The sequence below is a fragment of the Thunnus albacares genome, chromosome 6 (genome assembly GCF_914725855.1).
Source record: "Thunnus albacares chromosome 6, fThuAlb1.1, whole genome shotgun sequence".
NCBI lineage: Eukaryota > Metazoa > Chordata > Actinopteri > Scombriformes > Scombridae > Thunnus > Thunnus albacares.
In genome coordinates this window covers 31,133,770-31,277,948 of record NC_058111.1, presented here as the reverse complement: position 1 = coordinate 31,277,948, position 144,179 = coordinate 31,133,770, and the positions used below count along the sequence as shown (strand labels likewise).

The window sequence follows — 144,179 nt, the reverse complement described above, 5'->3', positions numbered from 1 at the left end:
CGTAAGTTAAACTGTTACCTCGTAATGTTTCTTACAATGTGAAAAACAAAACGGCCTATAAATTGGCAGTACAGCTATAGTCTATCTTGTTATTTTATAGTGTTATCTTCAATCGGAAAGTGGCCCATATTCAACCAATTAACCTGCATTGTCATTGAGTAGAAAAAGTAAAGAAGAGTTTGTGGCTAAATAGTGTACAAACTGTAGTCACACAGCCAGTATTCACCAGTCTGACCAGCTTACCTTCTCTTTAACTTGTGACCATCAGTGTGGATATTGCAACAACATTCAGTGTTTCAAGCCATTTCAAAAGATTAATTTCAGAAAAATAAGTGAGGACATGTGAATGCTTCTTGTTGGCAACACCGTTTAATTTACATCATGTAATACAAAAAGGACCAGACAAATATATACTGTGTTGAACATACAATAACTTAAGACTTTTAGGAGGACACTTACATGCTCTCTTCATATTTTCAACAGCCTTCTTTAAAGGTAAGGGAGGCAAGATCCGAATTACATCATCAATTCAAGCCATCCAGCAACACTCAACCTACTGGTGCATGTCCAGCAGAATGGCAATGGGGCTAAAATTAACAGCTGCAAATACAGCTCTCCTGTTCATTTATTCATTGAACTTGCTGGCAGGCTAACCAAAACTTCACGTTATCATGTAATCTTGGAACATTTACATCTGGTATACGCACACAGTCCTTGCATGCAGCTATTTAAAAATGACAAAAAGCGTCACATTTGTACTGCTTGACTGAGCGTTACAGTTTATAGCTGTAAGATCTGATTTGTGGATTCAGTCTATTGTCACAATGTTCATGCAGTAAATGTTATAAGAGCTTACAAGTTTGGTGTTGGTCTGTTTACTCATTGTCAATTTGTAATGTCTGTTCAATTTATGTTTCAGATTATACGCACAAAATGAGATATGGCAAGAAAAGTGCACTGTTCCTGCCATGCTGGAATAAAGTTGGATTTATAGACATTTTCATATTTTCACATTTTATGACCTAACAATATACACAATGTGTACTATGACAGAAGAGTAAAAAAGGTACAAAATGTATAAAAACAGCTATTATTCAAATAACAGGTGTAGTTTTTAAAAAATCAATTCTGTACATGTGTACATGGGTGAATTATGGCCCATGCAGCAGTGGGAATGCTTCAAAAAGTCACACTAGAAATCTTTCATGTTTAGATATGCACTGTTGCAAATTTAAACATGATAAAACTGTAAAAACATACTCAAGCATTTTAAAGTTGCAATCACATCTAAAAAGAATAACAGTAAAGTTTGAAACACCCCTTGTTTCACAAAAGATAAACTGCCAGACTGTGAAATAGTGTGACTGGTCAGAACAAAAGGTTACCTAATTTAGTTTATTTAATCAGGATTTCACTGGTTTGATCAATTAAAGCAATGTATGTGTTCTTGTTGAAGCAAGTTGTAGTTCATGTTTTATATTTGAAATTACTAAATGAAGGAAAATAATCTCTTTGACTCAAATCTCCAGTTTCTCTCAAATACTAAACTTCTGAACTCTGCTGACTACACACAAGATCTTTTCTGTGTCGTCCTAGTTGTGTTTTGTACAGTAGTAGTAACCGCAGCAGGTTGATGCTGAATTATGAAACAGGAAAAACAATTTATCCTTAATGAAACAAACAGGGTGATGTAAAAACAGATGTTTTCAATCAGTCAATCACATTAGTCACTGCAAGTCGAAAGCTGCCACTCGCAACCTACATCCACTTCATCAACTTTACTACGCAGGACCAGTTTCTCAAAACTGGAATCATACTCAGGCTCAAATGCCAGGAATTTTCCCTTGTTTTCATAGGACTCAAACATGAATGTGTTAGAGTCTGAGGGGATTTTCTTCAATAAGAACACCACCTTGTGTTGATCTTCCTCAATTTCATCTGGAAGATTCTATAGAAAAAAACAGATGGGTGATTTAATTGTCATAAAACTAGATCAATGAAAAAGCCAGTGTAAAGTGTAAATATATTGTCATTCACAGGACCTCAGTGAGAAATGGAAGCTACATGGAAATATTTCCTATTAACCTGATACAGTATTTGCCAGTGCTTTTATCATGACATGACTCATCAGAAATGGTACGCTATACTTGGATAACAGAGGGCAGCAGATTAGGACTAAAAACATCTATAACAGTCACTTTTGTTTATGCAACAATCTTCTGATTTTAGATTATTTAGCAGTGTGACGCTGCATGTGTACAGTAAGAATGCCAAAACACAAACATTGATCAATTATAATACAATTGTCTCTTAATTTAAAACTAAATTTGTATTCAGGGTACTTTTGTTGTAGTTCAGTTCGTCCCAATATGAACTGACTGGTAACTTTTAAAGTTGCGTAAAAATAGTTTATCGAATTCTGTTTTGAGTCAATTTTGGACTCTCACACCATCAAAGAACATCAATATGTGCTGCATTTCAAGACATCTCATGTGATACTATAATTAACATTTTGTTATATCCTCAACCTGCCTCATCTACCTTTAATTTCATATGTGGTTTTGTATTCTTCCCACAATGCTTTTTGATAATTTTTTGGTCAAGTAAACTTTTCTGTCCACACTAGGATGTGTCTGTAATCAGGGCGTCATCCTCCCTTGACCTCACCCCTTACTGTACATAAAACATAACATGTAATCTGCAAGGCTTAAACAACGAAATCCATTATTCACCTATAAACTGATGTTGGTGCCACTATGTTGTTTTAGTCCTGAGAAGTTAAGCTACTACTAACTTCCCTCCCTGAAGGATGTGTGCGTTTATCTTCCTCAGGAAGGCTTTTTAGTTCTAGCTTGTGTCATGTGATGACAGCTACATTTTTGACAAAACTTTACAAAACATACAGTCTCTCAGACAGCACACTGCTATTAAATGATTCTAATGTACCGACACCACCTAAAAAAAGGCAGAGTGGACGTTACTTTCTGTTCGTTGGAGACACATGGCATCACGCACTGTAAATGACTTTCAATGACTTGTGTATACTCACCATTTCCACAGGCTTGATCTCATTCTCACTGCAGCATGCCACCATCATCTTGCCATCTGTCTTGGTGTATAGCACAACTGTAGTGCCCTTCTCATCTTTTTTCTCGTCCACTGTTTTAGGGACAAAGCTATAAATCTGGATGCAGAACTTGCACTCTACAAAAGAAACGAGACATGAAGGATCATTGTTGTTGAAAGACAAACTGGTTTCATTTATGTAAAGATTATTGTCACAGTGTGACCACCCTAATAAGCTGTCAGTCTATCTATGTTTACAGTTTCTGTTTTGTATCATTAACAAGACTGTGCACTTTGTCTAACTCAGACTCATATAAGCTTAAGCTAAATTTTAAAATGCAACTCCAAGGTCATCTAAAACTGTCACCGTCATTCATCTGAAAGGTTTTACCAGTTCTACTGAGGGTTCAGCACTTTTCCAACGTGTAACCTCTGTAAGTGATCCACTGGTGACTCTCAAGCTTGAAATGCTCCTCAGTAAAAGTGATAAAGCCTCTCAAGAGAGGCATCAAATATGTTTTTCCTTTTATTACTACTACAAATTCCAGGACTGAAAGCCTTCTCAGACAGGTAGCATAGTAATGATTTGGGATGCTTCAAATATCAAGGAATTAACAGTGACCTGTGCAATGATCTTAGAAATCTTATCTTAGTGAAGAGGTTGCATGACTGTTAAAATATTAAGAACTAGTACTGGTGCTCTGTTTAAAACAAAATTGATTGCTTACCAAGTACATGTACTTGCTGTGCTTGACTTGCTAAAATATCATAACCCAGTGTTCATTCACTTCCTCTGATATAAACAGGCTTGTGTTGTTTTTGTGTGATAACCTGCCCAAATAGTTAAATGTCTGGTTTGAGGTAAGAGAGCTTGATCTGTTACTTTTTGGCTGTTTACTGAATAGTACAAAGGTTTGTTAGGCTCCATGCTCTTAGCCATTGGTTGTCTGGCACACACAGGTCATTTCTAAGAGCATGCAATAACTATAGATGCCATTTCTCACTGGAATTCCATGTTAGCCAGAAGAAGCCATCAAATGTCTATAAACGCGGTGTCTCATAAAAAAGTTTTTAAAATGCAAAGACATACATACATCTTCAATTGTTGAAAGAAACTAGAAAGCCATCTGTAAAGGATAAATTACAATCTAAATATCAGCAGCTGACAGTACAAACACACAGAGGTTACTATATTTTTTGCTGCATCTTACCAGACTGACGTTGCCCGTATATACTTAAGGGTTGTGCTTCAAATCTGTCCTCATCATAAATCAGGAATTTGCTGCACTGGCTTTGGATCCAATAGAACTTGCATGGTGCTTTGGACTTTTGGAGACCGTCTTCATCCAGATCTTCATCTTTGAGAGAAAAACATATTATATATATATATATATGTAGGAAATGTGACCTATGATAATAATTTTGGATTTTGATTTGCATTAGTGTCAAAGGAGAGATATAATTGTGTATCATTGACATAGAAATGGTAACTGATATTGTGTTTTTTAATAAAATGACCAAGTGGTAGCATGTAAATGGAAAATAGTAAGGTCCCAAGAACAGATCCCTGTGGAATTCCATATTGTAGCTGATTGATAATTCCCAATTTCCACACAGAACGGCCTTCCTGAAAGTTAAGAACAGAACCAATCTAAAACTGAACCTGAAATGCCCACCCAATTTTTAAGATGTTCAATTAAAATACTATGATCAGTGTCAAAAGCCACAGACAGGTCCAACAGGAGTAACCCTCTGTTCATACAATAAAATCAATCAATCTAGCAGTACACTTACCTCACATAATAATATCAACAATATATTTCTGCAATTTTATGAAAAATTGTACACTTCTCAAGCTCGTGCACTATCTGATGTTATCAAACAGTTTTTACATGCATGTAAATTGCCCACATTAGCACAAAGGGATCAGATTTCCTTGAAGATGGAAATCGCATGTGAGGAAATAAGAAAAACAATTAATTCCCTAAATAATGGTAAGAGTCAAGGGCCAAACGGGATATGCAATGAGTTTTATTAAAAGTTCAACAACATAATAGCCCCACACCTGTAGAGGATGTACAAGAAGGCTTTCGAGGTCGGCATGATACCAACAACATTAAATGAAGCTACTATTACACTTATTCCAAAGACAGGGAAAGACTTAGAGCAGGTAGGTTCATATAGACCAGTTTACTATTAAACACCGACCAGAAAATCTTGGCCAAGTCCTGAACTAAACACTCACACCCACCCACACACGACACCCTGATCAAATAAGGTTCATCCTGAACAGACACTCGTTTCGTTTGTTAATATCTGTTCCCTTAATGCCAGGCACTGTTTGATACAGTTCAATAAATATAAAGTCTATTATTGCACATTAGTTAAGTTATCTGATCTGTTTGCTCCATGGTGTTGCATTTGGGTTTGTCTTTTTTGTTTTTTGTTTTATTTCGTTTGTTTGTTTGTGTCATGATCCTGTCACGGTCTGGCTCTACTAAGTTCAGGTCTCACTCACCACAACCTTCTCACTGCTTTAATGTGATTATCTAATCATGTGCAGTGCTGGTTATGGAGTGACTTGTTTAGTGTTTAGTCAGCCTTCATCTAGACATCACTCTCTTAGGTTTATTTATCCATGATCATTTATGTGACACTTCTGTTATCCAGTCCTTTTGGTCATGTAATTTTACTCATTCATACAATGAGTTGCCAGTTTTTATGAGCATTTCACCACAGTAGTGATGTCTGTATATTGTTTATGTTCAACATTAGAAGGACTTTAAGCATCACTATCACTGCAGTCACCTCATTCCCCTTCCCTGTCCATCTCCCTACACACAAACTATCAAGAGACAGTTTTGCCTTTCTCGCTGGTGTTATACAGGAGCAATTCTTATGAGGAAAATGTAATTTGAGACATTACTGCATTTTATTTTATTTTATAGGAACAATCAGATCCTTTGTACTGTGTAGTTCTGTTTTGCTCTGTTCTGCCAGATTTGCTTTGCCTGCATGAACCTGAATAAAGAGTTATTCTTCAAGATCCTGTTGCCTGCTGCTGTTTCCTGCGTTTTGTTTGGCCTTTTTACTCCCTTGTATTGTTTTTGTTGTTAAACATCTGAAATGAGGCATGATATGCACTCCAGGAAAGTTTGTATTACTGCTGTACACATGCTTGATAATACAAATATTTGAAAGAGAATTGCCTTACCTTCTCCAGTCCCTTTAAATAGAGAGCGTTGGTCAGTAGAAGAGAAGATTTCAGGGTTTATATACAAACATTCAAAAAAGAATAGAGATAATGTTAAAATTATAGTTATAACAAACACAATATATTATTATACAAAATATAATAGTGATACATAATTCAGCTATTGAGAAAGAAGACAGGATGGAAGCACTTTTACCTTTAAAGTAGAAGGCATTCTTACAAATACCAACAAAGTGAAAAGGGAGGCAGTTCTTGGTAGACATCAGGTAGACCTGGTGAAAAACAAGTCTTTTTTAGATTATGGAATATCCACAGGGTCTGCATTACTGCCTGCCACAGTGTCTTTTTTTGTGCTGCCAATGGGTGGCGCCAATTTTTCAAGTTCTACACAGTGGCTTTAAGGTTGTATATTACATACAGATATGTGACAAATTAAAGAAAAAAGAAAAGTTATGTTGTTGTTTTGTGTTTGTTAGGGTTGAGATCTGGGCCAGCTCAGCAGTTTTATACATGTAAGAGAGCTTGATAGAGTGTGTACATATTTAATTATAGCATGCATTACACCTGTATGGAAGCACCTACCCGGTTATTTAGGTGTATTTGCTTTAATTTGTCACCAGTCTGTACACCTGAGCAACTCACAACCCCGGCCAGCTCAAAGAAAAGACAACAAAACCTTAAAACAACAGTCAGGTTCCATATGAACATGGAAACAGGTTTTTCTTGCTATTCATACCGACCATTAGAAGATCCCTTCATAATGCAATTACAATGGAAGTGATGGGGGACAAAATCCACAGTCCTCCGTCTATGCAAAAATGTACTTAAAAGTTTATCTGAAGCTAATAGCTTCAGTGTCCAAATGAGTCAAATCAAGTAGATATCTTTCAATGTTACAGTCTTTTTAGTGCCAAAGTCCCTCTTTTTGTTACTATACTTCCACCGCAGCTTAACAGGGAAACACCATCAGAGGAAACACAAAGAGGGAATTTGATGTTAAAAAGACTGTAAATGTGGCAGATATCCACTTGATAAGACTAACTCAGACTGCTGAAGCCTCATATAAGCTTCACATCTACTTTTAAATGCATTTTTGTACAAAATGATTGTGTGGACATGCTGTGGATTTTGGCCTCCATCACTTACATTGAAAGCACATTTGAAGGAGATCTTTTAATAACCAGTATAAACAGGAGGAATGATTACAGAGAGGGAAACCTCTTTCACTGTTTATATGGACACCTGACTATAGTTTTAAGACATATTTGAAAATTTTGAACCCATCCTTTAACAGAAAAGGATGAGACAAACCGAGGACAGGCCATTCACAGAGATTACAAAACTAAACGTCAAATTGTTGTAACTGATGGATCGATCTCTACTTTTGTATTTATAATACGTACAGTGTAATAAGTCCATTATAATACGTCAAATTTCAAAGAAGGAACCCAAGAGAAGTTCTTCACCCCACAACTGATAAAAACCGTTAAACAATAAACTCGTGGCATTTTAACCTAACTGTGGTGGGCGTCAGTAACAGCCCAAACCACTCAAACAGACATTTTACTGAAATCCTGCTTGTCTGCGAGCTATTTGCTGAATTTATAACTTTACAGATTCACTAAATTTACGAGGAGTCAGAACTTTCAGTGACTCTCAGTTTGCCATGCTCTTCATAGCTGTTTGCTATAGCTGCTGTTCATGTTTGTCAAATACAGCGGTCAAAGTCTGTAAATCATTTAACCAGCAAATATTCAACAGACATAACAGCAGAAAACTTCACAGCTATTGTATTGATCGTCGTCACCGTTTGATATATACGTATATATAAATTCAAACCTTTTGTTTGATACGCGATGAAAACCGGCGGGTTTCTCTCTGTCCTCGGGCGGCTCGTCCACACCTCTCCTAATATGAGAGCGACAGACGGGAAAATCAGCCCAAATAATTACAGCAACAAAAACAAAAAACTTCCTACCAAGCCGTCAAATTAAAGTCATTCAGTGTTGATATTGCTCTTCTTTTTCTACTCCAGGTCTTTAAATAACGACAAGAAAAGTGGTGTGATGTTACCTCCTAGGCTTGTCACTAACTGCCACACCGAAATCTGCTCTCGGGAAATTTGAAGCGGTGGGACGATAGACGGAAGTGAAAATACAGCAGTCAGAGCTTTACGTAAACGAAAATTCCTGTTTCAGTTTTTTTTCACAATGTCACTATGTCCTGTTTTTGAAATTAAGACCTCGCTGCCTGCAGAGAGTAAAGACAAAAAAAGACGCAAGACAACTTTTAACATAAACTTTTAATATAAAACATCTTTGACTTATACTAACGTAGTGGGAGACGTGCGTTTCATTTTGTCTATGAAGTGAAAAAGACCTTTCGAAGTAATTGCTTTGACAGATATTGATCCATTTAATAATGATTCCTTTCATATACACATAGTTGTTTTTCTCCAAGCTTTAGAAAGATTCCTCCTAGTCTTGTACTAACCAGTATGAAAGGTGCAGACATTGAGCTGATGGACAGCTATAAATACCTGGGTGTTGTTCTCGACAACAAACTGTGTTTTGAATCTCATATTACTTCCACGACAAAACAGGTCCGACAGACTTTTTTCCTGAGGAAAATATGTTCTATTAATGTCTCCTCTGACAAGTTTTACTGAATCAGTTTTAATGCATCGTTGCTTGGTTTGGTAATTTGACTCTGGACAATAAAAAAGGCTCAGTAGCACTCCACACACCTTTATCGTTAATAATTTCATTTTAATGTTCCACCCTTGTTGACTCTAAAGATCTATTCTATTCTATTCTATTTTACAGTAACCAGTTTTTGCCTTAGTATCTTGTGTATTTAAAAAGATGTTATTTATTTATTTGTGTATTTCACAAATTTTTAAATCGATATCTGTGGGGAGGTGCGTGTGTGTGTGTGTGTGTGTGTGTGTGTGTGTGTGTGTGTGTGTGTTGTAGGACACAGTGGTGGCTCTTCAGGCTCTGGCTCTCTACTCCACTCTGGTGTTCAGTCTAGAGGGTTCAAGCACAGTGACAGTCCAGCCTCCCGGTGGCCAGCTGACATTCAGGCCCACCCTCGGTCAAACAGGCACAGACAGGGACGGATAGCAGAGAGACAGAGACAGCGATGTAACCTAAACTACGAGTCCAGACCGCAAACCCTGCGTGCTGTTATTGGCTGGGAGCTAAATACCCACTGCCCAAAGGTTGACACCCGGAAGCGTCCCAAACACGGCAAAATAATAAGAAAATACAGGCAAAAGGCAGAGTCTCTGCAGATACATACACCGCCACACACTTAATGGGTCACAAGCAATGATTGAGAGGGATCTTTTTTGTATGAGTCTATACATTGTTTTTAGGAAAATCCTGCATCCTTTAACTTGTTTTTTTCTTTTGGTTTTCTGGCGCATAACATTACTGTTTTCGTTCACTCTCACTACTCTCATCAGCATTGTTTTTGGCTGCAGCATGCACCTGATTTCAGCAAAAAAGCTCCAATAATCCACTGTACACTACCTGCCCAGTACCAAATATTAGAGTCTAACTGGTGAACAGTGGAGTGTTTAGCAGCCAAAGAGCCAGATATTTACATTAGATGTTTGAGCAAAAACAGAGCTCAATGAAGAGAGAATATTAGACTTATATTTGCCAGGTGGCCAGAAACACAACTTCAAATCAATGCGAATATTGCTTAGTTTCTGCTGGATGTGTAATTAACCTCAGCTAGCAGCTAATTTTGCTAACTAGTTCTCTATATATCAAGTTTCTGCTGCCCCTAGTAGGCCATCAATCTGTTATTGCAGGTTTAAGCAGGATGGACATAACTGACCATTTCTGAACATCAGTCCAGACTATTGTTTCATTTTGTTCTGCCCTGATCAGGGCCTCTGGGATCTCTGTCTGTCTCCTTATATCTCTGTGTCCCTAAAAAGATAGATGTAATGACGTTATTTGTGTAACCATAATTCAGAAACTATTATATTTTGAAATATGTAGTGTTTATATGCAGCACATTACTTCATCTTGTGGGTGGCAGTGGTTAAAGCCTGGGCCAATAGATCAAAAGAAGCACAACCATGCAAAAACTAAAGAGGCTGTGAGACTGCATTCCAACAGGGCAATAGCCCATAACATCAGCGATCTGCAGGCATGATATCCTTAAGAGGAAAGAGGCAGATATCTAAAACACAAACCTGTCACTCAGAGTTTAAGCAATCTGAAAGCAATCTAAAAAACAGTCTAGGTTTTTTATTTGTGTTTCTTCTAAGGACTGAGCACCTCTTATTAGTTACGGTATCTACAACTGAAACACCATCTTTCACACTAATGCTGGTACAAATGGATAAATTCTCCAATAGGTGCAGGACCTTCGGGATATGTCTTTGTCAGCTGCCAGCACCATAACATGATTGTGTGGGTGAGGGCATAATATGTCAGTGCAGGCAGCTGAGTTAGATTTCTAGCACATTATCACACAGATAAAAAAGCCATACCCCTTCATGTGCATTTTTGAAATGTACAGTTGCGGTTACTTTGTTTTTATGTGACACAAGGAGCTCTGACCCAGAAATGGATAAGAGCATTTTTTGGGGGAAAAAGGAACTAAATCCACTTAAAAGATGATGACCTTGAACCAATATTAAATATCACATTATCTGTTAAGTTCAGAGTAGGGACTTCCTTATCACAAAACATTATAATCTCTGAGGGGTTTGTCAAACACTCTGTATGACCTCAGTCACAGGAGATAAAAACCATAAAGCCAGTCACTGAAAAGTCATGGGGTCATATACAGTGTGGAGGACTGGCAATGGTTTGCATTTACAACAACCTGTCCAGCAATGAGGAAGCTGCATCAAGCTATATATCAGCTATATGTATCATTTATATTTACACATGACAGTTTACATAGTAGGTTAACAAGTTTACAAGGATGGTTAAATTTTTCTTTTCCATCAAATGGTGCTTCGTGAGGCAACAGGTTAGCAGTGAATTATGTGTAGTGTTCAGTAAATCAGTGTCCTATTTGGTAGTGGAGATAGTGAACACAGCTCAGTTGTTATTTATTAATTATTATTTGCAGCTGGGACACAAGGCGGGGTCTCATCATCCTTAACTGGGTTGTCTGGGTGAGAGTGTCTGATGAAGAAAGACCCGAAACACCCAAAGTCCCCTGGTTACATCACTGATAATGTGTCACAAGGTGTATCTCAGAATGTAAATCACTGTCTTACCGTTTTGTCGTGGAGATAGTGGAGACAGCTGAATTTGTGAAAGCTTACGTGGCAAATATCGTGCTGCGCAAAAATATGAACTAGATATTCATACTATATTCAGTAGTCATAGTGATTTTTAATTGTGGGGTGGAAATTTACAAGCACTTACCAAACAGCAGACAGATAAAGTTTGTGACTAGATGTAGATAATCTAGATGAAACATAGTGGAGCATCTAGCTGTTAAAACTTTCCTCAGGAGTTGGTGAGAATCAAAACAAGGCTAGGAGAATGAATATTGGACTTACAGTTTTTAGGTGGCCAGGAACACAACTCCAAATGAATGTTAATGTTGTGCCATGTCTGCGTGGTGTGTTACTACTGTAAGCAATTTTTTGCCAAGGCTGCATTCAGTCAGAAATCAGCCCTGCCTTAAAACGATGCAATGGGTTGAGTTAGTGGGAGTGTATTATTTAAGGTACCAGTGAGGCAATGAAATACAATTCAGGATGTCGAACTGGAGCTAGAGATTGAAATCCAGATTTTACAATCCACCAGGAGTGTATGCTTGCATGTATGTACTGTATGTGATTGGCCAATGTAGCGCCTTGCCAGATGACATCGTGTTGCAGCAAAAGGGTGGGTTTGAGGTGGGTTTCGGGTGGGTTTTAAGTCCCCCAAGTAAGGGCTGGTTTATGCTCAATCAGAACTAGTTCAAATGTGTTGTCTGATCATGTCTGAAATAAAAAATGTTTGTAATTGTAACGGCCACACTTGAAGGCAGAGTGAAAATCTGTCTATCAAAGAGACGGGGGAAGCTAGGCTCCTTTCTCACCTCTGCACACCTGGCCAATCACTGCCTGAAGTGGGTGTGTATGATAGATCATTGGATTCAGGAAGTTACTTAAATATGTGAGAAAGATGTGGGGGTAGGGGGTTTTTGAAACAATTTGACCATCTGATAAGCAGTTCTGATGGAGTATACTGGCCCCTTATAAGCTCCTTGCGCTAACTTGGCTAGCAGGCTAACAACAGCATTCCACAAAGAGAAAATGTTGCATCCTTTTATCAAAAACTTAAATGTCCTTACCCTCTAGTGATTGTTTCACGAGTCTGTTACCAAAATGCATGGAGGGACAGCGAACCAAGCAAGTATACTTTAATAGTGGTAGGAAATGCACATGTCCTAGCTGAGGCAAAAGCCCATGCCCTAGCTATGTGAAGTGTTGGAGTCTTTAGAGTCTGTTTTTACTTAACAATTTTTTCCACTGCAGACTAAGAGCATAGTGACCACAAATTCATGATGTCATTTGTTCATGTTTGCCAAAGTTTAAATTTAATTTCATTTACCAGAACGGAAGTACACTTAGTCATGGGTGCAAAACATACACAGCTTGCCAAAAAAAAAAACCACACTGATGCAAAAAAGCATAAAGATAACACAGCAGCTATTATCCATAATACCCCTTTCCTATATACATTGATGAGATCAGACTCTGACCTGAAGATTGGAACCGGTCCTTTCACACATTAATAGCAGCCAGACCAAAGGCATTAGAACTGACTCTCTCAGGCCTGGCCATCGTTGACACAAGAAGGCAGAACATGAATGTCCTTTTTCATGGCACCAAACTCCTGAGTCACTTGCAAACCAGTCACACCCTCTGATAGCCCAATTCACCGTTTGACCCCTCCCAAACACTAGTGACAGTGTATATAACATAATATTAGCTCTGTTTTGGAAAAGCCTTTGTACCCTACAGGTGTACGGACTATATAGAGATCTGTGACATTTGTACCTAAAGACAAAAGTAGTTACACAGTCATCTTACATCGTGTGCTTGTCCACACCATTTCAAATTATGAAATTGTATTTCAAATAAAATAAAACATTTTTATAGTAATAATGACAACTTTATCAGGATTGTTTTTAAAGTAAGAAGCTACAATCATGGGTTCCAAATTTTAGATCTAGTGAACCAAATTTCTCCTTGATGTCTGTGTCTCAGATACATACACCGCCACACACTTAATGGGTCACAAGCAATGATTGAGAGGGATCTTTTTTGTATGAGTCTATACATTGTTTTTAGGAAAATCCTGCATCCTTTAACTTGTTTTTTTCTTTTGGTTTTCTGGCGCATAACATTACTGTTTTGGTTCACTCTCACTACTCTCATCAGCATTGTTTTTGGCTGCAGCATGCACCTGATTTCAGCAAAAAAGCTCCAATAATCCACTGTACACTACCTGCCCAGTACCAAATATTAGAGTCTAACTGGTGAACAGTGGAGTGTTTAACAGCCAAAGAGCCAGATATTTACATTAGATGTTTGACACAAGAAGGCAGAACATGAATGTCCTTTTTCATGGCACCAAACTCCTGAGTCACTTGCAAACCAGTCACACCCTCTGATAGCCCAATTCACCGTTTGACCCCTCCCAAACACTAGTGACAGTGTATATAACATAATATTAGCTCTGTTTTGGAAAAGCCTTTGTACCCTACAGGTGTACGGACTATATAGAGATCTGTGACATTTGTACCTAAAGACAAAAGTAATTACACAGTCATCTTACATCGTGTGCTTGTCCACACCATTTCAAATTATGAAATTGTATTTCAAATAAAATAAAACATTTTTAAAGTAATAATGACAACTTTATCAGGATTGTTTTTAAAGTAAGAAGCTACAATCATGGGTTCCAAATTTTAGATCTAGTGAACCAAATTTCTCCTTGATGTCTGTGTGAGTGGATCTTTGTGAAGCACATTGCCTAGAGTGTTCTCTACCACAGAGCCACTATTTCTGATCCAGTGTCCTGGGGCAAGAGTGGCTGGGCTTTTCCCTCTATTTTCTGCTTCACTTGTCCATACCAATAACAAAATAGTTGACCTAAAAGGATGGATTGCCCATGAAGTGCAGTGCAATGACTCTTTAAATAAACATTTTAATGTAATAATGGTGATTATAGTGTTCATTACATTATTTTTACAAATCACTATGACTCTGGTTGATATTCCCAACATTTTCTAATTTATGGTGATGGTTCTATAAATCCACTTATTTGCTTTTTTTTTTTTTTTTTTTTTATTACGAGAAATCGCCATATTTTTTCACATTGAAGAGAGTCATACTAGCTCTTTCCCCCTTAGTTCCAGCCTGCTAAGCTAGGCTAATTGCCTAGCTCCAGTTCCATACTTAATGCACAGACATGAGATTGATATTGATCTTCTCATATAACTCCGAAAGAGAGCCAATAAATGTACTTCCCAAAATGGTTAATTCCTTTATGTTTTTTTTTTTTGCTTTACATAGTTTTGAAAGATCTGTTGATTTGTTGTGCTGTGTGAGTCATAAATAACACATGGACACTTTATACCCTCTATGACAACAGTGTACAGAAATATCGATTGCAAGTTATTAACAGACAATAAGCTGATTGTTGTGTTGGTGCTGTGGTTGCAGCTATCTTTTCACTGTATATTTCCAACAGCTGTCATTCTACAGCTCTGATCAACAGATATTAGTTACTCTTTGTTCCTGCTGCAGGGCATAAATTGTTTTTGTGGTAATTTCCTAGATTAGTTATACAACAGCTGCTCAAGTAGGGTAACATGACCTCAATATTAATATTCTAGAGCAGTGGTTCTCAACCTTTTTGGTGTCAAGGACCCCCAAATTGATACACATCAGGCGTGGACCTGTATTTGATAAGATATAGTCTCAGGGATCCCCATTTGATAAGATTTAGTTTCAGGCAGATTGATAGTGAAGAGTGTGAAATCTATGAACAGAATAGTCAGTCTTATACATTCTCTCATTGGGCTAACTTGTAGTCAATGAAATAATAGTGAAATTAGAATATTCCCCATTTTCCTAGGGACCTCCTGGAACCCCCTCACGGACCCCTGGGGGTCCCCTCACCCCAGGATGAGAGAGTCCAGTGCTGTTACAGGACCTGAAATTGGGCCCAGTGACAAAAGTCTGGCTGCAAACCTCTGGTGGTATCTCCTCTTGCTGCTGTCATACATGATGTAAACTGGGATTTAATAAAGCTTATATGAGCTTACACCACAAGCTTTTGTTTTCAGTCCTGTAATGTTTGTTGCTTGTACCTTGGTTAGCATGGTATTTCCATGGGTCAAAGGGGAACTGATTAATTTGGGGTGTGAATAGTGCAACCTTATGGCTATTATAAAACACTGTGAGTTACAGCATGTAACTCCTGATTCCTTGGTTCAAGATAAATCTTGCAGTGTAGGTGACAATCATTTCCACCTGAACAGACTGCCTGTCATTTTAAATTATTTGCAAAACAGTTTCTTCAACACCCCTTCTGACAAATTAAACCAATCTTCACCAAATGAGCTACACAACACTTTTGGATGAACCCGTAATTTATACTGTGACATGTCAGTCACATCAATTTCAAGTGATAATGCAAAATTTGATGGCAATGCATTTTTTACTATATGTGGCACTACAGCAATGTGACAAATACCAATAACTCAAAGGCCATAAATCAGTGGTCATGAGTTATTTTCATCCTTCATCCTTGCACAGTACAAAGTCCTGATATTTCCAGACAGGATTTAGGTGCACTTAAGTTTTATCCAATCTTTCATTTAGCTGTATTTCTTATGATTGAAACAAATAAATAAACTTGAACTTAAAATTATTAATTGCCACGACAGTCCATCTCTTTCCATCTTTACTGTAGCAGTTTCACATACTTAACTGCTGTGTTTTAAGACCAAAGTTTGGCATTGAAAATTAAAGCCATTCTTAGTGGTGGACTAGTGTTGCAAATTGTTAAGCTGAGGTGATATGCCACCCAGATCCTGATGCATCTCATTATCAATTTATTTAATAGATGGTGACCTAAACAACTGCCACAGTAAGTATTGTGAGTTTTCCTGTGTTAAATAATGCCTCTGCTCTCTTTTTTTACTTAAGATGAATGTTATTTTGACACAAAAGTGATGTGATGTTAATGAAAGTGGTCTTTGTTTCAAACAAGGTGGGCTGCCTCCACTATAAAACACTGCAGGAACCCTTCATTTGTACAGCGACACATCTGGTTATTAAGTATTGAAGTTAAGACAATCAAACTGAACTAAATCATATGTGAGACTTTATGTTGCACTGAGTCTTTGCTAAAATAATCTAAAGATAGTCTAACTGAATGACTAATCTCACTGATTAAATTGGTACACTGCTAGTGGGGTAAGTAGCCACCCTTTACATCACCTCCCAAGGTCCAATTTTATACAAGCAGGGCTAGAGACTATTTGATGCTTTTTGTTCCCATAATATCCAGTGTTTCCCTAATTTTAAAGGGATAGATTCCACATTGTTTCAATGAAGTACAGGTGAACTGAGAGAAGGTTAAGAAAGCATCTAAGTTAGGCTGTTTTCACTCCTGCGGAACTCCTGAGGAAACACTGTCCTACACTCCGTGCCCTTTGTTTCACCCATACTATACATAACATTGAACAATGTTCATTCCTATTGATATAGATAACACAAAAGGAGAGCTGATAAAGCTTTTAGAGTATGCTTTTAGGCCATATACCATATAAAGATCGCATGTCAGGTCTGTCCTATTTAGAAATGAAATATTAAGATAATTTAGTGAATTGGTCTCTGATCCCATTTGTGAGTCCAAAAGACAGTTGTCAATAGGTTTCAAATTGAATCTATTTCAGACCTATATAACAAAAAATATTAGTAAACCAGTAAAAGAAATCTCCAATAGCCCCATCTGCATATCAAGTGACTCCCCCCTGAGATACTGACTCCTTGGTTGGGTAATAACTACCTACTGTATATAGGTAATTTAGATTCTGTAGTCCACCTGACCTACAAGCCTATGACCTTTGTGAAGAAACACAGATGATCCTGCATCCTTCATGTTGATAGTTAACAGATCCACCTGTCAGTGCTCCCACTGAAACCATAAAATGCTTCGTACACCTCTTTATGGGTGATATACTGTACTTTGGTGGATCATACAGTGTGGAATACACACATCAGGCACTCTAAGGATATTGTTTCTGCTCCACATAAACCCAAAAGGAAAATCCCAGTTAGCAAGAAAAAAAAATCCCAACTGCTTTAATCGTTCCAGAAATAGAAGTTTTCACAAACAAAGATAAAAACTGGTTGCATTAATAGAAAATCCCTCCCAGCTACAGTACTCATCCAAACAATACATCTGCTTTCACCACATATGCATGCATATTTAACATGATATGTGGGAACATGAATTAATATGTGGGATTAAGAACTACTTGCAAATAATGATGAATGCTGCCACAGTGATTTTGCCACTTGTCAGGGAGATCAAGTGATTATCCCTATGAATAAGTTACCACTTGTATTATCTTGTGATCACAAAGTACTTCTGTTTTGTAGAGGCTTACATAAGCATGAAATCACTGTCTGCTTGCCTACTTATCTGACTGTTTCTAGGGGGCGTCACAGCCAGGAGGACAGTATAAAGCTGAATGCTAGTCTGGGATAAACAACAGCACCACAGGACAAGTGTGCAGGCCTTTGACACTGCTACATACTCAAGAGACAAAGCTACAGCCATGGAAACCATTGTGCATCAACAGAACAATATCCCAGGTAAACACTTGATTCTACCAGCTATGCACAATTTCCATTCAAACCTATTATTGTCTTAATCCTAATTAAATACGACTATGGCTTGCATTTTAGTAAATTTTGTTAACTCTTCTCCACAGCACTGAAAAAATCAAAGTCTAGGAAGAACATCAGCCACTTCACAGATGTGCACGGTCTGCCTTGCATTGAGAAGATTGTGAGTTCAGTGGAGGACACCCCTGAGCCCATCAACACTGACATTACCGGCAAAATCCCAGAATGGATCAATGGGAGCTTCTTGAGAAACGGCCCTGGGAAGTTCGAGATTGGAAACCACAAGTAAGAACAAAATCTGAAAGCATTGATACATCTATTGCAGCCACTGCATCACAAAGCTGACTGCTTTCTGCTTTCTTCCCTCATTCTCATCAGGTTCAACCACTGGTTTGATGGCATGGCTCTCCTGCACCAGTTCAAAATATCAGATGGTCGGGTGACTTACAAAAGCCGCTTCCTGTCCAGCGACAGTTACCAGGCCAACAAGGAGCACAACCGCATTGCAGTGTCAGAGTTTGGGACTGTCACCATGCCAGACCCCTGTAAGAACTTCTTCCAGCGCTTCTTGTCAAGATTTGAATTACCAAGTGAGTATTTTACCAAATGGCATGGACACAAATCAGACCTACTTTTAATGCAGCGAATAAGATCAAATTTGAATAGCCTTACACAGTTTATGGTTTATTTCCACTTGCCTAGAGGCATGTGAATTACATAATATGAGTGAATACAGAATATGGTTGTACTATGCTGTATTGGCAATTTCTTCTTCCCCTCTAGAGCCCACAGATAATGCCAATGTGAGCTTTGTGACCTACAAAGGTGATTATTATGTTAGCACGGAAACCAACGTCATGCACAAAGTGGACCCTGAGACACTTGAGACGACCAAAAAGGTAACATGATGTTGAATACATGGTTCAACATAAAGCAGAGACATAACTGTGCATAGTAGTTTCTTTCACTGACCTGGTGCTTTACATGATAGCTAAGGCAAGTCATAAACAAGTGAAATATTACCTGAATTTATAACAGGCTCCAGGCTACTGTCACTCCTGATGATATGATTAGTCGCTGGATAACACTGTAAAATACAAATAAAGTGTTGACAAAACCAACAACAGTTTTTGCACTTGTGTATTTGTACACATTAGGTTGACTGGAGCAAATTCATTGCTGTGAACGGTGCCACTGCACACCCTCACATTGAGCCTGATGGAACAACATACAACATGGGGAATTCTTACACAACTAAAGGTATGTTTTTCAGAAACATCAAATCAGTTTGTCCATAGAGTATCATACAGTAGGACCCTGTGTGTTACAAGACCACAGAACAACATTTCTCCCCATGTGTCTGATGACCTTTATCAACAAAAAAATCATCTCTGTACTGACAGGAGCATACTACAACATCATCCGAGTGCCCCCGACCAAGAAAACACCAGAAGAAACCCTGGAGGGAGCCACAGTGCTCTGCTCTATTCCTTCTGTGGACAAGACCAAACCCTCCTACTACCACAGCTTTGGTAAGCAAAAGTTCTCAAAGCATGCAAATCAAAGCTGTGATTGCTTTCACCCTTGAGTTTTGACTACAGATCTGTTTATAGGAGCTAGATTTACTCTTCATGTTTATTTTAGAAAGATATTTCTTTAGGAATGCAACACTTTGGTATGCCTGATCGTTGATGGCGCTGATACTGACCTTATTATGTGGATCAGGTAACAGCCACACGTAATTGATCTACATTAAATAAAATTTCCACATCAACATCATAAAACTCTGGTGTTTCTGCTATTAGTCACATTCATTCAGTCATGGCTGGCTGTGTACTCTTATTTTAATGCCACAGCAATCCCTGGCCTAATGGTACCTTACATAAAAACGATTCCAATGAGTTACATGAAGCACAATGAGTTGCATGCAGTAATACAGATTTAAAATTTGGGGAAAAGAGAGCACTGGATTGGGAATCAGAATCTCCTGAAACCCTCAATTGGGGTATCGGAACTAGTATCCGGAGAGAAGTTGGCTCAGTTCAAACTAATACAATTTTCTCAATCCATTACAGCAATGTCTGAGAACTATGTGGTGTTCATTGAGCAACCCATCAAGATGGACCTGTTGAAGATTCTGACAGGCAAGCTGAGAGGGAAGAGCATCAGTGACGGCTTCCTTTGGGACCCCAAGCTCAACACCATCTTCCACTTGATTCACAAGCAGACAGGGGAGGTAAAGCTCTAAGTCGGACCTTGACCTCTGAAACACAGTCTATTTACTCTGCTTGTACTGTTGCTACAGCTTGTACTGTACACAAAACATATGACATGCTCTTATTCCTCTGTTCAATCTTATGTTCCAGATAAGCTCCCTCAAGTACCATGCCAAGCCGCTGTCAACCTTCCACCAGATCAATGCCTATGAGGAGGATGGCTTCTTAATCATGGATATGTGTGCTTCAGATGATGGCCAAGCAATCACGAACTACAACGTCCAGAACCTTCGCAAGTCTGGAGAAGCTCTTGATGAGGTAAGCAGGTTGAGAAAAGGTGCACCTGACAAGTTGCATGCTCCGAGCTTCAATGACTCATGTAAAGATAAGTGTAATTTAAGTGGAGTCCTTTAGTTGCTTTTGTCTTAGCTGAACAATGGTTGGTTTGCTGAGGCTGAAAAGGTGTTCATATTTTCTTACCAGGTGTATAACACCTTGTGTAGAGTGTTCCCACGCCGTTTCGTTCTGCCTCTCAACGTGGACCATGATACACCCTACGACCAGAACTTGAACAACCGGGCTAACAGCACAGCCACTTCTATAAGGATTGCCAAGAACAAGGTAAACAGTCTGCATAACTATGTGTCAACACATACAGCAGAATATTTTGAAACTAATTTTTGTGTCAAGCTCGTCTTGGACACGTGTGTAGTAAAAAGGAAAAAGAAAATGCAAATTGTATTTCTCAGGCATTTTTTTTTTATTTTAAAGTGTAGCTTCTCCCTCATTTCATCCTGCATATTAAATGTCATGATGTAATAAATTGCACATACTAACTTTTTCACAGTATTTTACATAGATTTTTTTGGTTTGCACTAACGTATGCTGTAACTCAAATGTTTTATAGTTTTCATTTCCATTTAATTATCTTTAAAAAATATTAACTATTAGCATTACGTTTTACCCACAAACTCATTCTTCTTAACCTTTTCATCTTATTTTCATGATCTCTTTGGATACATTGTTTCCTCAGTCTCATTAACCATGTTGCTGTTTTGCTCTGGGCAGATCTTCTGTACCCATGAGGACCTCCACGGGGAGGATCTTCATCAATATGGAGGTCTGGAGTTCCCTCAGATCAACTATGGCAAGTACAACACCCACCCCTACCGCTACTTCTATGGCTGCGGCTTCAGACACCTTGTAGGAGACACACTGATCAAGATGGATCTCAACGGGAAACAGATGAAGGTGAGTTGAGTTTAATTCTTATTTCCCTCAGATATTTCCAGCTCCTACAGCATGGTAAAAAATAATTCTTTCAGCATCATGTAGTCCTAAATGTAGTAGAGATATACAAGAAAGTTGGAGTGTCAAGCTGTAATATTGTAGTTAAGTAAAGGGAGATCAATTCTAACTTTAATTTATTCCCAGTACTAATAATCTATAATATACCATAATATTTTAAGAAAGTAAAAGAAGAATGTGATTTCAGCCGAAACTGCAGCAAACATGAATTATATTGTGACTCATGAGTAACTATTTTCTCAAAGGTGTGGGAACAACCTGGTCTATATCCATCCGAACCAGTCTTTGTACCCTCCCCTAATGCCACAGAGGAGGATGATGGTGTCGTCTTATCTGTGGTCATCACTCCGAATAAGGTCAGTCGGGTTCAGTCAAACAGTCAAAAATTTTGGACATGTGACTGCTTTGAAGATAAACTTCATAATTTTGTTAGAGGGTCCAAATCTCCAAATTTCGTCATCCAATCACATATGATTTCCAAAAGGTAAGAGGAAATTATGGAATTTGGGGGCACTACACCAAAACTAAGGAGTGTGTCTTTAAGTTTAAGAAAACATATTTGGTGTTTGACCAAAGTGTTAGGTACAACTTCAACTGAAATGCACATGTTCAATAAAATTCTGCTTTCTGGAAGTCTGGAAAGCACTAAGTATTTTTTCTCTGTGTTTTTATTCTTTTCAGGACAAGAGTACATTCCTCCTGGTTTTAGATGCCAAGACATTTGAGGAACTGGGCAGGGCTGCCGTGCCTGTCAACATCCCCTACGGTTTCCATGGAACATTCAATGCCACAGCATAGCCATAAACACAAAACAAGTAGACAAAATATAAAGAGTGATTATGAGGAACTGACCTCATCTGCATAGACAGAAGTCATGGCAGAAGTCATACACTATGTAAATATTGTCTGTGACACATTTGCAAATGTAGAGGTCACTACACAGATATGAATGTATGGTTTAAGGGGACTATTTTTTGGAAAACTGAAAAATAAAAAAACTAACCTAGTTCATTCATATTATAGCCATGATATTGTTGTGCTGTGTTGAAAGCATGTCTTGTAAATACATTGTTTTTTTCTATACTGTTTTAAATGCTTCAATTCAAGTACATTTATGCTTCAACATAAAGGGGTATGGCTGTGGGGTGGCTGAAAAAGGGGGCATCAAGGGCAAAAAATCATTTTCATATGCATTTCAGCTATTCTATACAGTTTATTCTATTCTATTTTAACACAAAGAAACAAAACTAATACATTTATCCTGTCATTAGATGCAGAAAAGGCATTTGATAGTATAACCTGGACATTCCTCTTCAAAACTCAAGAAAAGTTTGGTTTTGGGAAATCATTCATTCAATGGATCAAAATTCTGGCAACAGTCATTACAGATGGATTAACTTCACAAAACTTCACACTCTACAGAGGGACCAGACAAGAATCTCCACTCTCACTGTCACTACTTTCCTTATTCACCAAGCCATTAGCTGCAATAATACGTCAAAATAACAGTATCACCAGCATCACAACAAACAACATAACACACATAATCTGTCTTTATGCAGATGACATATTATTATTTCTACAAAATCCAAATAAATCACTCAGTGAAGTTATCAACATCATCAATACCTACTCTAAGCTTTCTGACTATTTAATATATTGGAACAAATCAACTATTTTACCGTTGTGTCAGCATAAATGGAATATTACACCTCAGAACCCCCACATTCTCCCTCACCACAGGCAGTATCACATATCTAGGTATAAAAATGTCCCAAGACTGTCAGAATTATTGCAACTCAACTTCACTCCATTATTAAAAACAATAGAAGACGACTTAAACCACTGGATGACATTACCACTATCTATCATGGACCGAATCTCTACTGTAAAGATGATGATATTACCAAAAAATCAATTACCTGTTCACAATGACCCCAGTCCAACCCACACTCAAATGGCTTAACACAGTAGACACACTCATAACAAAATTCTATTGGAAAAACAAAAAACCCAGTGAGTTCACTGAGGTCCTGTGAATGACATCATATTTACATTTTACACAGGCTTTTTCATTGATCTAGTTTATGACAATTAAATCACCCATCTGTTTTTTTCTATAGAATCTTCCAGATAAAATTGGGGAGGATCAACACAGGGCAGTGTTCTTCTTGAAGAAAATCCCCTCAGCAACAAGAAGTATGTTTCAGTCCTATGCATACAGGGAAAAATTCCTGGCATTCGAGCCTGACAAGGATGATCCCAGTTTTGCCAAACTGGTCCTGCGTCATAAAGTTGATGAAGTGGATGTTTCTTGCGAGAAGCAGTTATCTTTTTTTTTTTTTAAATCTCCCATTATTTTCTTTGCTCCCCTCGCATTGCTGTCTCTCCCCTCTATATCTTTCAAACAGGAAAACCACCCATCCCCTAAGGCATTCACACACACTCACACCTACATGCATGCTTACTACAATAAGAAAATCTGAGCTAAACATGCTTTTTTTCTCTCTCGTCCTCTCTTTTTGCCTCCCTGTTATATTGTTTTATTATTGCAGCTCAATTATTGCCTCCTCCCCCCCACATCCCTTGTTTCAGTTTGTTGAGTCTAGTTCTCCCTCTTATCTTGTCTTGTACTTTGTCATATGTGTCTCCATGATGGTTACTTGTATTGCACAAAAAAGCAATAAATAAATAAACGTCAATTTATGAATCTGGGCTGAAAGACAGTATGGCACACTTGTACCCTCTGCTGGCCATTTCTCTAGATATTCTGCACCAGTTAATACTGCTTCAATACCATTAAAAAATTCACAGGTGAATATCATACAACAGTCGCACATGCAAAAATGAGTATTCTTTATTCACGAGAATCACCCACTACTACCTACTTTAAGAGAATATATCACAAAAAGTAAGAAGAATCCATAGTGGAAATGTGATATTATGTGTTGAATGTTGTGGAAGAATAAATAATATCCTATTCAAATAAGATTTTTACAAAAACAAATTGTAACAAACAGTAAACATATATTAAGTTATTTTATAGTCAAATAAATCTCACATTTTATGAAGCTTGAGTATTAGTAATACAGTATGACTAACATATGAACTGCAGAAAGCACATATAAAGTACATAAACATACCACCTCACAATAGAAAAATGTAAATTTGACAAAATAACACTCTGACATTGAAGTGAACCCATTCCTCAGAAAAATAAAATAGATCTGCTTCATCAAGTAGGTAACAGTCCATGCAGCAGACTTAACCCAGCAGTTTATCAGAAATTACAGCCAATGTTTGCCTCAGGTGATTTTTCTTCTCTTTAAGGTAGGACTCAAGGTTTCGAGCCTCTGTCAAAATGTCCTCCAGCTCCTTCATCTGGGAGGTATCCACTGCAGTTCTGTCACTGCAACCAACCATAAACACTGACAATAAACAGTGTAACTGTGATAATGGAACAGTTCAAAGGAAGCAATGTTTAATTGACTACAATGGTGCGTTGTCTTAACAACACTAAAAATCACTGCCACTGAGCTGGTGGGTGGTCTCAGTGAAAAACAGGTGTCAGACATGAGGCAAATTTCTTTATGTTAGAATTACTCTCAAAGCACAGGTGAGGTTTACAGGAATGTGGTCATTCGTCTAAGAGGAATTCTGTTGGACAAATGAGAAGGTTGACTTCAGGGGAGCTCTGCTCATTAGGATTTATCCTCTGGGACCTCAGAAGTCTGCACTAAATTTCATGGCAATCCATCCAGTAGTTATACAGCAGTCACCACATCTTTTTGTTCTTCAGGAATAAAATTGATCTACAGAATTAAAAATAAAAATCACCGCATCTGAGTAATGCATGTTTGGTTTTTCCCTTTTTTTTCATGTCTACGTTGGTGACAGCACCTCACTAGAATGAGTGTGCATTTTCCTTTACTCTTTCAGTTTCATTCACCATTTTAAGATGGAAAGCACATACCTCTTATAATCCTCTAGCATATTTTTCCAAGTTTAAAGGTTAATGGATAATCCAGAGAAGATGAAGCAAGTATGGATTATGATTTTTTGAATGTAAGAAAGAATGAAAACCTAGTTATTTATATGTGACCTACCTTAACACTTCGGCAAACTTTGAAAGCATCATGCTGACCTCTCTACTTGCACCTATAACAGGAAAGCAAATCAAAATTTAGATGATTTATAATGACAACCAGGCTGAATCTCCATTTCATCACTATTTCTTTTTCAATATCTTATATGAATCACTGAAAGACCACAGATGTGTGTATTCAGAGGTCTGGTCAGAGTTTTACACATCCTGTATCTGTTTCACACCACTCACAAGCAACCTTTTAGTTGAAAGGTCACTGTGGGTGACCTGTTGCTCGTGTTGCTAGCAGTGTGCAACCACAATTTGATTGCTTCCGTTTGTTTTGATGTAAAAAACACAGAGAATGCATGAAAAGTATATTTATTTGTGAGCTGAAATGTAATTCTCTAATACAACTGCACAGACTTGCACAATCTTTTGTGCGACTGGCAGTGTGATATTGCACATACCTGCAGTTGTGGTATCAAATAAATCTGCTGACTCCAAAGTGGATGGTTTGAAGGTTGGTTTTTTCTTTGTTGGTGGAGATTTGTCTTCATTTGCAGGTGTACGCTCCATCTATTGCAAAGGGGAAACGACTGGTTGCTCTAAAACATAACTAACACATTGAAAAATCTATCTATCTATCTATCTATCTATCTATCTATCTTGGCAAACTTGGCGTTTTTAAACAAAACACCCTAGGGCCAATCAGAAGCAGCTCTTCTTACCTCTTTGGATGTTGTCTGTTTAGGGCTGTTGTTCACTCCCCTCTTGTTTAACACTGGTGGAATCAGCTTTCCTGGTGTTGGTGTTGCTTCTTTCATTGTTCCGTAATGTCACTGCATATATGAAATCTAAATTAGATATCTGAATTTGTTTTTCAGTCTCTTCAGTTCCATCACAAAATATTATGACATAGTAATCTTTTATATTCAGTATCTCCCCTCGCTACAAGCCAAATGTGTACAAAAATAAATATAGACCTATAGAAAGTTTGAGACCTAACAGCATCCAACAGCAATTACCTTTTAATAACATACAAGTATACAAAGAAGAACAAATTATTAATTTAACAAATTATGAGAACACATTAGGATAAACAGGAATTACTTCTAAAACCTGTCACATGATTTTAAAATACTATCAATGACCACCTCTCTGAATAATCCTGAATCTCTTCACTTGAACAATAACTTGCAAATTCACCACCAAGACTGATATCAGCACAGACACATCTAACTGTGGTGATTAAGTTTTCCTCAATTTTGACATTTGGGAGATACAAATTTCCTTGTTTTGCTTCTTTCTTCCAACACTGCCAACTTGATATTTGTTTAATATATGTTATTAATGGATACACTTAATACAACGGAAGTGTTACAGTTACACCAATAATCCTATACAGAATTATAAAATGACTTAAAAGCCATTGTTTATTGTCCACAGTGTCATCATATACTGTACTTCAGAGCTGCATCACTTAATTTTTTTTTATTGAATTTTTATAGTTTTCACAAATTTTCACTGCTTACCCATGGTTTGCTTACAAACAAACACACAAACAAATAATAATACTACTAATAATACTAATACTAATACTAATAATAATAATAATAAACTTCATTTATATTACACTTTTCAAACAGTTACAAAGAGATCCACAGATATAAATAAAAACAGAAATAAAACAAAGATTTTAAATGCATAACAAAGATGGCCCCAGAAACAGAAACACAGGCAGTTGCTTTTGACTGATACTGTACATGTGACTGACTGTGATAGGTTTAATAATATTAGATAGTTAAGCTGGTATCTGATTAAGGTAATGTTGATAAATGTTAATAGCTAACATACCACTGAAGTCAGTAGACGCTTGAGTAAGGTTACCTGAGCCACAAAGCGCAGGATAACTTTAGAAGTCATGATGTTTTCTGTTATTAATACTGTAGCACTTTGAGTTTCACTATGAGTGAAAAGTGCAGTACAAATTAAATGTATTATTACCTGGCTGTGACGTGCAACACCATAATGTAATGATACTTTTTAAAATAGCAATAAATGGCTGAATATAATGTAGACCAACTTTGCCACTGTGAGCTAACTGAGTATTAGTTAGCACTTTGGTTTCTGTTAGCTAACGCACACTCGCTAACAGCTAAATCTAACTACATTAAATCTGTTATGTTTACTGATATATTAGCTGTTAACCTTTACCTGCTACCAGCTAGGACTTTTAAATCAACGATCATTTCTACTTACAAAACATACAAGGTCTGTGTTGAGGAGATAATTGTATAAATTCACTGTTGACTGTCAGTTATTTCATCGTTAGTAGGTGTACAGTTGGTTTTGATGTGTGAATTTATTTTTAACGTAAAGTTAACGTAACACGCGGGCACTAGCGCATGCTGCATTCAGGACTCGTCGTAAATTCAGGAATGTATTGACAAGTGAAAGATTACAAAAGACACTTATTTATCACTAATCATCATACACAATAATGGCTATTAGTAACATTTTACTTAAATTTTCAAATGTAGTATTAAACCTGTTCTCACTGTAAATGACTTAGTTAAAGTTTCCATCTGGTCTACTACCGTGTAATACAATACAATAAACATGCAATCGATATCCCTCATATCCATCACTGAGTGAACCACATTGACAAACCAATATGTTATACCAGGTTGTTGCACATAGCTATGCTGATGGGAGGTGTGGTTGTATGTTCATTAATCACTGTCACATAGTTTTAAGTGTTGTCAGTCACATGTTTCTTTCTTTTTAGGACTCTTCAAGCATACAAACCATACCTTCCCAGCACTGAGAGAAAATAAATGTAAAGACTATTGATAATAAAAGCAGAACTGCAAATAGCAATTAACACAGTACATAGTTCAATTACAACACTATTTTCAAGCCATATTTCAAGCTACATGAGCAATTACTCAAGTCCTGAGCAGCTGTAAAAGTGACAGATCCAATCCCAGATGTGGATTAAATTTTTTGCACAAAAAAATGTCTTTTAATGAGACTAACACAAACTGGATGTCATGGACATGCAGTGCCTTCAAACCCCCCATGTAGCCTGGTTGGATTAAATCAATGGGATTATACAGAGGAAGATTAGAACTACACTGTGAGTAAAGTGGATATCGGATGAAGCTGCTATAAAGTGGTGGGTTTAACTGCAGATCAATGCTGCTGCCCTGTGGCAGCAAAGTGGATTATTTCAGTGTGTCAAATAAAACCATAAAGCAGCAACAGAGCCCAAAGAGAGTAAATTCATAGGTTCAAGAATACGTGAGAACAAAAATAAATACATGTATACAGTATTTTTTTTAAAAAACAAAAACATAAAAAAGATACATCTTCATCAACATAGTCAATTTACAACAATTCACACCAAATTCTGTTTTGGTGCAAAAACAAATGTATTGAGTATACTGTTCCAAATGCAAGGAATTTATTAATGTGGATATCACATGCGTTACCATACATAAAATACAACATAAAATTAGAAAGTTATGTGTAAAATTAGATGTTTTTAGCCATACTAGTGACATTATTGGTCAGTCAGTTGACCACTTGCAAGTCTGAAATATCTTAACAACTACTGGATGGATTGCCATGACGTTTTGTGCAGACATTCGTGGTCCCCAGAGGATGAATTCTGATGACTTTAGTGATCCCTTGACCTTAAATCTAGCACAAGAAAGACAGGCTAAAGTTTTCACTTCAATGAAATGTCTCAACCTCTATCAGATGGACTTCCACAAGATTTTGTACAAATCATGATTCCCAGACAATGAATCCCACAGACTGTCATGATTCCTTTACTTTTCTGCTAGCACTGCAATGAGGTTGACATTTTTGTTTTTTTTAGAGAAATGTCTCTTTTGGATGGATTGTCATGGATGGAATGTCTCTTTTGGATGGATTGTGTTTTGGATGGTATATATACATGTCCCCCTCAGGATGAACTACATTAACTTTGGTAGTCCCTTCATCTTTCCACTAGTGCCATAATCAAGTCAAAATTTGAATTTGTCAAATACTTACCCACCTGCAAAACTAACAGCATTCCTATCAGCCTCAGCTATACTTTTTTGGTACTAATTGGCAAGTGTTAGCATGCTAACACACTAAACTGAGATTGTGAACATGGTAAACATTATACATGCTTAACATCAGCACGTAAGCATTGTCATTAGAGCATATTGCCAGTCTTGCATTAGCATTTAGCTTGAAGCGCCACTGTGCTTAAATACAGCCTCACAGAGCTGCTAGCTCTTATAATAGTGGGGGAGAATGAGGTAAGTTGAGCCAGTGGGTAAAATGGGCCACCCCCTGTATCTAGGTAACCATAAACAAAAGTAATCATGTGACCACAAATTAAGGAAGTACAGTTCATGTTACTCAATCCATCTTGGACTCAAGCACATAGAGAGAGTGGTAAGCAAAACAGAGCAATAAAAAAAAAAAAGATTTTTGTCATGCCAAGTGAATTCATCATGTTACTAAAGTTATCGGTCTTGTGTCTTAATTAAAACAGATAAGTTTTCATTATTACATGTTTTAAAGCAGTGTAAGCTACAAAACTAGGTCATAAACTTAGCATAATTGTGGAGCTGAGCCACTGTGTGAAAAAGTTTCTTCATATTGGAGGTTGTGGGGTAAAATGTGCTAGTGATGTTGGGGCAAGTTGAGTCAATGGCTCAATTTTCGCCCAAAAGTTTAAATAGGCTTTATATGTACAGAGTAACCTGTGTATTTAAGTATTATTTTCTGATATTCTAGAGATTATAGACACTGTTCATGTTAATGTTTGATCACTGTTACAAGTGTTACAAGGTTGATGAATAAATACCTTATTGTTGACTAATGTTAAGTTTAAGCCACACACAAACATGCTGTACATACAGACGGGTGACAAATCAAAAGAAAAACCAACATAAAGTATCTTAGTAAGGTGTTGGGCCACCACGTGCTGCCAGAACAGCTTCAGTACAACTTGGCATTGATTCTACAGTATCTGAACTCTACTGGAGGGATGAACACCATTCTTCAAAAGATAGTCTCACATTTGTTTTGATGATAGTGGTGAGAGCGCTGTCTAACATGTCAAATCTCCAATAGGTGTTCAATTGGGTTGAGAACTGGTGACTGTGAAGGCCATAACATATGATTTACATTATTTTCATATTCATCAAACTGTTCAGTGACCTCTCGTGCTCTATGGATGGGGGCATAGTTATCCTGGAAGAGACCACTCCCATCAGGATAGAAATGTTTCATCATAGGATAAAGGAAAAACTTTGTATTGATTTGCAGTGACTCTTCCCTCTAAGGGGACAAGTAGACCCAAACCATGCCAGCGAAATGCCCCCCACAGCAAAACAGAGCCACCAGATCCCCTCACTGTAGGGATCAAACATTCAGACCTGGACCAGTTTTTCCTTTAATTTGTCACCTGTCTGTATACACAAAAGCACATTTACACACACTTTCTTTCTGTAGCTAACACACAAAGATCACAGTTTAACCTTTACTAAAAATGTTGAGATACCATGTTGAACAACATATCGTTTTACTTAAAAGTACAAGTTTTTGCCTTTGTTAAATTGATGGCATTAATGAAGTTAAAAATGATCTCAAAATTGTTTCATTTTGTGTCATTTTTATATCAGTATTTAACAGTGGCATAATTTACGCCTAGAGCGCTCAATTTTCCCTATCCCCATGCTCATTTTACCCCTACCTTGGGGCAAGTTGTGCCATAGGACTAATTTTTTTTGATGGGTCATTGTTCTAAAACCATAATAATTAGATACTTTGTTTTAATTTCCATGGGTACACAACAACCTGAGGTATATATAGTCACTATTATTTGAAACAAATACACTTATTTTGTGGTAAAATCATCAAATGTAAAATTGGCTCATGTTACCCCGTTCTCCCCTACTGTAATACTGTAATAGGGGATGCATCATACAGCATTGCATCATATAGCATTTGCAATCAAATTATGTTGTGTTTTTAATCTCAAACACAAATAAAGGTGATTAAATATATTATGCTAGAACCGTGTTTATGTGTAAATTCTCAGAAGTTCTGTTCAGTCTTGCAAAGGGGTGCGATGTTGTTTTTACATTGGAAATACAGTATGACCTGCTACCCGGATAGATTTAGCAGATGGTTGGGTTGCTTGTGTCTCCAGCTGTTACATACCATATAGGTCAGCAAGAGCAAGTAAAAAGCTGGCCACCTGCTCTCATTAGCAGGTGGGAAACTGTTGACATCCATACATTTGCTCACTCACAGGCCTGCTGTGGTGTTAGCTTAGTAATAATTGCTGAGGAGGTTCTGAGAAAGACTGTCAAACTAGCACTCAGAGATGAGGTAATAACTAGTCAATTTCTATTGTCTTCCTTAATTATTGTATTCAAATAAATGACTGCATTAAGGATGTGAGCATCATATACTGTAGGTATATATAGGTTTTTAACACTGCTGGAAAAAAGCTAGATCAATAGGTCAACACCACATAGATAGTTGATAGACTGTCCTGTATATCATTAAAGGACTGGTTTACAATTTTTCAAATCTGTCTTAAAACGACAGTCAGGAGCCAAAATTAACATTGAAATAGGCATTTCTTGCTATAATTATTCCTCCTGTTCACACTGACCATTAGAAAATCCCTTCATATTGCACTTACAATGTTGTGATGGGGGACAAAATCCACAGTCCTCCTCCTGTGAAAAAATGTATTTAAAAATGTATCTGAATATGAAGCTCCAGCCATCCAAATGAAGTTGATAAGTTCATTTAAAGTATTGCCAACTGATGCACAAAAACAACAAAATACTGAAAATATAAATATGCAAGTCAAGGTCCAAAGGTCATGGTAAAGGTCCAAACTGAATTCAACAAGTTACATTTTAAACCATAGTGAAAACCTACTCTATGGCTTATACATTCTATCTGCTGGTGTTGTAAAACAGACCTTTTTTTCCCTGTGGAAGTGGGAGTCCAATCAATATCCAACTAATTCAAAGATTTAGCATGAAGGAATCAGAGTCTTGGAGGATGTTTATGAATGCGATCCCTGAAGAAAACAATCAATGAGAATAAAGTATCAATCAATCACCAAGTATAGAAAATGTAGAGAATGAGTCTTGGTGGTGTTGTTGCATGGAACATGTGGAGGGTTTGACTTAACACATAGAATATAAAAATGACTTAAAGGGAAAAAAAATCTTTAGAAATGATTGCATGTCACAGAGCATTGGAGTATCTAAGGAAGTTGAGCAATGAGTTAAAAGTGACATTGCTTTTAAGGTAATTTGAAGCTATTAGGAAGCCATGATAAGAGTTTTCTGCAAATTACTGTTGCTCCTTATCAGCATTTAAACATTTCACACCCATGAGACCAGTCAGACCTGCAAGACTTGCATACATTTGCAAGGACTTGTTTATGAAGACTTGTGGACTGTAGAGATTTTGCCATATTTTTTGTAGTGAGGTAGCTATCCCTTTAACCTCTCTGGCGCTAGTAAGCCGTTGGCAATGTTGCAAATCAATGAGCAGGACTGTTTTATAGCAATATATTTTGCTTCAATCTGATGAAGTACTTTGATTTAATTTGCTGGATTAGACAAAAACCTTAACCACACATTCATGTATAGATATTTGATCCTATTAAAAATTTCTAAATTAATTTACCATAGAATCTGCTATGTCATGGTGTATATGGCACTGTGATTTTGATAAAAAATTACATATATTGTGATAGAGGATTTTATCCATATCACTAAACCCTAGTTGGACTTAAAACTTTTCTAAAACAGTTCTGTTTTCTTGTGAGAAGTCTCATATTTAGACTGATAATGATTATTATAATAATAAATTAAATGTTTAAGCATGCTCTGCAAATGCTCAGTTGTGGTAAGATTCTATAATAATAATTCTATATTATATAATAGAATAATGCTAATTCTATACAATATAAACAGCATCCTAATATTTTGATATTAGATTGATATATCATATTTCTTATGATAGTTTCAGTTTATTGTAGCTGAGGGTTGGTAAGAGTTTGTGTATGATACATTAATTTAACTAAACAAAATTTTCCATTTTTTTCACATAATGATGCCATCAGTTTGTAAAGTGAACATTATGATATAGTATTCTTTTTTCTGTATGTTGCTAGGCCTGGTGATACAAGATATATTTGTTGATAACGTGGAGTTATTGGTTTGATATTGTGTTTTCGTCTGGTTTTGTGTGACTGCTGCTGTTTTTTTTTTTTATGTATTTATGTTTATTTTTATGGTCGTTACTGTGTGTTCCTCTGGTGCGTTTGTCTCTTAATAAAAAAGACATTATTGTGTGGCGCATCGGAGGCTTGTTAACTGCCTTTGTGTGCAGAAGACTAGTTCTTCCCGACATTCCCATGGCTTGTGAATGCAGCATCAGCGGCATCGCTGCCAGTAGAAGGAGCTGCTCAGTCTTACCTAACCCCAAAGCTAAACATACACAAACATGGCGATATCACAAGCAAGCGGGATGCAGTCTTCTCTTCGGTGTTCGTTTTATTTATTGGTCCTCTGGGTTGCAGGAATAAATTCGTCGACTCTTCGTCTTCACCCGGAGCAGCGCTACATGCTGCCGCAAAATAGAGGATATTTCACGATAGACGCAAATGGGGATTTACCGGACGGGGATGGAGGAGGCGCCGCGGCTTCAGCGCTGCGACTGGCTGCTCGTAGCGCTGTTGGAGGCGGATGGGACTCCGGCGCCCCTCCGCTGCATCGAAGCCGCCGGAGTGCTGGAGAATCGACCATGCCAAAGGTGTACGGACAGGTAATGTAGTAGCATCCCAGTGGTCCTGCACACTTAAATCTGAACATTGTGTATCACCTCAGACTGCCCTTAACTGGCAAGGATGTCTTGGGGAAATAACGCAAAGCCCACTGTTGTTTTCTAAGTCACATCATTTCTTGCACCTTATGCTGAAGTAGCCCTGCTTGTGTTCACTGTGGTATGAGGAGAAAGGGACGCCAAGTGCCCTGTTTAACCTCAAAACAACATGTCCAGTGAACAGAGCCGAAGACGTTTTATGAGTCAGTCGGTCCACTTGGTGTTTTCGACGTAGCTATAACGTTACACTCCACCAAACACGTATTCAAATGAATGGCAAGTCATAAACCTGGTTTCCCGTTTTGTGGGGTTGATAGCAACCTGTGTGTGGCAGCTCCGAAAGTAGATAGAAATTACAGGAAAAAAGTATGAAATTACAGCTGCAGCTTAGATTGAATTCATGCCGAAGTTATTAGAAGACCCTTAAGATTCCCAGAAACGTTTGATGTTTTGTGTTTGTGTGTATGTCCGCCGATTAAGAATGAAACCAATAATGCGAGGTGAGGTGCAAATGGTTGTAGCTGTTGTCGTTTATTCGCTGTCTTCAGAGGAAGTCGTGCTGAAATCGAATTTGCAAAGTTCATGTTAAGGTTTTCAGGCAGCGACCTCACAGATGCAAAGTAGCCCTAATTAAGCTGTTATGGCAAACTTCATTCAAATAAATGGCAATTTAGTGGACTTGCCCGTCGTCAAATACTGTCTACACATAACACAAAATGACTTGTAAGACATTTTAGGAGACATTAGCAGTTAAGTCCTAGTTTAGCAAACAGTGACAACACATACCTGCTTTTCACCTCCATCATATCCCCATCAACCAATCCAAATTCTACTGTAGGTTGGTAAATTAGGTCTAAATTGAATTCAGCTAAATACTTTCACTTATTTGGAAAAAAGTCAATGTTGAAATTTTCAAACACGCAATGCCAACATGAAATAGCCAGATTTTAAAAGGGGTTTGGGATGGAGGTCTCTTCACACATGACAGAACACAACATATCGGTGCTAGCTCCAGGTCACTAACCCCATTCTGTCTAGATTTGAAAGCAAATATTTATACCTCTGTATCAGTCTAGCAGCTGCTACATTCATTTGTCAGGACTCTATCCTAAATTGGCCTCATTTGAACATATTACACTCTCATGTAAATACACACGCTTGGTTGGATATAATTGCATTTTTCTTTTTTGGGGGGGAAACCCGGGCTAGATGTCAGTTATTCTTCTCCTCTTTGTCTGTGTTCAGTATGATTCAGTATTTATTGATGAAGAGCAGTCAGACACCGGTGTTGGTTTACAGGATTGGTGTATGATTATTGGCAGCGACGCAGTCATTAGTGCTGCTACAACATAGTCATTCATTACAAAGACATTTCATCCAGTAGTCTGACATTGTTCACCGTGCTGTTGCTCTCTCCAAGCCTCCCGGCATTATGAAGCTATCAAACGCAGAAAACACCCTGATTGAAGAGGTGTAATGAAGCATCTCAGAACAAACTGCAACAATCTCGATGAAACATGATTGCCTGAGAAAACATTTCATCCCCAAGTGGAGAAAGAAAGTGAGAGTTAGGGCAGTATCAAAGTGAAACTTGACAGAAGACTGAACTGAACTGGGAACCTGTAAGTTGTAAACCGTAAGCACAAATTGGCTGGAATTGAAAATGGAAATGGATCTGTAGAGGCTTGACTGGATTTTGGGCCACCTGAGGGCCACCTATGGGCCAGATGAGCAACACAGTTAATGGTAGAGGCCCGTAGAGAACGATAACACAACGTTTACATCCCTAGAAGCAGATGCAAAACTTCACATGCAAGACCTGTGTGCAAACAGGTGATAAAATCATAGACCACTGATTAGAGAATACAGACAGGAAAGAAAAAAGTGAGCTTCAGGGAGGAGGAGAAGTAAGCAGAAGGGAAGTGTTTTCTCTCTGTCATCTGTCACCAGTCTAACGCAGCCTGCTGTCTCACAGCCTGCTGATTGCTTCTTCCTTGTCTGGTGACACCCACAGTCCAAACACAGCAAACAGGACAAATAGCCTCCAGAGTGTGTGATCGGGATCAGGTTTCGTCACAAAGATGGAACCAGAAGAGGTTGTTAGTAAATGCGTAGCTGGTCAGGTGCTGCTTGTTGTCATCCCTGTTGGCTTGTAATGGTATGACTGGACTTATTAAGAAGCTCGAGCAGGAGCTGTAATCAGAGATAATGGCCCAGTCTGATTGGAGTATAGTTTGCATTCTTAATCATGCATCCATTGACCTGTAATCTGTGGGTAACTGACCTGGTGTGGGGCTCGATAAGGATGTGCGTCTCCATCACTGAGGATGATGGGATATACATCTTGATGCATTGACAACAATCCGATACATTGAAGATACATATCAATCTAAATATCAAATTATTGGTCACATTTCTAAATGATAAAGGCATAGGGCTTCTGCTAATAATTATATATAAATAAATCGGATTTTAAGGATGCAAAAATGTTAGAAATGATGCATCGTTGTTTGGCTAAGTAGGCATATTTTTCATACGTCAGTGCTCACTGTGTCACCATGTGTTGTTGTGAGCACAGAGTTTGCAGTTTTTTGTCAGTCCAACCAAAGTCTATGTCTGTACAAATATGTCTGTGGTTGAAGGTGTGCAGGGCTCCTTCCTGAATGATCTACAACTATGCTCTTTTTCACTGTCTCAAGTGTCTCTCCAAATAGGGTTGGGTTGGTTTCCTGTTTTGCTGGTCTGGTCTGGTGTATGAGCTTAAACTGGTTTGATTTTATACGAACCGACTTCACTGGCATTTGTCATTATGAGACGTTCTGGCAAATTAAAAAGTAGCTGAATTCAGCAACCTGTGCTGACAGTGCTAAATCCAACTTGTATTGCATTAACTATCGGACCAACTGATCGTGGAGCTGGATAGACAGCGGGGCAGTCTCAGAGTAGATATGTCTGCCCTGATAAAGATGTCCATCCAGCCTGTTCAATCCTCGGTAGACTCGCTTTGCAAACAAATAAATTCTTCTTCGACCACAAAGAAGTGTTGACAGTAAAATCGCTGTGTTCCCTGAAGCCCCCGAAACTCGAGAGAGCACACCGCACACTCTATGAGCTCTTCTCTTGGGCATCTGGTGCATCTCTGGTCTCTTTTTCTTCATCCTTCATCTCTCTTTTCTGTTCTTGAATGTACTGTAGCAACAAAGTCTTTCTCAGCTGTTAACAGACTGTTATGCTACCTGGCTAGCTAGCGAGCTGTACCCAGCATGCCGTTCAGTTGTGTAATTTTGTAAATGTACAATTATTGGTGTTACAAATTGTTTATGTGTCACAAATAGTTGTGTGCCATGATGTTTTGCCCTGTTAAAGAGAGTTAGTTGTGGGTTATTAATTGTTGTGTTATAAAGTTTTAACTGTTAGTAAGAAGAGTATGTAGTTAATAGAGGTCTCAATACACTCTGCATAGCGCTCTGGAACGTTCTTTGTGGGTCTTATTATTATGCTCCTTTTGGGAATGGTTGAGTCATGTGTGACACCTAGTGGTGAAATTTGTTATAACTGGTCATTTCCTGTATTTTGCTTTAAACACAAAATATGTAATTTCAGCCACTAGGGGTCTCTCAGTCAAAACAATAACAAAAGACGACGTGTGATGATGGTGTGAAGTAGCGTGGGATCATGGGAGTTGTTGTCTTCATTGTTAAACAACCAGCTTCTCTGAGATAGGATTACTTCAGTGTTCATTGTTCAGGATGTTTTTACTGGGAATTTTTACTGAAATATCCACAGAGGTCTCCTCCTCTCCAAAACAAACAGATCCGATGATTAAAACAGGTAAAAACACTGAATAAAGCAGTTTCACATTAAAAATCGGTGTTTCTCTGAAGCTGTTTGGCGGAAAGAGGACATCTGGAACGGGCTGCTAGCCAAGCGGCTGCTAGCCGAGCGGCTGCTAACGGCTACCCAGCTTGTTTCTCTGATAACTTAAGATCCAGACGTCCGATGACTAAAATCCTTCATCTGGCTAAAAGATATAGATAAAAATGACCAAGATCTAAAACTTTATCATAAAAATGTGGCTTAAAACTGAATAAAAGTCAATTTATAACAGTTTCTGGTGGCAACCACAACAGCAACGTATTATCTTATATGCGTATACTCTTTGGTGCAAGTGGTGAGCAACCACAAAGCCGCTGGTGCATGCATCTTTGGTAGAGGGGGTATGGCGCCATTGACAGGCGACCAGGTGAAACGGACCGTTACTTTGATCAAAATTACAGATTTGTCTGGGTTTGGAAATTGTTGGAAACATTTGTGATAATGTACGTACACAGCTCAACAAAATATATAACATAGGTCTAGTTGTTTTTAGACATTTTAATGCAGAACAGTTACATGTTATAGCTTTAATATCAAACCAGTTTGAAAATGTATATATCAGGCCAAATCTGTCTCCAAGTCGTATTTACGGCTTTGAAGGGCTCTTACAGGGATGGAGAATAAATTAACTGGTAGCCTGACACTGGACACTGAAACAGCCATCACCAGGGCAACCAATGGACGTCTTGCTCGCCCTGCTCTTGTTATCAGTTTTGTTCACATATGAAGATAAAGAGTGTGTTCCCTCTCTCTGAGGGGAATGTTTTTACTGGAATTCTGTTATATCTAAAGTGGACTGGAGGAGAACATAGTTGTTTAAGTACTGTCTCCCAAACAAGGCAAAAGAAACCCATCTGATAATACTTTAGATATATACCCAACTGATATTCTGGTTTCTGAATTCAATAAGAGTTGCTCTTTTTGCACCATTGATCTGGAACCATTACCTCTTGCATTTTATGAATGTAGTTGAGTAACTGTAACATGTAAATTGCTGATGTTAATTTACTATATGTGAAATGTATATTTCATGTCATCACCCTGTCATTAAGTGTGTTTCCATCCACCTGTTTTTATTCACAGTCTCAATTTGTGCTCGTACATGAAGTGATGAAAGATAACGGCAGATTAATACATCAGATCTGTGTGGGGCGATGAGGAGACTGTAGTGTTTCTCAAATTAATACATGAAATGAAACAAACATAAATGTTATATTTCCATCATGTTTTCTACATTGTTTGAGGTTTGACTGGAACTCTTTTAATGACGTCGTCTTGTTGCGCTCTCTTCTTCTTCAGTGGTTTAATGGCCTCTGACTGAAAAAATGCACAACCGGCTGTTTATCTTGATGACCCAACTCCAAATATTCATGTAATGGTCCTTGATGAAAACACATATTCATTTGAATTTTCTTTTGCTAATTTTCTGGAAATTTGGTTAAAATTTGTGTTTCATTTAGATGGATACCGAGCTTATATTAGTAAGGTATATTGTTTTTATTGGACAACGACAATATGCTCATGAACAAAATGACTAAAAGTGAAGAGTCACACGAAATTTTAACTTGGAAAATTATGATTACTGCTAATAATAACACATTCTGTACTTGTTTTTCCATGATCGATTAATTGTTTAATCAACTAATTGTTAAAAGTCATTTTAAAATGCCATCCACAGTTTGTTGAAGCCCACATTAATGTCTTCAATTTGTTCGACCAACAGTCCAAAACCCCAAAATATTCAATTTACTGTCATATAAAAAAGAAAAGCAGCAAATCCTGAGATGAAACTAGACAATGTTTGGCATTTTTGCTTGAAAATGAAACAATTAATGGATTATCAAAGCAGTTGAATATTTGACTTATTATTGTTCACTAGAACGTGGAAAAATCCTCACCTTTGAGAACTGGAACCAGTGAAGGTTTGGCTGTTTTGCTTGTTGAAACACTTAAAAGATTAAACTATTATCAAAATTATTGTAGGTTATCTTATAGTGAATTGATTAATCTATTAATGGACTATGAATTGTTTCAGAACTCTGTCTATCCCCCATTTATATCAGCTAGGATAAAGTTCACCAGCAGCACAAATTACAGCCTTTAAAATGACCACAGAGTTGAATCAACATCTCTCTGACACAGTGTCAGTACAAACACAAAATGATATACTCAATAAGGCTGTTGTATAATGTACAACATTGTAAAGTTGATTGAAAATCTCCTTTAGGTAAAATTTACTGTTCTAAAATATCAGGTGATTAGTCACGTTGAATTCATTAGTTTTTTAGTTGATTAGCTGGCTGTTAACACCTGGTGGTCAGCGGTGTAGAATGATTGGTTCAGAGGCTCAGTTCGCTCTGAGAAGTCTCCTAATGACAAGTTAAACAGTTTTAAATCCTCATATCTGCTGTTCTTTCACCAGCTGCTGCTGCTGCTGTTGTTCTGTGACAGTGTCACTGCTATTTCTGGTCTCCTGATGATACAATTAGCCCTCTTAATCATCATGTGCTCGTGTAGTGTGGAGTGTAACAGTAAGAAGCTTCACAGTGTGTTTACTGTGATTAGTGGTGAACACACGGGGATGATGACAGTGACAGTGTTGGGAATCTCATGATTTGATTTGATTCTGATTCTTGGTGTCATAATTGATTCAGAAGTGATTCTTGATTGGATAAATAGAACTATTTTCAGGCTCTTACCACAGTGCACCGTGTGTCAAACCAGTAAAGGTGATATGAAACATGATGGGCAGTTCAGCTAACGGGTCATGATGAGGATCATTGTCTGACCGAACAAAATAGAAGAAGAAAGGCGTGCGGGTGTACGCAACCTTTTAAATCCTGAAACTAAAGTTGAATTCGCTGACCACCACGGGAGGTTGTGTGTGTTTGAGAGTTATTAATGTTCCGTCCCCAGCAGTGGAGGATACACTCTCTGCTGCAGCAGTGCAACACAAGTGCAGGTCTTTAGAAATGAAAAGGACTATTGACCTAGTTATTGTTGTAAAGTGCTGGAGTTTAGGCACACCACTTCACTAACATTAACCTCTGGTTGATGTATTCACAAAATACCCTCGTCTGTAAATCCAAAATGTGTCAGAATGCTAGCCGTCACTGAAAGATTAACGCTAGATTACACCGTTTCCAAACCCTTCTCTGTTCCGTCAGCACAAACACAAGAATTGCTTTTTGGAACCGATTCTAAATCATATCAAATCAAAATTTCATGATTCTTATGTGAATCCTTTTTCCCCTCGACACATAGTGCCAATGCTGGAAAGCATGTGTCATGTGTAGTGTTGGAATAAATCATTTGAACATGTTATCAGTAAACCTCACGTATCAGTAAAAGAGATCTTGTCGTTAAACATGGTTTGGAGTTGTGCACACACACCAGTGATGTGTTTGGTGAGTGTGTTGACTGGGCTGACAAGTGACAACCACAATGACTGAACAATTTTCAGAGTGACTCAATAATAAAATGCCACACTACTGAGAGATCATGTTTGCAAAGTTCAGTTTACATCAGTGATCAGTGTGTACTACCAACGTTTCTGAGATAAAAAGAACAACACACCAAACACCAGATCTTTCTCTGAGCAGTGTGTGCAACCATGCATATGTGTTTGCAGTCACCTTTGAGTGAATTCACACTGCATTTAAGCCAATGAAAAGCCCAACTGAATGACACTAAATCACCTGGAGTCGGAGCAGTGTTTACAGCCGCATCGATCCCACACACACACACACACACACACACACACACACACACACTCCGCATCCTCAAACCACCAGACACACTTCCACACACCTTCATAACGCACTCCACGCATCTTTACCTGTAATGCTTGCATGCTAATACCGACTCTAGAAACCTCCTCAAAATGTATCACTGACTCTCGCTCTTAACTCCCTGAGCTCTGGCTGGAGACACAACAGTTGACTGTGTGGGTGTGTGTGTGTGTGTGTGTGTGTGTGTGTGTGTATGGTAACGCAGCACTTAGCTCCAGTATGAAAACATCTTAATTTGTTTTTGTCTGGTTGAGTTTGTGCAGCTACTGTCAGGACGTTTCAAGCAGAGCATTCTTTATATGGAATGACTTTACACCACTTCACATTCAGCCTTGAAGATAAACTTGAATCTAATATTTATCGTTTCCTATCGAGTGCCTCCATCCTACGCAGTAACAAGGTTTGCGTTCGGACCTTGTAAACATTCAGTTTCATGTCGACAAATGCGTTGCTCAATTTTGTTTTTACATCCTTTTTTTTTTTGAAGATCTTATCATGCTGTCTCAGTCGGTCAACACATCAGTAAAGGTTAACCTGACAAAGAAACCAAACAGGGAGGTCTGCTGTAGAGGTCTGCACGTAGCGGACGAACACAGTGGCTCAATTATGCTCTCCCTGTAGCTAGGAATACGCTGGTAGCTAACAGCGAAGGATAACTTGCACATGCAAACAGGAAAGCAGCTAGCGCCTGGTGAGAGCGGCGCAAGCCTCCATTGCCTGCCAGTCCTGCAGGGATGATGTCATTGTTTGAGACTGGCTGTGCCGCTGATGCTCTCCTGGCCACGATGCATGCATACGCCCCCCCCCCCCCCCCCCTTTACCCCCACCCCCACCCCCACCACCACCACCTCACTCTTGCCGTTGAATAATGGAGAGCTCAGAAGTGAAGAGAGGGGAGGGAGGAAGGGGATTTTAGGCTAGATGCCCAAGCGTATTGTTGCTCTGTTCCACTCCTTGGTAGTACCAGACACAGAGTCCCAACTCCTCCTCGCTACCAATAGGATATCAAAGCGCCAGAAGGGTGGGAAGGAAGGAGAGGAATGCAGCAGATAATTAAAGTGGTTTCTGTGTTCGCTGTAAAGCCTGAGCTCTGAAGTTAAATCAAGTGTCATTTTATTGATGCTAATGCAGCAATCTGCCTTTTTTTTTTTTCTGTTTTCCTGTTGTAAGATCCTTGTTTACAGGCAATTCCAGAAAAAAAAGAGAACCTGCCTGAGAGCAGGTTGAATGACCTCACTTTGCTGGCAGATATTTTATCTTCTTCTATCTATCTTCTTTATCTCTTCTGAGTTACTGCATGTGCTCTTCCAACAACCCGAGCTACTCTCTGGAGAGACTGTACATGGGCCTAAACTTGGTGAAGGAATTCATCCACTGCTGGCTTATCGGGAGAGGTTGGGTTAATGGCATTGTCTGGAGTTTATTCAAACCTTAGCTGTGTTAGTATTCTCACTTACACGGCTAATCCTTTGCAAAGATGTGTGGCCTGCACTTGTCTGGTCTGGATGACTAATGCTGCAAGAGCCTGGTTTGTTCTGTCACATCTGGGCTTGTATCAGACTCTTTTTTTTTTAACACTTTCCCATGGTATTTAATGTGCTTTGTGAATACTAAACTGGAAATTGCACTATTCCCTTCCTAAATAATCAATATACAGTAGCCTACATTGATTGCATAACCGGTAAAGATGCTTTTTAAGTGTTGTCAGGCTGCCAGTTGAAAGCCCTGCAGCTAGAAAAGACCAGAGGCGTTTTATTTGGATCCACACACAAATAAGGAATGCAGCCAGTTTCTCGGTGGCATGTAATGGCTTGTTGGTGAAAGGAAAAGCTTCATTTTGCCTGCTTGGGATGTGACACAAATGAGCATGTGAAGGGACAACACATGGCTTTCGAAGTGATTCAGAGGATGGTTGTGAGGTGTGATATGACATAAAGGCACCGAACACTTCTCTGGTTGAGTAATCGTCCGGGAAATCAGCTCACAGAAGTCATTTCAGGACAGATGATTCTACGTTAGCTTGTATTTTGTTATTCTGTTCCATGCTGTATTTCTGTCATTTGTCTTGTTCTATTCTGTACATTCAACATCTAGGCTATTGCATGTCTGTCTGTCCTGGGAGAGGGATCCCTCCTCTGTTGCTCTTCCTGAGGTTTCTTCTATTTTTTCCCCTGGTTAAAAGTTTTTTGGGGGGGAATTTTTCCTCATTTGAATCAAGGGACAGAGGATGTTGTATTGCTTTACAGATTGTAAAGCAAATTTGTGACTTGTGATATTGGGCTATACAAATAAAATGGACTTGACTGTGTTCTCTCCAGGTGTGAAGGTCACTTGTGGGCTGGTGGTTAACTGACCCTAAAGGCCGAACCACACCAGGCTTTAGAAGAGTATTCCAAAGATTTAAACATTTGACGCACAAAACGTTGTTGGACGAGATGGACAGTAAAAAAAAAAAAAGCAAAATCAATACAGCTTGGTACAAATACGTCTTGAATTAAACGTGTGAACTGAGCCAAGTGACAGTTAGCAAGCTTGGGCTGGGCTAGCTAGCGTGTTAGCAGCTAGTACGCCAGCTACAGTAGTTCACCAGCTAGCCCTGTGAGTAGCCACTACGTCACCAAGCTTCTAGCTACCTATTTCTACTGTGACCGGCCCTTAAAACAAAGAAAAAAGTAACGCCTGTACATTGTCTCCAAACCACAAGATGACACTACATCAGTTAACAATGCATCGATTAAATCCTCATCACATCAGCAAAGATGTATCAACTTATTTGACCCTACAATGAAACAGTTGGTACATCTCAAAAATACTGGCCCCAAGCTTGTACATTGTGTTAACTCCCAGTACGTTTTAATCAGCCTGTTGTATGGCCAAAACCTCGGTTTTGTCTAGTGACAAGTCCTATAAAGTTAATTCAAACAATATGACTGTGTCCTCAGCAATGTTGACAAAAAGAGAGAAAGGCATCATTACTTTGTGAATTCTACTATGAATGGAAAGTAAGAAAAAAAAAGCAAAACATGGAGCCAGATGTCTGGAAGATGCAGACAATATGATCTGTGTGTTCTGCTGCAATGTTCAGTTTTATATCACAGCAGTCTCAGTCAGGACTACAGTTTCAGCCGCAATATGTAAAATATACTCCAGTAATATTACATTAAAAAAAAAAGGATCTTCTGACAGCAGTCATGTGGGAAATTGGATCAAACTGCTCAAACTGCAGACAGCTGACTACAATTTCTGACATGTCAGAAATCCAACCGATCGTCCAACAGCCAGTTCATTCAGCTGATTAAACAGGCGTCAAGGCCCCCCCCCACCTCCCAAACTGAAAATTAGTCGGGGGTTATCAGTTCGGGGCTAAAATTGGGCTTAATCCATACAGGGTCTGCTAGGCCTTTCATCTGTACTCATACAGAACATTTATAACAATGTACAGATAATTAAATTATTTCATTAATATTATACTGACAATAATAATGATGATAACATCGTGTTAGAAGTAATAGCAAAAATAAAGATTAATGATCATAAAAACCGACAAAGGTAAAGTAATATCACTATTTTCAATGTTTAAATTCTTTCCTGTGAACTGCAGAGTATTTGTGTTCCTGTTGTTGAATGACATCAGCTCTGCATGCGTTTCTGAGAAATATGTTGGTCATAATGGCGTAACTAAAATTCTTCTTCTTGTGCTAACCGGACGGATACACCCCCATATACACCGTCATACAGTCCTTTTTAAAGTGAGGAAAAACCACAAGCTCATCAAAGGCTCTCTTGCTAACAAGCTCCTTGTTAACTGCACTTGCGTTGCACTGCTCCTGCACCACTTGGCACCGTTATCAACTGCCTTTAAAGTCCAATTTAATTAGATTTTTTTTTCACTTTGCTAATGAGACATCTTGTGTCTTTTTTCAGGAAATAGAATCAGTGACCAAAAAGGGAAAAAAAAAAAAAGTTCTCACTCTCCTTAGATGAAATATAAAATTTCACGCCTTTACTTGAAGAGTTTACCAACTTTTATGTAAACAGTGTCACGGCTCTTGTCAATCAGATGTAATTGTCTTTTTAATTAGCCTCTTAAGATGAAATATAAAATTTCATCTAAGGAGGCTGAGAACTTATTCACATGTAGCTAATCTTTTTTTTTTTTTTTTTTTTTTTTTTAGTTTGAAGCACATTTGACCACTTTTCTTGAGAAAAGTACACTTGCTAATATTATAAGGCATATGGAGCAGTTAGATGGCTGCTGCTCTTCAAACTTCAAAAATATTCAGAATATGTTAAGAATGGTCATTTTAGATGTAAAATGCCAGATTCTCTGTTAACACTACTGCTAACAAAACACTGTCTGTCCTTTGACAGACTAAGAACAAGTTAGTTTGCATTGTGTCTCTGTCCCCCTGTGGCTCAGCTGTCACTTAACTGTTGTGCAGGCCAAAGGGATATTTCTGGAAATATCTCCAAAAACATTTTTTTCTTTAGAATGCATATTGACTGAAAATCACTTTGACATGATTTTAGACTTTGAAAAGGTAAGGGAACTCATCTTACGGCTACTTTCAGTTGTACACAATAATAAAATGTCATAGTACCTTTCAGCTATTTATATACAGACAAATAAAGAGATAAAATAACAGATGGTAGAGGAAGCACTGCTTAACTTGTTGAGCCACTTTTCTAAAAGTCTTTATGGCCTTTTTCTAAATTGCCTTTCTGGCATTTTCAGCTCTTTTTTTAGGGCCTCAGCTTTAACACAAGAGCCAGTGTTTCATTTCATCACATTTCACCTGCTCAGACTTCTCTGTAAAAGTAGTGCATATAAAACAGCTGTCCATCAAAATGACATCTGTTACAAGAGACAAGTAAGAAAGTTCAATCCATCCTCCATCCTTATTCAGTCAGTGGACTGAACACCAGTATTGGAATCTTAGATGCTCGATCATCCGAGATGCAATATCATCTTCATCATAGATGCGATACTGAGGATCCCTAAAGAAGCACAAGAAAGCCTTCATAAATTGTCCTTCTGCTCTTTAAACTTACAGTCCACTACAGCATCTGCTGTGTAAATCACTTGTCCTGTGTTCTCCTCTACATTACCCGTCTACATATATGGAGTTCTTCTTTTGATACAGCAAATTAAATCTTGCATAAAGCGATAACATGTTGTTCTATCATAGGCAGAGCAGACGGTCACACTGAGCCTGATTGCATCCTGCTACACAACACAAGAGCCACAGACTCTGAACAACAACCCACATTAGCTTTCCTGATAAAGTCTCCTTCTCATCTAACTTACAAACATTAACAGGTGTCTTTCCTGCAGCTTAGCTTGTTGAACGAGCCACCAAACAAACATTCATGTTGGTTTGGTTGTTGCTCTTCAGAATCCCTGTTAGCATCACACTGTTCTTCCATGGCTTGTAGCTACAGCAGTTTGTTTACGTTGTCTTCATTCTTCACTCTGGTAGCCTGCCAGCTGCTGTCAATCAAACACAGACACCCACACAACCCTCCAGTCAGCTGAGACAAAAAGGCGCATTTCTGCACTTTTTAGAGGCCAGACTGGAGATTAATCTGCAACTATTTTAATAACCGATTCATAATTTTGAGACATTTTTTTAAGGCATATTACAGCTTTTCTAATATGAATATTTGCTGGTTTCATTTGTCTTCTGTGATTGTAATGGAATATCTTTGGATTTTGGATTTTACATTGTAAAAAAACAAGGCATTTGAAGACGTCACCTTGGAAACAGGCAGTGTTTATGCCTTTGGAAGTGATACTAATATGGTATTTCAGTATCCTGAACACATTGTAAAATATTCTCTAATCAAACACAGTATAGTCTTATTCAGAAAACAAAAAATATAAGCAAAACATTTCATCAGTGAGTTTATCATTGATTTTACCCAGCAGAAAAGTCAACTAAAATAATAATTAACGGCAGCTTTTAGTATTGCATTAAGTATTTGAGCAGGATGTGGCGGTGCAGATATAAATCTAGCTTGCCTCACACCACTGAGGGAGTAGGGGACTATTAAGATGGCGATAAGCTCACTGTTCCAGTCTGTTGGCTCCTCAAGGTCTGACTGAGGAGCGACCCATCATAAAAGGAGAGAAATCCTTCTCCTCTGCTCCTTCTGACTAAGTCGCTCGGTTTGCTGAGTCCTGTCTGCTCCGTCAGGTATGAAGGGTTCGTACAAGATAGCTTCCGGTGAGGCGGAATGCATTAGGCGTCTGTGTGTGTGTGTGTGTGTGTGTGTGTGTGTGTGTGTGAAGGAGACAGACAGACAGACAGACGGACAGACAACCGTGGCAGTACAGTAGCCTTGTTGTCTGTCTGCGATACGCTTGACTCCACCCCCGCTCCCTCCCCAGCCCCCCGACTCCCCAAGTGACCACAAAGCTGTCATAGAGATTGATGGATGGGAGCAGATAAGGAACACCTCTCTGTCACTTACAGAGCCACCTTTGGACTACCCGCCATGTTGAAGTGCAGTGTGAGAGGTGGGAATATCATAGAGAACACTCAGTAGGTGTGGTATATATATATAGTCGTATTGGTCAGAGGGTGTGCATTATTTTCAGATTACCACATAGTTCAAACATAGCAGCATCATCGCTGCTCTGAATTCATATGCAAAGGTGACTGATATCATATAAACCATGAAACAATATACATTTTGTTAATTTAGTTGCACAAATAACAAGAAACATAATGCATTAAAGGAGTAAATACGATTTGTGCTGGTGAGATTTTTAAAAAAAGAACCCAAAGTGGCTTGTAAAGACAAAAATAACATGCAAGAAGAACCAATAACATCTACAATCAAAGTTTATCAAGGAAGAGAAAAAATATGCATACATAGCACAACACACAGAAAAAATAGAAGAAAAAAAAAGCTCACAGCATACTATACAACGGCTAGAAAATACTAGGAGACAGACCGAAGTCCACAACATAGAAAACAGAGCTGCAACAGTTATTTTCAATGTCAATTAATCTGTTATTTTCTCAATTAATCAACTAGTTGTTTGGTCTATAGAATGTCAGAAAATGGTGAAACATGTTGTTCACTGTTTCCCAAATGTCTTGTGTTGTCCGGACCAACAGTCCACAACCCAAAGATATTCAATTTACCATCATAGAAGACTATAGAAACCAGATAATGTTCACATTTGAGAAGCTGGAATCATTTGGTCATTTTTTTTTGTAAAAAATGACTCCAAACACTTAATTGATTATTAAAATAGTTGCTGGTTAAATTTAAAAAAAAAATGAAAATGTATTTCTTTTTTTCTTTTTTTAAAACTGAATTTTAAATTAAACAAACACATACACACCCATCAACAACAACAGAACAACACACCTACATTAAGCCTAAATTGACAGTTTTTCAGAGGGAGATTGTGTTGCAATATGCTGAGATCCCCACACTCATGTATCTGACAGAGATCAAACACGTGAAATATATATTTATATTGGAAATTAATGAGTCAGCTGTCAGAAATGTTACCATCCTGTTTATGGTGTGGGCTCTATCTTTAACATCTCTGTGTGTACAGTAACAAACCAGCAGTGGGGAATGTTGCAAATGAACAAGCAGGAATGTTTTATGGTTTTATCTGATCTCTGCATCAACGTGATGAAATACTTTGATTTGATCAGTTATTTCATCAGCCACAAACAGACATCTCTGTCTGGCTGTTTTATCAAGAAACTATTTTTGAATTGATTTTCCAGAAAATTTCCTATATCACAGTATAAAATGACATTATTCTACTCTAACCCATTTATTTATGAAAACTACACTTTCCCATATCAAGGATTTGAACACTGTGCTGTAATGTAATGCTGTTTTTCCCAACATATTCAAAATCTCATGGTAAATAAGTGACACTTTGTTCCGTTAATCAAAAAAACAGGAGACAATTATTTGAGAAACAATTAAAAATAAGTATTTATATATTGTTTTTATCCAATCCTACCGTCCAAACACATTTGCCACAGGGCCAAAAAAAGATAAGTTAGTATTTTTAAGTGTACATTTTCATCCTTTTGAAAAAGTTCAGAGTGCAGACTGCCAGAGCGATGCATTCAGGTGCAGTCATACAGAGTAAAAATGGCTTCCCTTATTGTATTGTATGTTATTGTATTGAACCTCCTGCTCCAGTGACAAAACACTGCAGGTACATTCTAGTAAAAGACTGTAGCTGTACGTGTTGGAGGTGTCAATAATGATGTCTGCATGTCTCTGGTGAGTTTCAATACTTAAGTGACCACAGAAACGTTGCAAAGTGAGGGTCACTCAGCCAGAATCTAAAGAAATGAACACCTGGGCATCCATGACATGAAAACACTTGTAAAACCCTAATCATGCGTGCTTGAAAGCATGTGCGAGGAAGTTAATGGAAAGGTCAGTTAAGCCTGTGAGTTGTGAGGCCAAACCACAAAGGCTTAGAGTAGCAGGCTGTGGAGCTTTTAACAAAGATGCTGCCTTTTTCTCCGCACAAATGCCCATCGTCATGGTTGCAGTAGCCCCCTGTTCAGTATCCTTGTCTCCAGTTTGAGCCGCTACCTGTCAACAGAACAGCCATCAGGCATGGACGCATTAACTACAAGGCCCCTCTCAGCATTAACTCTGCCGCAATTTACTGCAACCCAGCAAATTGTTTTTATCTTCACAGTCATCATCATTTTCTAGATTCAGCTGTGTCAGTCTGTGGAGCTGCTGGTACCCTTTCGGTCCACAAACAGCGCAGCCAATGAGGCCTAAAATGCAGAGATTTACTGCCGCAACACCTCGGCCTGAGAGACAGCCCTGATTTTTTTTTTTTTTTTTTTTTTTACTGAGGCAGCCCTGAGGGAGGCAGACTGAGGAAGATGGAGAGGAGGAGCAGAAGGCTGATGACTAAAGCAAGAGATGGAAAAGCAAGTTGTCTATCATTGAAGCTGGCTTCTTGACAGTGGCTCATAGTCGTCCCATTGTTGGAAGTTAAATGAGGAAAAGGTTATATTTGTGCCTTGCTGGCGACACAGAGTCTAGTTCTGCAGGATGTTGGCTTTGCTGTTTTCTGGCGACGACTTCAGCATCACGTTAAAGGAAAAATCCACACTCGGGCCTTCTTACTCTTATATATCATCAGTCTGTGATGTCCAATGCTTTCCAGGAGCTATTTTGTAATAAAGTGTTGTAATTTTCTCAGTAGCGCACCATTTAATGATTTCCTACATTTCCCAGGATTCCCCACCACCTTAACCAAAACACAATATGTGTTGTTGCTGCATTGGTTTATAGATTTTTGAGGCCACTGTGGGTGGAGAGATATTAGTGTCTCTGCTTTTTCTTCGATGCATTTCTCCTTGTAAGATCACTGTTGAACGTTGGTGCAGCGTGGTGAATCCATTCACCCTGATGTAACAGGCCCAGTACACGCTGCACTTGCCAGCAGCTGTTCTGAACTGCTGAAATGTTTCAGACGGGATATTTTATTAAACTGCAGCTTCTTGCGCGATCAAAATACCAATGTTTTGGCACTGTCACCCACATCATTGTTGCAATAGTAAGTAGTATAAGGCAGAACTGGGTCGAGGGTTGTCTCTGATCACAGCTGACAGGAATAGCAAAGATATTTGTTGTTTACTCCACAGTGTGAGCCACCAGGAAAGTGCAGAGAAAAGCCTTTGAAGCAAAAAAAAAAAAAAAAAAAAAAAAAAGAGCCCTTTCTGAGGCCTGCCCCTCGCAGGATCATCAATAAAAGATAAGAGAAGGAAAGCAGCACGGAGATGAGATGGCAAGGCAGTGACAATGAAAAAGATGAAATAGCCTATTTCTTTTCATTGAACTATGTGCCTGATGGGAGGTGCACCGAGGGGAATTAGTGTGTGTTACAGCAAGTCATTGCTTTACCCACCCTATACATGGAAATAGACATGCTGCACCTCCACACATGTACACATGGTCTAAGCTGGATCAGCCAGGTGTTCATGTGGTTGAAGGATGCTGATGATATTCTGTATTTTTTTTTTTATTGTCAACAGTTTGATCCCACTAACAAGTATTGTGTGAGTATCAAAGCCTGATATATCTTATTGCTCTGTCCATTGAGCTCCATTGTTGTCCAAAAACTATTAAAACACGTCATAGCTCCACTCTGCTGCACTTGGTGACATGTTCCTTCATCACCATGAACACAGACACTGTAGTTTATTTTGGCTCAGTTCCACACAGACTGTCCTGCTGCTGTAAATACTGACTAGTGTATTCATATTATTCCGTGACTGAAAATAGTCCCCAACTAAAGCACTGTTTACTTGAATTGAGTAATGTTTGCTAAAAACTACAGTGCCCAGCTGTTTTAGGAAATTACTGAGCCCAGCATTTGTGATGGTTTTCAAAAAAAGTACATTTTCAGTGTCACAGACAAGCTAGGAAAGTACTGAGAGGCAGACTAACATGTTTTTTTGTCTTTCTAATAGATTTATTGACAGTAAGAAAAATACAGCCTTATTTTTGAAGACTGTGATCGCAGTAACTGTAATGACATAAAACAAAACACTTAAAGATTAGTAATTTAACGCTGAAATAAAAGATTTTTTGGCCATTTAGAGGCAGCAGAACAAGATGAAAACACAACAGCAGCGTAATATCACCATGTAAAGCTGTTTTGGAAGCTGCTGCAAAATTAGCATTCATGTGGAGTCATGCTTTATTTAAGCTATTATTTTTTCTGTGAGTGATCTTTTACAGAGAAGAGGTTTTATAAAGAAAAAAACACTTTTTAAGGAAATTTAAAACTGCATCAATCACTTTTTCCAGCCACTTAGTGGCCAAACAATAAACTGGAAATTACACACATTTTACACGACGCATGGCTAACGTGTTAGCAAACAATTTACTACTTACACATCACACAAACATAACCAACATTAACATTCATTTGGAGTTGTTTCTGGCCACTCATAAAAGTCACTCTTCTTTTAGCTCTGGCTTGGTCTCTGCAAAATATCTGGCTCTTTAGTGGCTAAATGCTTCACCATGCTTACTAGCTAGTAGCTAACTTTGTTTGGCACTGGGCAGGTCGTGTATATTGGGTTTGTCAGAGCTTTTTGCCTGAAAACAACTGCCTGTTAATTCTGGAAATGAGAATAATGAGAGTGGAGCATGTGAGCCAGAAAACCAAAAATAACAAGCTAAAAGGCTCTAAAATGCTCTATAGAGCTCAGGGGAACTGCAGTGTAGAATTCTGTGTGAATTTGTCACTATTATCAGCTCCTTAGTTCCAACCCCTAATTCATATAGGAATATTGTCTAGTGCAGCTTTAACCTTGTTTCTCATTATTTAGACTATGAACACAATATTAGTTGAGTCATGGTATGTAATTTGTCTTTTGGTTGTCTCTGTCATAGAGGCTCTGCAGCTTGAGGTTATCTCAGGTCATAGCCTTGTGTGTTAGCATACCATGGCAAGTTGTCATGAAAGCTCCGAGGGCTGGTTCAGTTCCTTGAGTGTTGTTGGTCATTGTCTGTCTGTCTACATTGTTCGAGCTTGACAGTCAGGCCATTGAAACCAGAGAGTTAGTGCGTCTTTAGTTTCAAAAATGAAAGAAGTGAAATGAGCTTGACTCGGTGCCTGGTTCTAAATCACTACTGTCTTCCAAGGTTTATGGCTGAGGTTTTATGTGAAGACACAAGTCATTTTTTGTCTGCTGTAGCCTCAGATTCAAGCCATATGTTGAGCTGATGACTAGTCTACATTCATTCTAGTGACTGTCAGCAGATCAGGCTGATTTGTTTCACTCATTCTTCTGCCTAAAGTGTGAAACATATTCACACTGATAATAAGAGTGGGTAACAATGCACATGTCACTGCTCTTTATTGTAGCGGCCTCACTTTAACACCAAGAGGTCATCGTGACATATCTAATTTTATATGACAATAATAATATACAGTATATGATGGAATACATTTTCGGGAAATTCAATAAAGCATCATGGATATGGTAACCAGATGGTAAATGGCACTAAGCCATATAAATCAATAATGTAATACCTTAAAAGTCTAGTGTGTAGAATTTAGTGGCATCCAGCAGAACAGAATTGGGGGGTGGGGAGGGGGGTATATTCAGTTGGTTACAATCTACAACCTCACCGCTAGCTGCCACTAAACATTACACACAGGACCTTTAATATCAGTAAATAATTGTGTATTTTGGAGATTACCAATAATGCCTTCAAAGGGTGAGCAAGGGTGCATTTTATTGCTTATGAATTTAACTTCTCAATATTACATAGTCTGGTGAATCAACAGAAGATGACCCTGTGCACAGCTGTGAACCATTCAGTTGCAAGGGTGCTGAACCAGTAGCAATATAAGCATAGAAATTTCAGCAAACATCAGGAATGTCTATATTATCTTTCTTAGTTCAGTCTTAAGCCCATAAAACAATGGGAGCGGGTCAATAATCAGTCACCTTTAATCCCTCTTTTCGCTATGTTAGCATTTTGTCTTTTTCTATTGCTATGACTCAGTATCTCTGTTGCAACATTTAATTTGTCATCAGTCAGAAGAGAGAATCTGCAAAGTGTTTCATCCTGCCTTTGTCTCCATAGTATTTATCCTTTGTTTAACCTGTTTCATCCTGCAGGCCAACCTGAATGACTCTCATAACCAGATGGTTGTCCACTGGGCTGGAGAGAAGAGCAATGTCATCGTAGCCTTGGCCCGGGACAGCGCAGGAGCCACCGGGCCCAAAACCAGCTCTGTAAGTAAGACTTATAGCAAAGCTAAAACTAGCATGGTTGTGGCATTTTATAGTATGTGTGTGTTCACACTTGTTTAACATGTTTCTAGTGATGTTATAACTGTTGAGCTACACATTAATCGCTCCATCTGCTACACTGACATAAAAAACAAATACACACACACAGTCAGAAAAAAGATGACAGCCTCAAGCATAGTCATTGAACATAACATGTCTGTTCTTTCTCTTTCTGTTTGAACTTCCCTACCTGGCTTACTTCACCAGCTTTCTGAACTTATCTGACTTGGGAAGTTAAGAGACAGACTTACTTATGAAGAGTTCTGAGACCAATACCAATACTGATATTGAAGCTATTTTGCCTGATAACCAAGATTCTCAATTTTGACAATTTCCCTGCTAAAAATTCCCAAATTCTACAAGAATCCAGTGTTTCATCAGTATTGATCAATTAAAAAGGTAATGATATTATTATTTGTAATGTGGACCCAAACGCAGACATAGACGAGGAGTGAGATGAATGAAGAGGGTTTATTGCCAAGATAGTGGGGAATGGAGGTGGATTGAGCAGGGAGGAAACTGGCTGAGGCAGAGGGCTGGAGGGTGATATGAATGAGGAAGAATGGCGTGGGCTGGCAGAAGATAGCAGGTGGTAAGTGGGTTGGAGAGCGAGCAGGCAGGTAGGCAGGCAAGCAGACGAATTAGGATCCTGGAGCGCGAGAAAGGGAGATAACAAAAGAGAGATAGCAGTCAGCGAGGAACACAAACACGGTAGGAAATAAGTGAAGGGGTTGGACGAGAGCAAAACAAAGATGGAGGACAGCTGGTTCTCTCCCTACGGCGCTCATGCAGGCGATTAACTTATGGCCGAGGAAATTAATTCGTCTAGGCTGCCTGACTCATCCCAGGCAGCTAGCTCATCTTAAACTGAGTCACTAAGCCCGCTCATGAAAACCCCCTGAAGCGACTACCCAGACCCCAACGCTAAAGTCCCGAACTCAACTGAATACTCTGCTGCACTGTAGAAGCCCTGACGAAGTGACGAAAAACGCTTGCTAGCATCTTTACCCCTGACAGGATGACATAAGATGAACTAATGGAAGGTGAACTATCTCAGATTGCTGCTCCCCGAGCTTTAGCCCTCCCCATAACCAGTCCCACAGCTATTTTGGACTTATCTGTTTAGTATATCTGTAACTGTTGCTCAAACATAAGGGAACACTGGAGTAAAAAGGACCTGCACGTCCCCAGATTTCCATCGTAGTGCTCTGGCACAGGAACGTGAGGCTCTCTTGGCAGGTAAGCTGGCATAACAGGAGGTTGAGGTTGAGATAGATGATGAATGATAAGTGGGGACAGGGTTGTGCTGGCTCTCGATCAGTGACACACTGGCTGTGTGTCCCCATAATATCTCCACAACTTCTCGGAGAACTTGGTCATGCTGACCCACGAGGGTTCCCTGGTTGGCGAGGGCATGACGGAGGTTGTCTCTGGCATGGCAGAGATCATTTGTGGCAAGGTGGATGTCATCCAAGTCTGTTGGGTCCATGTTTGGCCAGATCATTCTGTTATGATTTGTAATGTGGACTCAAACGCAGACACAGACTAGGAGTGAGATGAATGAAGAGGGTTTATTGCAAGGGTAGCGTGGAACGGAGGTGGAACGAGCAGGGAGGAAGCTGGCTGAGGCAGAGGGCTGGAGGGTGATGAATGAGGGAGAATGGCGTGGGCTGGCAGAAGATAGCAGGTGGTAAGTGTGTTGGAGAGCAGGCAGGCAGACGAGTTAGGATCCTGGAGTACGGGAAAGAGAGATAGCAGTTAGTGGGGAACTCAACACTATAACAAAAGAGAGGCCTGAAGCGTTAACTATCACTGTGGCTGAAACAATGATCTGGCCAACAGTGGGTGATGATCCGGAGTAGATATACTGCAGGATGATGAGCTTAATGGAAGGCAGGTGTGTGCAATCAGCTTGAAACCTGGAGCCAGGAGAGTCAGGGAAGGAGCGCCACGCCCTCGCCACACAGATCCACACAGACAAAAGGGGTGTGTTCGAATACTACCATACTATTTAATATGCCAGAAAAAGATTTAGTATGTCCCAATACTGGTTGAATTTTTCAGTATGCAAGCCAGCATGCTTCTCTGGCTACTCTATCCCACAATCCTCTGCACATTGGAAGATGCGTCACATTGACTGAGCCGCCGAGAGGGAACAGACCAATGACAGCGCAATGACGGAAGCTGCAATGACAGATGAAGTAGTGTATCCCAGTTGTATGCATACAGCGTGCATACTGCGTGCAACAGTATGTACTCTGTAAGGGCAGCTGCAGCACGTACTAAAAGTAAAAAGTAGAAGTATGCGATTCGGAACGCAGCAAGAGATACAGACAAGGAAACAAAAGAGAAACCAGAGGCACGTCTGTAGCTGTGACAAATACTGTATCAGCCATCATGTAAGAGGTTGACAACACCATTTAGACAAAATCAGATTTTTAATTTCAGCCCATTATCAGCCCACAGTAGCAGCCCATCACATAATGGTTAAATTATAACATGTCTTTTCTTTTTACAACCACACAGAGTTCTAATTAGACCATTAAAACTTAGAAGAAAAATTATATTTTTAAATCACCCTTATCTCTCACATACACCCACAACCATGAAGCCAGATGTATTGAGTCAGTGGAAGTTTTTAAATGTGTACTGGTCTCTTGGGGGATGTGATTGAGGGGATACTTAAGCTTTTTTTTGTTAATTACAGATTAATGTGATTTAAATCCAATGTCCAAAGCCTAAATGAGAGAAAATATGTGTGCTTATACCATGGTCTTTGTGAATACTCTTTTCTTATTGGCTGGCAGGTGTGCGTTAAAACCGTTTATTGCACTAGGTAGTTCGGCTCAAGTTTAATCACTGTTCTAAATTCATCCGCTACCCAACCCGTAACCGTAGCAACATTTAAAGAGCATAGCTGTCAAAGCTTACTCGGTATGAAGTTTTGAAGAATGGGACACAGCAGAGGAAAAAGAGATGAAGAAGAAAAGAAAGAAACCAAGCAGAAAACAGGGAACCGACACCCGAAGAGCTTAAAATGATAGAAGAAGAGAAGGATGAGATTAATACAAGAAAGGCAACAAAATGGGCAGTTAATACACTGAGAGACTTTCTCTACCAAAAAGAATAGAACACTGATTTGGAGACATACTCTGTTGTTATGCTTAATGACACCTTATGTGACATTTAGCCTATGTCTCGGTTCAGGTTGGCGGTGAGTACAGTGTAGCAAGTTGTCATGACAACAGTTAAGCTTTTGCTTCATAAGCTTTTGATTTTAAGTGTAAAACTTAAAATTTGCAAATGCTTTTGTTTTATATTGTTGGCAAATGACCATGATAGAAGTGGGTTAATCAACTTTTCAGTGTTAGTTAAACGGTTTTAAGGCACTTTGTGGATGCACCAGTTCTGTTCCTCCACGTCATGCCTTAAAACCATTAAACAACTTGTTGATTATCCCTTACATATATTCTTTTGCATCAGGAGTATGTCTGTGTATTTTCTTGTCCAGCTAAGTAATGGAGTAAATTCAACATTCTATAATCCGGAGCCATGGTTTTCGCCCAGTTACCATGAACCACAAGGTGCACTGTAGCCGTTGATTATTTCCTCCTCTTCTCTTTGGCTCCAGGTTTATGTGTCCTATGACTACGGTACCGCCTTCACGCTCGTCTCAGACAAGTTCCAACTGTCAGGCGCCAAGGCTAAGGACGGCAGCAAGCAGGTCATCTCCCAGTTCTACCACAGCCCTGCAGACAACAGGAGGGTAAGTCACAACCAGTGCCTAGTGCCTCACAGATGAAGGTGTGCAGTATGGTCACATGCTCCAGGATACAAATGAACATAATTGCTCCAAGGCAATTAAGAACAGGTTATGAAAATGAGGTAAAATGTACAGAAGAGGAGTCTCTGTAGAAAAGAGTGGAAATAGCAGGTCAACTGCATGAGCACAGAACATACTGTATGTAACACTAGGGACAGGAGGTGATATGGGAGGGGGGAATGAATCAAGCCCATATGGGACTTTGGATTGTTGATGCCTTGTATAAATAAATTCATGAAGCTCATTCAAGGATGATCAATGGAAATGTTTCATGTGGTGCTACTTGCTGCACTTCTAACAGCCCGCACAGCTGTAGTGAAAATGATGATAATCAAGTCCAGATCAGTTCAAAGACCAAGTTGAGAAAAAGAGGTAGAGACCAAGCAAAAGTGGGAAATGAACCAAGAGCTTATTACAGATGAGAGGTAGAGAAATCTCAGGGCTGACCATCCATCCCTCCAGGTCTTTGGACTTCATAGCTTTGGTTTCACGCACTGTTCAACCATTTGACATGCACTTCAGTTGAAGCATACAAGCGCCTTAAATGAGACATGATAATTGGGCATATTAAACTTGTTGATATTTGCTCAAATGAAGCAAAGATACAATAATGGAGAAAACTGCAAAGTCATTGCAGTACAGGCACCAAAGTTTTTCTAAATCCGGACCAGATTTTCAAGGGCTTACCTACAGTGGGGTAATGGCTTGTGGTCCTGTTGACTATTGTTTATTATATTCAATGTAACTGCTACAATTAAAAATATTTATCATATAATTATTAGATTGAATGGCCCACTATTGCAAAGGTCAAGGATCAAGATCAAAATCCTTCCAAGGTGGATTAATGTTGCTCTAAGGGCAACAAGTAATGCTTCTCACATACTTAATAGGCATTAAATCCAGGTATTTCATTACTTTGCTGTATTATCATTTGATAAAAGGATTCATAGTTTATCTACTTAGTTGCTGTGTGCCAGGAACAGCAGGGAACACAGCAGTGATGTTAAAAGCACAGTCCCAGCCTGTGGAGAGGGCACATGGCTTCACAAGGCTGACGGACTGTCAGGGGGTCATTAGTCTGGCTCAGGTGGGTTCAGTAAGAGATGAGGTACAGCAAAGGAGGGGGGAGTGGATAAGGGGAAGCGGACAGAGATGAAGTGATTGTACTGGACAAATATAGGTTAGCTAGAAAGACATACAAAGAGCAGGATCTTCTGTGGGGTTCTTCACAATATCAGAGCTCTAGGAATCCCATTATTAAGGGAATAAAACTTCATTGGCATGCTGAGTAAAAAAGGTTTTTACACCCTTGCAATCCAGACCTTTAGAAGAAGATAAGCTGTATCATATTTCAAGCACTTCTAAATGGAACTTGCTTTAAAAGTTTATTTCTTCCTCCAGATTTTCATCTTCTGCTACTTCCTATTTTAACTTTTAAAGTCTATTTTTCTGAATGTGTTTTGAGGCTTGTGCCAAACTAACCAGATGTGTAGCCTTTATATGAGAGAATTGTGCTTGATGTAGTGAGTTATCATTATCCCACAGGTAACTGTTTAAATTCCTTATCATGGTGAAGCCAGATACTCAGTGGATGGGGTTTGCTTGGTTGCTTGATGTAGGACATGAGATGCAGTTGCCTCTTAAATTTAGTCATCAAAGTGTTCACATACTGTAGATACCAAGAGTGATGTTTGTGTCTATAGCTGTTAAGCATTTTGCTTGAACGTCATATCAGTAAGTTGTCAGCACATATGAAAATGAGATTCTAACCTTATTGTATTTATTTTATGCAGCAATGTTATAATGAAGGATTAACAGTCTGGCATGCTTAAAATGAACTAGTTTGTACATTGTGTTGTCCGACCATGTCTAAAGACAAGTGTTTTAGACACTGCTAGACAATCAGACCTGCAACATTTGTCTTAAGTGTACTGAGGCATTTATGATTACATGATGTGGTATTGTTCATATGCTGATCATGACAAAGTAAAATGAATCAAAGACTAGTAGAAATACTATTTTTGGTATATATTAATTGAATCAGCATTGGCTGATACTGAGACATGATAACAGAGATTTTTGAAAGTGTACAAAGCAAGTAAGTAGACAAGCCCTCTTTTATTCAAACATGCACAGATTTTAACAAAGTGCTGATACAAAAATAGATATTCTAGTTGAGGAAATAGAACCTTTTCTAACTCTCAGCTCCTGGTTTTGTTCCTGCTTCTTGGTACATTGTTATTATTCAGTATACTGCACTCATCTGAACACTTGAACAGACTCCGTTCCCAGTAGGACTGAATTAGCAAAGCTCCATTGTACATTAGTGATCTGGCACCTCAGCTTTCCAACACACTGCACTCAGCTATCACTGAAGCACATAGAAGCACTGGCAGACATTTGCTTCAGTTACTTGTGTTTTTTTTTTTTTTTTTTTGCAAATGATGGCGGTTAATGGAATAATCATACACTGTGACAGAGTTAGACTCAGACAGTGTCTCAAATGAATCAGCACAAAAGCTCTAACTTGAGATATACAAGTGGGGTCCAAATGCGTTTCAGTTTTAAAGAGGTTCATCAAAAAATCAAATTTTGTTGCGGAGACACAAATGTTCCCTTATGTTTCCAATGCAGCATTTACACAATACAATAATTGTCATAAGTTTCAAAGGAATTAAAGGATCCCTCCACCAATTTTACACTTCCAGGTCAGTTGATGTGTCATGGGTAGTACTATGCAACCCAATGATGTCATAGTGATATCATCAGGATTATCTCAGCTTGGGTTTACCGATTACACATTTATTACAGAAAGTTACAAACTGGGGGTGTGGAGTTTGAAACGCTTGAGTAATTACAAGGTAGGAAGGGTTTAACAAAAAGATGTCACTGGTAGCTTTGTGGAAAATGTAGGATTCAGTGTTTGTGGAGGTTGACCCATATTTGGGACGAAAAGTCAGAATATTTCTGCCTCTGCTGCATCGAGTTTGACCATTCTTTTCTTAATCTATCTCTTGTAAGTCCCCCAGACTCTATGGAAAGGTCATACTAAATTGCAGGAGTATCCCTTGAAAGACTACATAACTACTCAGTAGAGAGTTTTAATTTAGTATCAGTCATAATTTCTGGATAACAGGTGATAAAAATGCTCCTAGTGGATATTATATTTCGCTATTTCTTCTGATGGTGTATCATGAGATTCCATTTTTCATCAGTGCAGCTATACTGTGCCTTGCTCCCACAGGATTGAGAGGTTATTGGGAATATAGTTACATAGTAGTACATCAAAGGGAAGTGAGAAAAGTGGGATTAGCACAGTACAATTATATAATCAAACTTTGTAATGGAGTTTTGGAATGCATGGTATATTACTCTATATTTCCTTTCCAAAAATATTTTTTCCTAGAATTTGTAAAATGAGGTTTATATTTATGATTTAAAAATTGCTTTTCTTACATCCAAATATTTTCTGCTAAATGATGTGTTTTCTTCTTCCTCAGTATCTTTTCGTCGACTCCACCAACAACTACCTGTGGAACACCTTCGACTTCTGTAAGAGCGTCCAGGGCTTCTCCCTCCCCTTTAAACCGACAGACCTGCTGCTCCACAGCAGAAGATCCAACCTGGTGCTCGGCTACGACAGCTCTCACCCAAACAAACAGGTAAAAGCTTGCTCCACCTGCAACGTCTGTGTTATCTTCACAGGGTGTGTAGTCCAATCATTATTTTACGATATGATCTCATGTGTGAAACCACAAGAATGGCGCAGGCATATTTGGCATAAAACCTGATTTGAATCTATTTATTCAGCTTGAAACTCTGTGAAAAGCTGTGCTAGCCTTTGCTTTTTAGTCAGTTCTTGTACAGTAGATAGAGATTTCTCTTCCAGTGGTCATATCATCAGACTTCTTAATTGTACAAAATGATTTTAGCTGCCACGAGAACTATATTTTTTACATACAAGTACTTCAAGTACAACTATAAACAAGATCTGCAACGATGAGTTGTTGATTAATCAATCAACACAAAATTAATCAAGAACTAGTTTTGTGATCCGTTAATGATTTTAGTCATTTTTAAAAGCAAAAATGCCAAATTTGCTGTTTGCAGCTTCTCAGTTGTGAAGATATTGTGCTTTTCTTTGTCAAACATAATAATAAACTATAATAATAAATATATTTTGGTTTTGGACTGTTTGACGGACATGGGAAATTATAACTAATATTTACAATTATTTTCTGATTTTTTTTTTTGGACAAAACCATCAATTGTCTTATTATAAACATATGTAAAATCATGAAGTATGCTGTAATACTTCATACTAATCCCTATTCAAATTCTTATTTCCATAGATCAAATAGGAAAAATGCTTCCAGTTAAACATTTTCAGCAGTTGTCTGATGTAGTACTTTATGTACAGCATATGCTAACCAATAGCAGAAGCTTGGGGTTTTTTGCATGAAAGCTCTTTTTTTTTGTTTCCTTGTCTTGAGTTCCAGCACAATAGCTGCTAAACGGCTCTCCAGTGTTCTCCTTGTCACATGTGCAGGAGCCAAAACGAAAGGAATGAGCTTGACCTACATTTTTACAGTGCACCATCCCCCCCTCTTCTTCTTCTTTTCACCCCCCTCCTTGATACCCTCTTCTACCCTCCTGCCTCTGTAGCTGTGGAAATCAGACGACTTTGGGGAGACATGGGTGTTGATCCAAGAGCACGTGAAGACCTACTTTTGGTAAGATAACCAGCATCTCGGCTCATGACAAGTACAGTACGCACTGTAGAGAATATATACTGTAAACAAGAAATGTCCTGAATGCTGTGCTGCATTCAGTGGTGTATATGGGGAACAGGAGATACTGCACAGGGCTTCATTGTCATCACATAAAGATCAGAGATGAGAATGAGGTGGCTGCTAAATATTTGGAGTAGAACATCAAGCAACAGTTTCACATTAAAACATTTTTTGGCATGCACAGTCAATCAAGCAGAGCTGATTCTCTTCACATTAGACATAATTCCACCAATTCCTCGTCCAAAAATTCTCAAAAGCTCAACCACTCCCCTCTCTTGTCATAACTAAACAAAGGTATAACCGATTAATGTGCTTGCCAAATTTCAAACAAGTCTTGAGCTGCAGTTCAGACGATGAAGTTTTCCAGAAAATCCAAGATGAGAGCTGGAAATGGATGCTAATATTTCAATATAAAATATAATATCATACTTTAATATTGTTAAATACGACGGGGAGTGATTACTTGTAGGGTTTTCGTTGACAATACATCATTTTTTGTGGCATCAACCATGAATTTAAATGTCATAATAACAGCTCCTCGACACCTTTTCTTTCTCTTTTTTTGGTTATTGCGGGCGTTCCCGTCTCACATAAAGGCAACACTGACTAGATTCTGTTAACGTTGGTGAAAGACTGTGTTTGTCTTTTAGGAAGGGCAAGTCAATAGGTTCATTTTTTGAGTTAGTGAACAGGACCAGACCTGAGGGCTGAAGGAGTTCATGTTTACTTTCACTTTGTCAGTATGTATGGGTGTGTAAGCTGTTCGCTAGACTTGGAGGATTAACAAATGGTCATGCATTTGAGTGTTGGTTCATGTCATGGCAGCCCTCAAACGTGTATCTTATGCATATTTTATGCTCTACGATGCCTGCTGTAACTGCCAGCAGTACTGTGGTTGATGCAGTAAACAATCTTTTGGAAAACATTTTTAGCCACATGTTTAGTTACCAACATCAATGCTCTGCTCAGTGGGAAAATCTATCTCCAGCACACAACCCCTCTCTGGATCGTGTAAAGAATGGACTAAATACCAGGAGAACAGGAAAAGTAGATACATCTTATTAATTTATTAAACGAGGACAGGAGTTACAAAGAAGTTGTGATTTATACAAGCTGTAGCTTGCATCTCCTGTAGTCTTTAGGTGGCATCACAGAGGTTGGCTAGAGACTTAGTTTTGGCAGCTGAGGAGATCAAAAGTAATCCAGATTCATTTGGGTCACAGAGAGAACCCATCCCCTCTGTGTGCTGTTTATATTTCATTGGTGCATTACTTATGAAATAAATGTCAACGCCTAACATCAGTGGGTGAAACCCTCGAGTGATAGCTTGCATCCAGTTCAACCTGGCAACTCACACTTCTCATTAGTGTGCAAGATGGCAAACAACAAAGGCAGTGGTGTAGATGGTATCATGTGTGAAACTCCAATTTCTATCATTGTAGTTTAATTGGAAAAAACCATGCAACCATGTGATCTATGAACATGAATGAGAGATGCTTCTTGTCTACCAACTATCTTAAGCATCATTACCAATACAACACCAATCTGATAGTTGGCTACTGGGATTTTTGTAGACTTCAGGTGTTCAACAAATTTTTGGCTATGTTACTCATGCAACTTTGACCGCAGGATCACTTTTTTATTCACCTCAAAACAGCCAAAATGCATTGCTGTACCTTAGCTGTAAGCTACCTAGTAATGCAAAGCACTGACTGTGTCTGAGGGAGTGTGTGTCTGTGTGTTTGTGTTCAGTTCAGCCTCTGACTGAACTCAGAACTCACCAGGAACTCTCTTTCCCCCCCAGTCTCTCTCCATTTTCTCTCTGTACATTCATGAAATGCATTCATAAAGCGCTGTGATGTGCACAAGTTTTTGTAGTTTTTGAAACATTGTCAACTTGTGTGGATGCGTATTTGTGTCTATTCACGTTGTCCGGTGCAAATTTGTGTCTTTACATTGAGTTCGTATGTAATTGCAACACATGAAAAATCCGCTTTGCATTTGGTCTGAACACACCATCCACACTACAAAGAAAAGCAAAACTTTACAGTGCCAGTTGCACTTTTTTTTTCAAATATTTTCTAAGACTGTTTAATCAGATTCAGTGTAATGAGAGTGGTTGGCTAGTTTTTGGAGGCGTGTTTAGGTACATCTTTCAACAGAAAGCGGGAGGTGACATGAGGCAACACATCAGCACTTGCTCTTTGAAATCAGCTTGGTGTATCAGGGCTCTTAAGGTGTTTATTAAATGTTTATTGGCCCGTGTCTTGCCCTGGCTTGTTGACTCTACATCTTGTTACCCAGGCAGAAAGTTTATCGACAGGTAAAGGATAAATGAAAGACTGAGATGGTTCTTAACATCTTGTACTCTCTACTCTCTACTTGATTTTGCTCCTAAAGGTGTTTATTGATATGATAGATATCTGTACTGAATCTTGTATTCAGTTTGTGGATGATAACTTACAGATATCTCTCCAAATGATTCTTTATGACAGGCTGCCCCTGGAGTTTAGGAAGGATAAATGGTGGTTTTGGAAAAATGACAAAATACAGTTTGAATCATCTAGTATTTATATTATATAATTGATCATGTGCCAACTATTAAATTCATATAAATTCATCAAAATTATTTTCATAATTGATTTATCATTTTGAGTCATTTTAAGAAAAAAAAAACTGTTGTGGATAAAACAAGACATCACCTTGGATTTTGCGAAACGGTGATCGACATTTTTCACCATTTTCTGGCATTTTATGGACCAAACAACTAATCGATCAATTGAAAAATAATCGACAGATTAATCGATAATGAAAATAATCATTAGTTGCAGTCCTAATTATAAAGCATGTGAAGTATCAATGTGCACACTTTTATGTGGCCTTACAGCGTCTAGTTTGTCCTCATGACGCAGGTAATTGCTCTGATTGTGTTTGAATAATTTACTTTTTACAAAACACACACTCACTGCAGTCAGTCTCTGTTGCATTTGTATTAAAACATAAATAGATCAGTAACATTGCCTCTGAACAAGAGAAAAGATTACTTTCTGCTGTGAATCAAAATAGTTGATTTATAATCTGCTTTACCCCAAAGTAGCCTTTTTTTTTTTTTTTTAAAGCCTTCTGAGCTCCACCACCACCGTCAACAGCCAGACAATGAAATCAGTGATTGCATATCCCTTCCCTGTGCCAAATGCTTCAGCAGTCTGAGTCTCTTACTGTAAATTTAAATGAAAGCAGTCGGTGTACAGGGCAGTGCTTGAGACTATAAAAATCATGGGTTGAGGGAAATGAGGAAACAGCAACGAACAACACAGTCAGACCTCTCTGATGTCTTCTAGTTGATAAATGAGATTAATTAGATGAATAAATGTCTCCTGCATCTCCTCCTGTGGTTCGTGTGGTTGCTAGATGGAAGCTCCTTTTAGACTGATCACATGGAGCTGCAGGTCACCCTCACTGTTTCTCCACAGTGAAGCTAAATTACTTTTTGCGCAGAACACAGGCTTCTGTCACTGATAACAAGATAATAGACACAGTGTCTTCACACACCCACCTACACATCTCACCCAGACCGTGTTCACTATATTGCAAAATCGAAGGCTGCCTGATTTGAGAACTGATAGAGTGGAAAGTAACTACAGGAAGTAGTTGTTATATGAGAACATCAGTGTTTATATCTGATAGCCAGCACTTCCTCATTCTTAGGAAATAATGCGTAACAAAATGTAAAACAGAACAAACTAGTAAAGGATCCCTTACACTAAAAAATGCAAGTATGCATGTTAATTATTTGCATGTGAGATATTGTATAGGAGTTGTGGTCAAAGTTTAAGCACTCAAAACAGTTGCAGTGACAGTTGAAGTTGAAGCACTGAAAGGGTTTAGGTGTCATATGAAGTGAAGAGCTGAGAGCAAATTAAATCAGCGTAATTGTGAAAGAATTTGAGACATATGTTTCAAGTTTAAGCCCTATAGGCCATTGAATTGTCAGTTTGTAAGTAAAAACTGAAAGTAGGTGAACTGTGAACTTAATTCTTTCGAGGTGAGAGCAGCTAAAATGTCGGTCATTGTCTTAGCAATGAAAGCAGTTGGTATTGAATTTGATGAGGAAGCTCTGAAAGCAGTTGAACTGAAACTGAACAGTTTCGACTTAGAGAGCAGAATTCATTTCTAAACACTTACTCTCTCCTGCGACTCTATGTTTGAGTATATGCTCTCAAATGTCATTATTAATTGATGAAAACTAGCTTCAATCTATTTAATGAATTCAGGAAGCTTGGTCAGCTAATTTATTCGTATAATCAGGGAGGAAAAATATGTGCCTCTACTAATATGATAGAAGCTTTTTACTATACATCAGACCTTTGTTAATGAATTATGGCTAATTATTAATGTCAGCAGACATAATTTACCCCCTCCTCACATTTGTCATCTAACTGTATTGTTAGATTAAGTGAAAGTGGGTACCAAGTCAACCAAGTTATCTCCAACATTTATCCATGCCTTCACACTACAGTCAGTCCAAACTTTAGATTTCAGAAAGATTTCCTACCACCAAGGTAGATGATGTTGATAAATGCCTTTAGCTTACTACATAACTCATCTTAGCATGATCATTTAAAGCAAGACGGCGTAACTTTAAAAAAAAGGAAATACCACCTTCTTCCTCTTACAAATGAAAAGTTGAATTCATAAACAAAAATAGCATCCTTGCTCAATTCATAAACCCAGGGGTATTGCTGCTACAACCTTACTTGGTCTGTTAGGACCAGTAGGGGCTAATGTTAACAAACCATGGTACTGTAGCTATTAACTGACAGTATTCAGGCAAATTTTGCTTTAGTTCTAATTTGTGCGGACACATCTTCCCTTCATTTCAAGCTACCCAGAGGGCACTGGCATCCACTTGCGTCCTTGAAACACCTATAAAATTTTGTCTGAATACAGTTTATGGCTCGGAGTCTTCTTCCAGCAACAAAACTCGCTGTGTTCTTTCAATGTTCTTCATAATCTACCAAGTATCCTGTCCATAGCTACCTGTAATCACTGAACTAAGCCTTTAGTTTTATCATCCTTGATTCATAGATTTCTTGATTAATTTAACTATTGATGTTTTTTTGTGGCTAACCAGTTAGACATGATAAAGTCTGTAAAAGCTACGCCACTGCCAAGTGAAACTGCAAATTATCTGAGGACAAAAGCAGCACAAAAAAGGATTGGTCTTAAACTCTACCCAATTTGGATCTAATCCTGTTTGTTCTGGCTTTAGCAAGAGGCGCTACTGTTGTGCTGCAGATCAGTCTAGGCCTTGAAAGCCAGAGAGACTCAAGCTGTACTCTCAGCCTGCTGCTGGATGCATTCAAAACCAACCCCCTATCTGATGGGTCTGTCCCCCACCCAACTCCTAATCCTCTGTGATCTCACTGCTAGGAGACAGACTGAGTGGCAAAATCCTCTGTGTATACAATGAGAAGTGTACAATCTTTTTTTCCATATGGATTACAGACAGTGATACAAATCCTACAGAAAGAGAGATTTCAAATGCATTGAGAGAAAAAAAGGGAACAGGAAGAATAAGAGTCAGGGCACATGTGGACTAAATGTCACTGCAAGAGAAAGGAAAAGAGCAAATCTGTCAATGTTGACTAGAAGTTAACACCTTTTGAATGATGATAGTGTTTCCCTAGGTTGACTGCTTTGGCTGTTTAGCATTGTCAGGTTAGGCTAACCATTTGTTGCTGACTTTGGGGCTAACCCTCTTCACTTTTCCAGCAGTTGGAGAAACAACAGACGAGACTTTTCTTGGTCTTGAGAAACTGCACCATTTATTAACTGACACACTGTAGTCTGTACTGTACATTTACTGCCAGATTGACAACTTACTGCTAACCTTTTCCTCTGCTCCACTCACATTCATCGTCAATTTTCTGCCGCTCGCTCTCTCATTTAACCACTCACTCGCTTACGCACTGCCCTATTCCTTAAAAGGAGTTGCGCTACCAGGAGTTTCCCAGGCAACAACACAGAGGTTAACTCATGTTTTGAAACAGTGCCACTCAGAGGCTCCCAAACACTATTGATTTTCGAATGAATGGATATTTGGTGTTATTTTGGCATTTAAAAAAATATTTTTTGGCCTAGCGGTGGTTCTTGTTGGCAAGGTGGCCTGTGCAATTAAAGGGGAAACACTGGATGATAGACATACTGACATGTACTATTTATCAGGAATTGTAAACATTTGGTCTGATCTTCAATCCAAACAGGGTGGAATTGTCCTTCAAAAAGATTTCAGGGAAACCCTAACTGAATGACAAGCAGAACTGGTAGAAAATGCCAAAATGGGGAGGAATGGTGTTAAGGAAGTGTTCAGAAGGGTTTAATTAATTCAAAGGAACGGGGACAGAGCCTGACTCTCCATGCACTCTCATCCCAGACAGTGTCCATCAGTTGAACAGGGACCTTTGAAAGAATGCCACAGAGGCAGAGTCCAGCCGAGACACTGCTCTCTCTGTTTAGCTCTCGAGACTCCGGAGGAAAACACACTGATTTGGAAGGCAGACGATAAGACGCAGTCAACCCCCTTCATTCATTCCAGCTGACTCTCCGTGCCACGGTTTCTGAACACCCTTTGCTGTCCACTTATGGCCACAAATAGTTTGACCACGCTGTTTTTCAAGGTTGACACACAGACAGATATTTTCAGTTTGAACATGCTGATGGTCTGTGTTTTGTGCTGACATTTATTATGTTGAAATTTGGCCATTTTTATAGGGGGAAAAAATGATAATGATGATTCTTTGTCTGAGTCAAAAAGCCTTTGAAACAGCTCAGTGAAAGCCAGAATAATTCTGTTATTTTAGGTGGTGCAGCAGTCTCCCAAGGCAAAATTCAGTACATGTTTTTCAGACTGACACCTATGAAGATGTTGAGTTAAGTTCTCCACGCTGTGAAAGCATCTGAAGGAAAACTATGTTCTAGGATAGACTGGATACTATCGCAGAGTCTTCAGTTCATATCACCTACATGTTTCTGAGGTGGAAATGGGGCAACCATTGGAAACCCACAAGAACACAGAAAGGACATGCAATCGGCACACAGAAGGAACAGAGATTAGATTTATATAACTGTAAAACGTTGTTACTGTGAGGTGACAGTGCACTGATAATCATGAAATGTGTTTGACTGGCTGTGACAGAAAATGCAGACAGCTGGCCCATATCCGACTTTATCCACTGAGAGTGCAGTGCTCCGGTTGGTCTGTCACTCTGTCAATAGGCTGGCTTAAACCACTTTGGCACTGATGGGTTGAAAGATCAGGATAGCCTCAAAGGACCCATATTGGGACTTTTTGACCCTTAGCAGCAGTGACAGGCATTGATGATTTGGTGTCCGACCCCCTTCCCCCACCCCCCTTCATATGAAACCTACTCAAATCTGGCATATTGTGCATTCAATGCATGGAGAGACTAAGATACTGTTGTTTGATATTCTATTGCTCAAAAATCTGAAAAGATATCTGAAGACCTTGACAAATAAACCAAAATTACAGTATCTGCATGGAGAGACACCACTACAAGGAAGGGGTAAAATATGTTTGTTTTTAGTCATTTAGGTGAACCGATCTTTTAAAGTGATTAAAAGGGGAGAGGCTGCAGTGTAAAAACTTAAACTCTGAGAAGTCTGTGAAGTGTAAAACTACAGCAGTCCTCTTAATTTGGAAACGCTCATATTATTCCTGTTGCTGTGAGATGCTGCAGGTATTTAATCTACTGAAAGAAAAGCAATGCATTGATGCCCTAGGCAGTTGCCTATGTTGCTTATTCCATGGACTGCCACTGCTCAGCAGGCATTTACACCAAAAACGGCACTGTGTTAAAAATACAAAAGAGGCCGTGTAGGTGGTAGAGTGCTTACATGTGTTTGATTGGCTAATGCAGTATATTGCGGGTTGATGGCACAATGCATTGCAGCAGAAGTCGAACAGGGTTCAACCTTTTTGCTGTACAAGCTGTATTTTTCCGAACTGAGCTGTGCTAACATATTTGACCCTTTGAAATGAATAAGGGGGCTGCGTTTATTTCTCACAGTGCTAATGTCGGTCTGAACAACACCTTAAGGCTTGGTCAAGCCAGCATTTAAAATGGTGGAATTTCATTGTAAAATCTGTTCTTTCCAGTGAATTTCGGTGAACTTTGGTGACACAATTCCTGCCATTGACAAAAAGCAAGCTGTCTTGACAGTGCTGACCTTTGTGATGGAGAATTTGAGCATTCAACCTATTCAGTCAGAGGATACTAACTCCTCCACAAAAGAGGCATGGTTTTCAGTTATGAGATGGGAGACGATGGTACAAATACATCTTTTGAATCAAATGTGTGAACTTATTGTCCCATTTGAAACTGAGCTAACGAATTCCCTAGCACAAAGAACATTTACCCTCTTGAATAACTTTTTTATGTATGTGTAATCCTGAGAACAAAATGCACCCTGTATAGACAAAATAGAAAGCTAGGACAGCTATGGAGTCCAACTAACGCTAACATGTTCCCAGCTGTTAGCTTGCTAGCTACAGTAGCTCACCAACTACATCACCAAGCCTCTAGCACCACACATTTTATCAAGACGCGTGAATATCTCTGTGACCTCTATGACAAATGTATGCAAAATAACAAAATAATCAAATTTATGTTCAGTGCAATTTGTCAGTTTTTCATTACAATTAGGAATCATCAATTTTGACAACAGAATTTTGTTAAAACAATTGCATGATATGATCATATCGTCACATGATTCCTCTAAAAGTCAATATAAGACAATGTTGAATTATTGCCCAGCCATAACCTCAATAAAAAAGACATCAATGAGAGTGGATAACATTATTTATAGTGAATTGAGACAGCTACAGAGAAGCATTTAAGTGATGAGACATCCTGTCTAACATGCACATAAAATGCTGGGCCATTTATTGGAAGATATATTGGATGACTGAATAATAATTTATGGGACTCCATTAAGTGACCTCTAAAAATACAGTTTTGGTAGAAAGTAATAGAATTTCAGTACTGTGCAATACTGTATGTATATCATTGCAGGAATAATTGGCTAACAAATTGATCTCTTGTTCTCCCATCTTTGTGTGTCTTTCCTCACCTGCTCTCACTTCTTCATCCACCTTGAACTCTTTCTCTCTAATCCACCCTCCATCACCTCCCATTTCCTCCAGGGGCGTGGAACCCTATGACCCCCCCACCACAGTGCTGGTCCAGAGACATGAGCCTCAGGGTGTCTCCACTATACTCAGCAGCACCGACTTCTTCCAGAGTGAACTGAACCGCAGAGTGATCCTGGAGCAGGTGGACAGCTTTCAGCTCAGAGACAAATACATGTTCGCCACCACCACAAGGGTAAGCGAGCTGGGGGAGGGGCAGCTGAACGCTCAATAGAGTTCTTAACACTTTAACATTTTAATTGAAGTTTGGAAGTGATGGAAGGAAAAAGTGGAAGTTAAATCTCAGATACTACTGATCTTACCTTAAATAAATGTAGTCTGGTGAAGTGTCTTACCATTGTGTTATTATTGGCCTGCATTTGTTTTATTTATTTATTGCCTGCAGTTGTTTTCTGGCATATAAAAATGATTACATTTGACATTTTTGAGACTTGGATTAGTAGGTGACTAAGAAATAATAAAAGACTAAGATTAAGGTAGTTAAGACTGAGATTAGATTAGATTTATCCATCATGAAAAAATGATTAGTTGCAGCCCCAAATCAAAATATTGTACGGTGAAAGTTACTAAGTCCTACAGTGTAAAGTAATAGTTCAATATTTGGGGAAATGGCATATTTGCTTTCTTTCTAATGCTGGAGGTGATAAGCCTAGCTTAGTATAAAGACTGGCAGCTAGCCTGGCTCTGTCCTAACACAAAAAATACACCCACCAACACCTCTAAAGCTCACCTCTTAACACATTGTATATCTCTTGTTTAATCCGTTTCACAAACAGAAATGTAAAACTGTAACTGTGCTCACCGATTGCATCCAACAACCCATGTATTGCCAAAAATGCTGCACAAAACCTCTAAAACTATAAGATGTTGTTCTGATTTTGTTTGTGTATGGATTAAACAAACAAGATGCAACATGTTAATTAGTGAACTTCAGAGGTATTTGATAGGCATATTTTTGAAATATGAAGAGAATCTGGCTATCTGTTTCCCCTTGCCTCCAGTTTTTAGGCTAATCCCCTATTTAAGTTCCTCTTTATGAAGTAAAAATATATAAAAATTAGGTCTCTGTATGTTTTATTGACATGACAAACTTGTTATAATGTGGTTCTGCATTTGAAATATGTCCCCGACCCTAACTTGACCTATTCACACATATTTAAACATCTTAAGTCAACTGATTACATTATTTAGTCACTCTGTTTAGTTTTTGAAACCAAGCTTTTGAAACTAAAAAACTTCCCTATCTTTGAGAATAGTTAGCACAGCTGAACAGCATTCGCTGTTATTGACAGAAGCAGTTTGGTCAAGTGAGGCCTTTTTATACTTGTCAAAGCCTGAATAAAAGAAGAGAATGAATGCTACAGTACTTAGGGCAGTATGAATAAAGCCCAACATACTGCTTTGCAAAATAATAAAGCTTGAAAGTAAAGGTTGTAGGATTAGGACAAAATTAAAAAGAATTGTTTTATTTTTTGTTCGTTCACTTTGTTTGGTCAGCCCCTCTGCAGTTTCCCCATGGTTAGATCAATATAATTTCCCACATAAAAGTCTTTAGTAAAACAGTACCAAGCACCAGTATACAGACATTTAATTTGGCAACCGAAAGTCGCCATTTCGCTCCTAAAGTGCACCTGCATACATTTTTAAGACCTGTTTGAAAGCCTGCACTGTAAAACGTAGTGAACCAATGTATTGTAGCCAGTTTCCCACCTCAGCATAATGTGCTGAGTATAACAGACATTAGATCAGTATTTGGCTGGCGGTAAAGTGGATCGCTGTATGTTTTTTTTTTTGTCATTGTTAGTCTCCAGTGTTTGTGTAGTGGAAGCCTCAGTTAGGCAGCAGACAAACAGACAGCAGTGCAGATGGTGAATATGATTTGGATCTCATCTCCTCTCTTGTTTCACAAGCTGCCTTGGACAGATTTACTTTCCTCTGCGTCACGTCAGCTTCGGTGTGGGCTGACAGCAGCCTGTAGCTGCTGTGTGTTAACAACAGTTGATTGTAAAGAGTGATCAGCTGTGAAGGATTTGTCTGATCTGATAATTGATATCATATGGTTCATCATACTAAGTCAATGCTCCTTGTTGTAGTTCAAATCAGAAGGGAGAGCAGGGAATTACATTAGGGCTCACTACTATGTGAGCTCCTATTAGCATACTTCTTACATTTCGCTTCCACTCAACTGTATGTCAGCGGACATGCTATTTTTCTACATTATAAATTTAAATGGAATGCTACACTACAATGCTACAAATATACATTGACATGAACAAATGAAACTACTGTAGTTTTGTTGCCATCTGTTCTGTTATTTGCAAATAATAATTTGATTTAATAAAAGGCAGCGGCAAACAGAAAAGACTTCAGCCTTGTTTTAAAAGAACTGAGAGTTGCAGCAGACCTGCAGTTTTCTGGGAGTTTGTTCCACATATGTGTTGCATAAAAACTGACAGCTGCCTCTCCATGTTTAGTTTTGACTCTGGGGACAGAAAGCAGACCTGTCCCACACAAACTGAGAGGTCTGGGTGGTTCATAACATAGCAGCAGATCAGAAATGTACTTTGGCCCTGAACCATTCAGTGCTTTATAAACCAACAGCGGTATAAAATCAGTTCTTTGACAGACAAGAAGCCAGTGTAAAGACCTCAGGACTGGAGTGATGTGATCCATTCTCTAAATCTTAATAAGGACTCGAGCAGCAGTGTTCTAAATCAACTGCAGCTGTCTGATTGATTTTTTAGGGAGACCCGTGAAGACAGCGTTACAGTAGTCAATTCTGCTGAAGATAAATGCATGGACAAGTTTTTCCAAATCCTGCTGAGACATGAGTCCTTTAATCCTTGATATATTATTCAAGTGATAGTAGGCTAACCTTGTAATTGTCTTAATATGGCTGTTGAAATTTAGGTCTGAGTCCATGACTACACCAAGATTTCCGGCTTGGTTTGTGGGTTTTTTTAACATTACCGATTGAAGCTGAGTGCTGACTTTTAATTGTTCTTCCTTGGCTCCAAAGACAATTACTTCAGTGTTGGCTTTGTTTAACTGAAGAAAATTCTGGCGCATCCAATTGTTGATTTGTCCAATGCACTTACTCAATGCTTGTATTAGACCATAGCCCCCTGGTGATATGGTTATGTAAATTTGTGTGTTGTCTGCACAATTATTCTAACATATTTTGTTGTTTTCCATAATCTGAGCCAGTTGAAGCATTTAGATGTTGAACAGAAGAGGACCCAGACTTGAGCCTTGGGGAACTCCACTGGTCATTTTTGTCTGCTCAGATGTGTAATTACCTATAGACACAAAGTAGTTCCTGTCCTTTAAGTAGGGCTCAAACCAATTTAGTACCGTGCCAGAAAGTCCCACCCAGCTTTCCAGTCAGTCTAGTAATATGTTGTGGTCGACTGTGTCGAATGCAGCAGTGAGATCCAGTAATACTGACTGAAATTCTGCCACTGTCTTTGTGTTAGTGGATGCCATTGAAGGCCTTAACAAGTTCGGTGTCAGTGCTGTGATGTGGTTGAAATCCTGACTGGAGAACGTCAAAACAGTTGTTTACTGCCAAGAAGTTGTTCAGCTGTTGAAAAACAACGTTTTCAATTATATAGTCCTATAATTGTTAGTGAGGTGTCTAGATTGTTCTTTTTTAAGAGTGGCTTAAACTGCAGTTTTCAGGGCCTGTGGGAAGACACTTGAGAAAAGAGACATGTTTACTATTTGTTTACAATTTGTTACGACTAAAAATGATAGCTCTATACACTACATAAATGTGTTGTCATCTGTTGATGCAGATGCATGATGTGCACAGTGTGGTGCAATACAGTGTGCAGTTGACCTGAAACTGCTGAGAAACCAGGGGTGGTTTTCTGTTCTGAAAATGTTATTCTAAGTATCAGTAATTTAGCTAGTGTCGCTAAATGTGAGCAACAGTGAATTGGCCTGATTTTGTGCATGCAGATTAATTTCTTTTCTTCTATGAAGTTAAAGTAAGACAGCGACTAAAATCAGTGATAAGGTTCAGCCTAGGTGAAACAAAAGGTCACATGTTTGTCCATATGATTGTACAATTTCCTGAAATTTCTCACTTGTTTAATGTAAATGAAAACAAACCTTGTTACCCCCTAAACATACTAAGGGGCGCATTTTACCCCCTCTCAGATGTTCCTGGCTCAAACACTGCATGTGAGCTCAGATAAATGCAGCTTAACACCATCACATGTAAATACTGCAGACACAAGTAAAAAGGATGTGAAAGAGGAAGTGCATTATCTCTACAGAGTGTTTGACTGACGAAGATGCAGGAAGTTGTTAAGTAGTACATCGGTTTAAACAACAACACTTTCACAACAGGACATTGCTGCACAGTAAATGAACATTTGCATACAAGTTTGAAAGCTATTTTGAACTGATATCAGAAATAACTTTATTTCACTAAATAATAAGTGACGACAACATCACCAATACTGTGCACACTGTGTGAGAAAGACAATTCAGATCATAGTTTGCACTCATTCTAACAATATCCCTCCACTTACAGAACAGATGGAACCACAGTGTTAAATTATATCAAATCCAAAAATGTATGCAGATTGGAGAACAAAACCTTCTCAAATTAGTCTTTGACCTAATACTGATCCATCTGGGGCTTGCTGACATGGAAAAGACAGAGACTTTGAGGACAAAACGGCTGAAAAATATTGCCATCACTTGGCCCTCTTGTTTGGGTTATCTTTCTGAAGTTTTCCTCAGAGATGGTCATTTCTAGAACAGTTCATCAGTGCGTGTGATGAAGGAAGTCAGAGGAAACAACAAACATTACTGATTTCCAGATAAGCTCAGAGGCACTTTCATGTTGATTTACCAGATGTGGGAGCAATAGTGCCAAACAAACTGTAATTTTACAAGTACCAAAACAGCTTTTCCTGCTAAAGTTCTTATTATGTGAACATCATTCTCAGCTAAAACAGTTTTCAGCAAGACGTTGCATTAAAAGAGTATGTAACTGTTATGAGAAAACAAAAAATTCTGAGGCCTGGTCAGACTGGAAGTGGTGTTAATTACAGGCATTTGGTCAGTGTATGTGTTCATTTGACAGCTTTAGAGTTGGACTGATTTCAAAACCTTCCATTAACTGAAGCTGTTTTCTTGATCTTCTGCTCTTTCTTCTCATCTCTGGTCAGAAGTTATACAGTTGTATGAGTTAGTTATATGAGTTATACAATCTTGGGATGAGTGCTAATTTTTCTTCAAAATAACACATTTTTAAACCCTTTGCCTCAATTCATGCCACCTAGATCTGTTCACATTCACTTCTGCTTTTCCATTGACGTTGCATACAATTGTCCCACCTCTGAAATGTGTTGTGTGTACAGTCTGAACAAACTTTTACAGTTACTACACCATCTAGACCAAAGAATGTAGACTTTTATTCTAATGGAAGAACAACAGGAGAATTCATTAAGTAGTTTTCCTATTTCTGGTTGAAATAAACATACAGTGGCAGAAAGGCTGAGTATATTTTATATTTTTCATATTGTCAACAAATCCCATGGAAACACTATTATTGCATTTGTGGCTAAAGTCTAATACAGGTTATTCCTTCTGTGCCATTGAGTTCCATCATAGTCCAAAAACACATTAAAAACACATCAGTGAGCCACACTGTTGCACTGTGTGACGTGCTCCTTCATTATCATGAACATGGTCACCATAATTTATTTAGTCAATCCCACATACACCGTCCTGCTGCTTTAAATTCACTGAGCACCAAATGTGTATTAATCCACAGTTGAAAAGAGTTCCCATGAAATGCACTATTTGCTGTTGTTTTGGTAAATTTGCTAAAAACTACAATACCTAGCTATTTCAAGGAAATTAGTGAGACTTTTTAAAAGTCAAACAATGTATTTGTGAGTTTAAAGATTTAGGTCTTCAGTAGGAGCCAATGGATTTAGGACTGAGAGCCACCGACAAGGTAGGGGATAGGAGTACTAGAGATGGACGAACACATTGTTGGTTTTGGTCAGTAAGAAAAATAGAAAATATCACCAGCTTTTTCCTTCTTAAAACACACACTGACAACAGGGTTTGCCCACAGTTGTTGTGATTGACCTGTCTGTGACCTCCCACCACACTGAGCTCTGACCCTGACCTCCAGAGCTGATTAGACCAGTCAGACAGACCAGTGCAGCCCTCAGCACAGTCACTGCCCCTGGGGCTTGTACAGAGATGGTTGTGGAGGAAAGGGAATGGAACAGATACAGACTGACCTGTCACAAAGCATCAGCACTCTTACACTGCTCACTTACAGTACAGAGCCATCTATATTTTCAGCCATGCTCATTAGCTATGAAAAGAATGATTCTTCTAGTCTAGTCTCAGTTACTTTCTCTCCTCTTCTGTCTTTAGTTTGCACTAATAGGATTAGAATAATGAAATATCACAAGTGCTTTTGGCAGTGCCAAGCTGCTTAAGCTAATTAAAGAGCCAGAAATGGAGAGTTTTATCTAACAATAGGGATCCTGAGGAATAGAGTGCTAATCGGACCTTAAAGACCCCCAGCCTTTGGTCTCAGCGAGCAGACCCAGGCAAGATAACTGGCTTAGCAGATGTAATGGGGATGTCGATAAGGCCCATCCCTTCTCTTCCCAGTTATCTGTTAGCCATATTCCTGCTAATTTAGATCACAGATCCTCTGCAAAGAGAGTCTGAGGCAGAGAGAGACGAAAACAGGAAGTGGAGATTTGTAGAAGGAAGGATTCCTCCCATCAAAGTACAACATACTTTCTAGTGGTTTTTGAAGCCCCTTGGTGAAAGTTCTCTAAACAGTTCAGTTTGGTAAATACATAAGAGACTGGAACATTTTTGGCAATGTCCTCTTTTGTAAAGTAAGCTGTTGTTTAGAAATACATTTTCTCACAGTATTTAGAGGAAGATAATGGGGGAAGTGCTAAATATCTACCATCCCATTCTGAAGTAATCAAAAGGTTAGGAGGTTAGGCAGTATCTATGGTATTATTTAACGCTACGGACAGGGGGGATATTCCCCTCTCACTTTCCAAAATCCCCAAATCTCGCCACACCTAATTTTACACTTTGAGTTTGAATCTCTGTAAACAGTGCCGTAATGCAGATGAAAGAGACTCTGAGTTGATAAAAATGCAAATATTCTCATCTTGGTCATTTGTACTTGTAATGTGCTCACAGCTAAAAGCTTTACAAGCAGCAGCAAACTTTTTATTTATTATTTGTTGTCCTGGGTTGTGCCTCTCAGGCTTCATAAAAGTTACCACCTGATTGATGGAGCTTGTTGGGGCAGTATGCACACTAAGAGGATGATCTGCAGACACTACTTACAGCTAAAAACGTCTCTGCATGTTGTTTTCATATAAAAATCATTTAATCTATACTTTGATTTATACGTGACAATGTGTGATTATAATATTATCATAAAAAGAAACTAGAATTGAACATCAATCAGTAAAGGTCTGTTCTTTTTTTAAAGATACAAATACAACATTATCTATCATTAAACCTGCAATTATTTATGTTTTTGACCACTATATAGTAACAATCTGTACACATGATATCAACACATATAAAGTTGTTGTGGTGAACATGTTAGCAAACAGTTACTTGTTCACACATTCAGCAGGCATTAAGCAAAATAAGCATCCACTTTGAGAGGTGTTTCAGTCAATCTGATGAATGTAAGTGTAATTTTCACTCTCCTTTCGCTCTGTGTTGCTCTCCACCAGCTATTTAGAAGAATCTCTGGCTTTTTTAGCTGCTAAATGCACCACTATGTTCACCAGCTAATCGCTAACTTTGTCTGCCTGCCGTTTGATGCTGGGTAGTGAGCATTTTATCAGGGCTTTCTTACTAAAAACAGAGAGCTGACTGCTGCGACTGGAAAAGACAGTGATGAGAGCGGTGAGAGTGAACCAACACAATAAAGTTGTGAGCTGTAAAACCAAAACAATGAGGTGAAAGACACTAAAATTCTCCATAGAGCTGAGGGGGACTGAAGGGGAACAATTACTGAGAGCATCTTTAAATATCTATCAATGAAACTGAATGTGTTTGTTAAACCTCAAGGATACACACATAGTGTTTTGGTTAGTTAAACTGGATGTTATTTGCTAGGTTGATATCAATGTATATAAATCCAGGGAATGGTATCCACACTCTTTTTTTCGGTGTTGGGGTATGTATGTCAGACCGGAGATGAAGTGTGCTGCCACATGCACATTTCAAGATTCTCAAGCATTAGACAACATCGGAATGACTTCACTTTGATGTTTTACTTTGAAACTGAGGTTGATTTCTGAAAACTCATCATATCCCTGAATAATATCTGTCTTGAATCTAAAAGCAGTTCTTTGGGCAGATATGGAGAGTTCAGCCTCAAACATGAGATATGCTGTAGCCTGAGTGCTGAACCGCATAACAGGCTTAAACGCAGTGTTAGTTTGACAGGGTAGAGAAGAAAACACAGTAAATGGTATAGTAAAAGACACATTATCTTTTAATTATGTGTTAAATTTACAACCGCATACCAGATCCCAAGAGAGACAAGAAAACCATCTGGACTACTACTTCTAGCATGACAAAGGACAGAAATGCTTAACATAAAGCCATCTACATAAGCACCTGAGATCCTCTTGAACTGAGAAAATGCAGATGTAAAAGAAAAGACATGTTGGCTTTACAATGTATTACAAGCCTATCTGAATAACAGCATTGCCTCAGGAGCATTGGGCCAGTGGATCATGAATATGTAACAGATGAAACATAGGCTGGTATAGAGCAGAGAGGCAGCCTCATTGCCAAAACTGTAAAGCAACATAATGGTCTGATAGGATGCAACTGTACAGCAGTTGGGTAAAACAAGCACTTTGCCTCAGAGAATTGGGCTTGTGACATTTTGCAGCTTGTTTCGGTGTCAGTGCAGGTCCCTTTCATTTTATTAAAATGTCAGCCTTAAAAAGTCGAGGCAACGGTGAACATGCACTCTTCCTCCAGGCCAGTCATTAACAAATGTCACCTTGTTGCTGTTCACTATGTGGGAGTGGAACTCTCACTCTGTGGCCTTTTGGGTTACAAGGAAATATTGAAGATGCACTTACATTTGAGTGTAGGTATGTTCATACATAAATCCAGGAAAACATATGATTCAGTTTGATTCAGAACAAACGGCTAATATTGTTGCAGATGTTATGTTTGAGTAATCCTCGAAAGTGTGTCGACACAAAGATATCTTTCTGATTTTTTTCAGAAGCTTCCAATGTATGAGTGCTTTCTTGCTGCAAAAAGAAATTTGACATATTATGGCCATGTAAACTAACTTCGTGTAGTACACTGTGTACAATATGCTTACCATCCTATACTTATGATTACTATACTTACTACGCTATACTTACTGGCATAGTGCACGAATTTCGACAGGGTAGTGTTGTCTCAAATCAAACACAGCTGTTGTGAACTTACCGGAAATGACGATCGCAAATTAGCATTAGCTAGTGTTAGCATTCGCATTATCGTTCGCTCTACCAAATCATTACAGACTAAATTAAACCAATGAACATACTTATGTCAACAGTATAGTGGTGCTTAGTGCTAAAAAACACATGTATAACTTACATTTGTATAATGCAGTGATGTTCACCGCACTTATGTCCTCGGCCGCCATTTCCAGTTTGAAAAGTGGTCCCTCCCCCTCCGCTACGTAGCCAAGATGGCGACCATTGAGGACGAGAATTGTCCATAGTTCCACACTCAACTTTCTGACCGTTTTGAGTGCACCATCCGCATACTCATAGCGCACTGCATTTTTCCACACTTCTCAGTGTGAACGCACTTATGCACTCAAAATGTTAAGTGTTAGTACAGAAGTACACAATTTGAGACACAGCACAATATTCACTCTCCTTTCAGCTCTGTTTTGGTCTCTAGCAACTCTTGAGAAAAATGTCTGGCTCGTTTGCTGCTAAATGTTCACCAGCTAGTCGCTAACTTTGTCTTTCTTCTGATTGGTGCTATTGTTGGAAGTTGTTGAGATTTTGAGCAAAAACAGTAAAAGTTGCTGGCCAGAAAACCAAAACAAGGAGCTAAAACAGGTTAAAAAAAGTTGCAGACTTGGTGTAAATTCTTTGTGGGTCTGTCTAGTGCCAGCTTTCTTGTGATGCATTCTCATTTGGAGTAATAAAAGAAATGACTAGTGCAGCTTTAATTGTTAGAAAGTCTGATGTGTTAGATATATTTTTAAAGTATTAGTAACTGTAGATTCATCACATTTTATGTCCGTATTATCTTTATTACTCACGTGTCTTTTTGCCACCCGGGCTGAGCTGATCTGAGGCCCAAGAACCACATCTCAATTCAGGAATTTGTGAGTTTAGAGAGGATCAGTTTGAGAGAACATGAGCACAGTGTGGAATGTGTGGCTCACTTACAGTTGCCATTGCAGTGCAATTTGTGGTTTCAGTGGAAAAATATATCATCACTATGCCACTTACATGTGAAAACACATAGTAGACATTCTCCTGTCCAATTTTCCCTCTTGACTCACAAAGTCAACTGACCTAAAAACCTTGATATAAGTATTTATAGGGTGAAGGAGTAGAATAAAACTCAAAGCTCCACACCCACAATTACAAATGATAGTGGATTTCCTTCCAATCTTAATTTTCTACACATGACTGCTGTAACTGTTTGTTTGTATGGGCCCTTTAATGAGAGTCTTTCTATCTTGTTATTCTGTGTACCATATATATATATATATGTATATATATATCTGTTCTTCACCTCCATCACCTCTTTTGTCTCAGTGTTGCTGCTGCTTTGCTTTCGTGTCACACCATACAGTCAATGTCGGCACCATGGTAGATAAATCAATAGACTGAATGGAAAAGGCTGAAATGCTCTGCTGGAGGCTGGGGATGCTCAGGCACTCAAGGATACACGCAAATCCTCACACACACACACACACACACACACACACACACAAACCTCACTGTAGGCTCAAACAAGATTTTTGAAAGCCAACATTAATATGTTTCAACAGCTAACTTTGTGTCTTTCAGTAACTTAATATTGTACATTTTATAGCAAAAACTGCAGAAAAAACCTTCTCCATAATGACTATTTGTACTATTTCTAATAATTATAGTTATTAGTTAATCAGAGATATTTCTAGTAGAGATCATATCTGTATATGAGTAGGGTTGGGTTCTGAAAGTTGGTTCTGGTTTGGATCTGGTTCCCAGACAGAAAAATACTTGGATATGCTAACAAATCTCTTAATGAACCTTTTTATCTCTCCTTGCTCTTTTTTACAAGCCAGAAACAACGTAGGTAATTTAAGCAGGCCTCTATTTTTTAGTGTCACTCTTGCAGGTTAAAATGACACACATCGCAGACGCCATATTATATCAGTTGTAGCTTTTTCATCTTAATTCCTAAGTTCACGAAAATGAAACCTCATTCGCTTTCTTGCTGAGAGTTAGACAAGAAGTTTGATACCACTCATGTATGGCGGTTTAACATAAAGCATGAGCCAGCAGACTGTTAGCTTAGCTTAGCATGACCAGCAGAAACGGGGGGGGAAACGGATTGTTGGGCATTGTTGGAGGGTAACAGAATCTGTCTACCAGCACCTCTAAAGGTGACTAATGAACATGTTATATCTTGTTTGTCTAAGTCTCCCTGTCTTTATGCTAAGCTAACTGGTTTCTGGGTGTGGGTTCATTTAAGGCACAGATATGAGAGTGATATCAGTCCTCTTATCTAATTTTCACCAAGAAAGCATGTTTAATTTTCAGGTTGGGTCTCCAGGTTGTGAACATTAATTAGATAACCACTAATAACTGTAGTGTTTCTGCCATCTCAGCTGACAAAAGATGATCCCAGATTTATGAATCTTTGAGTTGTAGTTATTTATAACTGGTTACTTGCAAATGTTGAAAGCTAAACCTAAGTAGATGCAACATGGGATTGGATTCAGTAAACATATTTGATGCTGTATTCATGCAAACTCCAACTCTAAAATTCTGAGGCACTGACACTAAATGCTTGATATAGTATGCGATTATTAATAAACGTCTAGTATCAGCCCTTTTTATCGTCCAACCAGGGTATTAATCTAATTGTGAGATCCCAGACAGAATGAATAGTTGATGTGCAGCTCTGCTCTCTGAATTCCCGTCTGACTTCTTTGTTCGACTTCAATTTATAGCTTTCTAAAGCTGGCCTCCTGCTAGCTCCTCTCTCCTGATCTTTCTCTGTTTAACTCCCTGCTGGCCTTTTTCTGCCTCCCTCTCCTTCTTTCTTCGTCTTGTTTCCTCATTTTTCTTTGTATCTTTCTCTCTCTCTCTCTCTCTCTCTCTCTCTCTCTCTCTCTCTCTCTCTCTCTCTCTCTCTCTCTCTCTCTCTCTCTCTCTCTCTCTCTCTCTCTCTAGAGAGTGTTGGTTTTAAAGCCTCGAACAGGGTGGTCCAAACTAATCCAAAGTAAAATAATGAAGCTGCTGAGCTCTCTGTAAGTTTGATCTAAGCCACAATCACAAGCTAAATTTACAGCTGGGAGAGCAAGGGATGAGATGGAAATGCAAAAAGAATGAGGAATAAACTGTGAAGACAGTGTAATTAGGAGCAGAGTAGAGTCTTTATAAGCACAGAGGGCTGGTTTATTTATATATATATATATATTATATATATTCCCAAGGATAAAGCACACGCCTTTCGTCTCTTCCTATGGATATAGATTAGAAGAAAAGTCAGCAGTGATATAAACAGTATTTAATGTGGCTAGATGATGTTTCAGTTTAAATATCTAGAACAGACAAAGGTACAGACTAAAGGGTTTAGGTGGGAAGGCTATAACATAGTTTTTTTGCAGTCATAGACATACAGAGATAAGACACTTTAGAGCAGATATTTTCAAACTGTGAGACGTGCCTCCTCAGGGGGGCCCGAGTGAGATGAAGGAGAGCCCGGTGGGAGAGATGTGAGGCATGAGCCGCAATACGCAGCATAACTTGTACCACTTCTTTGAGTCATAACTCGGTGAAATCTGAACACAAAGACATGATACACATATTTTTAGATTCAGTGTAACTTATACTTCCTGAGGATATCATCATCTCCGTACACATGGTGAACAAACATCCATAAATTTGCTTAGAAATCATGGAAAAAATATGCTTCCCCCTCACCGCAGAACTCGCCTGAGAATCTTCACGTTTTTAAGTTTTCTTCAGTATCAAAGTAATCCGGTCATAGCTGTGTGTTCATCCATGGCTACACGTTTAATGGTCAGTTATGTCTGACAGTGTCAGACCTTGAAAACCCCCTGGCTTAAAGAGTTAAGTTCCACTTTGGCAGCCTGTAGTGAAACTGGAATAATTTACAAATATTTGAGTCAGACATGGTAGCAGTGAAGCGCACACTCCTCTGCACTAAACTAGTTCTCTGTGGTTGATAAACAGGAGAAAAAAGCAGCTTCAGCCATCATTCATCACCAGGGAGTCCAGCTGTGTCTGAGAGGAGAGTTTCTTTTCTCTGTTTTTGAGGAAAAGGTTTAATATTTCAGGCTGAGATCTCGAATCCCCCCTCTGTGTAAAAAGTGAAGATCTCCGGCACTGAAAATGCATCATAAACACTTTTAAAAAAAACTGTTTTTTAAAAATGTGACTGACAGGTGTCACGGCAACAGTAGAGGTGAGCCAAAACTATTTAACTGATGAAACCAAGTCAAAGAATCTCTTGGGTTTTCATTTCAAGACCTTTACTTCATTTAACTTAATTTCACAAAAAAAATAGTTTGCTTGATACTGAGTCCACATATTTTTAAAGGGGTACTCCGCTTATTTAGCACTGCGCTTCCATAAAGTTGGCTGGCTCTTACACTTCCCATGAGGCAACCAACAGCATCTTTTGTCACCTCCAAGCCTAAAACAAGATAATTGATAACACTTCTCTCCAGAGTCACAGAAAACATCATACAACTGTTTTCACAGGCTTGAGTTCAACTACCCATGGCGTAAAAACTGACCTTTAAAACAAGCCCATCATTTCACTCATTATAAAATTGTCAATTCATTTTTTTTGCTACATTATTGATGTTAGATAGACCATACACTTAAAGTCAATTCTATAAAATTCAACTGACAAGGTCTCGCTTCTTCAAATAAAAAACATAAATAGGGCTGAAACTAACAGTTATTTCATTATTAATTAATCTGTTGAATCTTCTTGATTCATCGATTAGTTGTTTGGTTTATAAAATGTCATGTTTTGTCCTGTCAGTCCACAATCTAAAGATACTCAGTTTATTATTATCAAAACGTCTCAGAGTTGGAATCAACTAATTGATAAATTGACTAATTATTGTAGTTATTTTTTGCAGGGACCAGAAAATAACAGATAAAAAGCTAGATTTGTTATTGTTGTCTATAGAATTTGATGCACATACTGTATGTCTGAGAAGCAAAAAAACTAGATAACCAGATATAGAATTTTAATGTGTTTTGCTGCTATATTGACAGTTGACACAGGCATAGATTCCCAGAAGCACACATTATTCAGTGATAGCACAGCATCTCTTCTATCCAGTGTGTGTGTATCACTCTACATACACTATATATGTATTTATATACCGTATGTCATTATCACTGTTCGCTTCTTTCAAATGAAAATCTGATTGATAAGAGCCGGTGATCACATCTAGAGTATATCCCCAGGACTCTGATCAGAAGACGTCTCTGTTCTCTCTTCTCCCTCTTTCACTTTCACACACACACTCTCTCTCTCTCAGACACACACACACACACACACACACATACACACACACGTTCACTCAGAAATGAGATATACTCAAGTCCTCCACTCTGTCTGGTGTGCATGCTTGTAATTCATAAAAGATCAGAGCTCTGCTCCTTACCAGCAGCCAGCTTCATAATGTCTCTCTCTCTCTCTCTCTCTTTCTGTCCCTCTCTCTCTCTCCCTCTCTCTCTCTCTTTCTCTCACACTCACACACAGATATTTGTACCCCACCGGGAGTCTTTTTGAATCTGGATGTTTAATGTTTTCTGACTCAGCTGTTGAGCTCTGTTCTAAGGGGAATATTAAGACAAGAAAAACATCATCAGGACAGCACAGATAACCGAAGCCTCTCCTCCTTTTTTTCACAACCTCACCGCTCCGTGGACAGCACTGTCCGGCTCGCCACATACCACATGAGACAGCAGTGACCTCTACTCGGTCAATTCTGCATTAGAGCTGTGAGAAACAAAACTTCACAGCGTGTAACTAGGCTGGATATCTCCGAGCGGTTTTTTGGGTTTGACGTACAGTAAATGATGAGCAGCTGAATGAACTGTGCTGTCTCTCTCTCTCTCTCTCTCTGTGTGTCTTCTGTCTCTCCAGAAACTGTTTGGCAGCCATGAACCATCATCTGTTCAGCTCTGGGTCTCCTACAACCGCCAGCCGATGAAAGCTGCCCAGTTTATGACCCGCCATCCAATCACAGTGAGTCTGCTTCTTTTTTTTTTTTTTTTTTTTTTTTTATGGACTGGAGTAAATGATTCATAAAGTATTTATGAAAGCCCAATCAGCAGACTAATTGATTAATTGGTTTTAAAGATTCATAATCTTGTTTACTCTTTGATGAGATAGTTCCTGATTTAAAGAAAAACATTGCCAGTTTGAGACTGGACTGTTCTTGTAGGGCTGCTTGTGTTTTGACAGCATTAGTACTTTAGCTTAATTGTCTGTTTTTTGGCGATATCGTCAAAAAAATGTGTTCCATTAGAAAAGGGTTATAGAAGAAAAACACCTTTATACATAATTTCTTTAATAAGGTATGAAAGAAAACATTATTTTGTTATCAGTAACAAAACTCTTTTTTTATGGTGTATACACAGACAATATGGTAAACGTAGCACGTCAGCATGGTCTTCAGTGCTCTATTAGTGTCTTCATAGAACGTACTGAGTGTAGATCACCTGTGTTTTGGCAGCGCTCAGAGCTCAACACACAACACACTGTAAGATCTGTGTAAGACAGAAGAAAACAGACTTGAAAGCTGTGACCTGAAATATGCTTGGGCTACAGCTACATGTGTAAAGCCTGTGCAGACAGCTGTGTTAGTTAAAATAGAAGCGTATCTGTTCCGTCAGATCGCTGAAGAACGCGGTTGAAGCAGCTCATGTGTCGGTAGGTGTACAGTATTATGCAACATTAAGATGGCGATGGATTATCCGAAATAAGTAGAAGAATAACAGCAGAACAACAGTATGGTTCCTATTTCTAAAAATACATGACACGACTGATTTTAATGGAAGAACCACCTGCAGTACACGGCTCCTCACAGCTTACAAGTTCATGCTTAAATGTCTCATATCAAATCTTTTCACATTTTGTCCAGCCGTGCGTCGTGTCCTCATCTAATCAGACAGTAGGTCAGTGAACTAAAGATGACTTCCCCTTTCTCTCTCTCTTTCTCTCTCTGTCTCTCTCTCTCTCTCTATCTCCCTCGCCTAACAGGAGTACTACATAGCGGACGCATCTGAGGATCAAGTGTTCGTGTGTGTGAACCACCTGAACAACGTCACACACCTGTACATCTCAGACACGCAGGGCCTGTCCTTCTCTCTGTCACTGGAGAATGTTCTGTACTACAGTCCCGAGGGCTCCGGCAGCAACACGCTCATCAGGTACAACACACACACACACACACACACACACACACACACTCTCACTATCTGACATTTATCAAAAAAAATGTGTCAGGCTGGTTGGGGACAGCCAGTGTTTAGTCACAGCATACTGAATGTTTTCATGGCTGTAGAGTAAACACTCAATTGTTTGAACTCATCATGTCTTTAGGACGTACTTATTTAAAAGCACTAAGTGTCACCTTTGGGTTAGCCTCTTTTGTTTGTTGTTCAACTGCCATAACTGTCAGATCCACAGAGATGGCATCACAGCAGAGTGAGTTAATCATCCAGTCAAACGTTTTGCTCATTTGCAAGCTTAGTGCACATCACAGGAAGGCTGGTTTTCTTTACTACATATACAACTGCTGAATTCCAGGTTGCATCAATGTGCAGTCTTGTGAAGATCAAGGTTCAACATAATTCAAGCAGTAACACGATTTTTACGTTTTCTAATATAGATGAACTTTTTTGAGCAGTGAACTTCTATTTATTTCTTGTCTCATAAAATAAAACAGTTCTAGTCATTTTCTCAACAGTTAATCACACACTGATAGATGAACTAGCTTAAAAAAGTTGGGTGCAAAGCGCCACGTAGTGGATGAAATGAACAGAAGCTTTTATTTTAAAATGCTTGTGTGTACAAGAACGATTGACGTAAGACACGTCGTTGAATAAAAAAAATGCTCAGTATAAAAGCAGACTGTTGAAGGTGTGGCCAATCACTTTGCAAGATCATGATCTGCTCTTATAGGAGGATCCTACACTTACTCTCTAAAAACTCTATATAACTCTGTATTTTAACACCTGTCTTGGTGAATTTGCATAATAAACGACCCTATTTAGGGCCCAGACTGCAAGGTGGGGAAAGAAGCCATAAAGTCATATTGGAATTAATTACAGCTGCTTGCATCCACAATCTCATTCTTTTAGTCATTACCAAAAGTTGGATAGTAGGTTGGTGAGTATATCTGTCAAATAAATGTTGTGGACAAACATGTATATTATTTGCCTTTGAAATGTTGCAGGTAGAAGTATAAAGTAGTATATGACTGTGAATTATTCCAGAATCAGTTTCATTAGCAAAACCATGTTTAAATACATAAACATTCGTACTGAGTTGAGCTCAGCATTAAGCCTGAAAGTTCATTCTTGACTTTGAGCAGTTAGAAAGTAGTTTGACAGTCGCTCAGTCACCGGCATGTCAACAGAGGCCTCTCTATTGGCCCTTAATGATCAAAAGGTTCCAAGAACCGTGAACTCAAAAAACTGAACTAGGAACTGTTGTTCTTTGTACTTCCTGTTGAGTGGCTCTGATGTTTTAATTCAATTTAATACATCATAAAGAGGGGAAATGCAGAAGAGGCAAAGGAGACTGAAACCACTAACAACTGAGCAAACTCAATGAAGCCCGGTGCATGTGATATGCTTAAAAGTGAACAAATTGGGACTGTTTTGTCAAACGTGTATGTCCAAGATTAGGAATAACTTCATGCTTCATGTATAAGTAGCTGAGTAAGCAGTTGCTTTCCTCCGCTTGCCTTCATATTAGTAACACATCACACAGTCACGCAAATGGTACCATAGCATAGCATATAACGAGTTCAGCATGCAACCCTGTGTGTACCTCTTGTACAGATTAAGCACAATAGCACAGTAGTAATTGAGTAGTTCCCATAGCAACCCCAGGCACTGACAGGAAGACCTCCAGTTCTTATTACAAATGTTTGATACCACTGATGACACAAAGGCTTTGCAAGCACAGATGTGTAATACTTCCTTATTTAATAAGAGACAATTTATTGATCAGAGAATAGAGCTCTGAGCTCCGTATTCATTGTTTTTCTGCTCAGTCTTCTCAGTAATCACATCAGGAAGAGCAGTTGCACTGTTGGCTCAGGTGTTTGCCTGCCAATGATTCTCTCTGTCTGTCTGACACATTGGCTTTTGCTAATTTAATTAGCCATGGATCCCTGTGCCTTGTTCAGTGTTAGTAAAGATTCTGTTGTTTTTGTTGTAAAATTGTAAATGCACTTTTAAAATGCTGATGTATATATTTCAGCCGTGTTTGCCCTTCTGTGTTGTGTTGGCAAATAAATAAGAACCTGCACAGAGAAAACAGCAATTAAAAAAAGATTTATACAAGAAATGAATCAGCAAAATGTTTTCTTGGCCGTTGCAGGGCTGGAATTACCACAGAAAGTATCAATTGCTTCACACTGTCGCACATAGACAAAAACTCACTGTGGTGGGATGAATCTCTGTGTGTTGTAGGTACTTCGCCAATGAGCCTTTTGCAGACCTGCACCGCGTGGAAGGGCTGCGAGGCGTCTTCATCGCCACGCTCGTCAACGGCTCGGTCAGCGAAGACAACATGCGATCCGTCATCACTTTCGACAAGGGAGGGACGTGGGAGCTGCTTCAGGCGCCCACGGCCGACAGCCTGGGAGGAACTGTAGACTGCCAGGTACACAGACCAACCGACATCAGTAGTGGTTCATTGTTGTCATCCATTCCTATAATGGTGGATATGATTACTACTGTACTACTGACTCAGTAGTAGAGTATCTTGTTTTGACCCAGCTCTACTTCCTAATAATGTGGAGATGTTGTAGAGAAGTATGTGGATTGGAAGTAGTAACTATGCTGAAGTGATTGGTTGAAATTGATCAGTTGATTAAGAGAAAGTTAATCAGCAACAATTTTGATAACTATCTAACTAATTATTTTAAATCAATGGAAAAATTAAATTGAATGGTGTACAAATCCAGTCGCAGCTTCTCCAATGTGAGATTTTTTTTCTTGTTTCTGTAAATGGAATATCTGAATTCTGGACTGGACACAAGACTGGATTACATTCAGGGCAAAGCAGTCAACTGCTCCAGTATGCCAGACCCTGAGCATCCCCAAAAGCCAGAGTTTTACTGGGCATCAATTGGATTTGGCAATTTGATTCATTACTGAGTCAGACTAATTAAACATTAGTTAGAGACTTGGCACCACTGACCACTTGGCGGGTCCTGCAATATTTGCTAATCCCTTGGCCATGTCCTGTAGATCGAGTTTTAAGAGCTTTTTTAAAATTTTACTTTGTGTTCACTTGATGCATATTCCTAATGAAGTTTTGTTTAATCAAATAAGCACAGATTGGACTGATAATTAGAGGTGAGTGGGTACATACACACAGATGGCAGTAGGTTGGGGGTCAGTACTGACTCAACTGCATATTTTTGCCACAGGGCCTCTAACAGGTTAATCTGGCCTTGGTTGGACAAAAAAAGCAATTTAGAGCTCTCGGAAATCGTGATGGGCATTTTATACTACTTCTGTACTGCAACTGCTGCTTTTTATTTGCAAAATAATTCTTGATGAATATAAAAAGAGATAAATCAAAAATTCTAGTAGTTACATCTTAGTTCCAGATGTGGTGTTTCAGGGAGGATTTGACTGGTTGAAGCAGCCAGTATTCTTTGCTCATATCCAATATCCACAAGTTTAAAGCAAATCTTACAATTTAGGGATCGCCAAAGTTTTTTATTTTCAGCATTTTTTAGCATCACAGGGCATTTATATTTCCTGTTGAAAGTAATTTCAAAAAAATGCTTTTAATAATGACAATTCTTACAGACAGGATGATGCAAGTCCTATTGCAAGTTTTACAAACTGACTTGTAGTTGACAGTATGAAGGGTAACCCTCATTGTGATAGAGGTGGACAACCTTGACTGTTTTAAAATTTGATCTTTAATAATATTCCAATATCAGCCCAGTATTTTTGCAAACCAATAACTCTAACATTACTTTCTATTTCTAGCACATACTTTCTCTGTTTAGTAGTAGATCTAAGTACTAGACCCACTTTACTTCACATTCTGGTGTACCTGTAAGTGGATAAGCACACAGAATAGGAAGCTTAGGGTTGGAGAGTGGAAACTTTTCACACTGTAACTTGTTAGCAAAGCAGAGAGAAGAATACTAACAACTGAACACCATCATCTGACTCTCCTCCCCTCCCTTCAGCTCAGTAAAGGTTGCTCTCTCCACCTGGCCCAGCGCTGGAGCCAGCTGTTCAACATCCAACTGAGGAGGATGCCCATTTTATCAAAGGACTCTGCACCAGGACTCATAATGGCCACAGGTGGGAAAACACTACTCAATTATGACTAGAAATCTCTAGAATCTGTGTGATGAACAGAAACACAATCTTAAAAAGATTCAGTAATTTGGCAAGAGTTGTTGTGAGCATCCTTTAGACAAGATAGATGAAGAGAATTTGGGTGCCATCTGTTGAAAAATGGTCTCACTGATCCTGTGCAAGGCAAGTTTCTCATTTCAACTTCCACTTCATAACACAGATAAGTCATATGCAGGAAACCTGCAATACAAACCAACACCTTCCTTTGTGGTGCTAGAGCTGCCTTTCTGTCTCTTTCACTAAATGGCCACTTCCTGTATTACCAAAAACACAGGAAACGTGGTTGCAGAGAAGTTGCTAGACACATCTTGCTTGGTATTTCAGTGTTTTGAAATACAGAAAATTCTGAAAATAAACAAACTGTTTCATCATTCAGCAGAAAGATGAATTCATCAGAATGAAGTGGAATGAGTTTCTGCCTGCAGTTTGAAGCCTCTTTGCTTCTTCACAGCTGGTGGAAAACATTGATTTGTTGGTGCTCTCCATTGTCTAGGAGACTGCTTCCCCTGCACCCAGTCAGTCCCTCTAATTAAATTCTTAATAGATAATGGGCATGGAGAGAGAGAGAGAGTGAGAGAGGAGGAAAGACTGGCAATCGGCGGCGCCATTCGCTTCGTTATCGCTCTCAAACAGATGGGCTAATTACTGCCGCATCACCCAGCGGGCACTCGACAGGTCAAACACACTAATGAATACAGGCAGGCATGTACATACACAAACTACACAGGCATGTTTACATACAGAACAACCTGAGTAAACGGTTCATATATATTGCTTTAGGGGACAGTTGGGTAAGATGAGCCAATTTTTACATAACCTCTAGGTAAGGAAAATGAGACAGAGGTAGAATGAAAACATCTACTTTTATTTCAGGATGTCTCCTATCAAATGAAAGTGACAGAATGCATTGATGACAAAGTGACCTAAAAATGTCCTCTCTAAAAAAAAGTGTTCCTGTGGCTCAACTTGCCCCAGGTTAGGAGGAAGTTCATTGGAGTGGGTGGGTAAATTGAGCCATCTGGGAGTAAACTGACCATCTGACTTTTTAAGACTGCTGAACAATTAAAAACTACTATTCAGAATTCCATTCAGGTTGCAAGGGAATATGAATTGTTGCTCCCTCCTTGCAGTTCCTCCACTCTTTAGAGGTTGAGGTAGCTTCTTCATCTCATCACTCAGTGGGAAAGATCATCATTTTCCTTAAATGCAAAGGTGGTGCCAGCCACCTTGAATGCTGAAGACCTTCCCAAAGATGTTGCTTCAGGCATACGACAGGAGGGATGGTGATGCGCCATAAAATTCTTGAACCCATTTGGACCTAAAACCTTGACTATAATTCATTCTGTCATGGTGCTGCATTAAGCTGCATGGTATAAGTTAATCTAAGCTGACCTAATGAGTCATGTAATTTCTTGCACACCCTACCAACTAAACCCTTCTCTTTCCAGTTGTCGGGGACAGGAATGTTGTTTCTTTCTGCCGATGCCAATGCCAGTTCACATGATTTCTTTGGAGTAAGGCCATGGAACTGGTCAGCCAGCTTCTTGATATGGTCTGCAAGCTCTACCTCCTCTGTGAGGACCTTCTTTGCTTCTGCTGTTCCACTGTACACTACTGTTTTTACTTCCTTTACCTCCTTTTTTTATGACCTGTCAGTACCTCTGTCTCTTGCCACCGATCTGATGGATTTTCCATTCTTGACACCATTGGCTGCTCGCTGTTGAGCCTTGGTTTGTTTTTCTCTTGTAGGTTCTTGGCATGATGGCTTCTCTACAATGAACCATTACCTCAGTTTACCCCATAGCTACCAAAAAAACAGCTTAGCTTAGCAATTCAAGCTAATCTTTAGCGAAGTGATTCACATGCAACTGTTGAATACAGTTGAAAGGAAATTTCTCTCAAGACAAGGGTGTAGAAACCAACAAAACATCAAAGCAAAACATAATAACATAAGTCAAGAGAAAACAAAAAATTATAAGACAAAACATGAAAACATAAGACAAACCATAGAAATATCAGACAAAACAAACATAAGACAAAACAAAGAAACGTCAGTCAAAACTTAAAAACAGCACAAAACAAAGAAACATAAGACAACACAGAAACATCAGACAAAACATAGAAATATCAGACAAAATATAGAAACATCAGTCAAAATAGGAACATCAGACAAAACAAAGAAACTTCAGGACACAACATACAGTAGAAACATCAGACAAAACATAGAGACATCCGTAGAAAACAAGGAATCATCAGTCAAAACTTAAAAACAGCACACAACAAAGAAACATCAAGACAAAACACAGAAACGTCAGACAAAACAAAGAAATCAGTCAAAACACAGAAACACTAGTCAAAACTTAAAAACAGCGCAGTTCAACTTTATGACTTTACACGGCTACACATTTTTAAACCAAAACACAGAGCCAATACTGACCATTTATCAAAATTCAATGTCAACAATGTCAAACCTTGAAATGATTGATAATTTGTTGTAATTATATCCACAAATGCACAAATACTTGATATTTCACCTTGATACCTTTTTGGGGAAATGTCTGTAGCACAAGTATTGTAAACTGTTATGTCAAACCGTACTCAGAGATGCTAATTACATTCTGCCTGAGTTTGCAGATGCCCAATAAAACATTAAATCTACAAGTTTATAATGTGTCAGCACTACTGTAGGACTGATCATAATTATGCTAGTTGAGTTCCCCCCAATTAGATTTAGATGAGACACTTGAGTGAAATTCTGCATAGTAGACAAAGGAATTTGTTAACGATACATCATTGTCCTGTTCCTCTTCTATGTATATTATTATTGTTGCCATCATAGTCATTCTGGCTGTCAAAGAGAACACTCCTCCACCTGTCCATAAAATCTCTCAAAAACACTAACATGCTTTGGCATGAGATTGCACAAGTTTAAAAGATATTCAGTTTTGGCAGAACATATTCACTGTCAGTGGTTGCACTCCAAAAATATCAGTGTGTCTTTAAACACTGATACTGATAGAACTCCACTACACATACACGTACACAAAGACAGTATATTGATGTGTGCCAGTTTCATATCTGCACAGTCGCAGAGGGGAACATTTGTTTATTGTCTGGAGTCTCTGGCTCCTTGTGTGATGATATTTAATGAAAGTCATTAGTCCGTTTTACACGGAGACGAGGTGTAATTCATTTCAGAGGAATTGTTACAGCCCTCGACAGACACGGCGAGCATCTCATATTAATCTGCTCTTCTTGAAGTCATTCACTCTGAAATGTGATTTGATAAACATGATTGATTTCTGCAGATGTAAGCAGGTGTCTGTCTGCTCTCAAGTGTCAAAGGCAGACTCTACTGGTATTAATCATCCAGTCCATAAATTCCATTGTTCTTGACAGAAAGAGGGGTGTGTGTGTGTATGTTTGTGTGTGAGGAGAGAGTTTGTCTGCAGGAGGAGGAAGTCTTTTTTTCTAGCTTGACATTCACAGCCTTACCTTCTCTGTAACTCTGAATCCCTACAGATGATATAAAACAAACAAGATAAAAAGCATCTCCTTTCTGCCTCACCTTCATCTATGTGGCAAAATCAACTCTACCTCAACGCTCACACTCACCATCTTCAAAATCTCTATTCTACACTCACACAATAGTTATTTTAACATCTCATTCCTCTTAACTTTGTAGTGTGAATATCTTTACCCGTATGTTGCTTTTCATTCAAGTTTTTAAATGTGCAGATAACAAAATATGAGCAAAAGAAACAAGACTGAGACTGCTAACGTCATTATGCTAACATACTCAAAGCGTCAAAGCTAACATGCTGGTGTTTAACAGGCATAATGTTTAGCATGTTAGCATGCTAACATTTGCTAATAAGAACTAAACATATACCAAAGTATTAGACAAAAGTTAAGTAAGTTACATTTTTTCCTGCTAACACTAGATTAAAAGAATCCAAAAGATGCTAGTGAATCTTCCCACTTTCCCTCCACCACCACTAGCAGTTCAAATTTTTGAAATATCGCAACATCTACCAGATGGATTGGCCCAAAATTTGGTACAGACATTAACGTTCCCTGCAGAATAAATTGTTGGTGATGACATAAAATCTCACAATAGGCTTCACATGTTGACGTCCTCAGACACACGAAGAGAAAAAACTATGTAATACTGCCACTTTAATGCTTTAAACACTTTAATGCTCACATCATATTAAAACTCCTTTGGTGATGGTTACCAAAGACCTTTACTCAGACACCACTCTGGCCAATTTTTAAATTTTACTTCACCAGAACGGCTAAGATCAAAAACAGACAGTGGACCTTAACTCTTAACTCTTTAGTGTTATGGAAAAACAAGTGAAAAATGTGTATGGCAAAGTCCACTTTTGTTTTCAGTGTGTTTGATTTCAGCATGTTTCTTTGTGATTTCTGTGAGCAGATCATTCCTGGTGATCTGCCATATTAAATAACAACTTACTGAGTGCGGACAAAGGCCACATACATGAAAAGATACAGAATGCTATGGTTTGAGTTCTCGAGTTACAGATTTTCCATATGTGAAAGCAAGAGAAGTCTATTCAGGGAAAACCCCTGTAATGTATGTGTGCGTGTGTGTGTGTGTGTAAAATGCCTTTTTGTCCTCTGATTGCAGGATCTGTAGGCAGGAACCTGGCCAACAAACCCAATGTGTATGTATCCAGCAGTGCTGGAGCCCGGTGGAGAGAGGTCAGTGCAAAATCTGACACAGATGACAAGAAAAACACAGCTTGTAAAACCGAGTCCCAAGCAGCTTTTCTATCAATTTAAACATGCCACAGTGAATTTCATTCCAGTGCCTGTAAATGTAGCCAAGCATGATGGACTTATCTGCACTATGTGACCTTCTCTGTAGTTGTAAAAACAGGCCTAGAAATAACTAAATATGATCATCAGTTCAGTCTGTAGTTTTCTATGGTTTATTGACTTGTAATTATTATTTGAAACACAGACCATGTTACATTGAAACAGTTGTTGCAGGGCAATGAATGTGCCTCAAAGATTGTGCTACTAAACCTTTACAAAGGTGGTGGTTTTTAAAGCTGCATTGATTGATTTTTGGGCTCTTGAGGGCAGCAGAACAAGCTGGACTCACAACATCTGACATATCACCTTTATAAAGTTGTTTTGGTGGAAATGTTAGACAACACTTGCCTATTTGCATGAATGTAAGTCCATCAACTCCTGAGGATCATATCTGTCTCTTTAGCTGCTAAATGCTCCACTGTGTTCACCAGCTAGTTGCTAACTAAAATGTTGATTAATGCAGCTTTAGATTATTTTAAAGAGACCATATTATACCCCTTTTCCACAAGCTAACACAGTTCCCTGGGGTCTTAATAAAATGTACTTGACATGCTTTGGTCAAAATACCACATGGATCAAGCACCACAGCAGCCTTCTCATCCTGTCTGAACAGCCCTGTTCAGAACGGCTGGTTTGAGTGTAAATAAACTTGGATTTTGCTGTGATTTAATTGCAATAAATGGATCAAAAGGATGCCAAAATAACTACATCAAGATGTCGATTTGTAAAAAGCTTGAATTCATCTTTTGTCTGATCTGATCAAACAACAACAAGCAAACAACTGTTAAAATGCTTATTTTCTGAATGGAGTTCAGGCCGATCAGAGCTATACTAACATTGTAGCTGCTCCATCCACACTCAAAATAACGTCATCTAAAGGCATAAATACAGCAGCGGCAAGATGTTTATTACTGATGACAGCAGCTGAGGTGGTGGCAGCGGCTCTGTCCTCTGGTCCAACAACTGTTACTTAGAGACTGTGCCGCTGTGTGCGCGATGTGAATCATTGTGTGGCACGTGTATAAATTTGACTGGCAAAAAAACAGATATATGAGACTGGCAGAGGCCGGTCAACGGTCATCAGCTGAAAACCGTCCATTTATGATCGGTACATCTCTACTCCTATCTAATCAACACGCTCTCCTTCCTTAATTGATATTCCATTGGTTTACTCACTGCAGCATCCTGTTTCAACAGGAACTGTATCACATAAAAAATAAAGGTACCATTTCATGAGGTCATTAAGATGTTTTTAGACTTCCTCCAATTAAATTGAAGCTTGCATTCACTAAAGAGCTGAATCATCTTTTGCACAGTTTGTTCTGATAGTTTACTGACGATGCTTCCCGTACTCCAGGCATTGGCAGGCCCTCATTTCTACACATGGGGTGACCACGGTGGTATCCTGATGGCTATCGCACAAGGAGGCGCCACCACGCATCTCAAGTAAGTCCAAGTGACCTGATTGAATGCTCCTCCAGGACAGGAAATAAAGCTTGATTTAAGCTTAGAAGCTAAATCTGTCATTCAGTTGGTTCCACCTTAACAAAATAGCCTCAGACATAAAACCCAGAGAGGCTTTTGACTGGAAGGTTTCCATTTGAAATCACCAAACAACATGAGGAAATCTGCAGAGTGGAGCACATAAATGCTACCTGCCCCAGTGGATGTGGCCATTAGTCAGCAGGAGCAGATTGTGTGAATGTGAAGCAGCTTGTTTTGTTGGGGAAAAAGCAAATAAACCTTCCCTCAGTAGACACCTCTGTGCCAACCGCAACAATACAAACCACTCATATACATGTACCGTATTATAAAGAAAGTAAAGAATTCAACTCTTATCCTGGTGACTCAGTAATCTGGTTTTCACTCGAGGCTTGATCCCATATAACTCCCTCACTATAGTGTTTTTTCAGATGTCCTTATCTTTCCTCTTGCTGTTGCCCAATCACAGAATTACTGGCTAGACGAAAGGACATTCTAGTAACTGTTTTAACGAAAGGGAACAGATAGACAAATCCAAGTTGGATGGCTAAAAAGTTGGTCATGTCCTTATCAGGTTCAGCACCAACGAAGGTGAGACGTGGACCGACTTTCAGTTCTCAGACAGGGAGGTGTACGTTTACCAGCTGCTGACAGAGCCCGGGGAGAAGAGTACCATCTTCACCATCTTTGGCTCGTATGCCGACCAGAGACACAGCTGGCTCATCCTGCAGGTCAACACCTCCGATGTTCTGGGTAGGTTGTTAAGCGAGAAGGAGGTTCAGAGGGTACAAGAGGAGTAGAGAGCTTTTAACTGATGGACCAAATTAGAGATCCTCAGCGCTTAGCAACAACAGCTCACAATAGTTATTTATATGTTCATAGCTCAGCTGCATTTCTCAACAGAAGGTCTCATCCATGTGGAGTTTCTATATTTTGAGCTGATTATTTATCATTGCTACATTAATATAGTGTTATATAGTTAACTTATATAACTTGCATAATTAGTAATAATAGTATGTGGCTAATTTGCATTTCATGGTAAAACATTTGTAAGATTTTACTCAACCTATTAACTAAATTAAGTCACATTAGACATTAGCTACTGTTGCTAAAAAGCTTGTTGGCCTTTTAGTAACAGTAGTTAACAAAACCTAAAAGCAGCAGTTTGTTGGGGTTAACTGAGATGACTATTATTAGTTAGCTACACCTAACTTTGAGAAGACACTACCACTAAATGAACAACAGTTTACTGAATCACTGAATCACATAAACTCAGGAATTAATGTCTTTTTTTAGAGCATATCATTAGCTTAGCATGTAGGGTTGTAGCATCCACCAGTAATTATACAGAAATGTGTGGTCATGTAAAAAAAGTAAATGAAGCTAAAAATAATTTTAAAAAAATACAAGGAGACTGCTTTACCAAAGATTAAAGTTGTAAAATCAAAATAGCCTGTTTGTTATAAGGTTCTTAAGTAGGCTAAGTGTCAGATTTGTACTGCAGAGGCTAAGTGTCATGCTAAGTAAGAACATACTTGAGTAAAAGGTAGAAACTCATTGAGATGTAGAAGCACACAAACAAGCTAGCTACATTAATTAAATGAGTCACAATAAATATAATTACCTCATATTTGGTAGTCATGGTTGTCAGTATGATGGGAGAGTAATGGAGAATTTGCTGTGTACAAATTATGGCTGAATATTTAATAATGAGGCTAGAAGAGGAGAGAATGTATTCTCAGGTGTTTTCAAAAGTTGTGAACCTGTTTATTAAAGCTGCCAGATGGAGTGTTTCATCACTTTAAATTCAGCTAAAAGCTTAGAAGAGAAATAATTGGAGGGAAAATTGACAAATAGACCACCAGGAACATTAGCAAGTAGCTTTTAGTTCCACGTCACTGTCAAATATCTGTGATGTTTCTTTTCTTTTTTCTCCTTCAGGTGTGCCCTGTTCTGAGGCTGACTACAAGCGCTGGTCTCCGTCAGATGAACATGGAAATGAGTGTCTGTTGGGCAGAGAGATAACGTTTAAGAGACGAACTCCTCATGCGACATGTTTCAACGGAGAGGACTTTGACCGGCCCGTCACCATCTCTAACTGCTCCTGCACACGCCAGGACTATGAATGGTGAGGGACCCACACATGCACAAAACATTCAATTTAGATCACCATAATAGCAAAAATGTTTATATCTAAATTCAGAAATACCTCACTTATGTTATGAATATATTCAGTATTTGATGTTCTTTTGCTGTGACACTGTAGATGAAGCTCAGGTGTGTCCTATTTCATTTTATTATACATGAGATGTCTCCTGAACTGCTTTGGAGTCCACCTGTAACAAATTAATTTGATTGGAAAATATGTATTTTTTAACTTTTTAACACAAAACTAATTGTGACCCAACAAGACTAGTCTACAGCCATGCTAGCAGCTTTGTCAAGGTATACTTGGACACAGTGGTGCTCTGAGCTAAATGCTAATGTCAGCATGCTCATGTGAGAAAGCTAATATGTTGATGCTAAGAAGGTATTAGGTTAACCATCTTAATTTGAAGTGTTAGCATGCTAACATTTGCTAATTAGCACTGAACACAAAGTATAGCAGAGGCTGAAAGGAATGTGATTAGTTTAGCAGGTATTTGTTCATAAACCAAATGTTAACTTAGCGTGTGCCTAATTTCATGATAATCCATTCAATAGTTGTCGAGGCTTTTTACTCCGAACTATAAATGTCAACATAGTAGAGCTACAGGAGAAGTTAGGGCATCACCAGTCTGGAGTATTTATCCTCTGGCAGCCACAAATGTACACAAAATGTGCACAAAAATCCATGGCAATCCATCTAGTAGTTGTTAAGATATTTCAGTCTGTAGTGTAAGTTCAACTGTTAAATGGGTTAATAGCTCTTCAAGACAAAGCAGATACTCCCACACTGTCATAAAAGTTAAAAATTTCAATCTATATTCATTATCTTTAGTGTAGGTAGCTGTCATATCTGCAGTAGATGATACTGACTGGCTGATACCTGACTCTTAATTAAATTTCATTTCTGGCAAACCAACACATTGGTCTAAGCCCACTCTGCACATTTTTACTGCTCCTGGAGCTCCCATCACAACTCATAATGAGTCTGTTTTAAAATGCAGATCAGGTGCTGCCATTAATCAGAAGAGGGCAGAAGCTAACTGGCTTTTTTTTTTTCTTCTCCCAACCTGTCTTCCTTCTCGCAGTGACTACGGCTTCAAGCTGAGTGAAGACTTAGCTCTGCAGGTGTGTGTGCCTGACCCTGAGTTCTTAGGTGACCTCTATGCTCCTCCAGTACCATGTCCTGTCGGCACCACCTACCGCCGCAGCAAAGGGTAAACTGCTATTATCTGACTTTACAGTGCAGAAATGCAGCCTGGGATTTTTTTGTGTGGTTTATTAGCATAATGTCAGCATCTGCAGCACTAATGTATTCAGATTTACATGCATTTTTCTTATGGTAAGCTTATGGTTTGCTTTTTTTCTTGGTTGAACTTATGTCAGTCAGGCTTTGTTTTCATGAATATTTTCATGTTATAGACCTCTAAACTGCTATACAGTGGGCCCCATAACTCTATCAAATCTAGTCCCATGGACCAGTTGTGTGGAAATTTTAGTTTTTATATTTTTATTTATTTTTGTTCTTAACTAATCTGTAGAATTAGTACATCAACCATAGCAAGATAACAAAGGTAATTATTAAACTTAATAAATCTAATCTAAATCTAAATAAATGTAATTTTAAAAGAGCTCAAATACACGAGCTGAACCCTCTGAACCAGGTGCTTATAACATAATAATTATGACCTACAGTCATCAGCTTTTATTATTTTAATCAGTGTTCATTACTTGAGAATTCCTCAGAGTGCAAACCAGCCTGTCTTCTGTTTGGTTAAGAAGCTACTGTAAGAACTGATGTTGCTGTCATTATATCAGTTTGGTGAGAGCACCACCAAGTGTCCAACGCAGGAAAACTCATGATTTTTTTCCTTCCTGCTGCAGCTACAGGAAGGTACCAGGAGACAGCTGTAGTGGAGGAGATGTGGAGTCCAGACTGGATGGAGAGATCCTGCCCTGTCCTGTTGGAGGTAAACCTACACTTCATTAAATCATTAAAGAGTACATTTGATTTCCACTTTTAACACTGCATGTTACAGTATGTCTCAGAAATTGTTTTTAATATTCTGTTATATTGAGATATTAATATTAGCTTTTACTGCTTATTCTGTGTACTTATGTAGACTGAATGTGTAGTTGTGCAGTGGAGTCTACTAAAAAGGATAGTCCTTTTTGCTAAAATCAAGCATTTCGGGGTATACATCATATGCATCTGAGTGAGATTTAGTGTTGATGTGTTTTTTAGTTGTGTAGAGACTGGAATACCTGATGGCTGCTCAGCCACACCCCCTAAACATCCAAAAACATGCCTCAAATTACTTCCTGAAGAAATGGATTTCATCATACTGTCATATAATAACAGAGTTATAGAATGCACCAAAAACACTGTAGTGGAGAATCAAGCTGAAATTGGAATGGAGTTAGTTTGAATTTTGTTCATTTGTACATTTTAAATTCAAACAAATGATAAGAGTAACATGAAAAGTATTATGCAGGAGGAAAAAGCCTCCAAATGGCTTATACATTACTTCTACCTCAAGACAAAGATATACTTCATAAAGGTTCTATAACATGAAAAGCATCACAAAATTATAAAACAGATTCTTTTTAGCAACACCATCACTTTGGTCCAGACTTGAAATATCTGGACAACTGTCGTATGGATTTAAATGTTATACAGATATTCATGACCTGCTGAACATGAAGCCTGCTGACTTGTGATCCCCTGACTTTCTTTCCTTCTTCTGTCTTCTGTGTTCTTGCAGAGAGTAACGAGTTCATCTTGTATGCGGTGAGAAGCTCCATCCACCGCTACGACCTGGCCACAGGCACCGACCAGGCCCTGCCTCTGGCTGGCCTCAGGCAGGCTGTGGCTCTGGACTTTGACTATGACAGGAACTGTCTCTACTGGGCTGACATCTCACTGGACACCATACAGGTTAGTGAGTAATTCCTCTTAGACACAGCCAAATAAACAGTCGGGTGCTTCGAGAGATTGTTTACAGTGTCTGAACACAAATGAAGCAGGGCTTGTTAACGTGAGTGCACGACTCAAGAGGAGCTTGTTTATCGGACACATTGTTGCTAAAGTTTTTGCTCAATTGTGAAATAAACATAACAGCTCAGCGTTACGCACCACAGAAGTCTCATTTTTCAAAAAATGTTTATTTGCCTGACTCTTTCTCTCTCTCTCTCTCTCTCTCCTGCAGCGTCTGTGTCTGAACGGCAGCACAGGGCAGGAGGTCGTAGTGAGGAAAGACCTGCAGAACGTGGAGGCTCTGACCTTTGACCCCATCAGTAGACTGCTCTACTGGGTTGACGCTGGAGCGCAAAAGATTGAGGTATAGAAGAGAACTTATACATCAATCAGCAGTGTGTGTGAAGCATGCTCGTTAGCTGTCGGAAGCTAGCATGTTGGAAGCTGATGGTGTTAGCTGCTGATATTACAGACAGAGGTGTATGCTGTGTAGCTGAAGAAGATTGTTTGGTTTATTTATGAGTCTAGTGGAACCAGATTTACAGTGATGGTGGTGGGACTACTGAGTGGGCCATGGCATTCAGTTGAATTTGCCTGTCAAGCCAGTCAGGCCAGCCTATGTAGGTTAGCATACACAGATACAATATAGAGGTAAGACCAGGTCAAGTTGCCAAGAATCTGCTCTTTGCTTGGGTGAGGATAGGATCCAAAGGCAGATAAAGGTATGTTAGGTGAGGGTTACAGAATGTTGTCAACTCTCAGAGTATAGACAGCACAGCCTGATACCCACTGCGGGGCCTAATGATTGGTCGAAATATAATTTCACATGAATACTGGGCTTCCATAGGAATGCCCACCCAATGTTTGGCAGACTTCACTGTGTATTGATAACTGAACGTGGAGTGTGTAAAACTCAGAGTACTACCAATCCAGATGTGTTTACTGCTGTGGACACATCTATTGCTAAATGTAAAAACTACAGTATTGCAAATACTAACATACCCATGTTTTGTAATGTGTTTGTGTGTTGGAGACATCTGTTTCTTAAAATACATTACTGTTTGTTCTAAAACTTTAAGATTCTTAATCTACAGTTTTTCACAGAAATCTATAATCTGTTAAATCTGAAGTTGTCACATTTTTATTCATGTCTTGATTTTTTTTTTAATTTGTTCACTTTTTACGCGATTAAAAAGGTTCTAAAAAGTCTTAAATTGAACTTGATGAATAATGCTTATGATGTCTTATGAAACATTTCACTGTTGTGTTTGAAGGTTTCTAACCCCGACGGGGACCTGCGTCACACCCTGCTCAACTCCTCTATCCTGGAACATCCTCGAGCTCTTGTTCTACTGCCTGAAGAGAGGTAACTCCTGCACACACACACACACACACACTCACACACACACACACACACACACATTTGTAAGTCTATTCCTGTGTCATCATCATCATTGCATCACCAAAAAATAAAACACAGGATTGAAACCTGCTATCACACTATTGACTGGTCTTTTATTAAGCAAAACAATATTTTAAAAAAACACTTAAATTAAGTTCATGCTTTCTGAGGCTATTAAAGGTTTGAATACATCAGTACTTTTTGAGATCATGTAATTACAATGAATTTAAAAAATACAAAATGCAATTTTTTTTAAAAAACTAAAAGCCAAACAAGAAATAAAAATTCACTTGTGCGGATGTATCATTCACATTGATGTGGTCAGAAAATGATGGATTGAGGCTTTAAACCTAAACCTCCAGTAATTGTAACGTTAACTCTCAAACACCCATATGAGGAAGTGATGACCAGACAATCTGTCCACAATGACCTGAATTCTGAGAAACTCCTAAAGTCCACACCCAAATGCACCACAAAAGATTTGGTTCCTCTTCTGCAAACTTTTTTCCGCTTTTATTTAAGATGAGGTCAGCAAATCAACATTACCACAATGTTATATTCATTTTTTCCTTAGTTAAGTTTGTTTTTCCCCTACTCCCTTTTGTCTGGGTAAGAATATAAGTCTATTTCTGCCTTAATGCACTCGCTTCTGCTTTCTCTCCTGTCTGTTATTCTGTCCTCTAGGCCATTTTACAGCCACGTCCTCTGCATGGAGGCATCAGTGTCTCCTAACCTAATTTGTGAACTGAAAAAATCCACGATTGATGTACAATATCATACATTCATCCAGTATATCTTAACAGATTTCCACCCATCTATAAAAAAATTTTTAATTCAAAAATATTTTGTTCTTAGTCCTATTTGTTGTTTTTTGTTCAAATGTACCTAAAATAGGATGTTTAGCTCATCAAATTGTGATTTTGGTCCCATACCAATAATAAAACAGTACAGTGATTTTAGATTAAGTGTGAATTTAGTGAAAAAATTCCTGTTAAATTCATCCTTTATCCCTCCACAAATGTCCCGCAGTCTGATGTTCTGGACTGACTGGGGAGACCGAGCAGCCGGCGTTTACCGGAGCTACATGGATGGAACCAACGTGTCCTGCATTGTGTCGGAGGGCGTCCGCTGGCCCAATGGGATCACAGCTGACGACCACTGGCTGTACTGGACCGAAGCCTACAGCGACCGCATTGAGAGGGCCGACTTCACCGGGGGCCAGCGGAGCGTTCTCATGGAGGGGCTGCCCCACCCGTACGCCATTGCTGTCTTCAAGGTGAGACCATATATTTACCTGTCTTCACATTTTCCTCCGGTCTTCTATATGGAAAAAGGTGGATTACATTTTGAAGTATGTTGAATGTGCAATTCCTTCCTAAGAATCTGTTTTCACAAGCTTTTGTTGTACGCTGCTTTAAGAACGACCTGTATTGGGACGACTGGTCCAGAATGGGGATCTTTAAAGCTCCAAAAGCTGGCTCCCAGAACAATGAGCTGATTGTTGGCAGGCTGTCTGGAGTCATGGACCTTAAGATCTTCTATAAAGGGAAGAACAGAGGTGAGGAACAGAGATTGCAGGTAACAGAATACCTGCAAATAGTACTGTTTGGAGTATCAAAACTGTAAATGAACACTTAACTATGATCAAACTGATGTCTTGAACTGTCTTCCACCAGGCCATAACGCCTGTGCCGACCAGCCATGCAGCCTGCTGTGTCTGCCTCAGCCTGGACACCGGCACACCTGCGTTTGCCCAGACGGCACCCCGACTATAACCATGCCCAACGGAGAGCTGCAGTGCCAGTGTCCCACCGGATACCAGCTCCAAAACAACACTTGTGTCAAGACTGGTGAGGCGAAAGTACACACTGTAGAATAATGATGATCTAGTGCTGTAAGATATATGATCTTTATCTCAGAGGGGGGACTACCTGATTCATTAGTGGTTCATGTGATCTTTCTTTTCCTCCAATCAGAGCACAGCTGTTTGCCTAACCAGTACCGCTGCTCCAACGGCCGCTGCATCAGCAGCATCTGGCAGTGTGACAGCGACAACGACTGTGGAGACATGAGTGATGAACAGGAGTGTCGTGAGTTTTCATCCGTATCACTCCTCTCACAATGTAGATGCATCAAGAAGCTATACATTAAAAAAAACAAAAACTGCACTCTCTTATTTGTGCCTGTTGGTGTCCTCAGCCACTACGACCTGTGACCCATCCAACCAGTTTCGCTGCGTGGCTTCAGGTTCCTGCATCCCCCTGGCCTTCAAATGTGACCACGAAGACGACTGTGGAGACAACAGTGATGAGGAGCACTGTGGTAAGATGTGCCGCCGCTTATCTTCTAAACCCCAGCGAATGTTTGGAGAGAATATTGCATAATAATTCTGATTAATTTCAACCTGATGTATTTCCCATAAATATGGCCATGTGACTAATGAGAGTCAGACGTCATGTTAATGCTGCACCCATCAGATTCATCATAGAGATTCACAGAGACAAGGACTCATGCAATATTTTGTGTGTGGGGGGGAAGGCTACTGAGCCTCCTTACAGCTTTGCAAATAAGCGTGATTTTTACATGAATCATTTCAAAGATTTGACATTTCAGACTGAAAGTATTAACACAGAAACTAGCCACCGAGGATAGCCATTATGGCTAACTGCATAGGAACCCATATCCAGGGTAACTTGCTTCTATAACTATAACTTGTCTTTATAACGAAGCTGGTGATCGCCAAGTTAGCACGACTCACAGAGTCACAACAGCCATGTTTATGGGAAATGTGTCAGATTGAAGTAAAGCAGAATTTTCCTTTAATGCTGACAAATGTACACTTTGTTCACATGAAGTTGTACAGATAAGAATAAGCAATGAAAGTGAAGGGCAAGATGCATTTAATTAAGACAATTCCATCCAAAACTAAAAACAAAATAAAAAACTTAAGAAGTTAAACTAAAAGGCGTTTTAAGAAAAGCTGTGAAAGATAAAAAAGTGATGGTCAGTAATATGAGGCTTAATTAATGTGTTATGATCTGTACATTTGACACCATGGACAATCCCTTGGCAGCTTTCTTACTGCGCTTCAGGAGCGCTGGGAGGTACTCAAAAACCCCAAAATTATAATAATCTTAGTGAGAGGAAATAAAAGTGTAAATGACCATTATGTCAGCTAAACATAGGTACAATTTTCTCAGAAACTCAACTGCAGAAAGCGCATGTACACAGTCTTTTTAACTTACTGTCAGATGATGCTCCAAAGATCTAAGGAACTGCATCATTTTAGGCCATCGCCCTGAGCACTGTGGATAATAGCCAGGGACACTGTAAATAGCAGAAATTCAATAGCAGAAAGTGGAGGTCCCTGTGAGTCAGCACAGGTCATTTCTAGCTTACCACAGTAATATTTGGTCGTCACAATATATTTTAACAAGAGACTAAGAGTCTACAGCTGTGGCTCTGTGTGGCTGTACTTGAGCTAAATGCTCACATCAGCATGCTAACATGTTCACAGAGAGGAAAAGCGAGAGATTCACCAATGTGTTTACAATGTGTCCTCTGGGGACCTTGAATATCTGTTGTAAATTTCATGGCCATCCATCTGATAGTTGTGGAGATATTTCAGTCTTGACCAAGTAGTGGAGAGATGTCCAGACATTGCCATCCCTAGAGCCACGTTGCTTGCATTAAAAATATACACAACAAAGGTATGTGTTAGTTTGGTACCGTGTAGATTTCGTGTGTGACATTTATTGGAATCTAAAACACAATCTGAAACTAATGTATAATGTTAAAAGAAATCAGTATTAAAATGTCTGTGGCTCTAACAACTCTTTATACTTTACTTTTTTTGCAAACACTAACTGTATTGTTGATGTGTTTCTCAAGAGTCTCACCAGTGTGGTCCCGGAGAGTTTACATGTGCAAGAGGTGTCTGTATCCGTGAGGCATGGCGCTGTGATGGAGACAATGACTGCAGAGACTGGTCGGATGAGGCCAACTGCACAGGTAACAACTGTGTTACTGATTGTGTGATACACTATGTAAAACACTGTGGAGTACAGATACAAGATACTGTATGTCCCACTGAAATTATACTGTAATCTCATAAGATTTAAGAGGTAACAGCTGCATTATATGTCAGCACAGAAATGACACAATTATATCATGATTTATGTACGTACTGTAATGCAGCTCCACAATCTTTAACATGATTATCAATGGTAAAGATATCAATGGACCAGTCTTTATCAGCATGAAGTGTGTGATGCAGTTAGAATCATTTTAGATTAGCACTTCTCTCTCCCTACTGTCAGCTTCTCCAACTCTGTGTTTGTTCCTAGTGGGCCACCATACATGTGAGGCCAGTAGTTTCCAGTGCCACACAGGTCACTGCATACCGCAGCGCTGGATGTGTGACGGCGATGATGACTGCCAGGATGACTCAGATGAAGATCCTCGATATTGCGGTAACTCTAAACATTCCCGAACATTTACTTAGATCTCATTGTAATAAAAAACTCAACCAACCAGTGAAGCTGAATGTAGTCCTGGTTAAAGTGCTGAATTATCTAGTTTATAATCCTCTTATCAGATATGAGCGCCGTGTGAAATCTACACTTAGCCTTGTATCATTATTGGACATGGTAGTATGCATGCTGTTTATTATCATGCATTCACACACTGCATAGGTGGTGATTTGACACTCTTGTGGGCTAAAAGAAAAGGACTGTCAAAAAAAAGTAGACCCCATGGACCCTTATATTAGACTTACTGTCTAGTGTAAGTATTGTTATCAGACTATTTGGTAATAAGACATTGGGCCTCATGGAAGAACTTTTTCATATTCTTATCCTTAACCTCTCTTCCTTTTTTTCAGGTTGGTTTGCTCAATTTCTCTTAATTTAATAAACTTGTCATAAATTGCTCATTTCAGGCTGATGAATGTCACCTGTTTATGAGATTTTATTAAATAAAATATGCTGAAATATGCCAATAAAATATTAAAAAAAATATATAAGAAGCAGCATTTCTCTGTCATCAGTGATGTCTTATTGACATTGTTCTACATGTTTCCAGAGGGAACTCGATGCAAAGGCTTCCTCTGCTCCAATGACACCTGCCTGCCAGCCACCGCCCACTGTAACGGCATCCAGGAGTGTCCAGACGGTGCTGATGAGCACAACTGTGGTGAGTGACGCAGTGAAAGTACCAGAATGCACAGTAGCAAGTACCAACTTCTGTATGTATGTATATATATATATATATATATATATATATATACAGTTGTCTTCAAAATAATAGCAGTCCCACATCACTAGCAAGATAAATCACTGTTTTTGTTAGAATTTCAACTTTTACACAGCAAGTAAGTTTCTAGAAGGTTTAGTAAAGGTATAGAAAACCATCAGACCCAACAGGCATGACGTGCATGCTGCTGATTCTGTGAAACTGAATCATTTACTGAAAGGGGCGTGTTCAAAAAAATAGCAGTGCCGAGTTCAATCAGTGAGGTCATTGATTATGTGGAAAAAAATAGGTGTTAAACAGGTGGCCCTTATTTAAAGATCAAGGCAACTGACGTTGCATATGCTGGCTGTGCATTTGTCCTTGAAAAACAGAGTAAAATGGGTCGTTCAAGACACTGTTCAGAAGAAGAGCGTTCTTTGGTTAAGAAATTAATAAAAGAGGGGAAAACCTATAAAGAAGTGCAGAAAATGATGAGGCTGTTTAGCCTGTGAGTACTGTAACAATCAGACGACGTCTATGTGAAGCTAAGCTACCAGCAAAGTCCCGTTGTTAAAAAAAATACACGTGCTGAAGCGGTTACAATTTGCCGAAGAACACATTGACTGGCCTAAAAAGAAATGGCGTAATATTTTGTGGACTGATGAGAGTAAGATTGTTCTTTTTGGGTCTAAAGGCCACAGACAGTTTGTCAGATGTCCTGCAAACACTGAATTCAAGCCACAGTGCACAGTGAGGACGGTGAAGCATGGTGGTGCAAGCATCATGATATGGGGATGTTTCTTGTACTATGGTGTTGGTCCTATTTATCGCATACCAGGGATCATGGATCAGTTTGAGTACATCAGAATACTGGAAGAAGTCATGTTGCCGTATGCCCTTGAAATGGGTGTTTCAACAAGACAATGACCCCAAACACACCAGCAAGCGAGCAAAATCATGGTTCCAGACAAACAGAATTCAAGTCATGGAGTGGCCAGCACAATCCCCGGACCTTAATCCCATAGAAAACTTGTGGGCTGACATAAAAAATGCTGTTCATGAGGCAAAACCAAGAAATGCAGAGGAATTGTGGAACGTAGTACAATTGTCCTGGGCTGTAATACCTGTTGACCGGTGCCAGAAGTTGGTTGACTCCATGTACCACAGATGTGAAGCAGTTATCAGAAATCGTGGTTATGCAACTAAATATTAGTTTATGATTCTCAGGAAAGTTGAATCTTCAAGCATTTCTTAGTTTATACAGTACATTTTTGAGTTTGTAAAGAAAGATGTCAACACTGCTATTTTTTTGAACATTATATTTCTTGACTTTCTGTAAAATATTATCAAATTCAATTACTTTTTCCAATTTTCTTGCTTTGAAATAGAATGTGCAGTGTTCATTAAAATACAATTTATTTGAAGCATTTTGAGGTTTACTCACCTTTTTAAACACACTGCTATTATTATGAACATAACTGTATATATATATCTAATAATGCGTCACTCTGCATCTTGTTATTTCACCCGTAGATCCCCTGTGTACTCGCTACATGGAGTTTGTATGTAAGAACCGAGCCCAGTGTCTGTTTCAGTCCCTGGTTTGTGATGGGATCAAACACTGTGAAGACGGCTCTGACGAGGACGCTGAATATGCTGGATGTGGTGAGGAACACTCGCATGCCTGCACTGTATCACTGTGTCGAAGCGATTACATTTCTCTCTTATCCTTTAGTTCCTGGTCTTAGCGCTTTATGATGCTTAGAAAACTATAGAAAGATGTCATTCTACAGAAAGTTTTAGGCTTACAGGTGCCTAATTTTCCCACGAATCATTACCTTGAAATGAGGAACAGGACCCCTGTAGCGGTATCGCTCAAAACTGTAAATCAACCAACAAAGAGGTCTTTGAGATAAGAGGCGCTGACAGAACCCCACAGACGAAACACAGTTCACAAGAAAAGGAGTGTTTATTTTGGACTTTACCTGTTTCTCACACACCTGTGCACACTAACAGTGACTTATTAAGTCATTCTTGTGTGTCAGCAGAGCGTGGTGATGTGGATCTGTCATAGCAGAAACAACCTATAACGGCTGCTCCATGGGTGCCAAACTAGTTCTGTAATATCAGTTAGATCATGTTTATCTGTCATTCCTTCAGCTTATGTGCTAAACCTAACGCCTCTGGATTCTAATATGAAGCATATGAAACATTACACATCAGATCATGTAGTTTATATCCTGTGTTTATGATACATATATGAGGGGAAAATCATAAAATGTTTGTGCCATTCGTACATTAAATAGAATATCATATTATTTCTGATGGTTTAACGTCCCTGTCGGTTTTCTGTCAGCCACACCGTCTGAGTTTGGCAAAACGTGCGACAAATTCACCTTCCAGTGTGCCAACGGAGTGTGTGTGAGCTTGGAGTGGAAGTGTGACGGCATGGACGACTGTGGGGACTACTCTGATGAAGCCAACTGCGGTGAGGAGGAAGAGTACACACAGTAACACACACTTACTGTTAATTATTAAACTATGTGGGGGGGGGGTGTAAACACACTGAATGATAGTGTTACTGTGCTTTTTGTTTTGACATATGAGGAAGAACAGAAACGTTGAAACTTTTGCTCTGTGTGTCACAGCTGCTCCCACTGAGGTCCCAGGCTGCTCCAGGTATTTCCAGTACGAGTGTAGAAACGGACGCTGCATTCCAACTTGGTGGAAGTGTGACGGAGAGAACGACTGTGGGGACTGGTCTGATGAGGCCCAGTGTACAGGTACACTCACTGAATGTTATTTTGGCTTTCAGCAGCAACAGCACACTCTAGTTCACAATTATAACATTGCTTCTGATAATCAGCAACAGCAAACTCCCTCATTTTTCTTGCTTAGATATATTCTAACTTCCCTCATGGGACGTCCTAGAGGTCCAGTGGGCTAAGACACAATCAACGCTTTATGATGCTTAGAAAAAACTTCCCAATGTTTCCATATTTCTTTCATATCAAGATTTAATATGAATCTTCTCTCTTGCAGGCGGTGTTACTCCTCACACTGTGGCCCCTGGTCCCTCTACCTGTGCCCCCAACCGCTTCCACTGTGGCTCTGGAGCCTGTATCATCAACACCTGGGTGTGTGACGGCTACGCTGACTGTCCTGACGGCAGCGATGAGCTGGGATGTCCCACAGGTACAACCTATCTGTTGATTTCATAATGTGTTTTTTTTTTTTTTTTTATTCCTTGGCGCCGGTGACAGCCGTGGACAGATATGATATCTCAGGAACGCCGTAAGGGAATTTCTTCAAATTTGGCATAAACGTCCACTCGGACTTAAGAATGAACTGATTTCATTTTGGTGGTCAAAGGTCACTGTGACATCACAAAACATGTTTTTGGCTATAATTCAAGAATTCCTAACGCTAATTATGACAAAGTTTCACTCAAATGATCAAGCGATGACATTTTATATCCAAAAGGTCAAAGGTCAACTTCACTGTGACATCATTATGTTCTGCAAAAACACTTTTCTGGCCATTATTCAATACTCACAAACAGAAGGGGACATTGTGACTGAATTGATGACACTCATTCTGGGTGCCCACCTTGAAACTGTGGTGATTGTTTAGATCTTCTGTGCTGCCGGGTTGAAGATGTGTGAAGCATCCATGTTTTAGTATTTGTAGCTTCTTTGCAGCAACATCCATATCTGAAATGTTGGCAAAGCATGTTGAACACATACAAAGAAAATACACTTGATACCCTCCATTAAATTCCTTCAAAGTCTTCACTACAAATATTATGAGTCTGGACAGACGTGGATGTAAACTGCAGCTTGACTGGTTGGCGGAGGCTTACAACCATGAGTTGGTATTTCCAGTTTTTCCAGAAAAGCATTACTGGTTCATTAATTAACAAGTAAGCGTATAACAGACATGCATGCTCAAGCAGTCTTAATGTTTGCTGTAGGCTTGTACATTCTCTCAAAGAGAACTAGAGAAAAGAGAAACACAAATAATAGATTTAAAATGAGAATCCCCACAGTAATAACATGTATCTCTCCGACAGCAGCTAATGGCTCTGTGACAGTGGCTCCAGAACCCACCCAGGCCCCGCCTCCCCCGCCATCCCCTGGCCGTTGCAGTCGGGGTCAGTTCCTGTGCCGCAAACCCCCCCACTGCATCCCTGACTGGCAGCGCTGCGACGGCCATCTCCACTGCCAGGACGGCTCTGATGAAGCCCACTGCCGTGAGTCTCTGCACACCGTACACCTGTGATACCACACAAGACAGGAGACAAGCAGAGCAAAGACTAAATGCAGAAAGATCTGCTCTGGTTTTGTTGGCTAATAGGCAAAATTGCAATATTATTAAAACATTTCATAAAATAAAATGTATGTCCTGATGACACAGGAGGCCCATTATTTTGTATACACAGTAAAAAATCCAAATAGTTTCTTTTTCAAATCTTTTTTTTTTCTTCATTGTATACAGAAATGGCGGCCGTGTTGCATATTCAGATGTAGGAAATGCAATAACAAAACCAATTGTCTAAAACCTTTTTTCTCTGCAGCCACCCGTGGGCCTCTGTTCTGTGTGAACGGGACTCGCTGTGCTGACGGTGAGGCCTGTGTGCTGGACAGCGAGAGGTGTGACGGCTTCCTGGACTGCTCCGACCACAGCGACGAGGACGACTGCACCTGTAGGTTCCCACTCTCACATAAGCAAGAGGATGTTAAAATTATCTATTGATTACAGAAGAGTTAGAATCTATTTACTTGATCATTTTAGCCCTTAAAAATTACAGGTGAGTCACTAGCTCTGTACTGTAGTTTGAAAGCAATGCGATACTGCCACCTGCTGGTTGTTAGTGTTCATTTCAGGCTGTGTGTTATATACAATTCAACTGAGCCATCCAAATCTCCCCTTTCTCACAGTGGACACCCTGGCCTATAAAGTGCAGAACCTCCAGTGGACACCAGACTTCTTGGGTGCCATCACTCTGACATGGTCTCGTCCCAAAAACCTTCCTCCGGACTCCTGCTACTTCCTCATCTACTACAGGTGAGCCTGCACACCCACAGTAGTGTTTTACTGATAGATTGGGCAATGTTGATATCAGACCAGACACATTGCAGTTGTCCTACTGACACTGCAATATACAGTTGATATGATTATTATCAATAAAAAAAAAAGGTTTAGCTTTTCCATTCTGCCTAGAATATCATTCTGCGTAAAACAGAAATACACTTGGCACAGAGCCATATCAACACTCTGCTATCCTGATGTCTCTTATCTTTTGTTTTCAGGCTCGTGGGCACTCAGCAGTGGACAATCATGGACACTCACAGCAATAAGCCCAGCTACAAACTCACCGTGCTGAAACCAGACACCACCTATCACGTCAAAGTGCTCACCCAGTGCCTCAGCAAGCTGCACAAGACCAACGAGGTGATCACAGTCAGGACGCCGGAGGGAGGTGAGTATCATAGGATCGACTCACAGGTTGATGCACTGATACTAAATAACATCAATGTTATCAACTCTCTAGACTTCACAAATAAGCGTTGTAAAACGCTTATTTCAGCCTGATGAATGTCTTTAAATTGTCACACAAAGTTACCTGTCCTGCTCCGTTTGTGGGCAAGTTTCATTCACAAAAATGTCACCAAAGAGTAAAAAGCAGAATTTTAAGTTGCGGAGCTTCAAGACCTGTTGTCAGACATGCAGAATCACTATATAGTGTGATTTAATTCCAGGTCGGTATTATAAGTTATAATACAGACATGATGTGCATTTATAATTTATAATATTTGTCTGTAAGCAAAGAGTAAGGTGAAATAGAGTGTACAAAAACAGCTGAAATTCATTGAATATTAATTATTGTAGTGAAGTTATAGTGTGTTTAGCTAGTAAGAACACTGTAAGCTGCTTGTAAAGCATTTCATATTTTATTTCCTATAGTCACTGCCTCATCCAAAACATTTCATCCAATCTTCTCATTTGTATTGTGTGTGTGTGTGTGTGTGTGCTCTGCAGTGCCTGACCCCCCCAGGAACCTGCAGCTGTCTTGTGATAACGGTGAAGACGGGACGGTAGAAGTTTCCTGGAGTCCTCCTGACAAAGGACACGGCCTCATCAGAGAGTACATTGTGAGTTCATTTTCTCTGCGAAACATCAAGCAGCTCATTTTCAGGGCAGAAGAATTAAAGTAACAAACAAGAAACAGAAGAAGACTGGACTCCCTGCCAGTCTCCATGTCTTATTTTAACATTATTGGTTTCAGAATTGGAAATCATATTAATTACAAGAAAAAGCAGAAACGTTTTGTTCTTCCTCTCTGGTATAAGTTAAACTTTCATCCTGTTAATAGCAGATTGTTTAAAGAGAGAAAATCACTTAATGAATGTTTATCCTCCTTCAGTAAACAACAAGGATCATAGTCTAGATAATTATTCCACATACAGTATGACAGTTACTTTGACAATGATGTGTTAGTGGTTAATATGTGTTAATATGTGACAAGTTTTATTGATACTTTATGATCAGTACTTTTTTATTACTGTGCAAAACAAAGAATACATTCAGAGCAGGATTAGATTTTTTTTTTTTTATTTCTAGAGCAGCAACAGCAGTGTCATGTTATAAACTCAATAATATCTCCATGGAAATAATTTTGCATTTTTGATTTTTAAGATATGTGGTTAAATAGCCTAAACAGTTACATACAGTCAGCTTTTGTTTTAGCAATAACATAACAATCTGCTGTTAGCCTAACGAACGAGCTATGGCTAAAACATAATGGCAGTGGATGGAAAACTGGGGGCAAAGTGATAAAATATTACTTTGCTGCAAATATGCTTGTTAAGCAGATGTTTTAGTGCTTATTCTTATCGGCTTTTTCTTCATCAAGGTTTAATTGCACTTTCAGTAACAAACATAGTTGTTGTTAGCTTAAAACCAGTAAAATGTAGCATATCTTTCACTTCACATGGTCTCAGTGTCTACGCTGCCTCTCTGCAACTTTGTGTGTGTGTGTGTTTCATGTCAGGTTGAGTACAGTGAGCGAGGGGCTCTTGATTGGACGTCACAGAGAAGCACCACAAACAGCACTGAGGTGAAGGAGCTGCAGCCAGAGACTCTGTACAGGTTCAGGGTAAGATACACACACACACACATGCAAAGTATTCTTCGTGCCACTCACTTCACCATGGTGTTTCCCCACAATCAATGACACAGTTCTTATTCCAGGTGTGACATCATCATATTGAGCGTATTCAGTTTAAATGTTGATAGTTGCTCTGATGATATTTCTCAGGTGGCAGCAGTGACCAGTCGGGGTATGGGGAACTGGACTGAGGTTAAATCCATCACCCCTCAGAAAGGTAAGATGATCTTCCCACAGTGTCACACTCACATGCACACACACACACACACACACACACACACACACACACACACAAACACTCCAGTTTGAAACGTTTTCCAAGACTGCCCCCTACTGCTGTTTACAAAGTATTGCAGGAGGAGGTTTAGGAGATTATTTTTGCAGCACAGTATAACTCTCTTCCACTTTGACCCGCTCCCTGTGCTGCAGCTCTGCCTCCTCCCTCTGTGATCGCCGACAGCATCACCAGCGACTCCATGAGCCTCTCATTCAGCTTCAACTCCCAGTACGAGGTAAGAGCCTCTCTCAAAAACACACCTCTTGAGTTTATCTAAACAGCTAATATCTAAACATGACGGATGGGTCTCCTGTATATTTTTTTTCGCAAGGTGAAACAGTACGTAGTGATTCTTTCCTGGCAGTTTGACACCCACGTGAAGGAGAACAAGAACTACACAGTCAGCAAGAAGATCCTCAAAGGTACAGTTTATGCGTGATGTGTCTCGAATTCAAGTGAGACGGACATTTATTCATCTGCAACTGTCACCGATCGTCACTTTAGCGGTAATTCGAGGTGTGTTGTCCATTTCTAGCTGTGAACCTGACAGCAGGGACGGTGTATGAGGTGGCAGTGTGGGCTCACACCAGTATAGGGGACAGTCCCACAGCCCTGTCCCATCATCAGACCATTGGCGTCCAGCCAGACCGGCCCCTCATCAAAGCCCGGGCCCTCAACCAGACCGCTGTGGACTGCAGCTGGACCATCACCGGGCCCCCTGCTGAGGTACAACACTCACCAGACACACACAGTATTACTCCTTTATGATTTCTGGGCTACATGATGGCAGATCATTTGATGTTTGATTGATCAGTATGGACTTTCAGGGCAGATAACAATAATTAATAAGAAACTGTTGACTGATACTGATATGATAAACAATAATTACAAGTGTCTGGAAAAATGTGAAGCGGACAATGAAGACTATTTATTTTTCTAATTAGAAAGAATTTAACCATTTGTAGAATAAAGAGGACATTAATTTATTTAATTTTATTAATATGTAGACTTTACTTGAAGTCCTTCTACCTAGCGTTTCTAAGTAGTATATAAACAGTTTATGAATGGTTTATAACACACTATAATGTAGTTATAAGCAGATATAAGATATATTTTTTATGTGGTGTGTGTGTGTTTGTAGGCGTATGGGGTGTTTTACGCCACCTCCTTCCTGGATCTATACCGCCGTCCTCGTATGGTCCGCACCTCTTCTCTCAGCCTGACAGTCATCGTGGACAGTGATGAACAGTATCTCTTCCTGGTGAGTCTTTTTGAGATCCTTCCAACTTCCTCTAAAGTCTTCACAGATGATTTCACTCAACTTAAATCCTGATGCTATCAGTGTGGAAATGTCCTGATCCTGTTCTTTTTTTTGTCTGTTATTATAACATTTGAGTGCTATTTTTGTATTTTACCGAAGAGCTTCTTTGCAGTTATCTGCAGTAAAGCTGAAATCATTCCAGTGTTAAGTCAGGAGGGACATGCGGGCAGATGTCTGGACTCCCGTATGACTCAAGTGAAACCAGTCACATCTTTCATACAATCCCAAGGTGTTTTCACACCGAAAAGTTTGTTTTGGCATTAAACCATATTTGTTACAGCTGAAAAGTCTGTGTGAGGATAATGTGGAGGGGAAATTGAGGACTAAATTATCCACAATGGGAGCCACGGTCGGCTGCACAGCAGATGAGGTGGCATCAAAGCTAGAGAAGTAAATTTAAAATCAGCCTCTTGATTACGCTTGACCACAGATACAACATGAGCTCTAATTCTGTCTAATTCTGTCTTCACGCATACACAGCAAAACTTGTGTGAGAAGGAAGGAACAAAGGAAAAAGAGTGAAGGAGATGCTCTTTAGTCCTTGTGTCTGTCATTACCTTTAGCAGAATTCACAATATAGTGGTTCTCAGTCACTATTTCTGTTTCTGTTGTCAGATAATAGAATGAACATGATGTTATCCAGCAATCCTTACCGAGCTGCTGGTAAAATCATTATTTTCTGATCACACCATCATCTAACAGTGTAAACAACACCACAGGTTAATAACAGCTGTGTGACTGATTGCCTAAATCTGCATTTAAAATGAGCGGTGACACAGAAAGTTACAGGTGACAAAGGGTTGTCATATACAAGTACAGCCACAAAGCATCTGTTACCACATCTAAACGCGCTGCAAATGTGTATCTAGGCAATGAAAAAATGTTGGCAACAACAAACAACGATGCAGCTGTGACAGAGCTGTAGTGCAACACAGCTGGATCCAGCGGACATGAGGAGAAGGTTAAAGCCATATGCTGCCATTATTCTGCAATTATATTTAAAGGTGCAGTGTGTAGAATTTAGTGGCATTTAGCGGAACGGACTTGGCAGAAATGGAATATAAAATTCATAAGTTTATTTTAATTAGTGTATAATCCCCTCAAAATAAGAATCATTGTGTTTTCATTACCTTAGAATGAGCCCTTTATATCTACATAGGGAGCAGGTCCTCTTCCACAGAGCCCATCATGTTGCACCGCCATGTTTCTACAGTAGCCCAGAATGGACACTGGCTCTAGAGAGGGCCTTTCTGCGTTTTTTGTGAGTTTTGCGTTCACCGTAGGTTCTCCTACAAGCTTGGAAGTGGAGGGGGAGAGAGTGGCATTCAGTTGCAATCTGTAACCTCGCTGCTAGATGGCACTAAATCCTACACACTGGTTCTTTAATGTCTTTAGATTTGGTTGTGATCATGTGAAAGTGTTTCTTTGCAGGCATCCAGTTGTTTTGTTTATGTTCATGTTGTTTATAGGCAGGCAGAGAAGACTTATCATGGGACATTTCCATGTTTGTAGTAAGAGATTAGTCCAGTATTGTGTTGGTATAATCACCTGATTCTACTAACTAATGCATTATTCCAAATGTTCTTGTCTTTGTTTTTATGACTTATCTTTGTGTTTTGTCTTCAGGTGCGAGCTGTTGCTCCCTTCTTGGGTCCCCCCTCTTTATACACTGTGGTGAAAATGATTCCCAACGAGAGGCTGCCACCCAGAAACCTCCATCGTGTGCGAATAGACAAGACGCAGGCCACGCTGAAGTGGCAGCCGCCCTACGACGCCCCAAACGCACCTCTGGTACGACTTTGTCTCATGTTACTGTGATGATGATGATGATGATAAATAGATGACAATACACATCAGTAATGTAATCAGGAGGGTGTGTCATGATGCCTGCTGGGACTTGTGTTTACTCCTTTTGAAGTGTAGTGTATTTTCAGTGTTTACATTGCACTTAACATGAGTGTTCATGGTTTATATTCAGTTTTGTCAGTCACAGTAATAAGTATCTGACCAATACATAATCTTATTATTTGTTATTAGACTTCACAGTTTGTATCAGTATCATGCATCTGTAAAAACCGAATCTGTTCATAGATCTAACCATTCTTCAAATATTGGTATCACATGTGTTTTTGTGTCTTTGTAGACATATGCGATCCATGTGAGGGACGTGATCCGTAAGGTGGAGCGGGACTACAAGCTGACCACCCAGAACAACACAGTGGAGTACCTGCTGAAAGGCCTGGAGCCCGGAGGACGGTACAGCATCTCTGTCCGCCTGCGCAACATGAGCAAGGAGGCCAGCTTCACTCTGAGCACAGGTACACAGACAGACAGACAACTATCATACATACATACGAGTGAAACCAATAGTTGATTAATGACTCTTTGACTTTTACATATCTCATAAACTGAACACCTCAGTATGCATTATCACATATAGTATGCATTTGTAACTGTGGTCTTTTAGTAAGATATTAAGCTCCCATCATACCTTAGTATCACCAATCACTTTACCTAAACTCTACATGTCGTTACAAAGGAATAAAATAATTTACTAAATATTTCCCCTCTGCTGCAGTTCCTCTTCAGGCTCCTGAGGCCCTGAAGATTTTGACGGAGAAAGACCACGTGTTCCTGTTCTGGAAGAGTCTGGCTGTCAGAGAGAAGGGTTTCAATGAGAGCAGGGTGAGATACAAGTGACGGTGTTTCAGCTTCTTTTTTCTGCCCCTCTTCAATGTTTTCTTATATTCTATCAGCAGGTTCATTTTTTGAGGGTTTTCTTCAACAGTCTTCCCGAAAAGCTGAAACATGATCATGATAAATGATACGAGGACTGCATAGCTCTACTTCATTAGAGTTTTCTAGGCCTAACACTCATGAGAGATTCAATAATGTAATGCTAAGAAAATAATTCAATCTTTTACAAGTGTTCATATTTTATCAGCAAGTAGCAGAAACCCAGCCTGTGAATATACTACAGTCCACTAACAGCCCAAAAGAAGCATTTCTCATAATTCTACATTTACATTCTGTGGTTTGGTGCTGTTAATATCCTCCATTCACGTTCATGGCATGCTGTTTACAGGGGTATGAAGTACATGTGTATGACAGTGTGACCAACCAGACAGCCTTCCTGGGAAACACCACAGAGACCTACTTCCGCATCAGCAGCCTGATGTTGGGACACAACTACACCTTCTCTGTGCAGGCCCGCTGCCTGCTCAACGGCCAGCTGTGTGGGGAGCCCGCCCTGCTGCTCTATAACCAGCTGACAGCAGGTACTGGAGCTCACACACACACACACACAGTTTTGAAACATGAATGAAAATGATACGGATTTGAAAGAAAGTGTAAAATGAATGTTGAACACGGACTTGATTCCACGTGTCCAGGTGCCAGTGATGCCTCCCGCGGTGAGGGCCACTCGGGGGACATGGCAGCAGTGGTGGTCCCGGTCCTCTTCCTGCTGCTGCTCGGAGTGTGCGGCGGCTTGGTGGCTCTCTACCTCCGACACCGCCGACTGCAGAACAATTTTACCGCCTTTGCCAACTCCCATTACAACTCCCGATTGGGCTCTGCCATCTTCTCCTCTGGGGACGAACTGGGTGAGACAATTATAATATTTATGTAGATGTACACAGCTTTGGGTTGTCCTGGTGTTAAGTGGACGCTCCAGCAAACGCGATTTACATGATTCATGAGTGGGAGGTCTGAGGTCCTTGTCACTGCATTGGCAGTTCCTAGTGCTTGTTCAGGGTGTCTGTTCAGTGTTGAGGCACTCTTTCACTGACCAACACAGAAAACTGTGATTTCTGGGAATAAAAATAGGAAGAATTTGTTAAGAAGAGAATTTCTCAGTGCTCCTTTTCATCTCTGTCTTGTATGGGTCCACATATTTAAGAATTGCTGCTTTCTGAAACAAAGAGTTTATCACTCAAGACACTCAACATAGAGCAGAAATGTTGTTTTATGGTACCAATTTCCATGCAGGCAGTCAGTGTAAAATGAGACTCGAGTCTTTTAAGATTATGTTTCTCATGGTCAGCTTGAATCTTAATTGCTATAAAAAGGATTTGATATATTGCTGAACACTTAAATCACCCTCTCAAAACCAGGAATGGCAGTATCTCAGAGGAGCTCTGAAAATGATAAGATTGAACCCATATCATCAGTTTCAGGAGCCGACTCTCTTCACATACATTAAACAGTATTATCCCTTTGGTCACTTCAGGTTTGACAGTTAATGGTAATTAATGAGGGGGTTAGGGTTAAAATATTTAAGCAGTATTTAGTTTCACTACAGCACTACAGCAATAGTCTAATCAAAGCAAAAAAAGAAACTACTCACATCTTGTAAGAAATCTATAGTCCCACCTGCCAAAATGAGATCGGATGACTTAACTGATACCCTGCACTGGGAAAAGATGCAATATGTATTTTCTCAATTTGGACATGATGGAGATGTTTTGGACAAGCTGAAAATACAGCAGTGCCATATTATCACCTTATTAAGTTGAACGTATGTACACATAATATAACAGACACAGAACAACATTCATTTTGAGTTCATGTTTTTGTCAACCTAATGAATTTATTTCCAAAATTCACTCCCTCTTTTTGCTGTTTAGGTCTCCAACAACTTTTTTTAACTGATAAAACTGATATGTTGCTATGTTCACAAGCTAGTTGTTTACTTTATCAGAGCTTTTTTGCTATAAAAATAAATGAAACAGTCATCTGCTGCAGCTGGAAACAGGGTTGATGAAAAGCAAGTTAGCCGGCAATGAGCTGAAAGACACTAAAATGTTTGTGTGAAAACTGTGGGTTTGACATTATGAGTGACCTCTTTTACGTTGTACATTTTATGTTGTTGTATTGTATTTATTGGGATAATGTACAGTTTTAAACAAACGAACTTAGCTTTAAAGCTAATTTTCATCTGCAGTCCCTTACAAATTAAATATATAACTGTACAAAACAAAAAACACACAGGACAAATTGTGCAAAATACAAAGCTACACACAATAGCACATCATCACATTGATTAGTGCTGCTTTAACCCTTACAGTAAAGACATTTTTGTAAATGTTCCTCTCTCCCCCTCCGTTCTCTCCAGGTGATGACGATGAAGATGCTCCCATGATCAGCGGCTTCTCAGACGATGTTCCCATGGTCATTGCGTAGCAAGACGTCCCTCCATTACCTATCTCCTTCTTCCCTTCTCCCCTTCTCTTCCTCCCCTCCCACTCCCCTTTACTTCCTATCAATGGCGCGGTACGATGGAGTGAAGAGCAAATAGGCAGACACTTTGCCGTCATCCCAAATCAGTCGATGGGAAACCACCCGATTAGCAGGAAAGATGAAGAAAAATGGAAAAGTGTAAAGAGAGAAAGAGATATTTTTCAAATATACAATGCACTTTTTTTGGATGCGCAATAACTTATTTTTTATAATATTAAATATATATATATATGGGGTCAAAAAAGGACTAGGAGGAAGAGGTGGACACTGAAGCAAACTGTGAAGGATTTGAGTTTGTTGAGCGCGCCAGGGAAAGAGAGACCCTATTTGTAATGCAAACTCACTATCCATTGGAGTGGTTCATTGCTTAAAGCCAAAATAAGCATCCAGAGACTGGAATATAGAATGCAAAAAACACACACATACACACGTAGAAAAAAAATCAAACTATTATATAGACATATGCTGTATACAATATGTACAAAGAAAATATGGAAGCATTAATAGTTACATATTTTGGTAATAGTACAGTGTGTACTATAGCAGTGTATGTAACATTGGTGCCCAGTGTGAGGCAGTTGGAAGAGTTAACTGTGGATCATTTATCATCATTTACAGAATCTGAATTGTTTGTGTCTTTGATCACGCTATTGATTACTGTAAACACATTAACAAAGTCTTTGACACTCAGCGCAACCAAACAGATCAGTGATTGGATTGACTAGTGGCACTATGTAGTGTCCTCATAGATACACTTTTATTTTCCACCACCAGCACACGGTTGTATGTCTGTATGTAGAGGCAACACACGTACCAAGATACGAGAATATTCCTGGCCTTTGAGGGGAAACCAATTCCTCTCAGCATCACCAAGATCATCTGAACTGTTTGTAAATATTGGCTTTTAATATGTCCTCTCCTTGTAATGCTGCACCATATCATTCCGTAAAATGTGTATTTAGTTTTTCTTTTTGAATCATTCAGGACCATGAAATTATCGTCCCCAGCATTTTGCCATAGCTGTAGTTGAAGAGGAAGTGTGTTTGGGGTTCTCAGGGAACTGTGTCGGAGCGGACACCCGCGCAGCACCACCATCACCATCATGGCTTAGGCAGCACTGTCGATCTACTGTTGAATAGGTACAGAAACCTTTGAAGAGGTACTGGATCAGCTGTGGGTGAAATGACTGGCAGACGCAGATTATTGTCAGTAGTTGTGATGAAGAGTCAGGTTCAGGCTCAGTGTCTGGTTAAGATAAAAATTTGAAGGGTCAATTCGCCCAAAGTTACAAAACAACATGTTTTCACATACCTGAAGAAGTAGTCATGCAGAGTCTTGGTTTTATTTTCACAGGTTTTCAGATATTTATCTTTGACATTTTAACAGCAAGACCTCTGTTTTTACAGAAACAGTGTCACTGTTACTCTAATAATCCACAGATCTCACTATGATAAGTTTTTATTAGAAGAACAATTTTCTGCAGAGGAAATAATACTTATAAAAACACCGCTCTGCAGGTTATCCAGAGTAAGAAGCCAAATTTATTAGTTTAACCTTGTGATATTAAGTGTGCTGGAACATTTATGACTACTGTACTTATAGGGCTATAAGTGGCAAGCTTCTGTGGCTGGCGAGTTAACCAGTAACATGTTAGCTAGCTGGTAAAATGCTAGCAACAGTCAGCACCACAACCATCATAACAGCCTGCCCAATAGCTAGCAAGCCAGCTAACTCCTAGCTAATAGCAAGCTAGTGAGGTGGGTCGCTAACCGAACAATAAGTTGACACACCAAATCTCTTTTTAATTCCCTGAATTATGTAAAATTGCATTACTGCAATATAGTTTCCGCCATTATGGATTCTCCAGGTCCCTGTTTTTACTCTTAAAAAGAAGAAAAAGAAAATTTACAGATTGTTTTTCCAGTGATAGAGTACAACATTTTCAGTATGTCAATAAAATACAATTGCGTTACAATTACAATTAGCGTGTCACAAACTTTTTTTTTAAGAACAATCTTTTTGTTCTCTCAGATGTCAGCACTGTCAAGATAATTTGTGATTGGTCAACAGTATTAATTTGCAAGTTCATCAAAGTATAACTACACAATACAGTGTGGATTTTTGGGCTGCAAATAACAGATGTTTTTAGTTAATCTCTTTCATTATTTCAGATTAAAATGTCTGAAATTAGTGAGAAATGCCAATCAAAATGTTCCTAAGGTGACGTCTTCAAATATCTAATTTTTTCCAACCAACAGTACAAAACAGTGATATTAAAAAAAGCAGTAAATCACATCTTAGAGAATGTTTGCCAACTTCGTAAACCACTTAAATGATTAATAAAACAGCAAAATATTTCACAATTAATTTACTATTGATCAACTAATGGATAAATCAACACTAGTGAATTTCTTTTGCCTTCATTCATTCATTGCCGCTCTTTAATTAATTAATTGATTTTCGTACACTTTCAGAAAATACATGTTGGTGTTGAATATTTGTTAAAGTAAATTTTCAATATTAAACCCCATAAACAGAATTATATCTACCGCCATTGTGGTCGGATGGAGGCTGAAATCTCAAAACCTGAATAAATAAACAAAACAATCTGCATGGCTACATATCAACAGAGGTGGTGTGAGATGATTTTTCTTTTTTCTTACTTGGTTTGTCCCTTTAAGGACAATGAGACCAATTTGAATCCGTACCAGTTGATAGGACAGAGATATTAACCTGTGAGGATATTTTCTCTCTGTCTGTATGTACAGAAGCTCATTGTTGCACGTCTGTAAATGTGTCAATGTAGAAACCATATTTGGGCGTCATTGTCTTTGTTCTGCTCCCGCCCCTCCCTCACCTGACTCTGTACTGTAGTCCATAACTGAAATTTTGTGTTTTGCCTCTCGGCTTGAGCCATTTGAACTGATGGTGTCTGCTTGCTATTGACCTTGTTTTTGTTTTTGTTTGTAAAGATGTCTTCATGAATGTATTTTATATCTGTACTTTTTAAGGTATTGTCCCAGCTCATTATGCTACCACCACCTGTGAAGTTGATGCGCACTCTTGTTTGCCCTAGCTACAGTGAATTTGTAAAGCACCCATCCCATCGTGGAAAACACATGCCTTTTTTTTGTTACTCTGTAGACTGGCTTCTGAAGAAATATCCTTAGAGCCCAATTTATTAGCCCAGAGCAACAGACCAAACCATTTATTTGTCTGGTGGAGCCCAAATATTCTCCAGCCCAAATATTTCTTTCATCATCATGGCTCTTATCCCAGATTATAAAACGGTGTCTGGTCTGACATTTAAGGTTTCCTCCAGACTTTTGCTTGATTTGATGGAGCTCCTTGCCCTGTTCATGAGGTACTTTGATCTGTTTTCTTGGCCTTAAAACTGATTATTCTGGCATCGATGCTGTTTTTGCTCTGTGGAGTTTCTCTGTTTTTCTGATGTTTGTTTCTGTTTTGCCACATAATGCCTTATTAGAACACATTGGGTTTCTATGTAATGTACTGTTTGTATGATAGAAAAGTGCACACGCATGCATACACACACACACAAACACACACACACTATACCCATACACGAGGATGAGGAGGAAGTTACTGTTAGGGCATTTGGTTAATTTTGTCACATCACTGCTCCTTTTTGCGTCGGCTGCTGCAGCCACACGTGGTGTGTATGCCAGCCTCTTTTTAGTCAGGTTTTTACATGTGTACAAAGTATGATTATTGGTTATAATGTGACCGTTTGCTCCTCACTTAATGTCGACTCTTGTCAAATAGTTTGCTTCAAAATGTCGTTTGGCACAGAGTTTGATCATGTTGGACTTGGCCATGTTTGAAGATATTAATGTCTTGCTCGCTTATCTCAGAGGTTGCAAGAAAATGAGATGTTTGGAGAAACAGTGTGAGGTGTTTTAAAAACCACTTATACTGAAATAAAGTTGCTGAAAATCAAACTCGACTGTCCCTTTCTTTTATTCTGTAAATTAAGGTTTTCCCTGTATTGTAAAAGACAATAAGAGATGTGGAAGTAAAATGAATTTAGGTTGTACCCATACCACCACCAACTGACTAAACCAGACAGACTTCACCCAACTAAACCTGACACTTTATGAAAACTATGTCATGAGAAGGGTAAGATGTAATACACTGCTCTTTAAAAATGGTAACAATTTATATTTGAAACTCATTGATGGGCAAAAGGACTCCATTTTCATCTGATCTGGTCACACTTTATGTACACCACAGCTTCCACCCATGTGAGCATCATCATCATGTCATGGCAAAAGTAAGAGATGCAAGCCAATATCTAGTGAACAGCTCCCTCAAGTGGATAAAAGATGCAATGATGAATTCAAAAATAAAAGCAACTCAAGATTAGATTCATGATTTAATTTGAAAGTGCCAGACACAATAAGGGAAGACAGATAATCTGAGTATAAGGGCTGTGTTTCACCCAACTGGACTGCACAATAGATTTCTCATTTTGTTATTATTATTGTCATTATTTTAGCTTTATGTCGTAAATTTTGATGAGATAAACTTTGGCTGAAAAAAAATTGTATCCTCAGACACATTTTATACTTCAACAAAATACAAAATTGTCTTTAACTCTAGATAAAAGCAGAATAAGATGTCATCACTTTTTTAATGTTGTTGTTTATATTGTTTTATCATGCCCAAAATGTTTCTGGAGAAATATGTCTATAAGTTGAAAAAGACGCTCCAACATCACATTCATTGATTTCTGGGGGCAGCAGAACAATGTGAAAACCTGAATACACAACACTGACATATAAAATTGTTTTGGCCAATGTGTTAGCAAACAGTTTCCTAATTCCACATTAAACAGAGACCAACGCAACATTGATTTGGAAAAGAATATCTGGCTCTTTAGCTGCTAAATGCTCCACTGTTCACCAGCTAGTTGCTTTCTTTGTCTGTCTGCTGCTGGGTGCTGGGCAGGTGGTGTTTGGGTTTATCAGAGCAACCTAATGACCTACAAGTTGCAGGCTTGAAAAAAAACAAAACAATGAGCTTAGACACTAAAACGCTCTAAAGTTGAGGGAAACTGCAGAGTTGAGTGATAATTCTAAGTAGATTTGTTGGTACTAGTAACACCCCTCACATTACACATAATCATTTGATCCACTGTTAATATGAAAATATTGATAAGTGCAGCTTTAAAGCCATTTTTAGGACTGGAAACAGTATTGCCAGGGGGCTAAAAGGATTGTTGAACAACACCAGTGACTCAGTGATGGCTTGGTTAGTTTCTGGCTCTCAAAACTAACTTTCCAATCTATTCTCTGTTTTAGAACAAAGAGGTGTCTGTATTCATGCCTGTCATTGAAGTGCAGTTATACAGTACATGACTGTCCAAGATGTTAACAACTGACAAGCCTATCACTTTGAATAGATTCATTTCGTAGTCACTGCACAGAGCTCAAACGGGTTGTGTGTGTGTGTGTACTGTTGAACTATTGGACCAAGACAACTTCAGACCTTTATACACCAAGTAACTAGTTTCTCTTTATAATGTATTAACCTTCTCCTTTTACTTAAGGCATCTATGAAAAGGATGACACCAGCAGTTCGTAATGCAGGCTTTGTTATGATCTGTAGTCTTTTGGTCTGATGACATCATCAGGGTTACTTTTTCAGACTTGAAAAAGCTCCTCCAGAGCCACAGATGACATTATACAACTGTTTTCACAGGCTGAGTCCTCATCACAAGTAAACTGATCTTAATGTGGAAAATCAATTGACTGTCCCTTTGATATAAACTTTTTTCATTTGAGTATGAATGAATGTATTTGATTTCACTACACATTTTCCAGTCATTTTAAAGCAATAAAATACTTTCACATTCTAAAGTACTGAGTTGCAATTAATTAATCTAAAGAAATTCAACCTGACAGTGTTGGCCTAAAAGTGTTAATTTGGAAACGCATAAAGAACATAAGTTTAACTTTTGACAGGTGTCCTGCAGAATATTATTCTGTCATGTACTGCTGGGGGCAGCACCTTATCAGCCTGACAACGTACAGTCTTACTGAGTGTTGGTTGATGATGAGTGGGAGGTGGAGAATGTGTATGTGTATTTGTTGAGGTGGGATTTGGGGTTTGAAGGTGGAGGTCAGGGGCCGTAGATAAACAGCCCTATCCTGTCCTGGTCAGGAACTGAATGTTACTGAAGAACTCACACAGAGCGCAGTGTTGGGTAAAATTAGCTAACCTAAAAACAGTTCACTCCTTTGTAGCCCAGTTTAGTCGACATGGAAGTCTTCGGCAAGCCTTCTGTTACTGCTGGTCATTGTTGGAGCTGTGTTCGGCCCCTCAGATGGGCCTCAGGTTGCCGAGGAACAAGGATCCACTTTGGACAGCAGTATTTACAGAGCTGAGAGTCAGAGCCAACACAGACATGTCTGTGTCAGAAACAGCCACCAGGGGGCAGGAGTGACTCTGCAGCAGATTTGTCATATCAGGTGACGTTTCATTAAAGATGCATTTCATTCAGTCTGCTGGATCTGTGTCATTTTACTACTGTCTGCAGCTCACTGTTTATGCGCTATAAGTTTATAAGAGTAAGTTTTAGATGTTCTATTTATGACCTGAGTTTGTAATCAGAACACTTGCTTTGAAAAATGTAAAATGGACTTTAGAGTGACTGTGAATCAGCACATCTGCAGGCCAGTATCATAGATGAGACTTTTGCACTTAACTGACCTGCAGAAGATTGTGTTACATCACCAGATGTTTGCTGGAGAAGAGATGAGACCAACAACAGTAAAGAGAGTTAATGTGATAGCATCCAACCATTACTTGAATGTACACATACACATGTACCTTAGTATATGTACACATGCCCTAACTGCCGAACTGGTTTTTGTTGATCCACTGTTACAACTCTAAGCTTGTCATTTTGTATTTATATTTGTTGAACCCTTAAAACAGATGAGGCTCAATGTCCATCTTCTTTTTGACAACTTTTATTTAAAGGCTTGGTTCAGTTACAAAGCATGTTTTAAGTCACTTTCGGCCTGCTACCTTGTTTCTAGCTGCACACGCTTTTTTTTCAGACCTTCTCTTAAAGTGGCAGCGCTCAAACAAATGCAACCTTGTCTAATAACAAAATATGGCACCATTATAGCCATGTGATGTCTAGCAGAAGTATTAATAGAATTATGACACACACACACACACACACACACACACACACACACACATATATATATATATATATATATATTTATATATATATATAGTAATTCTATTAAATTCTATTAATACTTCTGTTTATATGCTAGACATAACATGGCTATAATGTGTGTGTGTATATATATATATATATATATATATTGTCAGTTGAATTTTTTTCTAGGTTACAGTACCCTCCCCAACTACAAACAGGAGGAAAAAAGAAAAAAGAGAAAATATTGGCATGACTTTTTTTCTTCTTCAGTGTCTCTTATGCTACCTCTGACAATTAACACATCAACTATAAACATAAAAACTAAAAAAATGGGTGGCATACATTAACAATTACACTACTGAGTACTTCCCAGACTACAAAGCATGATCACAGGAAAAATAGCAAAATATCTTACTCCTGTTTTGGGGTATTGACTTAATTATTGGTACACTTATTGGTATTGGCACTGCTTTACTGATGTGTATGTAGGTTGTCCTCAGCTTGGCTTTCATCCTGAGTAGGTTCCATTTCCTCCTGAGCCTGACTCCTCTCATTCTGGTCAGGTGTCTCAATCTCAGTTTCCACTCTCAGATGCTGCTTTGCTCTGGCAACTGCTGGGGGTGGATGTGCTAGCCCACCCTTGGTGAAGTGCTTCCTATGAGGGGCTCACAGGCTGAAGCCCCCTCATCACTTGGACAGCCTAGTGGGTCCACCTTTTGAACCTCTGGATCAGGCAGATCTAGAGGTGCTGTCTATCAAGATAGTGCTCCTCTTAGCCCTGGCATTGGCAAAGAGGGCGGGCAACTTGTGTGCATTATCAGTGCACCCCTCCGACTTTTCTCTCAGTGATAAGGAGGTCAGTGGAACCGACCCCATCAACCAAATCTGGCCTTCAGGTCTAAGGTCATCACCTCCTCATTCAGGTAAAGGGTTATTCGCTTGAGGGCTTTCTTTCCCCCTCCTCACACCAACAGGAAGGAGGAGCATCTTTACACTTTGTGTCCTGTGTGCGTGCTCAGATGTTATGTGGAGCGCACAGCAGCCCTCAGGAAGGACCGGTGGTCAGACTCAGGTAAGCTTTTTCCATATACATGTGCTGGCTTAGCTTGACTTGATTTGACTCAGCACATCAACCCAATGTGGCAGGGTTATGTATCTTCATTACAAAAGGGCTACCTGCTTGAAGGTGTGTCTTTAACGGATGACGCACTTGTCTTGAGTCAAAAAGCAGCTGTATACATCATGGCTGTGACTAGTGGTCAAAGTAACAGCTGTAAAATGGTGGATAAACGCAGTTAATTTCCTGTAAGTTCTTCACAATAAAAGCCTTCTGTTAGTTTGTTAATGGAAAACTTTTAATATGAGCAGCAGCAGCAGGAAATGTGTTTTCATCAGCAGTAACTTAACGCAGCTCTGATACGGCTGAAAGTGATCAGGAAACAGTAAAATAAAGCAAATATCTGAAAGTAAAAACAAACTTCAAACCACAGAGATTCAGTTAGAAGCTACAGAAGTACTGAGTGCTGAACACACAATGACTCTTAAAAATGTCTTTCTCTCTGGTCTCCAGCACAGACATGAGTTGAGTCTCACAATACACACTGAGAGGGAGAGGGGGAGTCATCACGTGTTGGCCACTGTTGGCGAGACATCACCGCAACCTGCTTGGAGACAGTAAGGGCATGCTTTGGCCTGACTCCGGAGATGGTCCATCTCGGCATGACTTGGCACAACTCAGCACATCTAAACTGGTAATGGAAATGCAAATCATCGTGGGATGGTTTGGCTCAGTGCAGCCAATAGTGCCAATGGAAAAACCCTAAGGGAGCCTCTTTGTCTGCATAACGGCTCGCTCACTGGATCTGTGATGCGATCTGCAGGAGTTATGAGACGGCAGGTTGCCCTCCTCCAGAGGGTCCGAGGGCACACTCAGGGGCATCACACCTTCGATGGCATTGTTCAGGGGTGTCATATCTTTTCTCAGGGTGCCAAGGCAGTGTCTTGGAGGGTAAACCAATGGCAAAGCCTGTTAGAGGGCTATGCATGTACTCATATTACTGGAGTTACATCCTGGTAACTACTATGTCTCATCTCTGATGCTTGGATCCTGCAGGTAAGGCTTAATATCTGCCCTAATCATATCCTGTCTGTCACTACCATCTGTAAGAACTGATGCGTTGTCAGATCCAAAGAGAACTTTCTGCCTGAGGTCCCCTGTACGCACTAAAAACTGAATAGGTGTTTCTTTTGGATCTTGGACAGCACAGGTCAAGGCATGATAAAGCTCAGTAACATCTTTTTCTATGAAATGGGTTTTCAGGACTCAAGGAACTCATTGTCAGCCCAGGCCTACTTTCCAGGTAACTTTTCAGTTTAACCTCTGGTGCAATGGACTGGATGACAGCTTTGACAATTTCACCATCATAGCCTTTCTTTAGCCCCCGTTCAATATGTTTTTCAAGGCTGTTAAAATTCAATTTGTCTTTTTGGCCACGTTCCCCTATTTTACCAACAATCCTGAAATCCTTTCAGTACACTGGATAAAGATTCACCTGACTTCTGACTTGAGCTAGCTCTCTATCTGGCTCTGATACATTGTCATTGTCATTTACTTTCACTCCACCACTGTCTTCCATATCTCTCAAGCCATCAATACATTGGTAGCCAAAAGCACAGAAAGTCCTTGATAACATCTTCACTTTCCCGATGTTGCAAGATAACCCGTCTTAGTCATGAAGACTTTGGTTTAAGTCCCAATTCTTCACTTAAAGTATTTAGGTCTTCAAGTGATAAAGTCACTGATTTCCCCTCAATATCAGCTATTACTGATTCCCACTCAGTCTCCATATTTTTTCATATGTGACTTACATCCCAAGGTGAAAAGAGTGGATTCACTTCAGATGATCATTTTCTGTTCTGTCATGTCTTGCATTGCCACAGTGCTGGAACTAACTTCATGAGCTAACGTTGCTAGCTAGCTATTCTCCTTTATGCGGGGCACCTCTGTTCAAAAACCAAGGCTGCATTCAAAACCACCTATTATACTAGCAGTACGTACTGATTTGGCCAAAATGTAGCATGTAGTATGCAGTATGCAAACAAAAGCAAAACCTGCAGTATGCCAAAAATACCCAGATGTTGTACTGATTCAGAAAAAATCTCCAGTATGCATCCAACCAGGCAACCGTTGCCTACTGTGTCCCACAATGCAAAGCACTGGAATGGTCACAACAACTGGTCATTTTTGAAATGGCACACAGCAACATGACGGAGATTTTGAGCCAGGTTATAAACTGTTGTATTTTTTGCTTTAAGACTGTTAATTTTTCACTTTATTAAGTTTTAATATTTTTTCAGGTGAGAAAGTAACCATTTAGATTCTCAATATGCAGTCAGTTTATCCAAATAATGTCTGTTTGGAAATTTCTCACAGATGTGAGGAGCCACTGGCTGGGTGAGATCGGCTGTTTATTTTGACTGTTGCTATTGTTTACCTCTGCTTTCCAAACCTGGAAACTGGCTAAGCCTGGCCTAGCATACTGCTAATTAAATTGATTTAACAGTTTCATACTGCATACTACTATGAAAAGCAGTATGCACATGAAGTACATGCTGCATACTGCATTCTACGGCAGTATGCAATAGGCGGTTCCAAATACAGCCAAAGAGGTTCATTCCTCTTTGTAAACTGCACAGAAACACTGATTTATGTTACACCCTTAAAACGGATGAGGATCAACATCCATCTTCTTTTTGACAACTTTTATTTAAGACTTGGTTAAGTTACAGCACGTTTTAAATCTTCAGCCTACTACCTTGTTTATAACAGCACACACACTTTTTTTTTTTTTTTCAAAACTTCTCTTAAAGGAGAAGCGTTTCAATAAATACAACCTCCTCTAATAACAAAATATGGCAACATATGGCATTGTAGCCATGTGATGTTGAGCATATAAACAGAAGTATTAATAGAATAACAAAATATATATATATATATAAGTCTAATGTACACAGAAATCCAAAGCAATGCCTTTGTCAGTTCTTTTTTTTCTAGGGTGCAATATATTAGTACACTGAATGTTTGGCTTAAGATTATGTAATAATGGAGGTCTCATATTAACACCCCCAATATTTCAGTTTATATTGTGCTGAAATGGTGCATATTGTATTGTCAAACAAATTTCCAATTTACAGTGTAATTTTGTTGAATGAATCAGGCACCAATAAAATGTTTACTGGTACTTACATGTAGGTACAGTGGAGGAAAACAAGACTATGAAAGTGAGTAAACAACTGGGCAACTTAGAGGTGAGGAGAAATAAATTATACTGTATTTATTTTTTTGTAAATACTGGGCACCTATGGGGTAACAAAATTTGGGGAAAATGGAGTTAACAATGCTGATATTCTGCTGATGCTATGAATTAATTAAGGTATAACGTATTTCACAGTTATGATATGCTAACAAAAATGTGGGGGTACAGTAAGGGAACAAAAGGAGCTTTGGGAAACTCAACTCAGCTTTGGGAAACTGAAGAAGTAACAGAACATTTGTTATATAATTTTTGTCACTCAGGTGTCAACTCTGTCAAAGTTACCTTTTAAACAACTTCAAAGCCTCCACAGCCACATGCTCCATCTTCTGTGTTTAACATGTGTAGAAAAAAGAAATGAGACAATGTCATTTAACAAGCAGCCAGGCTACAGTTTGGATGTATTTACTGACCATTAACAGCCCACCAAGCTAGCATGTACTGAACCAGTTTGTCCACTGAGACCAAACTGATATCAACCCTCCATCAAACTACCAGTAAGGCAGCAAACATGGCAACCCCCAGCAATGTAGTTTTGGGGTAGGAAGCTCAAAGAAAAAGTCTATAATAATGAGGGATTTTTCAATCATGGAGTACAGCAACGTATTTATAGGTGGCTTAAAAGCTTAAACGCTAGCCCACTTGGCGATTAGACTACCAGCTTATGTTCTTTATAGATTATAGTGCAGGTGCTGGTCCTTATAGTAATGGATGAAGTGTAATATAAACAAACACTTTTGCCTTTTGCTCATGGCAGTTATTAGGTAAGGTTGCCCCCCAAGAAATCTGGTGTCTGTGAGATATAGTTGTTATTGAGAAGAACCCTGATCAGCTTTTATGTCACAATATAGCTACAATATTTTCACCATGTCTACACTTAAATACCACTAGGAAAATTTTTTTTAGTAGCCTACTTGATTCATACAATGAAATTGTACTGTAAACTGTGGGCTGTATTATAAAGTGTTAGTGAAAGTGTTCTTTCAACTTTATGGCCTGAGCATGGAAATTCATTCTTGACCTCTGGTATGCAAGGTATGCAGTATGTAACAAAATGATCTAAGCTCGAACTTACTAGCTTTTAACAGCATCTCATGGCGTTCACTCAGTGAATGGCATTGGGTCAGGTGTCAGTATTGAAAGGACCATGAGCAAGAGACTGAATGAATGCAAAAAAGAGACAAGATTAGCTGTCTATGAACACCAGACCTAAACCATACAGCACTGATGGGGCAGAGGTTATCGACCAGGAGTCAGTACACAGCTAGAAAAAGATCAAGGTAGACATTCACATCAAACATGAAAAGCATCTTATAAAACAGACAGGGGTCATAATTTCCCCCCAGTGCACCTGTTGTTACATGACTGAAGTTCAACACATAGCTCACGTGATGACAACCAGCTTCATTTACTGAAGAAAAGGTGAGATAACGTTGAAAGATTTGAAAGTTACTGAGCTTAGAGGATGTTTGGCTGGACTGGCCATGGACCAGCCCTATAACCCCAAATGTCTGTCCGTCATTGACTGAGTGATGAAGTTACACCATTGGTCAGCCGGCCAAGTGTTAGAGTTTCCCCATCAGCTGTTGCGCGTTCAAAAAGAATTGGCACAACAGTTTTCTATTATGTCCTCAGGGGGCGTTTAAAGTGGTCCCACTCATTGACTGCAGCTCATTCTAAATTTATTGCATGCTAGAGCGCCCTGCAGCCAAGCCAGCAGATGTCCTACCTCAGTCTGCACCTGGACTCCCACGCCATGACTGCATGACTGTTGGAGGAGCGTCTGGAGGTGTTGTAACAGGTGACCCAGCACATGAGGTCCACAGCCTGGGTGCCGGTGGGGAGCGTCATGTCGCTCCTTTTGATGATGTCAGCAGTTCACCCAGTGGTGCACCTGGGGCTGCTCTGCTACACATGAGAAACCTCCAACATTGGTTCACGCAGCTTCCATGCGCAGAGAGGCATGAGTGAGAGCGCACAGTTACAGCACCCCAAATAAAAATCACTCTAACAGTCTTAGAAAAACAAGAGACATCCACAGATAGAAACGGATGAGAGTGCAAGGGGAGGTAACAGATAATTAATTAAATACTAATTGAAAATTGCCGATGAACAATTAATATCCAGGAATTCTCGTTATAGACACTACCACTGACTATCTCTGTAACAAACTGGCCACAATTTCACACACTGACCATACAAGGTCCAGCCATACACTAGATTTTGACCTAGTCTTGTGTATGGTCATTTTGGAGTCTGTAGTCTGTGGTGCTGTTGAATTGTGTTATGCCAAGAGGTGTTTCTAATATCTGCTCTACCCTCATTGACATAGACTGAGTGGACAATAGCTAGCTGTACCTAAGAATGGGCATCTTGGTTAAAATTCTCTAGTTGGATTGGCTAACACAGGCAGTAAAATCATTGGGAAACCTCAAACTAGAAACAAAGCTAAGTGTACTTTAAAAGATAGCACACACCCTCAACATGACCAGTTTATATTGCTGCCACGTGGGAGGTGCTTTTTGATTATTTTGGGGAAAAAAAGCATATTTATATAAAGACATTCATTCTCACTGTAATTTGAATCTCAAACCTGAAATTACTATTTTAATAAGATGGCTATATTGTAGGCTGACAAAGTGTTTGAAGTTGAAGACAAATGTACAGCTGTAGTCCATAATGAAGTGTTGTGAGTATAGTGTACACACACACTTTTTTGTGATTGTTGCAGTTAAAAATGTTTTATTTTCTCAAAAAAAAAAAAAGGTGTAATTTCTTCGTGGTAAAATTTCTGGAATTGGCAAAAGATTTAGTTAATTGTCGTTTTCTTGTGTATTTGCATACATAAAAAATTAAATACAGCTTGTTACAGCACTGTAACAAGAAACAATAAAGAAGAAAAATCACCTAAAAACGATAAAAACATATATCCCAAGAGAAAAACAAAAAAAGGACGAACAATTTACAGTACAGTGCATTAAAGTACATTTAGAGATTAAATGCAAGGTATGGACATTAAATTTATGATGATATACTGATGTCAAAATCTTCCTAGTAGCACCTTTAATGTGGAGAAATCGCAGGGATTTTGCAAAATTGCAAGCCCCTGCAAATATTACAGAGATTGGATGAATTTTGCATCAAATAATGCAATCGCAAGATTGCGATTTCCTGGAGGGACTACTAAGTAACTTTAGGTTAGTCGCATCAGGATACAGAGGGCTGCTTTCTAATGCAGGCACTAGTCAAAGGTCAGGAGGGGTCAGACTGTAGCACGAACACACACACACACGCACCATAACAACAACAACAAACTACTCTTCTCACTTTCCACAGGTCAAGAGGTGGTCAAGAGGTTCCTGGCTCTTTCTGATTGGCCCAAGGTCAAAGGTCAACAGACTTGAGGTGGACAGTGCAAAGTCAAGAACAGGTGGAAGCCTACGAGAGAGAGACACAAGAACAACAGAGACGAGTCGGAGCAGAGGAGAACAAAGCAGAGAGTGCTCAGCCTGACAAAGCCTGACAGTCCTCAGAGCGTTGCTTTACCATCATGCTCCACTAAAGGACAATTGCCACCACAGTAAAGGAGGATTACCATAGTTTGAACAAAAGCTCAGCCGGGGCACGTGCTTTTCTACACTCAGCTGATATGGAGAACATATGGAGTGGTAGAGGTGGCTGAATTCCTTCTCCTCCTTTACAAAACAGTGTACCATAATGATATGGTATGCTAAATTCTGGCAGATGTATCAATTTCTTATGTGTTTGGAATCCTTTTAACATCCAGTGTTCATGCATTTCTTATTAACCTAAGACCTATCAGAGGTTGGTTATTGGTACTCTTATTATACAAGAATATCAAGGAAAGATTTCATAATTATAGCACTTTAAAGCAGATAAAAATTTTTTAAAAAAAACAGCAGGTAATCACATTTTTAGTAAACATGGAATTATATGATTTTCTGGCTGAACTGAATCTTTGAGCTTTTTCATATGCAATGGATAAAAAATTCTGATACAAATACATTTGAAAAGCAGCTTTTCTTATTAATCAAGGATATAGTCTCTATTGGTTTATGATAACATTTTAACATCCCTGCCTCAAAGTAATTGTGTTTTCATACAACTAATTTGCAACAGCAAATATGTTTTAATGTAATGTCACCAGGATTACATTTTGATGAGAAAAAGATACTAATAAACACAAGTGTCAAGTTACAGAATCTTGACACTTATCACTCAATAAAATGTTCACTGACAACATGATTTGTTTTCCTCCACTGTCCACTTTTGCACTGTTATATCCATAGCAACTGAAGTATTAATACATTTTTGATGGTGATATTTAAGCACTTGTAGTGCTTGGAAATTGAAGTACTAAAATTGTGAAATTTTATTAAAAGATGGTGGTATTTTGAAAAAGTCAACAGTGAATAGATGCACAAGACTGAACAAGTTTACCTTCATGACGTTGAACCAAAACCACAATCTTTCCTTAAAGTCCCCCTCCATTTAAAAATGTGTTTTGCTTATTATTACTTCACTTGAATATTTGAGCTTCACTGTGCAGAATGATCTATGTGCAGAGTTTGATTTCACATTCATCTGCTGAGGAGGAAAACTTTGTCTGTGCTCACATTAAATCTGAGTTTAAGGAGTGTACCTACAAGAACTGTTGCATCACAGCTTGTTTGGAGCCAGTGATGGTCCAATATTCAATTTATACAAGTGTGATATGGAAACTTGAAGCCTTGAGTGCACATACACTGAGAATGGACTCAGTCAAGTAAGAGACATCTTGTGTCTTCATCTTTTGAAACTAAAAATATTTGCATATTCAAAGATTCTGGATTTTTCGATGAAGGCGAATGAGTAGATGTAAATGTCTGAATTTTTACCCAGTTAACTGTGAAAAATCCATAACAGACACAAATTATTATTTGTCTTAAAACATGTCTATAGAGGATCTTTGACCGTAAGTGCTTTTGTAGCCTAAACCTAACCACACAGTAGTACTCGGTATCCCAGTCTCTGGAGTCAAAGACCTGCACTTGGAACACCCACCATCCTCCCTGACCATGTTCCTACAACTTCTGTCATGGTACAATGACGTCGCGCTCCCTTGACTGGAAACATGTTGCCAGTGAGCATAATCCAGGTAGCAATTATGTTTGCTTTGATTCATATTGGAGAAAATAAATTAATAGTACATACACATAGTTTCTGGGAGACTTCATTGCATTTTAATCATCAATTTAACAGCTGAGATCCTGAAAAACTTGAACTGTCTGGAAATCAGACAGGTTGGAAAGAAACACAGTTTAATAAATTTATCTAGACCACTTATTATAAAGTGGTTTAGATTAGGAACCAGATAATAAGCTCCTATGTGTTGTTCTGGAGTACACAACACACAATGTATTTGGTTGCGTAATTTGGAGAACTTGTTGAAAATAAAAGGTGAACAGATCTGCTGTATATACCATATATATGTGTGCCTACAGTTTTAGAATGCACCAGACATCTCTGGTGGCTTCATCCAGTTCAGATTATACGGTTGAAGTGGGGACTTGTTTAATCTGTTTCATCGATTTGCCCTCATGAACTCGACTCAAGGGATGTCACTATGCCACACTTTTCAGCGTTAATGGTGGTTGGTTCCTTTCAAGCGTGAATTTGGAACATTTTTGTCCATTTTAACATTTCAGTGATTTACATTTAAAAAACAGACTGTAACAAAGCCTGCCAACAGCTTTAGCTGTGCTGGAAGGCTTTTTGCTTTGAGCAGGAGCAGGGTGGTCGTCCATGGGTGCAGACTGAAATTAGTTTGCAGATGATTGCTCAGCGTTTTGTCAGACTGCTCGTTATCATTTTTATCTCTACGCCAAAGGCTGCTGCCTTGGTCAGCTTCTAGCTAGTAAAATTGATTCTCAGTGGATGTTTTCCAGCCTAATATCTCATGGTATAAAACTGAGCTTGCAGGATGTGACAAGTTTTATTAAGGCGATCAAAAGGCTATGAATTCATTCGATCAGTCTTGTATTCAGTTAACTTACTGAACCATACATATGGTTTAATGAGAAACTTTAATGACATTACCATTTGCCCTTACACGTTTAAGTCAGTGTGTTATACTTTTAAGTAAATGTGTAAGAATGGAGGCTTTTTGTGTTTGACAGGCCTCCTGGTGCGTTCATGAAGCTCCAGTGGGGATAGCTTGGCAAGAAAATAACAGCTGAGCGAGAGGTTGTGGTTGTGTGGGTGTATGCTAGTTTGTTTATTTAGTAGATTCAAACCTTTATTTAACCACAATAAGTGTAAGAGTTTCTTTAGGAAGAAAGACCTAGCCAAGATGAAAGCAACATGAAGCTGCAGATACTCCAACATTGACAGGAAATCAATCCTATACACCAGAAATATACATATAATCAGTTTTAACATCATTTTAACTTTGCAAAATAAATTAAATCAGACTTTCCACTCAAAATATTACATGTACACAGAGCAGCTTCACCATGGATCTAATTATAATATAGGCTACATTTTTTAGATGGCTCTTTATTGTTTCTTTTTGTTCACTATCAT

The 144,179-nt window shown here is 39.1% G+C and overlaps 3 protein-coding genes across 6 annotated transcripts; 2 read left to right on the top strand and 1 right to left on the bottom strand.

Moving 5' to 3' along the window:
• Positions 1 to 350: 350 nt before the first annotated feature.
• LOC122984640 (interleukin-18-like) lies at positions 351 to 8,454 on the bottom strand. 3 transcript variants are annotated; one of them, XM_044355210.1, is made up of 7 exons: positions 8,354 to 8,454; positions 8,120 to 8,188; positions 6,484 to 6,552; positions 6,281 to 6,299; positions 4,278 to 4,424; positions 3,050 to 3,204; positions 351 to 1,948 (listed from the first exon to the last, which is right to left on the bottom strand). In XM_044355210.1, exons 3-7 carry the CDS (start codon positions 6,541 to 6,543, stop codon positions 1,724 to 1,726), a joined length of 606 nt encoding a protein of 201 aa, XP_044211145.1. In that variant the 5' UTR covers positions 6,544 to 6,552; positions 8,120 to 8,188; positions 8,354 to 8,454; the 3' UTR covers positions 351 to 1,723. The 3 variants fall into 3 exon arrangements, with proteins under 3 accessions (XP_044211145.1, XP_044211144.1, XP_044211147.1); XM_044355209.1 differs by having other exon boundaries at positions 6,281 to 6,292; positions 6,477 to 6,552; positions 8,354 to 8,453; XM_044355212.1 differs by lacking the exon at positions 8,120 to 8,188 and having other exon boundaries at positions 6,281 to 6,292; positions 6,477 to 6,552; positions 8,259 to 8,417.
• A 5,832-nt stretch (positions 8,455 to 14,286) lies between these two features.
• On the top strand, positions 14,287 to 23,902 carry LOC122984702 (beta,beta-carotene 9',10'-oxygenase-like). The gene is made up of 12 exons (XM_044355309.1): positions 14,287 to 18,152; positions 18,272 to 18,470; positions 18,564 to 18,775; positions 18,969 to 19,084; positions 19,343 to 19,445; positions 19,589 to 19,717; positions 20,261 to 20,421; positions 20,552 to 20,719; positions 20,885 to 21,022; positions 21,470 to 21,652; positions 21,955 to 22,065; positions 22,391 to 23,902. Exons 1-12 carry the CDS (start codon positions 18,029 to 18,031, stop codon positions 22,505 to 22,507), a joined length of 1,761 nt encoding a protein of 586 aa, XP_044211244.1. The 5' UTR covers positions 14,287 to 18,028; the 3' UTR covers positions 22,508 to 23,902.
• A 10,396-nt stretch (positions 23,903 to 34,298) lies between these two features.
• On the top strand, positions 34,299 to 130,042 carry sorl1 (sortilin-related receptor, L(DLR class) A repeats containing). 2 transcript variants are annotated; one of them, XM_044353384.1, is made up of 48 exons: positions 34,299 to 34,667; positions 55,054 to 55,170; positions 58,859 to 58,993; positions 62,551 to 62,712; positions 63,716 to 63,783; positions 73,070 to 73,250; positions 88,505 to 88,606; positions 89,624 to 89,793; positions 92,068 to 92,260; positions 93,813 to 93,930; positions 98,642 to 98,715; positions 100,190 to 100,278; positions 100,889 to 101,067; positions 102,256 to 102,442; positions 103,548 to 103,676; positions 104,344 to 104,429; positions 105,225 to 105,397; positions 105,669 to 105,800; positions 106,711 to 106,802; positions 107,868 to 108,114; positions 108,258 to 108,396; positions 108,515 to 108,688; positions 108,815 to 108,928; positions 109,038 to 109,160; positions 110,730 to 110,849; positions 111,185 to 111,310; positions 111,921 to 112,031; positions 113,604 to 113,735; positions 114,427 to 114,558; positions 114,719 to 114,853; positions 115,113 to 115,265; positions 116,146 to 116,322; positions 116,647 to 116,775; positions 117,011 to 117,137; positions 117,383 to 117,552; positions 118,113 to 118,225; positions 119,125 to 119,229; positions 119,392 to 119,458; positions 119,671 to 119,753; positions 119,850 to 119,940; positions 120,054 to 120,244; positions 120,660 to 120,779; positions 122,466 to 122,630; positions 122,983 to 123,157; positions 123,418 to 123,524; positions 123,925 to 124,117; positions 124,232 to 124,444; positions 125,956 to 130,042. In XM_044353384.1, exons 1-48 carry the CDS (start codon positions 34,347 to 34,349, stop codon positions 126,021 to 126,023), a joined length of 6,708 nt encoding a protein of 2,235 aa, XP_044209319.1. In that variant the 5' UTR covers positions 34,299 to 34,346; the 3' UTR covers positions 126,024 to 130,042. The 2 variants fall into 2 exon arrangements, with proteins under 2 accessions (XP_044209319.1, XP_044209318.1); XM_044353383.1 differs by having other exon boundaries at positions 116,143 to 116,322.
• The last annotated feature ends 14,137 nt before the right edge of the window (positions 130,043 to 144,179 follow it).

Coding starts and splice junctions, on each gene's coding strand:
- LOC122984640 (XM_044355210.1), bottom strand. CDS start 6,543: ATGTCTACCAAGAACTGCCTCCCTTTTCACTTTGTTGGTATTTGTAAG. Junction 3,205..4,277: donor ATACGGGCAACGTCAGTCTG/GTAAGATGCAGC, acceptor TTTCTTTTGTAG/AGTGCAAGTTCTGCATCCAG. Junction 1,949..3,049: donor AGATCAAGCCTGTGGAAATG/GTGAGTATACAC, acceptor TTTTTTCTATAG/AATCTTCCAGATGAAATTGA.
- LOC122984702 (XM_044355309.1), top strand. CDS start 18,029: ATGCTAGTCTGGGATAAACAACAGCACCACAGGACAAGTGTGCAGGCC. Junction 19,085..19,342: donor CACTTGAGACGACCAAAAAG/GTAACATGATGT, acceptor TGTACACATTAG/GTTGACTGGAGCAAATTCAT. Junction 20,422..20,551: donor TTCACAAGCAGACAGGGGAG/GTAAAGCTCTAA, acceptor CTTATGTTCCAG/ATAAGCTCCCTCAAGTACCA.
- sorl1 (XM_044353383.1), top strand. CDS start 34,347: ATGGCGATATCACAAGCAAGCGGGATGCAGTCTTCTCTTCGGTGTTCG. Junction 34,668..55,053: donor TGCCAAAGGTGTACGGACAG/GTAATGTAGTAG, acceptor TTCATCCTGCAG/GCCAACCTGAATGACTCTCA. Junction 117,138..117,382: donor TACTTCCTCATCTACTACAG/GTGAGCCTGCAC, acceptor TTTTGTTTTCAG/GCTCGTGGGCACTCAGCAGT.